Source organism: Lithobates pipiens, unplaced genomic scaffold (assembly GCF_037356315.1).
Source record: "Lithobates pipiens isolate NorthernLeopardFrog02 unplaced genomic scaffold, aLitPip1_a1.2 Scaffold_16, whole genome shotgun sequence".
In the NCBI taxonomy this organism is placed as follows: Eukaryota; Metazoa; Chordata; class Amphibia; order Anura; family Ranidae; genus Lithobates; species Lithobates pipiens.
In genome coordinates this window covers 167,413,259-167,557,437 of record NW_027507748.1, presented here as the reverse complement: position 1 = coordinate 167,557,437, position 144,179 = coordinate 167,413,259, and the positions used below count along the sequence as shown (strand labels likewise).

The window sequence follows — 144,179 nt, the reverse complement described above, 5'->3', positions numbered from 1 at the left end:
GTAATTGACAGAAACATACAGTTTATGGAGATTATGTAAGCAGTTTGATTTGGCCACAATGTAAGAGGGAGAGTTGAGGCAGTTTTTATTGGATTAAAGTTTTACCATAAAATAAAATTAGAGTGTATTATTTTACAGATGATAGCCAGAAATATTGTACAGTAGGTACACAGTATGTAACCAGCTTGATTAGGCCGCAATGTAAGCTTGAAAGGAGAGACAGTTTTATTTATCATGAAATAAAAATTAGAGTGTACTTATTTAGAGACAATAGACATAATTATAGTACATTCACTGGAGAGTTAAACCTGTTTAAGTCGCAATGTAAGAGGAAAGGACAAGGTAGTTTTTTTATCATGTGTGAGGCAGGATTTGGAAGAGTGTGGATGTGTCACCTAGGTTTCTCACCTACACATGTTCCAGGGTTGATGACTGATATAGAGGAAACAATCTTGTTGTTTTTTTCTTATTAAGTTCTGTTCTGTCTCTTAGAGCCCATGTTGTAAAACTTCACACATATCAACGGAAGTTTAGTGCTTCTCTCTTTCAAGAAGAGGCTTATCCCTTCCAAGGGGACAGTAATGCAGCAAGGGGGCAACAAGTGTGTAATGACACAAGGAGAGTATCTTTTCTGGCCTGCATTGACCAGGTCATTGCCAGTGAGAAAGTTTGGGTCTGTTTGGAGACAGACTAAAGATCGGAACAGACCAAAAAGCCAGGAGGCTGAAAGGATTTATTTTGTTCTTTGTGATGGCGAGAACCCTTTCAAAAGGAAGCCTTTTTGTAAAAGAACTTTTTGTTAAATAGATGTGAGTGGAAAGCCATTAAATGCAAGTAAGCACGTGGAATAACTCCTTGAAGCTCTACATTTGAGTCTAACATCCCACACATGAAATAAAAATATGCTGCAGCAGTGTATAAGGCTACAAGATAGGGGAAATGAAGCATGATTTAGCCTGCAGCAAACATTAGAGGTCTAGCTTAAACCATATGTTTCCACCCCCCCCCCCCCCACCCAAAAAAATTATCCTGTTCCTTTAACGCATGTTATATAGCACAGTGCTTGTGCTGTGTCATTTGGGACCTGTATCACCTGAAATACCTGGTTGATCCTGCCTGGTTCTGCCTTTTCCCCTGTAAACTGACCACAGATAATCATGGCTGCTGAGTTCTGACACCATGGTTAGTTTATATACCTCCGTGATCCGCAGTTCTCCTATCCTCCTCTCCCCCCCCCCCACCTGTGAGCTAGTGCCAGTGCCCGCCCCTTTCTTCCTGCTACTGAAATTACAATTACATTTTCATACAACTCTCATTTAATAATGTTAGTTGCCCCAGTGTGTGTGCTTTATAAAAAAAAAAATGCTGTTCTATACCTTATTTCAGAGTGCCACTCATGGGATCGGTCACCTCCCCCCTCCTCCTTCCACTGTAGCTGTCAGATTGAGAGAGGAGAGAGGCGATTGGTCACGTGAGTGCCGAGAGGGGTGCTCTAAAATAAGGTATAGAGCAGCATTTTTTGTATAAAACACAAACACTGTGGAACCTAACATTATAAAATACAGAGAATGGAAGGAGGCAATAAAGTGGCTTTACAACAACTTTAAGAAGCATTATGGATTGTACTTTTCCTGTGTCAGGGCACCGGAATAGAATAGTAGGGGCTGCATGAGCTGGTATTGACAGCAAGCCAACAGAGGTTGCAACAGTGGTTAATAGTGGCAGGCTAGCAGAGGTGCAATGGGCTGGTAATGGTGGCAGTCCAAGAGAGGTGGAAGGAGCCGGTAATATAGCAGCAGCAGGCCAGGAGAGGCGGCAGGAACTGGTAATGATTGCATGCCAGGAAAGGTGGCTTTATTTATTAAAAAAAAAAGTGTAAAATCACCGCCAATCACATCGCCCAACCGACCCGAAAAGTAGGAAAAATGAAAAATGCTCCATTGGAGGCTACCCGCCATATGCATACTCTTCACTTTCACAGCTCTTATATATGCAAGGCGGGGTCACCCGTTAATGTAACCGGGTGACCCCGCCACCTTCTGACATCATGTGACATCACTGTGTTATATACACTACACTGACTGTACTATATACTCTGCACTGTGTTATATACACTACACTGAATGCACTATATACTCTGCATTGGGTTATATGCACTACACTGACTGGACTATATACACTACACTAGCTACACGCTTAATCCACAAATTACCCTGCCTAATCTCTCTCCATTAATACACAGCACTATACATGGCTGCCAAGCAGCCTTAAGCAGCCTTATATGGTGTGGGTCATGGCCATTGCCCAATCATGGCTTTCACTGTACATCGCGCTGTGATTGGCCAAAGCATACAGGTCAGGTGCATGCCTTGGCCCACCAGCACCCTTCAATGCACTGCGATCTTGCAGTGCATTGTTGGGCGCTCCCGGTGGGCAAACGTTGCACAGCGCCTCATATGTTCGTTTGTTCTAAGCACAAACGAACACCCGATGATCGAGTTAAACTTGCGTTCGACTCGAACATCGGGCCCATCCCTAGTGGCAATCCAGCAGATGTTTCAGAAGCTGGTAATGGTGACAGGCCAGCTAAGGTGGCAGGAGCTGCTAATGATGGCAGCTCAGAAGCTGTAACAGGAAATGATAATAGTGGCAGGCCAGCAGAGGTGCAAGGGGCCGGTAATTGTGGCAGCAGCAGGCCAGGGGAAATGGCAGGAGCTGGTATTGGTTGCAGTCCAGGAAAGGTGGCATTAACTAGTAGAGGTGATAACAGAGAGTTGAAAGATGGCAGGAGATGAAAATGGTGGGAGTCCAGGAGAGATGGTATGAGCTGGTAGAGCTGGTAAAGATAACAGTGTCAGGCCAGAAGAGAAGGCAGGAGCTGGTTATGGTGACAGGCCATCGGAGGAGGCAGGGTGTCATGTACCTGGTGATGGAGCCTGATATGCAGAGGACGGCCTCTCTTACAATTCTGACTTGGAGCCCCTGATAGAGCTGACAGGAAGCACCATGATGCAGAGTCGCACGAGTACCTGGCGGGATCGCTGAACTTGGAGCTGGCTCGGAGCACTCGGCCGGGCTGTAGAGGTGTCTGTAGGAATCCCAGAGCAGTGGTAGGCAGGTAGCTGGAACAAGTAGACAACCGGTCCCCACAGGCAGGAGTGCAGATGCAGCAGAAGGAATGGTGGCACCCTCAAGGCTGAAGAGAAGGCAAGTACAGGCAGGCCGGGTCATACACAACGGGCACGTCAGGAACAGGGGCTGAAGCAGAAGTAGAATCAGATTACAGGCCAGGTTGTCAACAGGCTGGCAGCGGAGTGGCAGAAGGAGCAGGCAGGTGCGGAGTGGGGGACAAGCCGGGGTCGGATGCAGGCAGGAAACAGGAACATCAGGAAGCAAGCCGGGTCACAACAGGAACAGAAGGCAGGTAAGTAATTGCAGGTTACACAAGGAATGCTGTAGAGCAGACAGCACTGAGCCTGGAAACTGGCTGAGTTTAAATAGCCTGTTTGGGTGGCAAAAGCTGTCACATGGTACGTGCGCACCAATGGCATCCTGACAGGGGCAGAGGTAACAGGTCATCTTCTTCTGCAGCCATCTTGGGTGCTGGCATGCCCTTCCTGACATGAAGAGGTGACAGGTCATCTTCTTCGGCAGCCATCTTGGGTGCTGGCATGCCCTTCCTGACACAGGGGCTGGTAAAGGTGGCAGTGTCAGGCCAAGAGGTGACAGGAGCTGGTAATGGTGGCAAGCCAGGGAAGGTGGCAGAAGCTTGTAATGGTAGCAGTGGCATGCTAGAGAATAGTCCAGCTTAGAAAGTACTATTGATGGCACCTTATCTGCACCAGGGCACATAATAGGGCAGGAGAGACTGCAGGAGCTGGTATTTGTGGCAAGCAAGCAGAGGTTGCAAGAGCTGGTAATAGTGGCAAGCCAGCAGAGGTGGTAGGAGGTGCAATGATGGCAGCTCAGAAAATGTCACAGGAGCTGGTAATGGTGGCAGGCCAGCAGAGGTGCAATGGACTGGTAATGGTTACAGTCCAAGAGAGTTGATAGGAGCTGGTAGATCAGTGGCAGTGGCAGAAAAGGTGGCATTAGCTGGTAAGGGTGGCAGCAGTGAGACAAAGGAGATGGCATGAGCTGGTAGCAGTTGGAGTGCAGGAGAGGTGGTATGAGCTGGTAAAGATGGCAGCATCAGGCCAGGAGAGGTGGTAGGAGCTGGTTATAGGGACAGACCATTAGACGGGGCAGGAGCTGGTAAAAGTGACAGTGGCAGGCCAAGAGAGATGACAGGAGCTGGTAATTGTTGCAGAAAAAGAGAGGTGTCAATAGCTGGTAATAGTAGCAGGCCAGAAGAGGTGGCAAGAGTTTGTAATGGTAGCAGCAGCACGCTAGGCGGGGTGGCAGGCCAGCAAAGGTGGCAGGAGTTGATAATGTTTGCAGTGGTAGGCCAAGAAAGGTGACAGGAGCTGGTAATAGTAGAAGGTGGGAATGGTGACAGGCCAGCAGAGTTTCAGGAGCTGATAATGGTGGCGGGCCAGCAGAGGTGGCAGGAGCTGGCAGTGGTGGCAGCAGCAGGGGGAGGTGACAGGCAAAGGTAATAGGGGCAGAACAAGAGGAGGTTACAGGAGCTGGTAATGGAAGCAAGAGTGAAGAGGTTGCAGGAGTTGATAATAGTGGCAGGCCAGCATTTAGTGGCAGCAGCTGGTAATGATGGCAGTCCAGCAGAGCTGGCAGGAGCAGGCAATGGTAACAAGAACTGGTAATGGTGGCTGTCTAGCAGAGGTGGCAGGGGCTGGTAATGGTGATAGACCAGGAGAGCTTGCAGGAGTTTTCATGAAACTACTTGCTGCAATTAAAGCCCTATGGGACAGCGCACTGACCATAGGGCAAGCCAGAAGCTCCAGCAGATGGCACAGATGCTCCACAAGGACAAGCTCAGCTCTAACTACAACAGCAGCACAAGATGTTCCTTGGCTGGGTGAGTCACTCTCTCAAGCTGCATATGATTTACCAGTGTCCCCAATTTATCACAGTTCTCCAACAGAGAACTGAGCCATGAAGTACTTATTTCTCCTGATAACAGTACTGAGCCTACATTATCCCAAATTATGGAGGCTATTCAGCATTGTCAGACCTCCTTAATCATTCATATCAAATCAGTCAGAATGGATCTCTCTATTCCTAAAGAAGATGTATATTTAATAAAAAAAAAAAAAGATGTACATAACATTTGCGATCATGTCAGTTATTCTGAGTAGCATATAGGAGAGATTCAGTACAACCTCTAGGGAACACTATTAAAGCACATTTGCTAATATGTATAAGCTAAATGACCTAGAGCAGTGGTTTTCAACCCTATCCTCAAGTATCCCCAACAGGCCATGTTTTGGTAATTTGGTAATAAAGATAAAATAGCTGGCCAAAATATCAAGCCATTGACTCTGATTTCATGCACCTGTGCAAGATAAAGGAAAGCCTGCAAACATGGCCTGTTGAGGGCACTTCAGGACAGGCTTGAGAACCACTGACCTAGAGGATCATCTTTTCTGTTCTAATTTAAGACTTTTGGGATTTTCTAAGGGATCAGAAGTCAGGAATGCTGAATTCTTTATGGGACAATGGCTTATTACAACGTTTGTCACTCAAACTTTTTCCCCATTATTCGCTATTGAAAGGGCTTATAGAATACCCTACGTCCTTTGTCACCTCCTTCTCGGCCTATTCTGATTAGAGTACTGCACTTTCATGATAAAGAAGTTTTATTTAAAGCTGATAAAGATTAATAGTTTTAGAGTATAACAGTAATTCTGTTACCATATTTTCTGATTTTTCTACAGCCATTCAAAAGCAACGTACAGCCTTCATGTCTATTAAGAGGCAGCTCAGGGACCAGCAGATTTCATACATTATGATCTACCCTGCTAAACTTTGGGCCATTCATTAGGGGAAAACTCAACCCAAAGAGGCGTTATACTAGGTGGATACCTTTGGCTTTTCCATAAACCATCAGACCTTGGGGCATAAATCTCCCCAAACCTACCATGTTTCAGCACTATTCTCACCTGTACTTATTTGAATTAGTTTGGCCTTATTCACTGTCATGGTTCCTCAGGGTCTGCAGTGAGATCAAGTGACAAGTCTTATTTTATACCAAGGAACAAAAATGTAGCCAGTTGTAATATGTACATACAGTTTACTGTTTCATGTTTATTTTCTTTCTTTCTGAGGTCTGGATGGACGCTCCAAATAACCTTCGGGTCCTTTCACACGGGGCAGATCAGTGCTGATCCGCCCCGTGGATATCCACTTGCTCAGCGGGGATCGCCGGAGCGATCTCCGCTGAGCAGGAAGATGACAGGTCCGTCTCTGCACACGGACGGACCTGTCACAGTGCCGCTTTCCCCTATGGGAGATCGGGTGATGACAGACTGCGGTGTCCGTCATCACCCAATGCGATCCGGTGACAGATGGAAGAATAACTTTTTCCTCCGTCACACTTTTTCGGATCGGAGCAGGTCGGATGTCAGCGGACTTGTCACTGCTGACATCCGACGCTCCATAGACCTCTATGGAGCATCCGTTCAGGTCCGCCTGAAAAACTGACAGGTGGACCTGAACGGATCATCTGTGTGAAAGGGTCCTTACTATGCAACATTTAATATACCATTTAGAGGTACTGATGTCCTGCAAGGTCCATTGATAATTCCTCTAGAAATGTAAATCTGTTATTTGACTCTGGTATTTGTAGTGAGATCGACTCTGATTTAGGTCTAGACAATTAGGCATGCTACTCTTTATTTCTACTCTTTTGTGATGGTTCACGTCCACCCAGCAAAATGCTATTATTGAGATAAAGCTCTCAAAGGTTGGGGCTTGGATTTTGGGTGGGTAAGGTTGGGGTTTTCTTTGGTATAGTTTCCTATGTTCATCATAGGTTCCTTTTCTGTCCACCTAAATTTTGTTCTCATTTCTTTCTGTATCCACCAGCTGATGTGCACGTTGATGACATATAGGATTAGCTGGTACTTTAATGTATGGAACTACTTTGCTGAGTGGATATGTGTTGTTTATTATATATTTTTTTGTTTTTACAAGTTGTACAACCTTTTTGCTCATGTGAAATCAATAAAAAAAATAATTTACAGTAAAAGTGTTTGTAAACCTTTACATATACCCAGTGAAATGACTCATACATAAGTTGTACCTGTTTATCTGCAGCTCTATCTCCTCTACAGTGTTCCAAAACATATATTTTACACAACATCTGTCAGGACCTAAACCTAAACCTGAAACCTCAGCTGTGTCTGGCAGTATCTTTTCTAAATGAGCTACCTGAGTTGCTGGACAGCTTTCTGCCTGATTCCATAGACAACCTTTCCTTGTGTCTTGTTGCTTGAACCTTTTGCTCCTCCCATGAACTTCCTATTTAAGCCACGCCTTTGCCCTTCCCGTTTGCCAGATTATTGTGCTCTTGCTTTTGTCACTCCTGCTGCCATCCATATCGTTTCTACTGCTAGTTACCGACCATTGGTTTGTTCCTCATCTACACTTCTGCTTGATCCCAACCTGCATCCACTTATTATCAACCTTCAGCTTGTTTAATGACTATGCTTCTGCTAGATCCCTACCTGCTACATATGCTACTGGACTTCAAGGTTTAAGCACTATTTATCCAGCAGGATGAACTGCTTGTAAACCTATCCTCCTGGTCGGTGAGAGCCTCTCTACTGCTATAGCTACTGGTCTCTGAGCCTGACCCCTGACTGTGACAGAATCATTTGGCCCAAACATGGAGGTCACTATAGCAAATGGTGTGACTGCTTTCAGGCAGGAAAGTGTAGAGCTTCAAGATTTCAGTGTTACCTATAAAACAATTCTTAACTAGAAATTGTGGTAAAGGGGATCGGGAGGAAATCCATGCTTTGCAGAGACAATTGTTGGACTTACTTCCGGAGATGATGCTAATCCACGTATGCCCCCCACCACCCAAATTTAATGGTGACCCCCACCATTACCAATGTTGCATATATTTTCAAAAGCAAACGGCTGCATTAACTTTGGAGAAAAGGAAGGTATTGTTTGTTATCAAAACTCCTGAGTGAGGATGCCCTATCTTGGGCCTCTTGACTCTGAATAATTTTAAGACTTTGGTGATCTTGATGAATCAAGTCTTTGACAATCCCAACTGCTGCGCCACTGCCAAAGCAAAGTTGCATAGTTTGCAGCAGGATAGACATTCCATCACAGTACACAGTACACAGTTTCATCGACACTGGATTGTAGATACCACTTGGAACCCAGCAGTGCAAGAAAAGTTAGTTTCACCAAGGGCTCTCTGAACGGGTAAAATATGAGCTTCCCAGAGTAGAGACTCCTAATGATCTTGAGATCTTAATCAGAGATGTACATAAGAAGGAGAAAGGAAAGACTGGGAATGTTTGGAAGTAATGGTGGAATGTGTTTCCCTGTTAGTCAGTTCATTCAGAAGAATCCAAAGGTTTCTTCAGATTCTAACACTCCTGCACCCATGCAGGTTGATGCTTTTAAGAGATAAATTTCTACTTAGGAGAAAGAGAGAGGATGGTTGGAGAACCTATGTTTATATATCTAGGGACTCTGGTCATTACGCAGTTAATTATCCCTACAAAGGTAACAGAGCAAGTATTATAGTGCCTAACAAATAAACTCCATTGCCCAGTCTATCGCCCCATTGATTCATCAAGAAAAAAAAGGTAATTCTCTACTGTCTCATTTTGTCATCCCTTATTACAGAGAGTCGTGAAATCCCTTGCTCTGCTATGCTGCACTCTGGGGCTGGGGGAAGCTTTATGGACACAGCAATAATTTTCAAACAAGAAATAAATCTGCACCTATTGATATGGACACGGTTGATGGTTAACTTGGTCAGAACCTATTACCCATGAAATGGTCCCTCCATTTTGAGGCTGACCATCTTGAGACAATGAGCTTTCAGGTGCTTACAATACTCACATTTCCTGTCATCCTGGGCATGCCTTAATTTAATTTCTACCCATAATCCCTTGTGACAGTGTAGAAATCTGTTATGGTGTATTCTGCCCAGGATTCTCAACTAGGCAGGTTGAGGGGCTCCAGGGTGCTTGTCTAATCTGGAAGAAACTGTTTCCACTGTGCTTGGTAAAACTCTGGTTGGGAGGAAATCTCCAATCCTGGGACCAGATTTTAGGAATAGCCAGGACTCTGGTAGTTCTGAGCTTTTTCAGGACCAAGGTTCTGGACTTTACCCTCCCGCGGAGTCCATGTAGGTGCAAGGGAGCGCCACAAGTGTGCATGTCTGCATGGTGCAGTCTAACAGAGCAGACAGAGGGTCCAAGCCTGAGGGCCAGAACAGAAGGAAAGAGTAGCAGCAGAGGTACAGAGCATATACAGAAGTACAGGGACACTGTTACATGGTCAAAGGAACTGAGGCCCAAAGACTGAGCAGGGGTGCTGACCAGAGAGTCAGGAGGCTTAGTATGTTTTTGTTAACATTGTTGCTGTGTAAAGTTGAAACCTCTGTGTGGGAATCCTGGATGGACTTTATTTTTGTCTAATAAAAGGCCAACAAGCCTTTAAATGGCAGAACTAGCGTGGACTTTACTCACTGGTGAGCTCTACACTTAAGCTAAATGATCCCCAAACAATACAGTCTAACTGGGAAGCACTGAATATAAATTTTACATCCCCCATTGCGAGGAACATTGCAAAGAACTTTGTCGAACAAGTTCTCCACCGATCAAGGAATCACAAGTTGATGTGGTAGCTACCCAGTCATTTGACAACCTGCCTCTTCAATACCATGATGTTCCAGGATGTCTGTGATACAGTGGGCATAGAAAATAATCAGCCTCCTTTAAAATTATCACATTTTGTTGCTTTGTAGTCTGAAATGAAGACAGACACAGTTTGTATTTATCCAGCTGTATTTACCAGTGCAACATATAACATCCAAGTGAAAGATATAACACCAATATGTCAGAAAAAAAAATCAAAAACAGAATCACAGAATCACTAAGTTGGAAAAAGGATCACCCCCTTCTGTCAGTATTTTGTTGAACCACCTTTTACTTTAATTCCAGTCTTTAGTCTATTGCATGTCTCTACTAACTATTGGCATATCTAGACTTTGTAGTGTTTGTCCACTTTTCTGTGAAAAAAAATTAAATTTGATGGTGACCGTTTGTGGACTGCAGTCTTCAAGTCATTCCATTTCAATGTTGTTTAAGTCTGGGCTCTGACTAGGCCATGCAAGGACATTCACACTTTTCTCCTACAACCACTGTGTGGTCATTTTTGCTGTGTGCTTTGGAAGGTAAACTTTCTTCCAATTGACAACTTTTTTTTTTTTTTTTATTGAAAATTCTCTTTATTGAAAAGTTTTACTGTAGAGGTACAAAACCAAGCCATTGGAGCATATCCTGGCCAACTTGCACATAACTATGTGCATAACAAAGTACATCTTAGTTTATCTTAAAACTACACATACCTAGCTAAACAGAACACAACCATCACTCAGGTTGTGACCTCATCTCAATCTTAGCTGTCGGTATTGTAAACTATAGGAATATTTAAGATTGAGTGTGGTTATTTTAACCTCTGGGTATACACCCCTGCTTACCTATCTGGGACATGGATCTCAGCTCTTAACAGAGCCACGTAAATATAGAGGAAATCTGTGTTAATCCCCTGAGGGCTGATCATCTGTTTTGAACTCACTCTGAGTCTGTCCACAGGTGCCAAACTTTTTCATATTTCTTGGCATCCTTGAGGCAGATACGTTGCTTTATAGAGGGGTATCATTGTGTTAACTGATTGCTTCCACGATGACAGGGTAGGAGGATTAGCTGACTTCTACTTTAGTACTATGGCTTTATAGATACTTATTAGGGTGCGTGTTGCTTTAGCGAATGCCAGTTGTTTCACTAGGCCAAGCAGACAGACACTAAGCGTCAGAGGAATGGGAATGGTAGTTAACATATGAGTAAATTGAGTTACCTCCCGCCAATAGTCATGAATCTGTGGGAAGTCCCAGAATATATGTGTGAAGACTGCAGGAGTACCAGAGCATCTCCAGCAGTTAGCTGATGAGGCTGGGTATATGGGGTGGAGGTGTTGGGGCGTATAGTAGATCCTGTGTAGGATTTTGAGTTGGACCAGTTTGTCCCTAGTTGCAATCAATGGCTGAAAGGGGTATTCCCACATGTATTCCCAATTTTCGCAGTCCAGTTTCCAGCACCTCCGCTTGCTACAAACAATCAATCCAATCCACCGATACCCATTTACATAGGGGGCCGGGATCTGGGGGCCCCCTTGTTAAAGGGGGCTTCCAGATTCCGATAAGCCCCCTGCCCACAGACCCCCACAACCGCTGGGCAAGGGTTGTGGGGATGAGGCCCTTGTGCCCATCAACATGGGCACAAGGTGATTTGGGGTGGACCGCAAAGCACCCTCCCCATGTTGAGGGCATGTGGCCTGGTATGGGTCAGGAGGGGAGGGGCCGCTCTCTCTCCCCCCCTTTTCCTGTGGCCTGCCAGGTTGCATGCTCAGATAAAGGTCTGGTATGGATTTTGGGGGTGACCCCACGCCATTTTTTTTTACATTTTGCCGCGGGGTTCCCCTTAAAATCCATACTGGACCTGAAGGGCCTGGTATGAATTTGGGGGGGGGCCCCCTTGCCATTTAAAAAAAAAATGTTGCCGTGGAGTTCCCCTTAATATCCATATCAGACACGAAGGGCCTGGTAATGGACTAGGGGGGCAACCCATGCAATTTTTTTCAATGATTTTTTTATGTATATTGCCGGGATCCAGCAATACATTACAGCCACATGCAATTTTAAATGAAATTTTTTCCTTAAGAAATGGGAAAGATGGGCTACTTTACAGGCAGACTAATGGGACCCCCAGGCACGATGTATAAAGGAGTATTATTAAAATCACTGCTCCTGAAAAAATTACAATTTTAAAACCTTTTTTTGCATTGATACATGTTCCCGTGGGGCAGTACCAGGGTCCCCATATACTTATTATGGCAATAATTTGCATATAAGCCTTTAGAATTAACACTTTTGATTTTTTAAAGTTCATGTCCCTAAGGCCGCGTACACACGGGCGGACTGTTCGCCCAACTTTGTCCGCTGAACAGTGTTTGGGCGGACAGTCCGCTCGTGTGTGGGCTTTCAGCGGACAGTTTCAGCGGACAGTTGGACGGACAAGGTTTTTCGGAATTTCCGAAAAACTGTTCGTCAAACAAAGTTGCGCGCATGCTCAGAAAGGATTTTCACGCCGAAAGCTATAATGCAGTGTATAGGACGTCGTATTTTTCGTCCCGTCGTACGTGCTGTTCACGTCATCGCGCACGGTTTCAGCAAACTGTTCGTTCGTCGTGTGTGGGCATGTCCGTCCATGCTAATTTTGAGCGGACTGTTTGCTGAAACTGTTGGACGGACAAAGTTGGGCGAACAGTCCGCGCGTGTGTACGTGGCCATAGACTTTAATGGTGTTAGCACAAATATTTTGCCTGTTCGCATTTTCTACTGCAAACTAAACCGAGGAGTGTTCGGCTCATCCCTACTCTCTACACGCTGTTGGACCTGTGAGTGTTCCCAGTTGGGCTGTCTTCCCACTGGGCTTATTGTGAACTGTCTTTGCATTATTTCAATACAAGTTTTTCCATCGCACTTGTATTGTGTGTGTTATTGCAGTCGTACTATGCTGCATCTAATCTACATGTTTGCTGTCAGCGATCCCCTGCATGTAAACGAAGCTTGAAAACTGGACTACAGAAAAAGATGCTGACGCTGGTGAGGCATGGGCCTGTTGGAGGAAGGTGAGTTTTTGCTGCCTTCAGTTCCACTTTAACTACTTGCCCACCATTCATAATCATTTTACTGTGGGCGATCGCCACAGTCAGGCAGGACAACGTAATGATACGTTCCCACCTGTTTCCGGGCTTGTGGGCGCGCATGCGCATATGATTGCTGTCCAATGCTGTCATTGGCTACAGTACAAAGTTTTCAGCAGGTCCTGGCAAAAGATTTACGGCTGGGACCTGCTGATTTGCTGTCGCCAATCTCAGAACGATCCTGTGTCTTGTTTGTAAACATAGACACAGGATGTTCTGGGTTCTTGTCTTCCTAAACGCTGAAAGATCAAATGGCATCAGTGTTTACCAGCTCATGCTTGTACAGCATATTTTACCAAACATTCTGGTATTGTTTATTAAAATAGGTAATAAAATTAATGGGCCTATAAACTGGGCCATACAATTAAAATATTACTAAATGCAAAACTTTTTTTTTTAGTTGGAGACAGATTCGAACAGAGATTCACCCTCTCTGCTTGTACTGTTTACTGTTATCATTGAAAATAAAAGAAAACCTCATATTTAGGGGGGCTTTTCTTGGAAAAGTATTAGAGGGGAAACTTCTAATGGGGACTCCAGTTCTGGTGACCTGGGGGACCCCAAAGGATTCCCTTAGGTTCTAGGGATTTCCTCTTACTTCCTGTTTTGGCTATGCAACAGGAAGTGAAGGTAAATCTTCCCAATGGGACCCAACTGGCAAAAAAAAAAAAAAAAAACTGACAGGGGTTATAAGCCCCCCTTATGCTATCCAAAATGGCATTTTGCTTTAAGTTATACTTTAACCCTTACAAAAGTACAAGAACGTACAGCCATTCACAGCTATACACCCCCCTGCAGCTCCTGAGGAACAGCGTAAGCACATGAGTTGGCTGCAATGGTTAATGCAGTTAAGTGAGTTTAGATCTATGATGCAGGGAGAGTGTTTAGAGGAGATCGGCACCAACTGCAAGACAATGGCAGGGAGTGGATCTGATAAGCTCCAATGTGCTTGTTTTTATAGATTGTAAGCTCCTGGGAGCAGTGACTGATATGTGCTCTGCAGCCTTTTTCAGCAAATAGGTATGTGGTACTATTTTTCTTTTATTTACAATGACATTGTAGATTTTGTTAGGCAACTCTTTACGGTCCTATTTTTTTTTTCTTTCTGTATTTTCTTCAGCTGATCCTCCTGCCCATTCTGCCATGAGCCATTCGTCTCACAGTCAAGATCCTCTTTTATCCAATAGGTATGTAGACCATCTGTACGTGAGTATTTAAAAAAAAAGAGAGTGTCACTGACAAACAAACTTTGTTTGTTTCAGCCCGGTTCCTTCAAAGCGGCCCAGAAAATCCTCAAGGCGCCATGACAATGACGAAAGTCCTGAGCAGAGGTCACTCTTTTCTCATCATAAATCTTCCAGAAGATCAGGATCTTATAGACGTCGCCTTTGCCTCCACGGGCGTCAAGGAAAAAATTCTGGGCCTGTGGTGCGGTCCCACTCCCTGATAAGCTTGTCTGCAGAGACTGTCTCAGGGATTACGCAGCTAACCGGGAATTAGAAGGCCAACAGGTGGTTGACCTACTTAAGCAAACCACGAGAGACTCTCTTTCTGAATTGAAGGCCATGATTCCCACTCACCTGGTTTCACAAGCTGCACAAGTATTGGATGTAGACCCCGACATACTGGGTCCATGAGCTGTTAGTACTCCTTTGCCTCCATCAGGGAAAACAGCTAAACAAACTACACCGGTAGATTCATTAGAGGAGCCCTCAGATGATACTGAACCATCTGGTTTCAATTTCTCCCTGGTTCATCCCTTTGTACAAGCAGTGAGGAGCGCCATTGCCTGGGAAGACCCGGAAGAACCTCCTCAAAAATCAAAATCAAAAACCTATTTCCCATTCCTAAACAGAAAGCAGATCTTCCCATTAATGGGGGAGATCAGGGAGATCATAGTGGATGAGTGGAACAAAACTGACAAGACATTTCTCTAGCCTGTTTAACCAAACTGTATCCTCTGGCAGATTTGGATACTCAGTCCTTAAGCTCAATGCCGGTGGTGGATGCGGCTGTAGTGCGTCTGGCAAAAAATTTAACACTGCCAATGGAGGATGGGCTTGCAGACCAGCCATTGCGCTGACATCTGTTTTCAATGCCATCGGGTCCTGGACGGAAAATGTTGAGACAGCCCTGCACCAAGACATTCCAAAAGAGGACATAATCAAAGCTCTGGAGGAGCTTAAGTTAGCAGCAGATTTCATAGGAGAAGCTGCAATTGACACAATCTGTTCAGCCAATTCATGCTGCACTCTGTTATGGCAAAGCGGGCTTTATGGCTAAAACCGTGGACAGCCGATCTAGCATCAATGCAGAATTGGTGCAAGATTCCCTTTGATGGAAAATCTTAGTTTGGCGAGAAACTTGACAAAGCAATCTCCAGAGTAACAAGGGGGAAAATCTGGCTTACTTCCTCAGGACAGGAAGAACAAAGGCCTATTTATCCCGATTCCGAAATCAAATTCTAGAGATTTAGGGCAATGTCGCCCTTTTAGGGACAACAAGAAATCGTGGAGAGGCACCCTTTTTTGGGAGCCAGAAAGAACAAGTCCCTCACTGCTCCCCAGGAGGGGACAAAGTATTTTTGATGTCAAAGGTGGGGGCCCGGTTAAAAAGTTTTTTCCCTATCTGGGCCCATCTGGGCCTCCAAGTGTCAAGACCCATGGGTCCTATCAACGATCCGGTATGGTCACTTCTGGACTTTCTCTCAGCAGCCTCCTCACACGTCCTTCAAAAAAACACAGTCACCAACCTCCCCACAGAAAGCACTGACCTTAAAGCAATTTTTGGAGTCCCTGCAGCATCAAGCACCTGAGGGATAGTGTAGGGGCAGCATTTCTAGCCTTAACCTCTTTTGAATCTCAAGTCAAGGGACAGAGAGTACTTTTACGTTTGGGCAACAAGGCAGCAGTCTCGTACCTTCAGAAACAAGGGGGCACCCACAGCAAGACACTTTTGAGAGAAGTGGAACCTGTAATGCTCTGGGCAGAGAGGAACCTGGTAGACCTCAGGGCAATGTATCTCCCAGGCAAGATGAACATGTAGGCAGATGTCTTATCAAGGAGGTTTGGGGACAACAATGAGTGGTCTCTCCATCTCCATGTGTTCAACCAAAATTCCAATCTATGGCAGACCCCACAGGTGGATCTCTTTGCTACGCAGTAGAATTGCAAACTCAGGAGATTCTTCTCTCGCCTTCCACATCCACAGGCGGAGGGAGTAGATGCGCTATCTTGTCCTTGGACCTTCAAGACAGCTTACGCCTTTCCTCCTTGCCCACTCATTTAAAGGTTTCTCCTCAGGCTCCTTAACGAACCAGTCCAAGTGCTAGCAGTGCTACCCTATTGGCCAAAGAGACCTTGGTTTCCACCAGCCATGCACCTCAGTGTGGATCCTTCGATCAGAATTCCTCCCTTCTCACAGTTGTTGACCCAGGGCCGGCTGGCCCATCCAGACCCACAGAAGCTGGATCTTCATGTGTGGAAGTTCAAAGGAGGAGGTTTGAATCATTATGCTGTTCTTAAGAGGTCATATTCACCCTGTTGAAAGCCAGAAAGCCTACAACCAACACAATCTATGCAAGAATTTGGGACAAGTTCTTATCCTATGCCACATGGAAAGGATTTGATCCTATCTCTCCTTCCACTGCTGATGTTCTAAGTTTTCTACAAACTGGTCTCGATTTCGGGCTCAGCCAGAGTTCCCTCAAGGTACAAATGTCTGCAATTTCTGCAGCAACCAACACCAAGTGGGCAGAAGATCCTCTAGTGGTTACGTTCCTCAGGGGAGTATTGAAGATGTGTCCTCCATCCAGCCATTCCTTCGCAAAGTGGGATCTTCCTCTAATATTGGAAGTCCTATCCACTCATCCATTTGTGCCAGTTGAAGAAGTTAGGCTTGTGCAATTCGTTTCGTAGCGAATCGAAATTCGGCCGAATTTTGCATCTTTCGGACATTCGGATGCATCCGAATGTCCGAATAAAAAAATAACAAATTACAAAGAATTATAAAGAAATATAACGAATGAATTCGAATGAATTCGACATGATCCGAAATTATTTCAACCGCATTCGAAAATATTTTGTGACCCGAATTTAGGGCCAAGTATCTCGGGGTCACTTGGTGCTAGACACTTCAAATTTGGATATGTTGTAGTGATAGTATTTTTGTGTTTTCATACCATATTTGGGGTTTCTAGCTATAAGTGACCCCGAGATATGTGGCCCCAAAGTCGGGTCGCAAAATGTTATTAGTTATTAGAGCAGAGAATGACATTTTGCGACCCGATTTTGGGGCCACATATCTTGGGGTTACTTATAGCTAGAAACCCCAAATTTGGTATGCAAACACAATAGTACTAGCACTACAACATATCCAAATTTTAAGTTTCTAGCACCAAGTGTCCCCGAGTCACATGGCCCTAAAGTCGGGTCACAAAATATTTTTGAATGTGGTTGAAATAATGTCGAATCACGTTGAAATAATTTCAAATGCGGTTGAAATAATGTCGAATCATGTTGAAATCATTTCGAATCCGGTAGAAATATTTTCGAATTTGGTTGAAATATTTTCGAATGTGGCCGATTTTTCGAATTCGGTAGAAAACTAAACGAAATCCGAAAACGAATTTAAGGAAGTTAACGAATATAACTAAACGAAATTAATGAATTAACGAATTAAAAACAAAACGAAACTAAACAAATTTTTTCCTTTTGCACATGTCTAGAAGAAGTCTCAATTTGGAACTTAACTTTAAAAATAACTTTTCTGTTGGCCATTACATCTGGCAGGGGGATTTCGGAACTCCATTCCCCGGGCATCGGGGATGAACATGTATCCTTTTTCCCAGATAGGGTAGAACTTCGCCCTCTCAGAGGGTTTATGCCTGAGGTCACCTCAACGCCAAACCTGTCAGAATCGTGGGCATTACCAGTTTTCATGGATTCAATTTTAAACTCCTGTCACAAGTTGGACATATCCAAAGTCCTCAGGGCCTACTTGGAAGCCACAGCAAGTTTCAGGAATTCTGAAAGATTACTCATCATCCCATGGGGCAAAAATAGAGGAAAGGAAGCTTCTACCAGAACCTTGGCATTCTGAATTGTCAAGCTAATTCAGAAAGCATACAGATTGAAGAACTTGGAACCTTCGGCTCAAGTGGATGCTCATTCAACAAGAGCGGTATCAGCTTCTTGGGCAGCAAGGGCTAATGTTTCTTTGGAAACAGTATGCAGGGCCGCCACTTGGTCTTCTCGACACACATTCCTTAAACAGTATCGTGTAGATCCTGGAGCTCTTACGACCATAGAGTTCAGGAGAAGAACACTTTGTGCTGCTATGTCTGTATCTGATTAAACATTTTTCTTAAAGCATTAAACCCACCCGTGAGAGCTAGTTATCACAGGTATGCTGCCATGGAGGCACCAAGAAAATGGAAAATTGTATCATACTTACCTTAATTTTCCTTTCCTGGTGCCAATTTATGACAGCATATGCTCCCACCCTCGGTATTCTATATTATGAAGAATGTTGGGGGAAGGACAATGCCCTTTAATTTATGCTATTCACTAGTCCTGAAGGCGGAGTAGAGGCGGAGCTCTATCACAAGTATGCTGCCATGGATTGGCACCAGGAAAGGAAAATTACGGTAAGTATGATACAATTTTCCATTTTTCCTATATTGAAAAGGAGAGGCAAAGGAGAGGGTGTGGTTTAAATTTTAGGTGGAGGTGCACTGGTGTGTAGGCAGGTGTAAACATTTTACATCCAGAGAAGTCTCAAGCCTTGTACACATGGTACGATTGTTGGCCAACCGAGCGTCTGATTTTTGTCAAAAGGGCGTGTGCCAGGATCTTGTCTTGCATACTAATGGTACACAATTGTCATGCCACAAACACAAACATAGTGACATGCTACAAGGAATTTCAGCTCTTGAGCGCCACCCTTCTGACCCCTTCTGCTAATTTTGTGTTTGGTGAGCATTGATTCCGAGCATGCCTGTTTGTACTTTTGACTTTTGTGTGATGGATTTGTGTACTGACCATACGAAAATCTGACGTCAAACTGCTGTTCGCCGAAAATTTACTAGCCTGTCATCCAACATTTGTTAGCCTCAAAGTTGGACAACAATTGTCAAAAGGAACGTACTAATGGTAAGATTTTAGGACAACAGTCTATCGACAGACAATCCCCTGCCAACAAGGGGCTTAAGGATTTTATGCACACACATCAGTGGATGCAATTTGTCACTTGTTTAGTTGCATGCTGTTACTCCACCTTTTTATAAGTTGGAGGATCCCAAATTGACACAGCGGTGGATATATATATATTTTTTTTTTTGCATACACAATGTAATGGAAATTGTTTTATGCACAGCAGTATATACCTAAGTGGTGTGATGTCTTTTTTAAAAGGTGAACTCATATTAGTACCGATCCCGGGTTCAGTTCGTATGTGTAGTATACGTGCTTTGAGCCGTGCCCTGGATCAGTTAAGTGTACTGTGCCCTTGGTCACGCTGCGGTTCACTTGTCCAGTACTGTTTGTGAACCAGACTGCAAACTTAGCTGGAGCACAGGCCCCTCCATAGAGGACTGTGTACTGAACATGGATCACTGGTCTGGTTAGCAGGGAACATTTCCTTAATAGTGATGGACGAACTTCCGACGGGACGTTTCGCGAAAGCGAAATGCGAACGGACCCAAACGTTCGCGAAACCGAACGTTCGCCGCGGGCCCCATTGACTTCAATGGGAGGCGAACTTTGCAAACCTTCATGTCGAATTTGCGGCCACGTGGTAATTATTAGGGGGTAAAACGTAGTCCCACCATCTGGACAATGACATAATACATGTATGAGGTGAATTTGGGATCGATAACTACAAGCATTTTTATTTTATTTGGGAAATTGTTCTAACAATTCAGGACTATGGAGCTAATGAAGGCAATGGAGGAGAGGGAAGGTCAGGGACCAGGGTAGGCAAAGAAGAGGGTGCAGGAGATGATCACCAGCAGCGTGACATACCGGAATGACACATGCACCGTGATAGAGGCATCTGACAGCAGCACCGTAATACAGAGCACTGACAGCAGCACCGTGACATACAGCGCTGACAGCAGCACCGTGACATACAGCGCTGACAGCAGCACCGTGACATACAGCGCTGACAGCAGCACCGTGACATACAGCGCTGACAGCAGCACCGTGACATACAGCACTGACAGCAGCACCGTAAGCAGCCCCAGGAGGAAGTCAGCACAGCACAGGGATGGTGTGATCCCCTCATAATAAGAACCCCCAGGAGGAAGTCAGCACAGCACAGGGATAGTGTGATCCCTTCATAATAAGAACCCCCAGGAGGAAGTCAGCACAGCACAGGGATATCATAAGCAGCCCCAGTAGAAATATGACACCGCTCAACCTCTTCAAAGAGGAGGGTAGGGGCATATAGTACGGTGTGCTTTTTTGGGTCAAGGAAGTGAGCAGACTGTACGTCAGTCCCTATACCGCTGAAGGACTGCTGCAGTATAGGGCAGCGGTCAGCAGTGGTGCACGTCAACCCTATCTATTGTGGACCGATAGCGGTCCTTACAGAACAGCAGACTGTACCGCACTCAAGCCTATGTACCGTAGCACCCTATACCAAGTTACCAGTCCTTATAAGAACTTTTGTGGACCAAGCAGGTTGTGTATTAGTGTTTAGCAGACTGTACGTCAGTCCCTATACCGCTGAAGGACTGCTGCAGTATAGGGCAGCGGTCAGCAGTGGTGCACGTCAACCCTATCTATTGTGGACCGATAGCGGTCCTTACAGAACAGCAGACTGTACCGCACTCAAGCCTATGTACCGTAGCACCCTATACCAAGTTACCAGTCCTTATAAGAACTTTTGTGGACCAAGCAGGTTGTGTGTTAGTGTTTAGCAGACTGTACGTCAGTCCCTATACCGCTGAAGGACTGCTGCAGTATAGGGCAGCGGTCAGCAGTGGTGCACGTCAACCCTATCTATTGTGGACCGATAGCGGTCCTTACAGAACAGCAGACTGTACCGCACTCAAGCCTATGTACCGTAGCACCCTATACCAAGTTACCAGTCCTTATAAGAACTTTTGTGGAACAAGTGAGTTGTGAATGTTTAGCAGACTGCAGCAGAAGGGCAGCAGTCAAGTATAATATCCTTTCTATATTTGGAAGAAAGAATATTATACATGTACAAGCCTATTACTGTACCACTGATACCAGTCCTGAAAAGAACCTTTGTGGAACTAATAATAACAGCAAGTCTTTAAAATTACCCTCACTGCCTGACAACACTGCTTCCTTCCTGTCCCTATACAAATTGGCAAAAAAAGAGAACGATTAGTGGTTACTGGAACAGCTCTTTTGTGGACCTTGATAGTAACAGCTAATGATGATGATGATGATGATGATGATGAAAGACTAATCTGGCTGTCCCTGTAGCATACACCGTCCTTTCCCTTTCTCTAAACTAACAAAAGACACTCAGGCTGCTGCAAGAATCAGCAGCACAGCAAACCTATCAACACCTAACACCTATACCAGTCCTGAAAAGAACTTTTGTGTACCAAATAGCTAGTGGTTTATCTCTCCCTACTCCACACAGGAACCTGTCCCTATCGTAACAGAAGAAAGAATGTAAAATGGCCACCGGATCGGGTGTATTTATAGGTTAGGGGGAATGTCCAAGTGTCCATGTGCTGTCATGTCTCAATTGGCTGTCCTGTATCACATGATAAACGTGTCACCAAAGGTTAAAGTTCTTGTATACATTAAACACGTAAGTCCGCCGCGGCGAACGACGGAAAAAGGCGTTCGAACGTGCGGACCGCGAATGTCGGAAATTCGCCGCGAAACGACCGCCGGGCGAAACGTTCGTCCATCACTATTCCTTAACCACTTGACCACTGGGCACTTAAACACCCTTAATAACCAGACCAATTTTCAGCTTTCGGTGCTCTCACATTTTGAATGACAATTACTCAGTCATGCAACACTGGACCTATATGAAATTTTTGTCCTTTTTTTAACACAAATGGAGCTTTCTTTTGGTGGTATTTAATCACCGCTGGGTTTTTTATTTTTTGTGCTATAAAAGAAAAAATACAGAAAATTCTGTAAAAAAATTAATTTTTCTTTGTTTCTGTTATAAAATTTAGCAGATTAGTAATTTTTTCTTCATAAATTTTTGCCAAAATTTATACTACTACATATCTTTGGTAAAAATAAGTACAAATTGGTGGATATTATTTGGTCTTTGTGAAAGTTATAGAGTCCACAAGCTATGGCGCCAATATCTGAAAATTGATCACACCTGAAGTACTGACGGCCTATTTGAATTCTTGAGACCCTAACATGCCAGAAAAGTACAAATACCCCCCAAATGACCCCTTTTTGGAAAGAAGACATTCCAAGGTATTTAGTAAGAGGCATGATGAGTTTTTTGAAGTTGTCATTTTTTCCCACAATTCTTTGCAAAATCAAGATTTTTTTACTTTTTTTTTTTTCACAAAATTGTCATATTATCAGTTTATTTCTCACACAGCATATGCATACCACAAATTACACCCCCAAACACATTCTGCTATTACTCCCGAGTACGGCGATACCACATGTGTGAGACTTTTACACAGTGTGGCCACATACAGAGGCCCAACATGCATGGAGCACCATCAGGCGTTCTGGAGCACCCAGGACAATTCTGACATTTCTCTCCTACATGTAAAAATCATTGTTTATTTGCTAGAAAATTACATAGAATCCCAAAACATTATATATGTTTTTTTAGCAAACACCCTGGAGAATACAATGGTGGTCGTTGCAACTTTTTATCTCGCACGGTATTTGCGCAGCAATTTTTCGAATGCTTTTTTTTTTTTAAAAACTGTTTTGTGCTTAAAAAAAAAAAAAAAACACAGTAAAGTTAGCCCAATTTTTGCATAATGTGAAAGATGAAGTTACACTGAGTAAATCGATACCTAACATGTCACTCTTCAAAATTGCACAGGCTCGTGGAATGGCGCCAAACGTCGCTATTTAAAAATCCCCATAGGCGACGATTTAATTTTTTTTTACTGGTTATATGTTTTGAGTTACAGAGGAGGTCTAGGGCTAGAATTATTGCTCTCGCTCTAACGTTCGCAGCGATACCTCACATGTGTGGTTTGAGCACCGTTTTCATATGTGGGCGGGACTTACATATGCGTTCGCTTCTGCATGCGAGCTCATGGGGACAGGGGCGCTTTAAAAAAAAAAAAAAATGTTATTGTTCATTTTACTTTATTTATTTTAGTTTGACATTTTTTTCCCCAAAAATAAATTTTTTGATCACTTTTATTCCTATTACAAGGAATGTAAACATCCCTTGTAATAGGAATATGGCATGACAGGTCCTCTTTACAGTGAGATATGGGGTCAATAAGACCCCGCATCTCACCTCTAAGCTGGGAAGCCTGAAAAAAAAAAAAAAAAAAAAGATTCTGGATTTGATCGTAATGGCGAGTCGGTAGAAGCACCGGAGGGCAGCGGGAGGGGGGGGGGGGGCGGTCTATGGCTGGGTATTGCAGGGCATCACCGACTATGGCTGGGTATGGCTGGGTATCTCAGAGTATGGCGTTGCAGAGTATTGCGTTGCAGAGCATTGCAGGATATTGGAGGGTGTTGCAGAGCATTGCAGTGTTGCACGGTATTGGCGGGTGTTGCAGAGCATTGCAGAGTGTTGCAGGGTATTGGTGGGTGTTGCAGAGCATTGCAGAGTGTTGCAGAGCATTGCAGAGTGTTGCAGGGTATTGGCGGGTGTTGCAGAGCATTGCAGAGTGTTGGCGGGTGTTGCAGAGTGTTGCAGGGTATTGCAGAGTGTTGCAGGGTATTGCAGGGTATTGCAGAGTAATGCAGAGTAATGCAGAGTAATGCAGAGTATTGCAGTGTAATGCAGAGTAATGCAGTGTAATGCAGAGTAATGCAGAGTAATGCAGAGTATTGCAGAGTATTGCAGAGTAATGCAGAGTAATGCAGGGTATTGCAGAGTGTTGCAGGGTATTGCAGAGTAATGCAGAGTAATGCAGAGTATTGCAGAGTATTGCAGAGTGTTGCATGGTATAGCAGAGTAATGAAGAGTAATGGCAGGGTATTGCAGAGTAATGCAGAGTAATGGCAGGGAATTGAGGGGTTAATTTTCGGTGAGCAGCGATGTGGGCACTGCAGATGCAGCCAACATCGCTGCTGACACCGATCTCTTCCCCCTCCGCTGTTCCGATCGGTACAGAGAGGGGGAGGGAGGAACCGGCGTCATGACATGACGCCGGTTTGTTTACAAGTGATCACGCCGTCATTTGACGGAGCGATCACGTGGTAAACGGCCGCTACGAGCGGCCGTTTACCGTGATCCATGATGCGCCGGGTCCTGTGGACCCGGCGGTCACGGATGCTCTCGAGTGCGCGCCCCAGGGGGCGCGCGAGAGCGGAATTCTGGGAGGACGTCATATGACGGCCTCCCAGAGATAAGAAACCTCCCTGTAGCCGTCATTTGGCTATAGGGCGGTTGTTAAGTGGTTAAGGCCCGTACACAGGATATGGAAATTGGAAATAAAATTTTGTCCGACATTTCAGCTGCAAAAACGCTCTAATGCCCCATACACATGGTCGAATTTTCCGATGGAAAATGTGCTATCGGATCATGTTGTTGGAAAATCCGATCGTGTGTGGGCTCCATCTGACTTTTTCCATCGGATTTTCCGACACACAAAGTTTGTGAGCAGGATCTAAAATTTTCCGAGAACAAAATCCGATTGTTTAAATTCCAATCGTGTGTAGACAATTCCGACGGACAAAGTGCCATGCATGCTCAGAATAGACTAAGAGACTAAAGCTATTGGCTACTGGCCTCTTTATAGTCCAGTTGTACGCGTTATACGTCACCGCGTTCTGAACAATCGGATTTTCTGTCAACTTTGTGCGACCGTGTGTATGCAAGACAAGTTTGGGCCAACATCCGTTGGAAAAAAACAGATGAATTTTGTTGTCGGAATGTCCAATCATGTGCATGGGGCATAACGCTGATAAACGTCGATAAACACGCAAAAACATCACTCACCAGTGTTTTTAAACCTTTTTTGATCCACTTAAAAAAATAAAAAATTCTCAAAAAAAAAAAACGTGAAACGCTATTGCAAAAACATTGAAAAAAGTTGAAAAACTCACTGCAAAGCTACTGACATTTTTTATAACGTTATTTTAACGTCCATAGTGCATGAGGCCTTAATGTGAGTAACCTCTTCACAGGTCCTGTTTATATCAGTGCGGTGGAGTTTTTTCTGCATCACATTTTTATGTGTCTTTTAGGAGCACTGCCTTAAAACTGTCTTAGAATGCACATTTTCATGAATGTCCTGCATGCTGTATCTTTTATGTGTGTTCTAATAGAGTTTAACGGCTTCAGCCACGGAAGATTTTACCCCCTTCCTGACCAGAGCACTTTTTGTGATTCGGCACTGTGCGCTTTGACTGACAATTGCGCGGTCGTGCGACGCTGCACTCAAACGAAATTGATGTCCTTTTTTCCCCACAAATAGAGCTTTTTTTTTGTGGTATTTGATCACCTCTGCGTTTTTTATTTTTTGCACTATAAACAAAAAAAGAGCGACAATTTTGAAAAAAACACAATATTTTTTACTTTTCGCTATAATAAATATCCCCCAAAAATAGTTTTATTTTTTTTCTCAGTTTAGGCCGATATGTATTCTACATATTTTTGGTAAAGAAAATCGCAAAAAGCATTTATTGATTGGTTTGTGCAAAAGTTATAGCATCTACAAAATAGGGGATAGTTTTATGGCATTTTTATTATTATTATTTTTTTTATTAGTAATGGTGGCGATCTGCGATTTTTATCGGAACTGCGACATTATGGAGGACACATCGGACACTTTTGACACTATTTTGGGACCATTGTTATTTATACAGCGATCAATGATATAAAAATGCACTGATTACTGTATAAATTACACTGGCAGGGAAGGGGTTAACCAATAGGGGGCGATGAAGGGGTTAAGTGTGTCCTAGGAAGTTATTCTAACTGTGGGGGGGATGGGCTTCAACTCACATGACAGAGCAGTGATCCCTGTCATGTCACTAGGAAGAACAGGGAAATGCCTCATGCCATGTACACACAATCGGAATTCCGGCCAGAAAAAGACAGATGAGAGCTTTTCATCAACCGTGTGTATGCTCCATCGGAATTTAGCTGTCCAAATTTCCGCCAGCCAAAAATTTATAGCATGTTCTGTATTTTCCCAACGGAAAAACGTTCTATCGGAAATTCCAATCGTGTGTATGCAATTCCGACACGCCAAAAATCACGCATGTTCAGATTCAACTACGAGACAGAAGCTATTGGCTACTGGCTATTGAACTTCCTTTTTCTAGTCCCGTCGTACGTGTTGTACGTCACCGCATTATAAATGATCAGAATTTGATGTGACCGTGTGGCAAGGCAGCTTGAGCCGAATTCCATCGGGAAAACCATCAGAGCTTTCCGATGAGAATTCTGATCATGTGTAGGCGGCATAATTTATATAGGCACTTCCCCGTTCTGCAGCTCCGTGACATGTTCGCTGGGAGACCGGCGGACATTGAGTCTGCTGGTCCCACGGACATGGTCACGCTGTATGCAGCGGGCACGTGCCTGCTATCCCCGCCTCTTAAAGGGGATGTACAGGTATGCCCATTTGCTCACCGCTGCCATTGTGCCAACGTAGTGACTTGCAGCGGTTGGCAAGTGGTTAATAGCAGTGCACCTAAAAACGTGTGTAAAACATGCATAAAAACGTGTTGCATAGTAGTTCAGTGTGAGTATAGACCATCCAGGAGGGGAATCAAATTCAGACACCGTTCAGTTTAACCCTTTCACCGTCAGAGCCGTTTTTCAATTTTTTGCACACACATTAAAAAAAAAATTCCTAACGCATCATGGCAGCACACACACTGGGTTGTGACTCCACCTCCACAACCTGATAGGACTGGTTAGCTATAAGATTTGAAGAGGAGTCCACCGCTGCATTCTCCTTTTTTTCCTCACCTGATGGGACATCACGTATTCGATCGGTTAGCAATGGAGCCCCTTACCGCACCACCCCAGCTAGGTTCGGCCTCTCCTACCTGGAAGCCCCTGACTGTATGGTCTCTAAATTAACTATAACGCAGGGGGCCCCACTCTGGTGGTCTCAGGGGCAAAAAAAAAAAAAAAAAAAAAAACCTTAAAGAGGTTTTAATGTTTTGCAGCGGTCTCCCTCTACCTATTTTGGTTCCAGCCACTACTCTCCTATTTACTTCCCCAGGCATACCTCTATCTTCTGTTTCATTTTCGTTTTCCTTTTTTCTCTTTTCTTTTCCTTCTTTTTCCTCCTCCGTGCATGCTGAGCCCTGTAGTTCCACAGCGTTATGCCCTTTCCATCATGGCAGCCGCTTTTGGACGCTCGGCGATCAGGAAGTGACATTTCCCCTGCCCTCTACATTTGCCAGCATCCAAGATGGCGCAGGGCGGCGCGGCCGGCCAGTGCGCATGCACGGCGGTGACGTCACTCCTCCGGCGACGGCGGTCTATTTAAAAACTGCCTTTTTCATTTTTAAATGCTGCTTGTGTTTTCTACACCACCCTCCATCCTGGGTTCTGCACACAGCCTGCTGCCTTGCAAGACAAGTCCTCCTTGGTCTCTGGTAAGGTTTTTTCTATCATCTTCATGTTACTTTACTGTTTATTCTATGTCAGCACCTTCTGCCTATACTCTGCATTAGCTCTTACACTGAAAACCTCTGGTCACAGGTGTACTCTATTCTTCCCTATGGAGACCGCTGCCATAGTAGACCATCCAAGAACTACAAGGTAAGGGGACGTATGGATTGGTAAGTAGCGAAGAGGAGAAAAGAGAGCACTGCCATTAATACCTTTCATTTTGGTAGCTCTGGCAGGTCACCGGGGTCATCCCATTCTAAACGAAAGGAACGTTCCCCCTCAAGACACTCTCACTCTCGGCGTAGTCGGTCAAGGTCTTCCCGTCATCCTCGCAACGAGAGGAGCACCATACCCGTCCTGCGGTTAATACCTGCTGGGTCTGTGGAGCACAAGCATTACCTAATAAGCTTGTTTGCCAAATCTGTCTGGAGGAAGCAACTCGAGACAAAGAAGCTGACGCAAGAGAAGCTTCCAATATAATAAGAGACTCGGTTAAAGAAACGATTTTGCAGGTGACAGCATATGATCCAATCAGGTCATCTAACTCAGCCTCAACTTCACACACTCCTCAGGATCCAGACGACTCCCCAGAGGAAGAGGAACCCCTGACCCCTACGATTTTCGACTTTGCATTGATAAACCCATTTGCGAAATCAGTTAAGGAGGCGATCGGTTGGTAAGAAGAGAGAGACGCCCCACCTAAGTTACGAAAATATTTCCCTAACCTAAAAAAAGACCCAGAGGTCTTTCCCTTTATTGAAGAGCTCGAAGAGCTCATAAAAGATGAATGGCAAAAAACAGAAAAAAATCCGGTTTGAATAATAGATTAGCAAAGCTCTAACCCCTAAAAGAGCCAGCAGTGAACGCTCTTATCTCCGCTCCTGTGGTAGACTCCTCACTGATGCGTTTAGCGTGCCATGTAACCTTACCAATAGAAGACGCCGTAACATTTAAGGATGTGATGGATCGCAAGATCGACCTCGACCTTAAGAAAGCCTATTCAGCAGCAGGGGGGGGGGGGGGGGCTTGTAGGCCAGCAATTGCTCTAGCAGCGGTCGGTAGAGCCATCACCTCCTGGATGTCTGGCGTGGAAAAATTAATACTGGTAGCAGCAGACCAAGACAAGATTATTTCAGCACTGCAGGAACTCAGCCTAGCGGGTGATTTTGTAGCAGAGGCGGCGGCCGCCCTTCAGACGACACTTGCCCGAGAGGTACCGGGACGTAAGATCTTATAAACCCGGGAAAGAATTCAAATGGAATTGGCGAAGCACACAACCCTCTTTTGTGAGAGTCCAAAAATGAAAGACAACCATTCCGGGAGACCAACAAAAATCTTTTTGATGCCACGCATGCCCAGCCCGCAATAGTAGGTGCGAGGCTGAGGCTATTTGCCCAAGTATGGATAGACAGAATAAAAGATCCCTGGATGATATCCACCATTCAGCAAGGTCACAGGTGGAAGTTCAAGCAAAAACCACCAAAAAAACACTACAGGCCCACCAAACTACCATTTTCGCGTCTGAAACGGAAGCTTTTAGTCAAATACATCATGGAGTTGCTCCAAAAGCAAGCAATCATAGAAGTTCCACAGGAGCAGAGAGGAGAAGGTTTTTACTCTCCCCTTTTCTTGGTTTTAAAGAAAACAGGAGACCTGAGGCCTGTGTTGGATTTAAAAAAGTTGAACCAAATGATTCTAGTCGAATCGTTCAAGATGGAGAGTCTCCAATCAATATTACTAACAGTAGGAGAGAAAGATTGGATGCTCTCGGTCGATTTGTCCGACGCTTATCTACACATTCCAGTGCATCAAACCTTTCAAAAGTACCTGCGCTTTGCGATAGGCAAGCAACACTTTCAATACAAAAGCCTCCCGTTCGGGATATCGACGGCACCCAGGACCTTCACAAAGGTTTTACTTCCAGTTATAGCACTATTGAGAGAGAGGGGTCTAAGAGTCCTGCACTCGACGATATTCTTCTTCTAGCAGACAATCGAGAAACACTTCTACGACATCGGTCAATTCTGATTTCCACACTCCAGAAATTCGGGTGGATAGTGAATTGGAGGAAGAGCAGCCTGGTCCCAGTACAGAAAATGGTCTTCCTAGGAGCCAAATTAGACACCAGATCCAACACAGTAGGGCTTCCCCAGGAAAAACTTTATCCACTCATCCGCAAAGTAAAAAGGCTCTTGTCAGCAGACCACCTGTCTGCAAGAAAGTGCTTAGGCGTTCTGGGCTCAATGTCATCAACCTTTCTAATGGTTCGGTGGTCCCAATGGAACTCGAGGGTACTCCAAAATTAGTTCCTAAAACAATGGAACGGGGTATCAATGTCACAACAAATATCGATCACCAGGGCAGTCAAGCAATCTGTACGATGGTGGACTCAAACCAGCAATTTAGCACGCCGTCGTCCTATCGTTCATCCACTCCCATAAATAGTAACGTCAGACGCCAGTCATGTTGGGTGGGGAGCGTATCATCTAGACCGGGGAGCACAAGGCCGCTGGCCCTTCTGTCCACAAGGGATAATCTCAAACGTTCTGGAGCTCAGGGCCGCATGGCAAGCACTCCTAACTTTCAGTCCCCTTCTTTCAGGGAAGAGTGTCCTCCTGCGCATGGACAATACAGTGGCTGTGAATTATGTCCACAGGCAAGGGGGCACCAGAAGCAGAGCCCTAATGCAGGAAGTTCGACCTATAATCGAGTGGGCACAGGTCCACCTGACGGATTTGAAGGCAGTATACGTACCCGCGATTCACAACCAACTCGCGGACAACCTAAGTCGAATATTTATATCAAACAATGAGTGGTCTCTCAGTCACAAGGCCTTTACTCTTCTGACACGCAAATGGGGCGTTCCTGATATGGATCTGGCAGCAACTCCAGCGAACCGCAAATGTACTCGCTTCTTAGCAAGGACCGCCTATCCAGCAGCAACAGGGATCGACTGTCTCCACCATCCTTGGGAATTTCGCCTAGGTTACATATTCCCTCCGGTGCCCCTGATAGCCAGGTTTCTGGCCAGACTGAGGAGTTCGTCTTCCACAGTCATAGCAGTGCACTTCTGGCCCAGAAGACCATGGTTTCCGACCATCCTGCAATTAAACACAGAGGAGCCTCTCCCACTTCCGCTGTTCCCAGACTTGCTCTCGCAGGGGCAATTCGTACACTCGTCACCAGAGCGATTACACCTGACGGCTTGGAAATTGAAAGGGAAAGGTTGTTAGATGAGGGTTGTTCATTAAGAGTAGTATCTACCTTACAGCAAGCAAGGAAGAAATCGACAAACGACATATATAATAAGATTTGGGAGAAATTTTCCGCAATAGCCCAACAGCAGTCCTGAAACCCCCTCTCTCCATCAGTCTCTCAGGTGTTAGAATTTCTACAACTAGGTCTAGAGAAAGGGTTAAGGTCAAGCACCTTAAAAGTTCACGTCTATGCCATATCCGCAATGACAGGAATCAAATGGGCTTTAAGCCCCCTCATCATTCAGTTTCAGAAGGCATGCCTAAAAATAAGGCCTCCCAGAAAACCAACTTTTCCGACCTGGGACCTGTCAATCGTTCTGAAAGCTTTAACAAAAGAACCTTTCTCGCCGGTGGGATCAATATCCCTATGGGACTTGACACTAAAACTATAATTTCTAGTTGCAATCACGTCGGCCAAGAGGGTCTCCGAGCTGCAAGCTCTATTAATAAAAGAACCACACCTAGTTTTTTACCCAGACAGGGTCGTACTCAGACCTTCGGACCGGTTTGTGCCAAAGGTAGCATCTAGCTTCCACTTTAATCCGGAGATCAATCTTCCTTTTTTTCTCAACACAGACGGAAATCCGCATTCTCTGGACGTGAAGTCTGCAATCTCTACCTATCTGGAAGTTACCGCTCCATTCAGAAAGTCGGAAAACCTCCTGGTCATTCCGCATGGCGCCAAAAAAGGTCAGGCGGCTTCTTCAAGGACAATAGCTTCATGGTTGATTAAAATTATCAAGAAAGCATATCTAGTTCAACATCTTCCAATACCGGAAAACCTGAAAGCGCATTCAACGAGGGCAATGGCGACCTCATGGGCAGCGTACTGTAGAGTATCACCAGAGACTATATGCAAGGCAGCAACTTGGACGTCAAAAACCACATTCATGTCGCACTAAAGAATAGACCCGGCTCAATTAACTACGGTTGAGTTCGGGAGATCAATTATTCAATCAAATTCATCCATACCTTGTACTTGAGTAAATAAAAACTTCTGAAAGGCACCCTCCCATGTAGCGAGTTATTTCCCAGTGTGTGTGCTGCCATGATGCGTCAGGAAAACGGAAAATTGTATACTCACCTTTCCGTAATTTTCCTTTCCTGACGCATCCCATGGCAGCACACAGAATCCCACCCCTCTAAGGTGATAGTTACTGAGAATGCAGCGGTGGACTCCTCTTCAAATCTTATAGCTAACCAGTCCTATCAGGTTGTGGAGGCGGAGTCACAACCCAGTGTGTGTGCTGCCATGGGATGCGTCAGAAAAGGAAAATTACGGAAAGGTGAGTATACAATTTTCCGTTTCTAGGCCTGAAAATTGAAAAAAAAATAAAAAAATTACCAAAACAGTATATTTTCTGAAAGCTGACTCCCTGGAGAATGAAATAGTGGTAGTTGTACACCCCCAACCAGTTTGGTTCACAGCAGAACATGCGAAAAAGCAAAACATCTGTTCAAACACGCAAACACCGTTAAAGTCTATGGGACACGAACATAAAAAAATCAAAAGTGTTCATTTTAAAGGCTTATATGCAAGTTATTGCTATAAAAAGTGTTTGGGGACCGGGATCCTGAACCCGGGGGACATGTATCAATGCAAAAAAGTAATTTAAAAGTACTCCTGGCAATACACGTAATAGTCATTGAAAAAAAACAGCATGGGATTCCCCCACAGTCCATTACCAGATCCTTTGGGTCTAGTATGAATATTAAGGGGAACCACGAATCAAAATTTAAAAATAAAATTGCATGGGGGTCCCCCCAAATTCAATGCCAGGCACTTCCGGTCTGGTATGGATCTAAAGGGGAACCCCATGCCAAATAAAAAAAAAAAACGGTGTGGGAGTCCCCCTTAAAATCCATACCATTCCCTTCAGGTCTGATATGGATTTTAAGGGGAACTCCATGCCAAAATAAAAAATAGGGATGAGACTCGAACATCGGGCTCATTATTATTCAGTACCCTATATTTTCCATAGGTGACACTTTAAATGCCCCTACTGGTACAGGTGTTATGAAGGAGATCTGGTACTAGAATTACTGCTCAGCGATATGTAACGTGCATCTCGCAATCAACTATTTTGTTTGTGAGTAGGCACCTCGATGTGTGCATTTAAATTTGTACATATGCCTATGTACAAGAAAAGAATAAACAAATAGTACAAAGCACTTCACAGACTCTATACATTTTTTGTTAATATCACATACAAATTAGTGTGTATACCGCGGACACATAGTGGTTAATTCAAGTGTCATGCAATACTCTTGAACGACCCAGTATGGTATACTTTTGTCTTTTTGTTAGATGACGCCACCCCAGCGACCACATTCCACCACCTATATTATTTGTCTCCCCTCCATCACCACCTAAAGGCCCGTACACATGCAAACATGATTTTCGGATGCCAACTGTGTTACGACGACCAACCGCAAATCTTACTGTTAGTATGGTGCTTTCAACTGCCGATTTCACGTTTTCGTCAGACAAAGCTGGATGTGCAGACTTAAATTTTTTTGTCAGATGTGAACTCAACGTCTGATTTTTGTTTCTTTAGTACGGTTTTCAAATGAAAAAAACGGTAAAGGGCAAGACTATGCATGCTCAGAAACTAAAGAATACATACACAACTATTCAACACGTTACATCACTTCTGACGCTATATTCTGTCAAACGAAAATTTTTGTATTGTAAATGTAACCTCTTCACTTTCGACATGAGACTAGCATACCACAAAAATCAGATACTTTGTCATCTGAAAATTAAAGCGCATGTTTAAAGTGGTTGTAAAGCCTCAGGCCGCGTACACACGGGCGGACTGTTCGCCCAACTTTGTCCGCTGAACAGTGTTTGGGCGGACAGTCCGCTCGTGTGTGGGCTTTCAGCGGACAGTTTCAGCGGACAGTTGGACGGACAAGGTTTTTCGGAATTTCCGAAAAACTGTCCGCTGAAACCTTGTTTCAGCGAACAGCCCGCTCGTGTGTAGGCTTGTTCGTCAAACAAAGTTGCGCGCATGCTCAGAAAGGATTTTCACGCCGAAAGCTATAATGCAGTGTATAGGACGTCGTATTTTTCGTCCCGTCGTACGTGCCGTTCACGTCATCGCGCACGGTTTCAGCAAACTGTTCGTTCGTCGTGTGTGGGCATGTCTGTCCATGCTAATTTTGAGCGGACTGTTTGCTGAAACTGTTGGACGGACAAAGTTGGGCGAACAGTCCGCGCGTGTGTACGCGGCCTTACAGACCACTTTAACCTATAGGTAAGCCTAGATTAAGGCTTACCTGTAGGTGCAAGAAATACCGGTATCTCCTCAACCTACACGGTTAAGGAGATATTTTCCTAAAAATAGGCACCGATGTCTATGGTGCATGCGCACCGTAGACAACGATGCAGGCGCACTGAGTGTGCTGTTAGTGAAGGCGGTCATGCCGTCACTGACGGCTCCCACGTGCATGCGCTGGAGTGACGTAGTCGCTGCTCTGGCCAGTCACAGCACCGGAGCATCGATACCCGGAAGTCACTCCAGGTATCATGGTGGCGACAGAGGATGTGAACGAGGGTCGCTTTGCGAGCTTCGATCTCAGGTAAGTAATTCATAATGAGCTAGTATGCTATGCATTATGCCTTTGTCTTGCAGCGTGTGTTTTTTTTGTAGAGAGGGTTTACTTCCTCTTTAACACTTTAGTGTCGTCCAATCTAATAGGTCTTAATTTTAGAATCCTGATTGGACTTCTCAGATCTCTTTAACCACTTGCCGCCTGCCCACCGTCAAATGACGGCTGGGCAGTGTGGCTTTCATTCTGGGTGGACGTCATATGACGGCCTCCCAGAACGACCGCTGTTTTGCGCCCCTGGGGAACGCAGCGCAGCGATCGCTGCCGCGCCGCATTGCTAGTACACGTTGCGACCCTGATCTGTGTAAAGAACTGAGGCCATGGCTTTTTAACCATGTGATCGGCTGTGTCCAATCACAGGCGCTCCTCACCTCACATTGACAGAGTGTGAGGAGAGGAGAGCCGATCAGCGGCATCTCCTCACAGGGGACAGCTAGGTATGTAATCGGGGCACTGATCATCAGTGCCCTGATTACAATTAAGAGCCCACCAGTGCCAGCAATGATTGCCCACCACTACCAGCAATCAGTGCCAATAAGTGCCCACAAGTGCCAGCAATCAGTGGCCATTAGTGATGCCAGTCAGTGCTGGCTATCAGTGCTGCCCATCACTGCTCATCACTGCTGCCCACCAGTGTCGCCTATCTGTGCCCAGTGCCCACCAGTGTGTCCGGGAAATTTTGTTGGGCTTTGTACGCAAATTAACACTGTGCCAAAATGTACACTTCCAGCGTCAAGATGCACACAAAGCACCAAACTGTTTCTTCATGCTTAAAAGCACGTTTGTATCAAGCTCTTTGGTACATGGAAGTTTAAGTACTTCAGTAGCACCAGACAGAATCAGAAAAGATGCTGCTTCAAGCTGGAGTCTCCACGTGTCTGTCCCTGGAGCACAGATACTTGAGCTTTTTATTCATTGGAAACAAAAGAATGACAAACAGGAAGTGATGGCCACAATAACCAATCGTTTTCTCAATACAAAATGACATCACAGGAAATGACAAACAGTAAAGGGGAGGGCACTCACCCCATCCACTTGAGGCATGTACACTGCCTCCCCCACCCAACCATATGCATGCACCTCCACCATCTTAATCAGCATGGAGCCCACTCAATACTGCTCAAAATAAACAGTATCTAGTAAGATCATTCTGCTTGTTCTTACAGGCTTCAGACAATCTGAGAGGAATTGCTACCACTGTTGCCAATATACGGTACAAGTACATTGGCAAGGCAGATATCAATGTCCCCAGGGGTCAAGTCCTGGGGAAAAAAGCGTGGTAACTCCCACCCAAGATCCACTCCCCCACCAAAAAATTTAAAATTATACGCTCATATGCAGGAACACTTCAAAAGTGGTATTTTTCATCCAATTTTCGTATTGTGTTTATGAAGCTTAACTGTTAGTACATTAAAAAATAAATAAACAATCCTCAATAAACATAAATATGGTAATTCTCTGAAAAATCAGCATTCATTCAATTGTGCTTCCCATGCAAATGTGAACATCATGTTCTGATCTTTATTGGGGAATTTTATTTTGTATATAGAGTGTTTATGTGGTGAGTTTACACTTTTCATTGAACAGAGGTTGGATAACACAGGGTTAAACGGAAAGGTCATAAATTAACTGCACATTATCTTTACAGAATGCTTGGGGAGATAGTGATGTGTTCCTGCTTAGGAAAGGTATGTTAGCTTGGGGGGCTGCAAACTCTGCAGGGCTCCAACACACACACGCTGCTATTCCAACCCTTCACATATTTCCACATAAACTTCCCTCCTGGCATTAAACTTTGCCAGGTATTGTGCTCAGCTTACCAACCCAAACTGGTGTTCCTCCCTTAGCTCATCTCTCTCCCTACATGTCCTGTGAGCAGAATAGCTGATCTACCCGTCAGCTAGACCTAGACCTGATCTACCCTTCAGCTAGCTGTGATTGACAGGTAGATCAAAGCGGAAGCTGTCATGGGGCCCCCTACTGGCAATGCCTGAATGGTCTGCTGTGCAGCACTTGCGAGCTTTTTTAAAGTCTTGCAGGACACGGCTGCTAATGGGAACTGAGTTCCTGTTGTGGAAAAAGTACAGGAACTCCTTTCCCATGCGTTCCCGCAGGACTTGAGCCCTGAATGTCCCCTTATAAAAACAGATATGTATCCATAAGGGGATAGCGAAGTCCGCAAGAGAGATATAATAGGTATCTCTTTTTATGTGGACTTCGCTTCTCTAATGTTCATAGACATTTGAAGGCAAGAAGCCCAGCGCATTGCGCTTGATACCTACAAACCAGCAAACGCCCACACACATAGAAAACACATATCAAATCCTATAAGAAGGTTTACATACTGACTGTTTTTACCGCTGGTCTCGATTCAACCCAAGTGGGCTCTGTTAGAGCACTCCTCGATTAAATCAGACACAGGGCGACAGATAACAATCTATAAAACACACATCCTAGAATAAAATGTCCACATAAATCTTATATAATAAAATTTGCACAACAAGTGCCACCTATCAGTGCCCATAAGTGCCTCATATTCATGCCTCCTTATCAGTACCACCTAATCAGTGCCCATAAATGCCATCTCATCAGCGCCCATCAGTGAAGGATAAAAATTACTTATTTACAAAATTTGCTGACAGAAACTAAAAATTTTCATGGTTACAGTATAGCATGACCTCGCAATTGTCAAAGTTTGACAGTGCTGAAAGCTGAAAAATGGCGGTGGTTAATTGAGATGGTTAAAGCGGGGTTCCACCCTAAAGTGGAACTTCCGTTCATCGGAACCCTCCCCCCCTCCGGTGTCACAGTTGGCACCTTTCAGGGGGGAGGGGGGTGCAGATACCTGTCTAAGACGGGTATTTGCACCCACTTCCGGGCCTAGACTCCCACGGGAGTCTATGCTGTTTCCTGTTCCGGCGCGCTGTCTGCTGGGACACACACACAACGCTTCACTTCCTGATTCCCTCACCAAGAATGGCGGCAGCAGCCGAGAGCCGAGTGATTGATCGGCCTCGGCTGCTATCATAGCTGGACCCTCGGATAGGTGAGTGTCCATTTATTAAAAGTCAGCAGCTGTAGTATTTATAGCTGCTGGCTTTTAATATTTTTGTTTCCAGTGGAATCCCTCTTTAATTTTTTTTTACTTCTTTTTTTTTTCATCAGATGATGTGATGATTTATTTATTTTTTGGTGATAGGTTCTCTTTAATGAGATATGCAGGATCTAAAAAACCCTGCATGTCTCACATGTGTTTCAATGAATCTAATGCAGTGCAGATCTGGGAAAGTGAATTGGGGAACTGGAAGTAACATTTTGCACATCATTTCTGGATCATCAAGAAGGAGGGGAGGGCAGACGACCTACCTATCCACCCGGCAGCACCCTCCATGATGGTCCTGGGCTCGCAGATGGGAAAGCGCACCAAAAGTCCTGCATCTGCTTTCAGAAAATTCACCAAAAATGCCCTAATAGAAAGTCTAAGGGAAACCACTGGTTAACTGCATGAAAACGAAGGGTACACCTGCTTGCGGCCAAACAGCACAGCACTGTAAAACTGGCCTTAGTGTGGCGTGAAGAAATGTATTAAATTTAAAGGATGCATTCACTTTTACAAAAAAAAAATGTTTTTTGGTGAGGGGCCTATAAAGCATTGCACCAATGATCAGAAAACTGTGGGTGTAATGCCATGGTCCTGCAGACTGTCTGTGTAGCTGTCTGCCTGTAGCTCAATAAACTACCTAGAGCGATCAGTATCGCTCAAGGTAGGTCATTGAGAACTACAAGCCGACAGCCGCTAAGGCTGTCCAGACTTGTAGATTTCGCATTCACAGAACACTGTAAATGGATGACGCGGCTGGTCGGCCATGTTTTTTTTTTTTTTTTAGACTATATCAGTGAGTAGATTAGACGATTCCCCACTCGTTGTAAAAACAAGGACTCAGGGTTGCATTTGTAGCATGTTACCATTTACACCAGGTGAACTTATTCTTTAAGCCATATTCACACTGTTGTGACTTTCGCTCTGACTTTACCCTGTTACTTCGGCCCGACTTCAATGCAACTTTAACCACTTCAGCCCCGGAAGGATTTACCCCCTTCCTGACCAGAGCACGTTTTGCGATTCAGCACTGCGTCGCTTTAACTGACAATTGCACGGTCGTGCAACGTGGCTCCTAAACAATCTTTTTTCCCCACAAATAGAGTGTTCTTTTCGTGGTATTTGATCACCCCTGCGGTTTTTATTTTTTGCGCTACAAATAGCGAGAATTTTGAAAAAAATTCATTATTTTTTACTTTTTGCTATAATAAATATCCCCCAAAAATATATATATAAAAAAAATGTTTCCCTCAGTTTAGGCCGATACGTATTCTTTTATATAGTTTTGGTAAAAAAATTGCAATATGCATTTATTTATTGGTTTGCCCAAAAGTTATAGTGTCTACAAAATAGGGGATCGTTTTATGGCATTTTTATTAATAATTTTTTTTTACTAGTAATGGCGGCGATCAGTGATTTTTTTTTTTATCGTGACTGCGACATTATGACGGACACATCGGACAATTTTTACACATTTTTGGGACCATTGGCATTAATACAGCGATCAATGCTTTAAAATTGCATTGATTACTGTAAACATGTCACTGGTGGTGAAGGGGTTAACCAATAGGGGACGGAGAGGGGATAAGTGTGTCCTAGGGAAGTGTTTCTAACTGACTGGGGGATGGGTTTGGATGACGTGGACACTGATCGCTGCTCCTAATGACAGGGAGAAGACGATCAGTATCCTGTCAGGCAGAACGGGGAGATGCTGTTTACATCGGCATCTCCCCGTTCTTGAGCTCCGTGACACGATCGCTGGTATCTCTGCAGCAATCGTGCGGGTCCCACGGGCACAGTCACGAAGCTCGTGGCAGGCGTGCGCATGGTGGGAATTTCAAAGTACGGGTACGTTACTTTACCCATCCGTGCCCTTCTGCTGACGCATATATACCCACAGCGGTCGGCAAGTAGTTAATGAACAAAATGCAATTTTGATCTGACTTTGAGATGAGTGAGACTTTTCCTTTGACCAATCAAAATAATTCCTTTGGTTCTGGTATAGATGAAACCTCATGCCAAATTTATAAAAAAAAAAAAACTACGTGGGTCCCCCCCAATATCCATACCAGACTCATATCCAAGCAAAGCATGCAGCCTGGCAGACCAGGAAAAGGGTGAGGGGGGGCGAAGCATTCCAGGTCACATGCCCTCAACATAGGGGGGTGGGTGCTTTGGGGTGGGGGGCTCCGGTGCCCTCTGCTACTTATCGGAGCTGCCAGCAGTGGCGGAGGTGATCATGTCTGCTCCCGTCTGTGGTATGGAGCTGAGTGAGGGGAAGACGGCCCCCACCCCTCTCCATACCATTACATGGTGGAAGCGACATCAAAACGTCACGTCTGCCCATAGCTCTTAAAGAGACATTTTTATTTATTTATTTATTTTTAACAAGATTTATTTCTTTTTTATTGCATTTTAGTGTAAATATGAGATCTGAGGTCTTTTTGATACCAAATCTCATATTTAAGAGGTCCTGTTATGCTTTTTTTCTATTACAAAGGATGTTTACATTCCTTGTAATAGGAATAAAAGTGACACTTTTTTTTTTTTTTTTTTAAAGAACAGTGTAAAAATAAAAAATAAAAGGTAAAATAAGAAAAATATATATATATTTTTTAAATGTGCCCCATCCCACCGAGCTTGTGTGCAGAAGCGAACGCATACGTGAGTAGCGACTGCATATGAAAATGGTGTTCAAACCATCCATGTGAGGTATCGCCGTGGTTGTTAGAGCGAGAGCAATAATTCTAGCCCTAGACCTCCTCTGTAACTCAAAACATGCAACCTGTAGAATATTTTTAAACGTCGCCTATGGAGATTTTTAAGGGTAAAAGTTTGTCGCCATTCCACGAGCGGGCGCAACTTTGAAGGGTGATATGTTGTGTATCAGTTTACTTAACATCATCTTTCGCAATATAAAAAAAAAAATGGGCTAACTTTACTGCTGTCTTATTTTTTAATTCAAAAAAGTGTATTTTTTCAAAAAAAAGTAAGACCGCTACGGTGTGACAAAAAGTATTGCAACGACCGTCATTTTATTCTCTAGGGTGTTCGAAAAAAAAAAAAAAAAAAATATATATGTATATATATATATATATATAATGTTTGCGAGTTCTAAGTAATTTTCTAGCAAAAAAAAAGATTTTAACTTGTAAACAACAAGTCTGAAAAATTAGCCTTAAAGTGGTTAATTGTCACTTTAATAATAAATGATAAACAAGGCATGTCTGCATTCCCGGAATAAAAGCTCAAGGCCAGCAAACTGGCAGGCTTTGTGCTATTGGCAGGATGCATCATCATTCACTTTAAAGCTGGACTAGGATGACACGATCCAACCACAAGGCACCATGCAAATGAGGCCAGTGCATTCTGTGCCGTGTGCTATACTGCTGCCTGGTTGTTATAGTGATAAACCGAGGCCTTGTGCATCACGGCTTCTACTTATAAGATTTAAACAAGCGCCTTCTGTCTCTTAGGGGAAAGGGCCATGAAGCTGGGAAAAATCTCCACTGCCTAGAATCCCCGAGAGGAGTTCTCCATCGCTCCGAGAGCTACGGCGAGCCTCATCTGGCCATGCCAGTTCTCAGCCTTGATGCTGAGTCAGAAACAGGTATCCCATATTCCCATTGTGGTGATCTGCCCTTAGAAAGCATGGAAGAACTGGAGCACACTTGTCCTCAGCCTCGCCTGGTAAGTACACCCCGTATGTTCCATGTGGCTCGGGAGTGAAGGCTAGGGATTTCAGGAGCTATGGCTTGGTGTAAACAACTTAGCTGCAGACGAATCCATCTGGGCTGGGTGTCTGCTACAGGATCTGCAGTGAGGAAAGTTGCATTACAAAGCACTATGTCTGTGGCGGTGCTGAGACAGGATTCCTGAGATTGCTTCTCATCCATCCTCCCAGGCACACTGGCTGCTGATCGTCAGAGGACCAGCAAACGACTTCTTCATCAGACCCTGCACTGTCCAAATTCCTCTATCAAAGGTCATAGCAAAGGGAGTCTTTTAATGTAACCTGTGACGCTTGTTCTTGTTTACGCTGGGGGTCATCCTACACAGTACAATCTCTGTACGATCAAGGGCCTACCTAATCTATCCAATCATTCTTCAGCCAATCTGGCAGGCTCTTGCGTTACATAGTTGTTGGTAGGAGATCGTACAATCGGATTGTAACGTGCGTGGTGAGCTTAAGGCCTCTTTCACTTGGGGCGGAATCCATCCAAGTGGATCCGCCTGCTCAGTGAGGGATCTCTCTCTGCTGGTCCCCCCCCGCTAAGCAGGTGGATGACGGGTCTGCTATGCAGAGCGGACACGGACACAGCGCGCTGGATGGAAACAGACCGCCTGTCCGTTTCCATCTGATTGTCATTCGACACGAGCCGCCGGATGGATGGCGAACGTATCAACGTGAACCTTGGCTTCCCAGGTATTTTTGAAACTACAAGTCCCATGAGACATTGCAAAACCCTAACAATCACAGGCATGACTCCTAGAGGCAGAGGCATGATGGGATTTGTAGTTTCAAAACAGCTGGAGAGCTGAGGTTCCCTACCAATTTAGTGGATTGGATGCCGACAGGTTACATATCAATATTCATAGTTACATAGTTAGTAAGGTTGAATAAATACACCAGTCAATCCAGGTTAACCTGAGTGAGTGTGGGTGCATGTCTACAATTGTCCCTATCCCTGTACATTGTGTCTCATTAAGATGCTCATCTATTATATTATTATTTATTTAAGGTACCCGTATGACGCTGTCAATTTACGCAGAGCTCCACACATACATCGCACACTCATTTCGGTCCCTACCATCAAGGGCCCACAATCCAAGGCCCCCAACTCACATTCATATACTGGGGCCAATTTTGGACAGAAGCCAATTAACCTAACAGCATGTCTTTGGAGTGTGGGAGGAAACTGGAGTACCTGGAGGAAACCCATGCAGGCACAGGGAGAACATACAAACTCCAGGCAGGTAGTGTCGTGGTTGGGATGGTGACAGGGGGCACATAGGGAACAATAGGTGGTCCAATCTGATCTGCCAGAAAAACAGACAGGTGGATCCGATCGGTCTGTTGGTGTGAAAGGGCCCTAAAGGGTTAGTTCACCTTTTACCAAAAACTGCTTATGCAGAAAAGGGGGTTTGTAGCTAAAAACAAACGGTGCAGCTTTACAGCAGGGGTCTCAAATTGGTGGCCCTCCAGCTTTTGCGGAACTACAAGTCCCATCATGCCTCTGCCTGTGGGAGTTATGCTTGTAACTGTCAGCCTTGCAATGCTTCATGGGTCTTGTAGTTTTGCAACAGCTGGAGAGCTGCCAGTTTGAGACCCCTGCTGTAAACTCTTAGGACTTTGCTAAGGATATTGCTAAGAGAATCCAGTTTTCTACTGTTCCCCTTCATCATTACAGGAGTGAGCTCTGAAACCCTGAGCTCTAAACTACTGCATCAGGGGAGAGAAAGCATATGAGAGGGTAAGAATCAGGCTCACTCCTGTGATGGTGGGGGTGAACAGTAAAGCTGGCCATAGATGGTTAAAATCTAGGGTGGTTCGGCAGGAACCGACCAAGATTCAAACCATGTATGGGCAGGCTGAATGTACCCTAGGGTTGCCACCTTTTCTTCAAGTCAACCCGAACACTTTAGCGGCGCACAGCATTTTTTTTAATAGTATAAACTATTCATATATTTTGCTATTAACCACTTAAAGACCGGACCATTTTGCTGGTCAAAAACCAGACTACTTTTTGTGATTCGGCTCTGCGTCGCTTTAACTGACAATTGCGCGGTCGTGCAACGTGGCTCTCAAACAAAATTGCCATCCTTTTTTCCCACAAATAGAGCTTTCTTTTGGTGGTATTTGATCACCTCTGCGGTTTTTATTTTTTGCGCTATAAACAAAAATAGAGTGACAATTTTGAAAAAAACACATTATTTTTTACTTTTTGTTATAATAAATATACCCCAAAAATATATAAAAAAGCATTTTTTCCCCTCAGTTTAGGCCGATACGTATTCTTCTACATATTTTTGGTAAAAAAATCTCAATAAGCGCTTATTGATTGGTTTGCGCAAAAGTTATAGCGTTTACAAAATAGGGATAGTTTTATGACATTTTTATTAATAATTTTTTATTATTATTTTTTTTTTTTTAAGACGGCGATCTGCGATTTTTATTGTGACTGCGACATTATGGCGGACACATCGGACATTTTTGACACATTTTTGGTACGATTGTCATTTATACAGCAATCAGTGCTATATAAATGCAGTGATTCCTGTGTAAATGACACTGGCAGTGAAGGGGTTAACCAGTAGGTGGCAGTGTAGGGGTTAAGTGTTCCTAGGGGTGTGTTACTAACTGTGGGGGGTTGGGCTTTCATTTAGTGAACACTGATCTCTGCTCCAATCACATGGAGCAGAGATCAGCGTCACTAGTTTCTAGGCAGAATGGAGAAATGCTGTTTACAACGGCATTTCTCCATTCAGCCGTCCCATGAGACGATCGCGGGATTGCCCGTGGCGATCGATTCCGTGGGACTCGCGACTGGACTCACGGGGGTCCCGACCGGCACGCGCCGGATGGCAGGGCGGCATTGAAGATTGGACGTACCTGTACGCCAATATGCCTGCCCGTGCCATTCTGCCGACGTACATCGGCGTGCACCGGTCGGGAACCGGTTAAATAACATTTTCTAATCATTTGAAGTTAATAACAAGAGTCCCCCTTTACATCTGGATCCACAGAGTTCCCCTTTTACATCTGAACTTGCAGAGTTCTCTTTCACTGTAAGGGGGAACTCTGCAGACTCTGATGCAAGGAAGAACTCTGGGACCTCTAACATAAGGGATGCTCTGGGAACCCTGATTTAAGGGGTAACACTGAGAACTCTGATGTACGGAGAAGACTCTGATGTAAGGGGAAACACTGAGAACTCTTGTGTAAAGGGGAACTCTGATGTAAAGGGTGCTCTGAGAACCATGAAATACCTTAGTGTACTTACTCAGAGGCAGGAGAGAGATGAGGGGAGACTTGAGTCACAGACAGGGATGGATGGTGAGCTCATTCACCCCTTGGCAGTCAGCACCTCTCATCTAGATGTATCTAAAGCCGCGTACACACGGGCGGACTGTATGGCCAACTTAGTCCGTCAGACAATCCGACGGACAGTCCGTCCTACTTTCGAATGAACGGACTTGACCACACACAGATGCACAAACAGTCCGTCGAAAGCTTGCGCGATGACGTGTACAGCACGTACGACGGGACTAGAAATAGGAAGTCCAATACACAGCAATGCAACCTTTCGCCGTGTAAATCCTTTCTGAGCATGCGCCATACTTAGTCCGTCGAACTAGCCTACTCACGAGCGGATTGTCCGCTGAAACCAAAGTACGACGGACAATATTACGGAAATTCCGAAATACTTAGTCCGCCAGACTGTACGCTGAAAAAGTCCGCTGAAGCCCACACATGAGCGGACTGTCGCTGAAATGTGTTTCGACGGACTAAGTTGGCCAGACAGTCCGCCCGTGTGTACGCGGCTTAAGGCTACTGGACATCAATCCCGAGCGCTGTGCCTCAGAAAAGGAAACTTAGGGCTAGAAATTTGGAGTGTGGGCAGACACAGAGGAGTAGGGGTGGGGGGAAGAGGTGCAGATTGAGCCCTCTCTCCTCTCCCGTCCGTGTGTGTGTTTTGGAGGGGGGGGGGTTTGTTAATGCTGGCTTTAGGCGCTGTGAAAATAGTAATAGACACCCTCACCTTAGACAACTGCAGCCAGCAACCTTGCTGGGAAGCCATAGTCCAGTCTAAATAATGTGTCCGGGTTTCAGGCAGTCTGAAACCCGGACGCATGATTCCAAACCTGAACTGTCCAGGTGAATCCTGGACAGGTGGCAACCCTAATGTACCCAGGTTGTTCGAATGATCAATGTTGGTACAACCAGCCTGTCAGATGTTGCATGTGATTATTGCTAGCGATAATCACTGTGTTCTCCCAGCGGGGACTCTTTCCCCCATCTTCTCTCCCTGGGAGAACACAATGGCTCTGCGGGAGGGATTCTCCCATCAACAATGACTGTGATGATGGGGGACACAAGTAGTTTTGTTTTCTGCAACACATTGCTGCAGGGTAAAAAATTGCTCCGTCTATGGCTGGCTTAACAGCTATGTGTCTCTTAGCAACCTCCTGGCAGTTTTCCAGTCAGGCTTCATGTGGTAGCCAGGGCATTATTCAAGTTTGGTCAAAGCTGCAGTTTTTTTTTTCTACAGACGTCTCTTACGCTGGCGATAGGTGGATCAAAATGAGGCTGGTTCAGCGGATGAATTTTGATCCATCTATGAACAGATTGGTTGTACTGAAGTCAATCCGTCAATCCGTCGACTTCAGTACAACCAGCCTGTCAGGTTCTTCTGCGATCACTGCCGGCGGCTATAGCGGCCAACAGTGATCATTGTATTCTGATGGCTGGGAAACCTCCTGCTGCATTACTGTATTCTGAGGCCGCGTACACACGCGGGGACTGTTCGCTCAACTTTGTCCGTCAAACAGTTTCAGCGGACAGTCCGCTCAAAATTAGCATGGACGGACTTGCCCACACACGACGAACGAACAGTCCGCTGAAACCGTGCGCGATGACGTGAACGGCACGTACGACGGGACGAAAAATACGACGTCCTATACACTGCAATGCAAACTTCGGCGTGTAAATCCTTTCTGAGCATGCGCGGAACTTAGTTTGACGAACAAGCCTACACACGAGGGGACTGTTCGCTGAAACAGAGTTTCAGCGGACAGTTTTTCGGAATTTCCGAAAAACTTTGTTCAGCAGACTGTCCGCTGAAACTATCCGCTGAAAGCCCACACACGAGCGGACTGTCCGCGGAAACACTGTTCAGCGGACAAAGTTGAGCGAACAGTCCCCGCGTGTGTACGCGGCCTGACTGTGTTTATGTTGTCGAATCAAGCTATTTTTTTTCCCTTCAACCCATGGTTGAAGGAAAGAAAATTTTATAATTTGTGGTTTGCGTTACCTGTATAGGCATTTTTTTTTGTAAAGGTGAACTATGTGAATACCAGGTAGGATAGATGAACACATTTGGGCCAATGTACAGTAAGTACAGTACATATGTGCTATACCTGTGAGATCCCCATGAATGCTGGAAATCATTGCAGTAGGCACCGCTACTACAGTGATCTCCACTAGTTTATGGGTCCCATGCTGAGCGGCTGCCCTGCTGCATTGTGAACACACAGGAGGTCATTCACTCAACACAGACACTTTTTATTTTCTCAATGAATGTAAGTTATTCTCTGATTGGACGAGGTTGGGAGGTGGGGCAATGATGTTACAATCTCCACCTTGTGCATTCATTGAGAAAATAGAAGGTGTTCCCGGAATGGCGTCTGCACCAAGCGTGCGACCTCCTGTGTTCAGACTGTAGCAGGGCAGAAGCTTGGCACAGGACCTGAAAGCTAGTGGAGATCACTGTAGTAGTGTTGCCTATCTTCCATGGGAATCCCACAAGTATGGCACATACAGTCTTACCTTGGTCCAATGTAACTACAGTGGAACGAGTAACGTGGTTAACGAGCGTTTTGAAAGAGGAGCAACTTTTCCTTTTTTATTTTTAAAATCCTGAATCGGTTTGTGAGTGTTGTCTCACAAAACTAGCAAAATTCAAGCTAATGTGGTGTGCAGTACCACATTTGGCCAGGGGTGCAGGGGTGCCAGTGACACTCGGAATGGTTCAGAGCCGTTCAGAAATAAATACTCGGAATCACTCGGAAATACTCTGTTACCGAGTGTTTCCGAGCCTTTCCGAGAGGTGCCGGAGAGCCTTGGAAATACTCGGCTGAACTCAGAAAGGCTCGGGAACGGAGTGTTTCCGAGTGATTACGAGTATTTCCGAAGGGCTCCCTAACAATGGTACTGCACCGCCCATTAGCTTGAATTCTGTTTGTTTTACGAGACAACACTCGCAAACCATTTTAGAATTTAAAACAAAAGTTGCATGTCTTTCAAAATGCTCGTTAACCACGTTACTCATAAACCAAGGTTCTACTGTACCCAGTGAAGTGACTGGCCTCAGGAGATACACAGAGATGAAAAAAAAAATCCTCCTACAAGTTGTACCTGTTTATCTGCAGTAATTTATTCTCTACATCCTTTTAAAGTCTGGAATTTATAAAGCTTGTCTGAGACGTCTGAAATAAGGGTGCAAAAAAACTGAAATTACACTCTGCAGAGCTCAGTGAGAGTTGATTGGAGGGAAGGGGAAGGACACACCTCTCCCCACACATTACACAGGAACAAAGATGAGGCTATCGATCACAGTCTGTGTGCTGGGGCTCCTCCCCTGTCACCTTTTTTCTCAGGGCAGCAGCAGACAAAAATGACACTTAGCTCTGGATTGAGACAAGAACGCACTAGAGATATGCTTTGCTCATATTTAATGTCTGAGGTTTGCAACCACTTTAACCACTTCAGCCCCGGAAGATTTGGCTGCTCAATGACTGGGCCATTTTTTGCGATACGGCACTGCATTGCTTTAACTGACAATTGTGCGGTCGTGCATACTTTTTTCCCACAAATAAAGCTTTCTTTTGGTGGTATTTGATTACCTCTTCACTTTTTATTATTTGCGCTATAAACAAAAGAAGAGCAACAATTTTGAAAAAAACAAAATGGCGGTTATTTACGAAAGGCAAATCCACTTTGTACTACAAGTGCACTTGAAATTGCACTGAAAGTGCACTTGGAAGTGTAGTCCCTGTAAATCTGAGAGGTAGATCTGAAATGAGGGGAAGCTCTGCTGATTTTATCATCCAATCACGTGTAAGCTAAAATGCTGTTTTTTATTTTCCTTGCATATCCCCCTCGGATCTACAGCGACTGCACTTTCAGTACAATTTCAAGTGCACTTGTAGTGCAAAGTGGATTTTCGTTTAGTAAATAACCCCCAATATCTTTTACTTTTTGCTATAATAAGTATCCCAATTTAAAAAAACAAAAAACATTTTTTTTCCCTCAGTTCAGGCCGATATGTATTCTTCTACATATTTTTGGTAAAAAAAAAAAAAAAAAAATCGCAATAAGCGTATATTGATTGGTTTGCACAAAAGTTATAGTGTCTACAAAATAGGGGATAGATTTATGGCATGTTTATTTTTTATTTTTTTACTAGTAATGGCGGTGATCTGCAATTTTATTGGGACTGCGCTATTGCGGCAGACAAATCGGACACTTTTGACACATTTTTGGCACCAGTGACAATTATACAGCAATCAGTGCTATAAAAATGCACTGATTACTGTATAAATGACGCTGGCAAGGGGTTAACACTAGGAGGCGATCAAGGGGTTAACTGTGTTCCCTAGGTGTGTTCTAACTGTGGGGGGATGGGACTGACTAGGGGAGGAGAGAGATCGGTGTTTATACTAAGTATGAACATACGATCTCTCTCCTCCCCTGAAAGAACCGGGATTTGTGTGTTTACACACACACACATCCCCGTTCTTATTCTATAACGAGCCATCACAGGTGCCCGGCGGTCATCACACTCACTGGGCGCTCACTTCGGCTCCAGGGACACGCTTCGGAGGTGTCTTAAAGAGCCGGCGTACAGCTACAACGGCTCGTGCAGGGGAGCCAACCTGCCACAGTATAACTGCGGCGGCTGGTCCGGAAGTGGTTAAGGAGATAACCTAGCAAGGCCCTTTGAAAAAAAAGTGATGTATAAAGGGAACTACTCTGTATCTGAGCACCACAAACCCATGACGCTATTTAAAGCGTAAAAAAATTATTAAAAACCAGCAGCTGCTGACCATCTGCAGCTATTCTGCAGCTAGCTATGCCCGGAAGTGGGTGCAGATACCTCAAAGGTGCCAATTATGGCGGGGAGGGAGGAATCTTCTGAGCAGAAGTTCCACTTTAGGGTGGAGTTCCGCTTTAAAGTGTTACTAAATCCATAACAGTAAATCTAAGTGACATTTAGACCCCTTTCACACTGGGGCCGCGTTCGGGGTAAAGTGCCGCTCATTTTAATGGCGCCTTAGCGATGTTTAGGCAGAGCTTTTCGGACGCTAGCGGGGAACTTTTAAAGAAGGGGTTAAAAACTCCCGTGTTGCGGCGCTTGCAGGACTTTTCCTAACGTCCCACAAGCGCACGTGTGTGTGAAAAGTCACACTTGAATGAATGGGAGACGGATTTCAGGCACTTAGCAGAGGCTATTTTCAGCGCTAAAGTGCCTGAACACCTCCCCAGTGTGAAAGGGGTCTTAATGACTTTAGCCTGCTGTTGGCTGAAAAAGGGTCACAAAAAGCCCTCCTGTGATCCATAAGAGAACTACAGCCAAAAAAGCTTTGGTCCTACTTCTCTTTTAAGAGGGTATTAAGTAGATTCGAAATATCACCTCACCCCACTCAAGGCCACTTCTGAACTAAAGTAGAACTATAGGCAAAACTTCTTTTTTTGCATTTTGGATAGAGTAATGCCTCGTACACACGATCGGACTTTCAGACAACAAAATCGTGGATTTTTGTTCGAAGGTTGTTGGCTCCAACTTGTCTTGCATACACATAGTCACACAAATGTTGGCCAACAATTCTGAATGTAGTGTCGTACAAGACATACCTGATATCTCCATTACGAATGCTAGTTTTACAAGATTGAGGGCTTCCGGCTCGTACTTTATTCTGAGCATGCATGGACTTTTGTGCGATGGACTTGTGTACACACGCTCGGAAAGTCCAACTACGACGTTTTGTTGGCGGAAAATCTGAGAACCTGCTAGTCAACATTTGTTGGCAGAAAGTCCGACAACAAATGTCCGATGGAAAATCTGAACGTTTGTAAGTGGAGGTTATAATCCCAGTTCCGATTTTCTTTCACAATTTGTGTTCCGTTGCTAAGATTTCCCTTCACTTCCTGTCCCAAAGCCAAAAAGGAAGTGAGAGGAAATCCCTGAAAATGAAGGGAATTCCTTGGGGACCCCCTAGTCACCAGAAGTAGTGTCCCCAATGGAAAATTTCCCTTTTATTATTTTTCCGGGGACAACCCAAAATTTGTGATTTTCTTTTACTTTCACTTTCAATGATAATGGTAAACAGGACAAATAAAGAGGATGAATCTCCCTAACGGGGCACAGACAGCAATACAAACTGACAGGAGTTCTAATTCCTCTCCACTCTATCCAAAAAAATTAAAAATAAATAAATGTTGCCATTAGTTATACTTTAAAGTGGTTGTAAATCTCAGACATGAAATATGAACAAAGCATATCCCTCTATTGTGTGTACTTGTCTCAGTTAAGAGCAGTAAGAGCCGGTTCACACAGGGGCGACTCAGATCCGACTTCAGGTCGCCCCTAGTCGCCTCAGGTCGGACAACATTTAAAAATCAATCTAAGTGAATGAGAGCCGTCTTAATGCACACTACTGAAGTCGCTCCGACTTCAGAAAAGGTTCCTGTACTACTTCAATCTGACTTGTAGGCGACTGGTACCCATTGATTTCAATGGAGGTCGCCTCCAAGTCGGATCTCCGTCTATACGGAGGCGACTCTGACAGAATTATCAGCTCTCAAGAGGGAACTCCACGACAATTTTTTTTCATAAATTTGGCGTGGGTTCCCCATCCGAGAGCATACCAGGCCCTTAGGTCTGGTATGGATTCTAAGGGGAACCCCCTACACCGAAAAAACGGCGTGGGGTCCCCCCCAGATCCATACCAGACCCTTATCCGAGCACGCTACCCGGCCGGCCAGGAAGGGGGGTGGGGACGAGTGAGCACCCCCCCTGAGCTGTACCAGGCCGCGTGCCCTCAACCTGGGGGGGTGCCTTGGGGAAGGGGGGGCGCGCGGTCCCCCCACCCCAAAGCACCTTGTCCCCATGTTGATGAGGACAAGGGCCTCTTCCCGACAACCCTGGCCGTTGGTTGTCGGGGTCTGCGGACGGGGGGCTTATCGGAATCCGGGAGCCCCCTTTAATAAGGGGGCCCCTGGATACCGGCCCCCCACCCTATGTGAATGAGTATGGGGTACAATGTACCACTACCCATTCACCTATGAAAAAAAATGTTAAAAAAAAAAAACACAACACAGGGTTAAAATCGTTTAGTGGCCCGGTCATCCTCTGGGATTGTGACATCGTAAGGGGGCGGGGTCACCATGTGACATCAACCGGTGACCCGGCCCCTTGTCCCTATATAAGTCGCAGCGCACCGTGTCCCTGGCATTGCGGCCGGAGAGAGCATCGAGTCAACATCTCCAGAAGAAGAAGAAGAAGAAGAAGAACGGAAGGCGGCGACAGCGGCGACAGAAGACCGGGCCACCGCTAGTAAAAGAGCTGGAAGAAGAAGCGGTGGCCCGGCAAGAAGAACCGAAGAGGGGGACAAGACCCCCGAAGTCGGAAGAAGAGGGCGGCGTCGAAGAAGAAAGCCGGGCTCCTCCGCTAGTAAAAGAGCTGGCAGAAGATAGCGGAGGAGTCCGGCGAGAAGACCCCCGAAGACAGAAGACCCCCGGAGCTGTGCAATAAACTATTTTAACCCTCTGTTGTGTTTTTTTTTTAACATTTTTTTTTCACAGGTGAATGGGTAGGGGTACATTGTACCCCATACTCATTCACATAGGGTGGGGGGCGGGTATCCAGGGGCCCCCTTATTAAAGGGGGCTCCCGGATTCCGATAAGCCCCCCGCCCGCAGACCCCGACAACCAACGGCCAGGGTTGTCGGGAAGAGGCCCTTGTCATCATCAACATAGGGACAAGGTGCTTTGGGGTGGGGGTCCGCACGGCCCCCCCTTCCCCAAGGCAACCCCCCATGTTGAGGGCACGCGGCCTGGTATGGCTCAGGAGGGGGGCGCTCGCTCGTCCCCACCCCCTTTCCTGGCCGGCCGGGTAGCGTGCTTGGATAAGGGTCTCGTATGGATCTGGGGGGGGACCCAACGCGGCGTAGGGGGTTCCCCTTAGAATCCATACCAGACCTAAGGGCCTGGTATGCTCTCGGAGGGGGAACCCACGCAATTTTTTTTTCATAAATTTGGCGTGGAGTTCTCCCTTCAGAGCTCATTCTCTGATTGGCCACGGCAAAAGTCGCCTGGCCTGGGGCGACTTAAAGTCGTGTTGTAAGTCGCCCCAGGTCGTGTCTAAGTCGTGTTCAAGTCGTCTCCAAGTTGCCTCACAAAGTCGTCCTGGAAGTCGTGTTGCCCCTGTGTGAACCGGCTCTAAGCGTGATTTCAGTCTGCTGCTACAGCTGATTAACAGCCTCAGCTCTGTTCCTGTGAGCAGTGTGGAGGGGGTGGGGGGGCGGGGTGGTCACTTTTCTCCAATCAGCTCTCAGAATTGATAGCATGTTCTCAATTTTCCGGATGGAAAAACGTTATATCCGAAATTCCGATCGTGTGTATGCAATTCCGACATGCCAAAAATCACGCATGCTCAGATTCAACTACGAGGCAGAAGACTTTGTCCGATTGTGTGTAGAGAATTCCAATCAGACAAAGTGCCACGCATGCTCAGATCAAATTCCTAGACCAAAGCTATTGGCTACTAGCCTGAACGTAGTCCCGTCGTAACGAAATAACGCCATCACGTTCTGAACAATCAGATTTTCTGACAACTTTGTCCGACCGTGTGTATGCAACACCAGTTTCGGACAAAATCCATTGGACAAAATTTGACGGATTTGGTTGTCGAAATGTCCGACCGTGTGTACAAGGGCTATCAGAAACTTTTTTCTTCTTTTCATTTTTTTGTCTTTTTTTTATTATTATTCAATACCACCAAAAAAAAGCTCTATCTGTCTCCAAAAAATGATAAAAATGTAATTTGGGTACAGTATTGCATAACTGCGTTTTCGGTTTTATTTATGTATATGTATATGCAAATAACAAACATGTCATTACCTGCTCTGTGTAATGGATTTGCAAAGAGTGGCCCTGATCCTCTTCTCCTCAAGTTCCCCACTGTTGCTACTGGCTCCTCCCCCTTGACCAATGCCCCCCCCCCCATAGCAAGCTGCTTTCTATAGGGGCACTGGTGCATGCTCCTGAGCCCCACTCTATGCGCCCATATAACACCTGGTGAGCTGACTCGGCCTGCCCCTTGCTCTCTCACTGGCTGCGATTCTCAGCCAATAAGGAGAGAGAAAGAGACCAGGACAGCCGAAGCTTGCGTGCAAATCGCTGGATCGGGAGGTGGCTCAGGTGAGTATTAGGGGGGCTGTGGAGGGCGCAACACACAAAAAGTTTTTTACCTTCATGCATAGAAAATCTTCAAACTTTTACAAGCAATTTTAAGGATTGTGAGTGGTGATGCATTACATTTTTGTTTTTGGGTTTAATACTGCTTCATGGCAGAGTACAAAACTGACATATTTTTGTGACTTGCCGGGGCCAAATCCCACAGCACACCCAGATATCCCATTGATTGTTAATGGCAACATAATGACATTCTGTGCAGGAAGGTAAAAAAAAACCTTCTTTGTGCAGCAGCGCCCCCAACCCCCTGAAACTTACCTGATCATCATCCCAATCCAGTGATGTACATGAGCGCCTTGGTTACACCGGGTCTCTCCCTGAGGCAGCCATTAGCTTCCACTACTGTCAATCACAGCCGGTGTGCCAATGAGGAGAAAGCGGGAGGTGGGGCCAAGCTGTGCACAGTGTGTGAATGGACACATAGAGCAGTGGCTCAGGAGCGAGTTTTCTTGGGTGCCCCCATAAGAAGCTTGCTATTGGGGCATTCAGCAGGGGGGAGGAGCTGCTCTGTGTAAAACCATTGAACAGATCAGGTAAGTATGACATGTTTGTTATTTAAAAAAAAATTACCTTTAATATCCTTTAAGACTAAAGTTCCATTCATATAGCATTTATTTGTCAGCTGTGACAAGAATCCAGCATATTCTTGTGGCTGGATTCACAGGTAGATGCAGGTAGCCACTTATCCTATACAAAACAATGGCAGGCTGATAGTGTCCGCAGCTCTCTGTAGGTGCTTGGATCATGTTTACCATCACTGACCACTAGTAGATGGTGTATTCACTGCTTAGACTGTACTTCCTGGCCAGTCTTGGCCCTCCATAGCACTAATCCCTGCTTAGAGGAGGAATTAGTGTGGGCTTGAGGCGGTGAGCAGGAGGTCTGACTTTGATTTCAGCCCCCTGCCTATGTGGACACAAAAGGCATTAGCACTGTCTATACTGGTGCCAGGTGACATGTTTGGTCATGCTAGAAATACTAGTTAATGGCTAGAAGGAGGCCCATTTGAGGATCTCTGGCCCTTTGGTGGGACCATAGATGTGTGCAGCCCATTACATTAGGGTGTGCACCCCAAAGCTCAAACACACGTGTGTGTCTATGTGTGTATATGTATATGTGTGTGTGTGTGTGTGTGTGTGTGTGTGTGTGTGTGTGTGTGTGTGTGTGTGTGTGTGTGTGTGTGTGTGTGTGTGTGTGTGTGTGTGTGTGTATATATATATATATATATATATAAAAAATATAAAAATTTTTCTCAGCTCTCCACCCGCATAGTGAAGAAAGAGAGGGAGAGCTTTCCCATCACCCCACCAGCACACAGAGTGACAGGGCCGCTGTTAGAAATCATGGGCCTCATAAAATTTACCTGACAAAGCTCCCTCTGCCTGACAGAACCAGGGCCTAAGCCAGACGGGGTACAGTGTTCTATGAGGTGGGGGCAGGGTATATAGTGAGGGGTACAATGTTCTATGTCAGAGTCGGGCACAGCACTGATCACTGGATCCAGCTTCCCTGACCCACACTGAACTGAGCAGGGCAACAGAGTCTGGGGCGAAAAGGGGCTATTTATAAATGTTCGGGAGCAGGTGGAGTAATCTGCTACAGCCTTTTCTTGCAATTAGATTAAAGCCCTGGTAGATTGTTATTGAAGAACCCGGGACTTTAATTTGATTGTCGGGAACCGCAGTGCAGTAGATCACTCTGCCTGCACCCGAAAGTGGTTAAATAGTCCCCTTTCGGCCCCGCCAGGCAGATAAATAATGGGACCTGGGAATGCTCTTTCTTTTTAACCCTTTCCCGCCGAGCGTACGCAGATATGCGTACTCGGCTTCCGGGGGTTATACCGGGATGATGCCCGCACCTGCAGGCATCATCCCAGTACCGTTTTTTGCAGCAGGCGATTGGCTATCCAGGCATAACAACCGATGCGGCTAAAAGCCGCTCGGCTGTTATGCCGGAGGAGCGGGAGGGGACGTCCCCCCCTCCCGCCGCCTCTCGCGGCTGTTACCGGTGCTCCCGCTCGATCGGGAGCACCGATCAGAGATCCGACGCCTCCGGCTGCTGCGGAGGAACTGGAACGAAGCCGTAATCGGCTTCGTTCCAGTCTCCTCATCGTAAACACGGAAGCGACGTCATGACGTCACTTCCCGTTTACTCGGCTGCCAATGGCGCCGGTTTTAAAAAAATATCCGGTATTCAGAATCTCAGTTTTCGGCGATCTGAATACATTGAAGTGTAAAGGAGGGGTGGGGGGTCTTTTAGACCCCCGATCTCTCCATAAAGAGGACCTGTCACCACCTATTACTGTCACAAGGGATGTTTACATTCCTTGTGACAGCAATAAAAGTGATCAATTTTTATTCTATTTTTTTAAACAATTTAGTAATTTTAAAATAGATAAAAAGATAAAAAAATAAAATTTTAAAGCGCCCGCCGTCCCCGCGAGCTCGCGAAGCAAAGAAAACGCATACGGAAGTCGCGCCCGCGTATGTAAACGGTGTTCAAATTACACATGTGAGGTATCGCCGCGATCGTCAGAGCGAGAGCAATAATTCTAGCACTAGACCTCCTCTGTAACGCTAACCTGGTAACCGTAAAAATTTTTTAAAGCGTCGCCTATTGAGATTTTTAGGTACCGTACTTTGTCATCAATCTACAAGTGCGCGCAATTATAAAGTTTGACATGTTTGGTATCTATTTACTCGGCGTAACATTATCTTTCACATTACGCAAAAAAATTGGGCTAATTTTACTGTTTTGTTTTTTTTATATTCATGAATGTGTCCCTTTTCCCAAAAAGTTGCGTTTAAAACACCACTGCGCAAATACCATGTGACATAAAATATTGCAAAAATCGCCGTTTTATTCTCTAGAGTCTCTGCTAAAAAAATATATATAATGTTTGGGGGTTCCAAGTAATTTTCTAGCAAAAAATATGGATTTTAACTTGTAAACACCAAATTCCAAAAATAGGCTTAGTCATGAAAGGGTTAAATAGCTGCAGAGCAGAGGTGCCCAGGGTCTGTGAGTTGGGCTCCTCTCTGTGCTACCGTAAAACCATATGGAACTGCCAGGGCCAGGCAAAGCGATGCACATGGGAGTGATTAGAGTGTGCCCAGGCACACCCGGGACACCCCGTGCGCACGCCTATGGGTGGGGCAGCTCAACGTTGGTGATAGCACAGAAAACACTGACGATCCAACAGAGGGTTTGACTCTTACCCAATACACAAGCCTTATAAAAATTTTTTTTAACATTTGCTGTTTTAGTAGGAACATCTAGAAATGTTATTTGAACCTAAGTGGTTAACCTTTTGACCTGGTATATGAGTATGTCTAGGCACTCCTGTGTCTACACCATCATAGTTGGGAATCTGCAGTGTAAGATATTAGGTACTTGGAGTACCTAATTTGGGGTAAGATTTTTTGATGCCACTGCTGTGCTGCTCATTGTTCTCTTCCAAAATGGCTCTTTTTAGAGATATATTGCCTTGTTCTGTACTGTGATGGGGAAAAGATCAGCTGCAGGGTGACCTTGGGTTACACTGGTGTCTGGTTCTTTACCCTCTTCCTACCTTTTTTGGAGTACAGCTTCCACAGTTTCTGTGCTCTTTAACTGGTTTTAACCGCCTCACACAGATATACTGCGGCATAATGGTTCTCCTGGCTGAAATCCTGTGTATATACTGCTTTGCCTAAGAGAGCCACCAGAGGGCGCATTAACACTGCTGGAGGCACGCGCGGGCACCTGCTGCACAGAGGTAGACCCGCTACGCATGGGCGATCACATGCACAAGAGCCAGCACAGGGATTTGTGTGGGTAAACACACAAATCCCTGTGCTGTCAGAGGAGAGGAGACAGATCGTGAGTTCCTACAAAGTAGGAACAACGATCTGTCATCTCACCTAGTTAGTGCCATCCCCACACAGATAGTGAGGGAACACACAGTTAACCCCTAATCGCCCCCTGGTGTTAACCCCTTACCTGCCAGTGACATGTATGCAGTAATCAGTGCATATTTATAGCACTGATCGCACTATAAATGTCAATGGTCCCAAAAATGTGTCAAAAGTGTCCGATCTGTCCGCCGCAATGTCACAATCGCTCTTTTTTTTTGTGCAAAAAATAAAAACCAGGTGAGGTGATCAAATACCACCAAATGAAATTTCTATTTGTTGGGAAAAAAGATGCAATTTTTTTTTTGGGCACAGCATTGCATGACCGCGCAATTGTCAGTTAAAGTGACGCAGTGACAAATTGTAAAAAGTGCTCTGGTCAGGAAGGGGGTACAATCTTCCGGGGCTGTAGCGGTTAAATTTCTTAAATCAAATTTTCTTTACAATACGTTGTGGTCCACTGGTAAAGCTGTAGTAATGATGACGTCACTCCCGTGCATGCAGGTAGGAGCGCCGTTTACGGCACGGGCTCTGCGGGTCAGGCACTGTACGCCGGACCTTCACAGTGCATGTGCTGTTGACATCACCGGCGGCATGCAACTCTTCATTCATTTTAACCCCTCTCAGTTTTTATTATGAAAGAATGGATAGAATTTATAATTTGAGATTTATTAATTCTGAACAGACTGTCAATGATTGAGTGCTATTTTCTTCACCAGTGTATAAAGATATTTCTGCCAAGTTTAAATTTTATCATATCATTTTAGATTCCATTTCAACAATCTGTGCTAAATATTGGAGACTGTTGATTGTAAAGCAAGTATAAAAAGGAAAAAAAAATGTGTTTATTGAGAGGTACTAGAACAAGTCTTGCAAGATTAGAAAAGCTGGTCTATCTATCCAGAGAATGTAACTCAAAATGTATATATATACATATATATATATATATATATATATATATATATATATATATATATATATATATAGGGGTTGATTTACTGAAGGCAAGTAGATTTTTTGAACTTTGCAAAGGACGTTGCACTTTTCAAGGGAATTTGCCCCAGAGCTTAGTGAATGAGGTGAAGTCTTACTGACTTCCATCATCCAATAATTTGCAAACATAACTGCCTGTAGTTGGGTGCAGCATGCACAGTCCAGGTGCAATTTAACCTCCTAGCGCTGGGGCCTCCCGGCCCTTTTAAGAGGTTTATGATGCCCGGAGGCTGTCACATCGGTCACGTGATCCGAAAGCTTTCGGTTAGGCGATGGTAGCTGTGCCAGGATTGCGCAGCGCGCGTGCTCTCAGCACAGGTGTATTGGCAGCAATTCATGCAAATATGCGGCCTCTTGGTGCCTTGTCCGAGAACAATCACAAATTCCAACAGCATGTAGAGAAACAGGTCTCAGATGAACTGACAGCACCTGTTTGGAGGGACAGAATGTGGCCTGGCCATCTTGTGCCCAAGTGGGAAGAAGTTCAGAGAAGTTGCAAACCCTACACTTTACCTTCTTATCTGGAACCTTTCCCTGTCACTAGTATTGTCCCTGACAGACATGGTACCTGTCCCTACACTACCCAATCGCAATTGCGCATGAAAACCTGGAGAGCAAGGACTTAAAGTGGTTGTAAACCCTTACAAACCACTTTGGCCTACAGGTAAGCCTAGATTAAGGCTTACCTGTAGGTCCAAAAAATATCTCCTAAACCTACACGGTTTAGGAGATATTTGCCAAAATACAGGCACCGCTGTCTACGGCGCATGCGCCATAGACAGCGGCGTGCAGGCGCACTGAGCGCGCCGCTGTCAACGGCGATATGCCGCGAGTGGCGGCTCCCACGCGCATGCGCGGGAGTGACGTCATTGCGGCTTCGTCGAATGACAGCGGCAGAGCAGCGAGACAGCGGTGACTTCGCTGGCTCCTGTGTCAGGTAAGTGACACATAATGGACTACTATGCGATGCATAGTAGTCCATTATGCTTTACCTTTGCAGGGAATCAAAGAGGAAGTAAAACCATCAGGGTTTACTTCCTCTTTAAGACTCTGCTGACCCAAGATGGCCGCCAAGGGTCACCTGGATCCAGTGCAGCCAACCGAAACGCTGAAACCATAACCAGGAAATCCACAGAGAAACCAAGTTTTCCCTGGCTTCCTCTCCAGGCTGTGATGCCACTCTGGTCAGGTGCCACCTACAGTGAAGGAAGTAGACTGTACATGCCTACATGTCGTGATTTTTTTTATTTTTATTGTTTTTATTGCATGTGACTGTATATTCTTTACAAAGTGAAAACTTGCCACATCCACTAGGCTTGGGACAAGTTCCCTTGCAAAGTGACCAGCTTATTTGCTTTTAGTAATTCAACCCCATCATGTTTTGTATAAATTTCCTTTATTTTTTTTTCTTAAATTTAGGAAATCTATGAAAAATATTTTGCGCAAACTAATCAATATACGCTTATTGCGATTTTTTTTTTTTTTTTTTTAACCGGAAATATGTAGAAGAATATGTTTCGTCCTAAACTGATGAAGACATTTTTTTTTTTTTCTTTTTTTAATTGGGAATATTTATTATAGCAAAAAGTAAAAAATATTGTTTTCTTTCAAAATTGTCGCTCTCTTTTTGTTTATAGCACAAAAAATTAAAAACCGCAGAGATGATCAAATACCACCAGAAGAAAGCTCTATTTGTGGGAAAAAAAGGACGCAAATTTTGTTTGGGTCCAGCATTGCATGACCGCTCAATTCTCTGTTAAAGCAACGCAGTGCCAAATTGTAAAAAGTGCTCTGGTCAGGAAGGGGGTAAAATCTTCCGGGGGTTAAAGTGGTTAAGAATAGATTACAAGGCCATTAAGTAGTGGATATGTATGGATTCTTTTTGGAGAATAACTAAATTGTTTAATGTCACTTTAATTACCGTAGGTATATTTTTATATATTTACTTTGTAATTCATCTTTTTTAGGTCATGAGAAACATTTTAAAGAGTAACTCCACTTTTGTTGAGAAAAAACGTTCCACTCTGGGTGATCTACATTCATTGAAGGAATTTTAACAAACTTTGTTGCAGATACCCACCTTTTGCTATTCTGCTGAAATAGCTGTTTGTTTCTCTGTGTTGATTGAATCTGTATGGGAGTGGTTTTATAATTATCAATCAGGGCTCTAATGAGGGATGTAGCTGGGCCTGCATCCCGATGTGATTTCCCTTTGGGAGTATCTCACCAAAAATTAAATTTTTGTTGCAGGGGGTGCTCAAAATCTGATTCGGTATCTTAGTGCATACGTCTAGGAAACTCAGTGGGTCAATCAAACAAGCGAGGAATTACATTTTCAGGGGGTATTCTGTACACCATCTGTGAACAGAAAACCTCCAGGTAGCCATATTGCATTACATTTTTTCAGAAAATTACAGCGCTGCAGATTGAAAAGGAAAGATCATTTATAATAACATTAAATTACAATATGACTTGAGTCGCAATTGTATACGCTATATTATTTTATTTTTTGGCTAATATTTTTCCCACGAAATACTTTAAGTTTAAATAGCTTTTATTTATTTTTTTCTGTCTACTTAGACAATAGTTTGCTATCTTTTATGAAAAGCAAGATGGTGTTTTGTGCTTACGTGCTTCCCCTTGAATTGCTTCAGTGCTATATAAATGGTTCATGTTCTCTGGCACAAATGGCAGCTGATAAAATCCCAGTTCCTATAAATGGATCAGCAGTTAGTCCAATATATTCTAGGGAAGTCTCCTCAAGGTAAATGTTCAGTCCCACCTAGCAAATGATACTGGGATGTCTGGCTTCCTGAATTATTTCTACTTAGCCCTACAGATAAATCTTTTTTAGAATAGAAAAATAGCCCCAAATAATGCCGTGGTGATTTGCTCGGTTTGAAAACAAAGGTTAGATCCAAGGCCTATTTTCTTTCAATAATCCCCCAGGGTGCATCCTCTGCCTGGCTACAAACTGATTACTAGCTGCAGACCCCAAAACTATACTTATTATTAGTTTAAGTTTCCAGCCTTCCCCTTTATCCCAGCATGTACGGGTCTACCAGATATCTCATACAACCTGACCTTGCTTGGAGATAAAGACACGCTTTGAGGACTTTTCATAAAAAGAGCGAAAGAAAAATATAGTCATTATGTAATAAAACAATTGTAACTGCAAACTCCGGGTTCAGGTAAGAAGTATAGATATTAGACCACTGGCAGTGTGTATTTCAAATCGTGAATTCATTGTGGTGCATAAATATCACATTTTTTTTTATGTGCTTTTTACGTATCTAAAAAAAAAAAAAAAAAAAACATGATTATCCTTCTTTTTTAATAGGAACTTTACATTTTTAGCAAACTGATATTCTATAGAAATGCCCAGCTGTGCCTGCCTGTATAATTCAGCAGTTACTGACTCTGCTTAATCTAAAACAATAGGGGTTCTGTGTTACTAAAATGATTGTCAACACTCCATATAATAAAGGCTTGAGATTACAAATTCACAGTATTTTACAAACTATGAGATGTGTCACTCATATTTTTAGATTTAAACAATTCAAAGGCATATGTTTATTGGTGTGCACAGTATAATATCGAAATATAGAATTTGATTTGAAATAGTAATTTTTCTACTTGCCTGTTGATTTCGAAATAGCAATTTTGCTATTTAACTCTTGCTTCCAAAACAGCCCAGTTTTTAGGGGACAAAATGCGCTTTCAATTTTGTCAGCCTAATAAAGAGAGCTAAACTGTATAACTGAAAAGTTAGACGCAATGATGCAACAGAATAGTGATTTCATGAAATGTAATAGACAACTCCAATTTAATTGCATCTTAAAGAATAATTTTAGGTATGGATATTTTTTTACATGGTTACATTGGGCCAGATTGGACCAATGTAACTACACATGTAGGCAGGTTGTAATGTGCTTGCTTTAGTGTGCTTGGCCCAGTCTGGGGTAAAGGGTTAAAGTGGTCTGGTCTCCAGAGGCAAAAGCTCTGCAGAGGACACAGCCGACAATGGCTATGAAATGAATGGGAAGTGATGTCACCCATAGACTTACTATAGAGCTTCCGTTGTCAGCTGTGTCCTCTGCACCTGCCTCCATAGAGAAGCCACCACCGACAGAGCGTGAGGGCAGACTGGAGCGGCTTCAGAAGAGGTTGGTATACTGATTTCTTCTTTGCAGGGCTAGATATGTTAGTTTTAGTTCGTGGATGTCTATAGATGTAGTGATTTTAGTATTAGGCTGGACTTCTACTTTAAATTATGTGTGCTCAGTTCCTGGGCTTTTTTTGTCCCAGCCAGCCCATCCATGGTATAAAAAAGAGGAAGGCTGAGGTCCAGTGATTTTGACTCGGCTCGCGTTCTTGGCCCACACTGTGAAAAGGGACTACTGCGCCTTGTAATCCATTGGAGGCACCAGGTTTCCAGAGGACATCCAAGCATGAGAAACGCCAGTATGGACTACTACCTTGTAGGGGTATGTCTGGGCAGCCACACAGCTATAGTTAAGGTTAGGGATTGGACTACGCTTATATTGGACTGAAGTCTCTTCAGTAAAGTTGCATCAACTGTTCTGAGAGTTATTAACCACTTAAATACTGGGCACTTTCACCCACTTCCTGCCCAGGCCAATTTTCAGTTTTCAGCGCTGTCACACTTTGAATGACAATTGCGCATCCAACAAATATGACATTTGAATGATTTTTTTCTCACAAATAGAGCTTTTTTTTTGTGGTATTGAACCACTTACTGTCCAGCTTATAGCAGAATGACGGCTTGGCAGTGGTTCAGTTATCCTGACCGGGCCTAATATGACGTTCAGCAGGATAACATGCCGGCGTATGCCCATGGGGCTGCACAGCACGGCGATCAGTGGTGCTGTGTGTCACTCTGACACACTGCATTTCTGATCGTAGTAAAAAGGCTCCTTGCCACGTGATCATCGTTGACCAATCACAGCGTGAACCAGGAAATACTGGTAAACAGCTTTTCCTGGTCCGGGCTGACAGGCAGAGCCAATCGGCGGCTCTCCCTGTTGGGGGGGGGGGGGGGTCTGTGCTGATAATCTGCACACTGATTATCAGCACAGCCCCATAATATGTGCCACAAACAATGGCAATCAGTGCCCATCAGCTGCCAGTCAGTACCCCATCAGAAATGCATGTCAGTGCCCATCAAAGTGCCGATCAGTGCCTATCACAGTGCCAATCATTACCGATCAATAAAACCTGTCAGTACCTCATCATCAGTGCTGCCCATCAGTGCCATCTATTAGTTCCCATCAGTGATGCCTGTCAGTGTCCATCAGTGCTGCATATCAGTGTTGCCTATCGGTGCCCATCAGTGCTGTATATCAATGCCCATCAATTCTACATATCAGTGCCCATTAGTGCCGCCTCATCAGTGCCCGTCAGTAAAGGAGAATACAGAACTTTTTTTTTCTCAAAGATTCTGTCTTTTTTAGTTTGTTTAGCAAAAAATAAAAACCCCAGTGGTGATCAAATACCACCAAAAGAAAGCTCTATTTGTGGGAAGAAAATGATAAAAATTTAGGTTGGGTACAGTGTTACATGACCGCACAATTGTTATTCAAAATGCGACAGCGCTGAAAGCTGAAAATTGTCCTGGGCAGGAAGAGGGGAAAGTGCTGGTATTGAAGTGGTTAATCACTACTGGGTTTATTTTTTGAAAAATACACAAAAAAAGACTATACATGTTAAATTAATTTCAATTCACATTTCTTGAGGCCCTAACATGCCAGGACAGTACAAATACCCCTCAAATTACCCCTTTTTGGAAAGTAGACAGTTCAAGTTATTTAGAGGCATGGTGCGTTTTTTTAAGTTGTTTTTTTCCCCACAATTCTTTGGAAAATAAGGAATTTAAATAAAATATTTTTTTCTTTTTCACAAAAATGTGATATTAATTCTATTTCTCACACACAGCATAAGCATACTTGCAACTACACCCCAAAACACATTCTGCTGCTACTCCTGAGTATGGCGATACCACATGTCTGAAACTTTTTCACAGCCTAGCCACATAGAGAGGCCCAACATCCAAAGAGTACCTTCAGGCATTATCCATTTTAAGCTCAGGCCTTCTTCTGACACTTTTTGTTATTTTGTTTTCTGTATTTTTACTAGAAAATTACTTAGACCCCCAAACATTATATATTTTTTAGCAGAGGCCCTAGCAAATAAAATGGTGGGTTTTGCAAATTTTTATGTCACACTGTATTTGTGCAGTGGTTTTTCAAACACAATTTTACAAACTAATGCACACTTTAATGAATTTTAATGCAAACAAACATGATATAATAATAATTTATTTGGTAAAAGATATAAAAAAGGTGATGCACCGAGTAAATAGAAACCAAACATGTCATACTTTAAAACTTTGTACACTTGTAAAATGGCACCAAACTTCAGTATTTAAAAATCTCCATACAGGGTATTATCTGAAGGAGCTGTTCTTCATTTTTATTTATTTGTATATTTGCATTTATTTATTTGTATATACAGTATACTATATATTCTATATAAGACCCCTTTCACACCACACCGTCCATAGCGTCAGCGGTAAAACGCCGCAAATTTTAGCAGTGTTTTACCGCCAGATTTGCGGCGCATTTTGTCCGCTAGCGGGGCGCTTTTACCACCCCCTCCAACAGGGGGCAGCAGAGTTCGTTAGCAATGGGAGAGATTACAAAGAAAAGCGAAGAAAAATAGGGAACAAAAGAAGAAAAGATAGAGAGACAAGAAGGGGAAGAAAAGGGGGGGGGAAACGTTCGGGTGTGGATGCCTCGCCAAGAGGAGTCAGACCAAGCCCAGGCATGCAGCTTGGAGCGCGGGGAACTCATAGGAGATCCACGGCTCCCAGATTTTTAGAAATTTAGCATGAGAATCATGAACAATACTGGACATACGTTCCTGCAGTAACATTGCAGTCATGCGGGTTTTAACACCTTGAAAATCTACCCGTCGGGACTTCCAGGCTTGGGCAATGGTCCGCTTGGCCGCTATAAATAGATAAGTAGCCAACTTCTGTTGAGGGCCCCGCAAACCAGGTACCGGGCAATGTAGGAGGGCTATCTTAGGGTCCCTTCGGATGATTAGGTGGAAAAGTGTCTGCAGCAAACCAAAAATCCTCGACCAGAACCCCACCAGCCTTGGGCAAGCCCACCATGTATGCAAAACATCCCCTCACTGTCCACAGTTGCGGAAGCACCTGTCCGTACTCCCAGGGAAAGCCCGAGCTGTGCGGGCAGGTACCCAATACCATCGGAGCATTACTTTATATGCAGCCTCCAGGGTATTTGTGTTGAATGAGCATTTGGTGATTGTTTTCCAGGCCCTGCTCCAGTCCTCTGGGTCCACTGGGGTCTGAAGGTCCTTTTCCCATTGAGTCATATAAGAGAGGGGTGCTGATGGCGAACGGCTATTCAGGGAGGCATAAATGGCCGAAATAAGGCCTGGGGACCCTGGGGCGTGTTGGCATGAGTGTTCAAAAAAAGTTTTTTGGAAGGGGTAGGTGGACCTGCGGCGCAACGCTGCAATCCAGTGCTTTAATTGGATAAAGTGATAATGTTCGCTAGCCGGCGCCCCTTTCGTTTCCCGGATACTCTCCCAGGAGGGGAATAGGCGCGAGGAAAGGAAATTTTGGACTCGTGGGTAGCCATGTGAGGACCACCAGGAAAATGCCTGGGGCTCCTCCAGACCCGGGGGGAAAAGAGGGTTATGAGTGATGGGAAGTAGGGGTAGAAAGGGGGACATCAGATTGCTGGAAAAGCGAACTGAGTCCCACACCTGCAGGCTATGTAGAAGCATGGGGCTGAGGGTGGGAGGGCACAGATTTCTGGGGAGCCAAAGGAGTGCCTGAAGTGCACAAGGGTCACAGCCAGGCACCTCCAGGAGCACCCACAGAGGAACATCCGTGATTGCATGGAGCATGGTCAACGGAGCGATCTGGGCCGCTGTGTAGTATTGAGAGATATTAGGGACCCCCAGGCCTCCCCGGAGCCTGTGGGTGTAAAGGGTCACTCTAGGTATCCTGGGACGTTTGCGCGCCCATATAAATTGGAGGATCCTATTCTGCAGGAGTCGAAGAAAAAAGGGGGGTACCCGGACAGGCAAAGTACGAAAATAATAAAGGACTTTAGGAAGGATGGTCATCTTCGCCGCAGAGATCCTGCCTACCCATGAGAGTGTGGGGAATTGCCAGGCTTGCATAAGGGTGGACACCGTTCGTAACAGGGGATAATAGTTGGCCGAGAAAAGGGAAGAATAAGACGGTGTCAATTTGACACCTAAATAATCAATCGAGTGGGAAGCCCAACGGTATGGAAAGTGGTCCTGAAGGCGCTGCACCAGTTCCAGAGGGAGGTTAACATTCATCGCTGTGGTCTTGGAGAGGTTAATTTGAAGACCTGAGAAGGCCGAGAATCGGTCTAATACTAGTTGCAAGTTGGGCAGAGAGATAAGCGGGTTGGACAGGGTCAATAGTGCGTCGTCCGCAAAGAGGTTCACTTTGTATTGAGTGCCCGCGTAAGGGATTCCCGCATGTTAATTCTATTCAAAAGGCAAAAGAAGACTGTAGCGTCAAAACTTTCTAGTCTTATGCTACTTGGGTAAATGGGCAATTGCTTACTTTCCTAGGAAACAAAGGTTGTAAACACTACAGTTGGCCTTAAGGGTGCATTCACACTTGCAAATGCACGATGCCTGCAATTATACATGAGAACACCACAAGGGGTTCCTGCAATTAGCTGTGAGAGGCAGCCCTATTGAAAGCAATGGCAAGCTGCCACAGCTTATCGTGCCCACTCGCATGTAATCGCTCATACAGCGTTCACATGCGAGTGATTGGCCCTGAATGCAGACTGCCTCTATCTATCTATCTATCTATCTATCTATCTATCTATCTATCTATCTATCTATCTATCTATCTATCTATCTATCTATCTAACTATCTATCTATCTATCCTTTAGAAATATCCATTTTATGTCATATAATGAATTCCAAAACCAAGTAACACGTAGTGAAAATACCACATGCATTATCTTTTAGTGATTTAAATATGATGATAAAAAAAGTGAAAAACAAAACACAGTGAAGCATGGTACCATACACATGACAGGTCATGATGTAATAAGAGGGAAACCATATCACTGTGCTATAGTGCATTAAACTATTTCCCCATACACCCCAGAGCCAGCAAGTGGGGGGGGGGGGGCATATTTTAGACACATGCTGTATATAGTCACGGCCAGAAGCATTGGTAACCCCTTACTTTTCCCAAAGAACATCAAATTACCAACTAAGTTGAAACTGCCACTGACCTTAACCACTTCAATACAGGGCACTTAAAAACCTTCCTGCCCAGACCAATTTTGAGCTTTCAGCGCTGTCGCACTTTGAATGACAATTGCGCGGTCATGCTACACTGTACCCAAATGAAATTTTTATCATTTTTTTCCCACAAATAGAGCTTTCTTTTGGTGGTATTTGATCACCTCTACGGTTTTTATTTTTTGCGCTACAAATAAAAAAATACCGAAAATTTTGAAAAAAAAATGTTTTTTTTTTGTTTCAGTTTCAAAACTTTGTAAATAAGTACGTTTTCTCCTTCACTGATGGGCACTGATGGGGCTACACTGATGGGCACTGATAAGGTGGCACTGATGGGCACCAATGAAGTGGCACTGATGAGGTGGCATTGATGGACACTGATAGGCGGCACTGATAGGCGACACGGATGGGCGACACGGATGGGCGACACGGATGGGCGACACGGATGGACACTGATAGGTGGCACAAATTGGCACTGATAGCTGGCACGGATTGGCATGGATGGGCGGCAGAGATGGGCATGGATAGGCAGCACAGATGGGCATGGATAGGTGGCACAGATGGGCATGGATAGGTGGCACAGATGGGCATGGGTGGGCACTGATAGGCAGCACAGGTGGGCACTCATAGGCGGCAAAGGTGGGCACTCATAGGCGGCACAGGTGGGCACTCATTGGAGGCACAGGTGGGCACTCATAGGCGGCATTGGTGTTATACTGTACTAATGGATGCCAATCAGTGCCAAACAATAATGCTCATTGATGCCCATTGTGGGCACTGATTGGCATCCATTATGGGCACTGATTGGCATCCATTGTGCTGACTGGCATCCCTGGTGGTCTAGGGAGGATTACCTTTTCCCTGGTGGTCTGGTGGCGTCCCTGGTGGTCCAGTGTGGGCATCCTCGGGGGGGGGGGCTGTGCTGATAATCGATCAGCACAGACCCCCCCTGTCAGAGGAGCAGCCGATCGGCTCTCCTCTACTCGCGTCTGACAGACGCGAGTGAGGATAAGCCGATCACCGGCTCTTCCCATTTACACTGTGATCAGCCGTGATTGGACACGGCTAATCACGTGGTAAAGAGTCTCCGTCTGAGACTCTTTACCGAGATCGTAGTTGCCGGGTGTCAGACTGACACCCCGCAACAACGATCGCCGCGATGCGCGCCCCCGGGGGCGCGCAGCGGCTCATAATCCTGAGGACGTCATATGACGTCCGGTCAGGATTATGAAACCACTTTGCCGCCGTCAATTTGGTTAAACGGCAAGTGGTTAAACGGGTCCAGCTTTTCTTATTCCATAGTCCACAGAGCTAACTTTGCTTTATGAGAATACAGAGCACCAAAGCGCTGGATCAGTAAAAAGTACTGAAGTTTATTAAGAACAAGTACATCCAAACTTACATGTAGGTGAAGGTAAGTCAGCATTGAGGTGGAGGGGAAAAAAGCCACTGTGGAGCTTCAGCTTCCAGCAGAGCTCCATGAGCCGAATGGTGGAAAGCTGGAGACACGCTATGTGGGCATCTATGCCAACCACCCTCAGACACTCAGGACAGCACCTTACACCAGGGGTGCCCAACCAGTGGTCCGGGGGCCATATGTGGCCCTCGGAGCCCTCTGATATGGCCCGCGACCTCCTTTTGTGGGATGGCGGATTGGCAAGCCCAGATCAAGGGTTGCAGACCCGTCATCCCAGAGCATCTGTGTTGTTAATGAAGCAAGCGGCTGTGGAGCAGAGCTGTAAAAGCTGATGCTTCCTGTATAGTGCCATCTCCTGCCACAGACGGAGTGATACCAAATGCGCTCTGCCTGGGACAGCAACAGCAGGCGATACCTGAATGGAAGACTGTTATTAAAGGTGAGTTTATTACTAGAATTGCTGTGTATATATGGGCATATCTGCGCAGTGGTTACTGGGCTGCTTTCAAACTGATTCGCAGGTGCAGTGCACCTTCAGGTTACCTGCACTGAGGCATAGACTTTTGTTATTACCTGCGGGTTTGGTGCGCTTTCAAAAAGTGCACCACACCTGCAGGATATAATAGAAGTCTATGGCAAAGTGTAGCTAACCCGCAGGAAAGACACAGGTGCACTGCACTGCATTAGTGTGAAAGGCCCGTTTCACACAATCGGTCCGACCCAATCGGACCCTCCATTCACCTCTATGAAATGGCAGATGTAAACAGATTTGCGTCCTTTTACACCTGCCTACCTCCAATCTGATTCACAAAAAAAAACAAAAATCAAGATCAATCCTTTTCCATCTGTACGGATTGAAGAACCCATAGAGTAGAATGGGCTGTGTCCGTGTCCGCTCTGCACAGACCTGTCATCCGCCTGCTCATTGTGGCCCGCGTCGGTTACCAAGTCACTTAAGTGGCCCGCGCTCTTCAAAAGGTTGGGCACCCCTGCCTTTCACCATGTGAACAATGGTCGGGCAGATGCTTTCTGGGGCTCCGCCTCTTTATCAAAGTGTCTTTGATAAAGGGATGGGGCCCCAAAATGCATCTGCCCGCCCACTGCTGGTCCCTGAGGCTCCACAGTGGCCTTTTTCCCCTCCACCTCAATGCTTGCTTATCTTCACCTACATGTAAGTTTGGATTTATTTGTTCTTAATAAACTTCAGCAGTTTTTACTGATCCAGCACTTTGGTGATCTGTTTTCTCTGCATGCCTGTTGATCTCCCCTGGATCTTTGTTTTCCAAGAGCTGTGGATCTGGTCATCTGTGCTTGTGGTTGGATTTCTTCCCCTGCCATTTCTCCCTATCTGATAGACTGGTATGGTTCACCTCTGGATCTTCCACCGTCTTTTCTATTTCATCCCTTAATCTGTATATGGACTTCAAATGTTATTTGTGCTGTTGCTCATCGATTTGTGTGAGCTCTGGTTTTAGAGTCTTTTGGCTCACTAATGTTAACTTTGCTTTATGACTTTCTTCTTTTAAGCGATTAAAGTGGTTGTAAACCCTTACAAACCACTTTGACCACTTTGACTTTGACCTACAGGTAAGCCTAGATTAAGGCTTACATGTAGGTCCAAGAAATATCTCCTAAACCTACACGGTTTAGGAGATATTTACAAAAAGACAGGCACCGCTGTCTACGGCGCACTGCAGATCACGGCGATATGCCGCTCGTGTCAGCTCCCGTGTGCATGTGTGGGAGTGACATCATAGCGGCTCCGGCGAATCACAGCGCTGGAGCAGCGAGACCCGGAAGTCACTCCAGGATACATGGCAGTGGTGAAGATAAAGGAGGAGGACCGCTTTGGGGGCTTCGTTCTCAGGTAAGTTATTCATAGTGCTATGCATACTAGCTCATTATGCCTTTGCCTTGCAGGTTGCATTTAAAAAAAAAAAAAAAAAGTGCCTTTACTTCATCTTTAAGCTTCTTGTAGCTCTGAATAAAACATAGACGCTTCTTAAAAAGTATTTATAGACAAAATATATTTTTTGGGATAGAGTATAAAAAGGATTAAATCCCCTACTGCCCTGTACACACGGTCGGACATTCTGACGACAAAATCTGACAGATTTTTTCAGACGGATTTTGACCCAAACTTGTCTTGCATACACACCACGCACAAAGTTGTCGGAACATCCGATCGTTCAGAACGAGGTGACGTAAAACAAGTCTGTCAGGACTATAAAGAGGCCAGTATCCAATAGCTTTCGTCTCGTAATTTATTCTGAGCAGACGTGGCACTTTGTGCTTCGCATTTGTCTACACACGATTGAGATTTAAAGGATCGGATTTTGTTGTCGGAAAATTTTAGATCCAGCTCTCAAACTTTGTGTGTCGGAAATTCCGACGGAGAAAGTCCGCTGGAGCCCACACATGATTTGAATTTCCGACAACAAAATCTGATCGCACATTTTCTGTCGGAAAGTATGACTTTGTGTACAGGGCATAACAGTTTATTTTTTGGTGTCTCTGCATCATTGTGAAAATTCCCCTTCACTTCCTGCCCCAGGGATATAACAGGAGGATAATCTTCCAATGACAGTGCAATAGTGTCTCCAGTGGAAAATGTTCCCCTACTTCTCAAATTTACAATTTGTCCTTAACCACTTGCCGCCCGCCCTATTACAAATTGACGGCGGCAAAGTGGTTTCATAATCCTAACCGGACGTCATATGACGTGATTAGGATTATGAGCCGCTGCGCGCCCCCGGGGGCGCGCATCGCGGCGATCGTTGTTGCGGGGTGTCAGTCTGACACCCGGCAACTACGATCTCGGTAAAGAGTCTCCGACGGAGACTCTTTACCATGTGATCAGCCGTGTCCAATCACGGCTGATCACAGTGTAAATGGGAAGAGCTGGTGATCGGCTTTCCCTCACTCGTGTCTGTCAGACGCGAGTAGAGGAGAGCCGATCGGCTGCTCCTCTGACAGGGGGGATCTGTGCTGATCGATTATCAGCACAGCCCCCCCGAGGATGCCCACACTGGACCACCAGGGACACCACTAGACCACCAGGGAAAAGGTAATAAAAATCCATAATCCTCCCTAGACCACCAGGGTGCCAGTCAGCACAATGGGTGCCAATCAGTGCCCATAATGGATGCCAATCAGTGGCCACAATGGGCATCACTGATTGGCATGCATTATTGTTTGGCACTGATTGGCATCCATTACTATAACACCGATGCCGCCTATGAGTGCCCACCTGTGCCGCCTATGAGTGCCCACCTGTGCCGCCTGAGTGCCCACCTGTGCCGCCTGAGTGCCCACCTGTGCCGCCTATGAGTGCCCACCTGTGCCGCCTATCCATGCCCACCTGTGCCGCCTATCTATGCCCACCTGTGCCGCCTATCCATGCCCACCTGTGCCGCCTATCCATGCCCACCTGTGCCGCCTATCCATGCCCATCCGTGCCGCCCATCCGTGCCGCCCATCTGTGCCAGCTATCAGTGCCAATTTGTGCCACCTATCAGTGTCCGTCCGTGTCGCCCATCCGTGTCGCCCATCCGTGTCGCCCATCAGTGCCGCCTATCAGTGCCACTTCATTGGTGCCACATTGGTGCCCATCAGTGCCACCTTATCAGTGCCCATCAGTGTAGCCCCATCAGTGCCCATCAGTGAAGGAGAAAACTTACTTATTTACAAAGTTTTGAAACTGAAACAAAAAAAAACATTTTTTTTTTTCAAAATTTTCGGTATTTTTTTATTTGTAGCGCAAAAAATAAAAACCGTAGAGGTGATCAAATACCACCAAAAGAAAGCTCTATTTGTGGGAAAAAAATGATAAAAATTTCATTTGGGTACAGTGTAGCATGACCGCACAATTGTCATTCAAAGTGCGACAGCGCAGAAAGCTCAAAATTGGTCTGGGCAGGAAGGTGTTTAAGTGCCCTGTATTGAAGTGGTTAAATTCCTTCTGTGACAATGGTCACCAGTACACACAGAGTGGTCAATCCCCGCAATGAGGACACAGACAGCAATAAAACCTATAGATGCTACCTAATATAGAAGATTTAAGTATTTCTCCCAAAAATATAAAAGAAATGATAATGCTATGTATTATACAATTTCAAGAGAATCAAAGAATGAAAATCAAAAACTCGTATATTCAAGAAGCCTTTTTTTTGGCTGACAGCCCAACATAAGTTCTTAGCAGTTTATTTTTACATATTTATATTTTTACGTAATTATCTCCAATATTATACTATTTATTGATGTGATCACAATCGATGCACTATTTTTTTTTTTTTGATTTTTCCTTTGGTCATACATGGGGTTATATTGATTGGTGGATAGTTATGGGGGTTGTTTACTAAAGGAAAATCCACTTTGCACTGCTTAGGGCACTTGGAAGTAAAGTCGCTGTAGATCCGAGGGGGGCATGCAAGAAAAATAAAAAACAGCATTTTGGCTTGCACATGATTGGGCGATGAAATTAGCAGAGCTTCCACTCATTTCAGATCTACCCCTTAGATTTAGAGTGACTGCACTTCCAAGTGCACTTGCAGTGCAAAGTGGATTTGCCTTTCATAAATAACCCCCTATGTGTATTTATGGGTTGTACTATTTACACAATGGATTGATGGATTATTCTTTAATATTCACTGTTGGGAAGTGAGAGATCTAGAGGTCTTTTGATTGAAGTTGGATATATTCTATGTTTTAATGGTATTTTTTTCACTTGACTGTTTTTTCATTGGCTTTTAACTTGTTGAAGGGTGGAAAGTTTTGGTTGTCCTAAGCCTGGTGTAGCTGCGGTTCCTCCCTTTTTTTCAGTAGGTGGCACTGTTACCTTTGGCATTAGTATGAGGAGCTACAGTGAAGCTAGGTTATGAAAATGCATACTTTTCTCAGCCAATCTGTAGGAATTGCTCATGGCTGCTGAGCATGCTGGGAGAGCGTACATATTTGGAAGAAGTTAGGTGATCTGGGTCCTCCCACCCAGACCGTGGTCTGGTGTGGATGTGTGAGAAACAGCTGTGCTGGGTAGGCATGAAGCCTAGCCTTGTGCTTCTCACTCTGCCAGCCTGCTCACTACCTTGAGGCATGAAGGAAATGATGGAGACCTGAGATTAAGTACCAGAAGTTACTCTACCATGGATTGGGGAACCATGGAGAGCCTGGTCATATCTCCTGCACTAAGGCTGTGCTGTCTGCATCCACATCTCCTGTTCCATGTCCTGTAAAATCTCTTGAAGAAGAGCTTAGGAGAAGGTGTAGTATGTTAAAAGGAGTGTAAAATCAAAAGTCCAAAGTCTTAATTGTCCAGCTGGTTACAGCAAGGTGGGCAATGGAAAGCCAATGAATTGGGGATGGGGGGGGGGGGCACTCCATCCTCCATCAGGACTTGGTGAAATGGCAGAGTGCAAGGGCATGGGGGGTTGAGGTTCCCTTGCTACATATACTGTGAACATGAGCACTGACTGTTTTCTATAACATCCCCTGCCTGCAGATTAGTATTCTTAGGAGTACGTTTGAGTCCATTTAACATTCTGCTATTACTCTTTGATTTTCCAACCCAAGTGAATGTCCTCTCTTGTCTTGGGGGATCCCATCAGTGAGCTGCTGAATACAGGCTAACTGGACTCAAGTAATAGCTTTGTCCACATTTTAATAACTTGTGAAAATACATGACCTCTACACTACCACTATCACTTGGTCTTAGTAGAATGCGTCATGGCTGACTGCAAGTACTTCTCAATATGTTTAGAGTCATCTGTTCCAACAGAATGCTGTAGGTCAAGATGGTTCCCTCTCATTAACATACAATAGAAGCTCAGCTTCTAAATATTTAACCCTATGTTAAGTCAGTGTTCAAATCTAGTTAATAACTGATAAAGAGGTCTGACAGCACAGTACCGACAAGGTTAATTATGGCAAACACAATTCCTTGTCCCTTCATAAACAAAGAGAACTAAGTAGGATTTTTTCCTTGCTGGAGTTTCCACACAGGAACATCTAAAAATGGTATGCTGCAATTTTTAAATCTATTTTTAAATTATGCTATGGTAACGGGGATATTTAACAAATATAAAGTAGTTGTTATCCCAATTTGGCTGCAAAAGTGGAAATACACTTTAGGCCAGCTCATACACTTGCAAGAAAATCTGTAGTTCTCTCCTAAAATGAAAATTCATGATTAGAACTGTGTTTTTTGATACTAAGGAATTCAGTTTTCTGTCTGTAGACACTAGTTGTAGAGGAAAAGAAAAACTTCTTTGGTTATATTTGTAGTAAGTCATTTTTCTCCTTTCTCTTCCTGATTACGTGGACAATACTTCAGGAGACAATAATTCCCTGCTGCGATCTTCTTCCAGGAACTCCAGTTACTCAAGTTTTTTTTTAGAGTCGTGTTTTCAAGTGATTGATTTTTCCATGCCCTATGATTGAGCTGTAGTAGGCTTGATTCTAAGTTAAATGCCCTGAGTCACTGGGAAAAAAAACATACAGGAACAGTTCCTTAGGTCATCACAAGGAATATAACAAAACTATATATCAGTAGAACAGTAGTAAAAATGTCCAAATAGAAATTCAACTGATGAAAGCGCGTTCATCCGTAGTTGTTTTAGCAGTTTTTTTCTTGTAGACTTGTGATCTTTGAGTGCTTTTATATAAAAAAATAAATAAAACCATACGGAAATGCCGGTTAAGGTTATTTATATTTTATACACAATATGACAGGTATTACTGGACTTATTATACTTTATATAGTGTATGTAACTGTTTTTTTTTACACTTGTAATACAAGTTAGAGGTGAGAATAAACTGTAGATAAGATATAAAAACATAACTGAAATGGAAATAAACTAAAGAAAATAATCTGCTGTTGATAAAGATACAGAATACTCTGTAACTAGATGTAGAAAACCATGTACATTTTTTCAGACTTTTTTCTAACGCCCCTCTCAAAAACATGTCATTAACCTGTTTAACACATGTACATTGCATTTTGTCTACAATTAATTGTAAGCTTAAGTGGAAATTGGAATTTTAATTTCCAAACTTATCATGAAGCACATTCCTAAATGCATGTTTTCTAACTTTGAATTTTTAAATAAAAAACAAGCAGTTGGTAATTTTATTATAGAGATGATAAACTAGAAGCTTAGGTCTAGGTGGTACCGCACTCCGACTGTTTTGCACTGCATACCAGTCACAGTGACAACTCAGACACATGCTGGAGATGTCATAGCTCCACGGGCTACCTCCTACATATATGGTGGCAAAGCCTGTGGATCCAACCATTCTGGCTTGAAGTCCACCGCCTCATCACCAATTTTACTGATATCACCGCACCTTTTCATCACGCCCAATTCTTATTATACCACACTACCATGAACCTGAAATAATACTAACAATCAATAATAATCCTTTTGCTAAATGTGGCCAAATCTGTGATCCCACAACAGTAGAAATCATAATTTCCTCCAACCGCTCAAGTTTTTCCCAGACAAACTTAATTAAATTACACCATGGAATAACAGATTCACATAATAACAACTGCAGTATCTCACAAAAGTGAGTACACCCCTCACATTTTTGTAAATATTTTATTATATCTTTTCATGTGACATCACTGAAGAAATTATACTTTCCTGTGATTTAAAGTAATGAGTGTACAGCTTGTATAACAGTGTGAATTTGCTGTTCCCTCAAAATAACTCAACACACAGCCATTAATGTCTAAACCGCTGGCAACAAAAGTGAGTACACCTCTAAGTGAAAATGTCCAATTTGGGCCCTAAGAGTCAATATTTTGTGTGGCCACCATTATTTTACAGCACTGCCTTAGCCCTTTTGGGCATGGAGTTCACCAAAGCTTCACAAGTTGCCACTGGAGTCCTCTTCCACTCCTCCATGACAACATTACGGAACTGGTGAATGTTAGTGATCTTGCACTCCTCCACCTTTCATTTGAGGATGCCCCGCAGATGCTCAAGATGCTTTTTCTCCCACACACCTAAGAATTACTTTGTCCTGCTAGCCCCCTCTCTACCATGTCTCCCATATTAAAAATTACCCACCCTTTTTAGTTCAATCTTATTTCAATCAAAAATCTTGCATACAAATTGCAAATGAAAAACCCACACAAAAAAAAGAGAGATAAGGAAGGCACGTGGCCTAATGCATGAATCCTTTTAAAGAAAAAGTGGAAGGTTGTACATTTTAAGTACATTGGGGTTGATTTACTAAAACTGGCACACTGAGAATCTGATCCAGTCCAGCGGGCCATGGTGCCAAGCGTTACACATGATCTCTTCTTTAACCATGTAATAATGCACCCAGCAAAGAACATCTCGTGGATGATTGGCAAGGTCTTCCCTAGGGCCTTGGTCAACCCAGTCCAGTTCAATTGGATCATTAGCATTCCTGCCCAGCATAAGTTTAAAGTGATTGTTAAGCTTGAATTTATTTTATTAAATTACTAAACATGTCATACTTACTTGCTCTGTCCTTTCCTCCTCCACTCCTGGCTCCTCCTCTTTGGAGAGTGCCCCCATAGAATCTGAGATCTCCTTTAGCCGAATATTATTTCTGTGGTTCTGATTTTCACTATCCTCTATGTGGAGCTACTAGTGTATGATTCTGATGCCGCATACACACGGCTGGACTTTCTGGCAGAAAAGGTCTGGTCTTCCCGATGGAGTTCTGATGGACTTTTGACGAAGTTACGACGGACTTCCAACCGAACAGACTTGCCCACACATGAATGGACCAAAGTCTGTTCATTTTGAACATGATGACGTACGACGGGACTAGAAAAGGAAGTTCAATAGCCAGTAGCCAATAGCTTCCCTAGTGTCGGACCAGCATACAGACGAATGGTTTTCCCGATAAAACCTTGATTACATTGGACAGATTTGAAACATGATCTATTTCTAGCTCCATCTGAACTTTTGAAGAAAAAAGTCAGATGAAGCCCACACACGATCGTAATATCCGACGGAATAATTTGGAATGATTTTCTGCCAGAAAGTTCGGTCATGTGTACGCAGCATGAGGCTGAGAGGGGCTACTTGATCTGCCTGAGTAAGTGCAAGTGCAAAGATAGTAGATTCAGATGCTGTTACCTGTTGGTGAAGGGCATCCATTTTTTTGTAGAACAAAATTTCCATGTTTTCAGGCCCAAGTGTCAAAATTGCCTTGGAACTCTGAGATGAGGGCTGTAATTTCAGAGCGACGTGTGTCAAATCTGCTGTAGGGCTCTCCTCTGATGTTCCAGGAGCCAACATGTGCTCAGTGTTGACAGATGAGCCTAAACCTCAGCTCGGAGTACTGATGGATTACTGGATATGTTTATTTTACATAGAGGGGGAGGCTGCAGGAGCGCCACTGGCCACCTGCTGCTGGGGAGGAGTTTTAACCGGCGCCATCTTTTCCCTCTTGGGCCAGAATTCCTGCAGGGCTGCCCACAGAAGGTAATGCTGGATGGATCCCCTCTGAGGCGCAGCGATGGCATAAAGGAGAGAGCTCTGCACAGACATGTGTTGTATGGGTGGAAGCAGGCAGTAAAGCAGACAATAGCTGCCAGGGGAACACAGAGCTTAACACCAAGCGTTCTCAGCCTTCCATTGTCCACCATGCCCCCCTCACTACCCACCTTTTACTTCCGCCTTCATTCCTGTACAGTACCCTGTCTTCCCCTTGCACGACTTTTGCATTATTTTACATTGTCCATCACCCTTGGTTGACTCTTTGTAAATGACTTGGTGGGAGGGAACCACGCGGGAAGTGGACAACCTTAGCTTACTTTTAACCCTTGGTTAGAAAAATGTCAATAAACTATTTGTCATGGTTATGCAACAGAGTTTGTCTGCTTACCTGTCTCCATGTGTTCATCTCTAGAGACCAACCGACCCTCACCTGACTGCTTTTGTAATCCATCCTCTGGCATGGCTCCACCCTAGCTCCTATCAGAGAACTCTACATTAACCTGTGCACTGCAGGCCAACCCTGCTGATCAACCTTTGTGTGTTTGGCTTCCTGTTACCTGACGTGTGCTCTTCTGTTGTTCTGTTACCGACTTTGGCGTGTCCCTGACTATCCCTGTTTGCCTGTGATCTTGACCTTTTGGCGTGTCCCTGATTATCCCTGTCTGCTTGTGGCCCCCGACCTTGGCTTTATCCCTCACTATCCCTATCGTCCTGTTGCCTACTGTGGGTGTGAGCTGGGGAACCCTGGGGGTCGCGACCTGGAGCCAGTTGCAGCCCAGTCCATCCTCACCACTAGAGGCTCTGGTGAACACCTGCTGGCTCTTAGAGCCCCAGGGAAACTAACTCTCTAACCCCGGTGGGATCCGTCTTGGTGTTCCGGTGGCCCTGCCTTCCTTATCACCTTGACTCCTGTCCGCAGCAGTCAGCCGTAGGGTCCACAACCTTGCGGTGCACTCCTGATCCCTACGGTGTGCATCTGTCACCTCTAGGTGACCTGACACTAATACCTCAATACAACTGCAAAGTCTATTTCGACTCTACTTTGGCATATCGGAGACCTTGGGATTACCACCCTTACTCAGCACCTTATGTATCCATTATGTTAAATAATGTTATGCTTTATTGCAATACACTGTTTTCATAAATTCCCTGGTCTAGTTAGTTATTTTAAGCTGACAAATGGATATAAATGTAAAAAAACAAAAAGTTTAAATTGTTTTAAGAGCTTGTGTTGAAATGTGACAGCTGCATCATACTGGCTTCAGCTGTCATTCTGCCTTTCTCATTGGGAGGCACAGTGACAGCTGAAACTGGCAGGGTTGCTGGTAAACATATTTATGTGATCACCATGATTGGTAATCACATGATTGGGATCCTATTAGTATGGATCCCAAATGAGTGTGAGTAAGCACTGTCCTTAACTGTTAGTGCATGTATGTTGTGAAACAATGCTATTTCATCTGAAACAAGCTAAACTTTTAACAATAGTTTGTCATGTAATCAGTCATGCATGTGACAGTGCTGAAATCAGAAGGGCCTTTAGTCATACTGGATTCGGGTTAGGTGACCAGTTTTTTACAGCTCATACATAGGCTTGTATGCACTTTATTGACCTTACCATCCATCTCTAATGCCTCTTGGCTGAATGCAGGGGACCTGTCAAATTAAGTTCTTCTTTAACATGGCATATTTTCTGTAGGCAGAGCTGGAAGCTTAGTCTGTACTCAGCAGTGAATGTCACAAGCTGTCCCTGACACCAAAGGTGCAAAAATAAGTAAATACCAAAAGAACAATAATGAGACCTCATGAAGTGTAAATGTTGTATTTACCTTGTCAACAAACCAGTTCAAAAAAACAAATTAAACCAATAAATTTAACCATAATCCTAATTATTTTAATTTATTTGCTTGCTTATTTATTGTTTGGCAATTTGAAACACAGTTTAAGCAGGGAAGCCTGAAAGTATAATAACAGGTTGTAATTCACTGATGTTTGTATAATATTAATAGCCACGTGGACAGTGAATGGTTATTTATTCTCCTCTCTCTGTTTTAGGCAATTGCTGCACCTGCTCCATTCTCTGTAGAAACGAGCTGCCAGTGTAAAGCTCCCCATGAGAAGCTAACCATTGCTCAGGCCCACATAGGAACACCAGGTGAGCTTTTAGATTCTTGTCTTCCTGTAATGAGCAATTTCCGAAAGCAATACCTGTTGAGAAAGTCTTAGTAATCTCTGTATTTTCAGATTAAAGGTGAATTGACTAGATGGTAACAATTTCCTCCCCTATATATTATCAGCCTAAATCATGGCCGACCTTAAGTTTTAAGCTTCTCTATAGGCCTTTCCTCAGGCAACCAAGCGTGGCCAAAAATAACAAAGGACTTACAACATTTGTTGTATAGCTGAATACGTCAGGGTCAGAAACTAAAGTTTATCATTTTAGATGTCAGATTTTGCTGTCGGTCAGATCTACAAATTGGGGTTGATTTACTAAAACTAGAGAGTGCAAAATCCTGTGCAGCTCTGTATTGAAACCAATCAGCTTGCAGGATTTTTGTAAAAGCCTAATTAAACAAGCTGAAGTTAGAAGCTGATTGGCTACCATGCACAGCTGCATGAAATTTTGCATTATCCAGTTTTATTAAATAAACCTTATTGTGTAGTACATGGGCTTATCTAAGCAATTCATTCCGTTTATATCTAGTCAGTTAGACCCTCACACTACACACATGTTGGTAATATTTTCTATCTTGAAGATCAAATCTGAAACATATTTTAAAGTAGGTCATACATGGGTTGAATTCTGAAGGAATTTTCTTACGAAAATTGTAACTAAGAATTTTCTTTCTAATTTCGCCCCATTAGTGGGCTGCAGCAATGGGCAATTTTCGTGCGGCTGTCGAATTTGAGTAGTCGGGCATGTTGAAAATTTTTGCAATAACAAACTAGTTGCTAATCCATGATGGGAGAAATATGCGAGAAATATAATCAAAAAAGAAATGTGCATGAGCTGTGACCTGGAAAGAAAAGGTGGGGTAAAACATGAGGTAAAATTAAAGGTTGGGTTGGTCGAATTTCAAAATCAATGGTTGCATCATCGGATCACAAAGCACAAAATTTCAGATTTTCAAAAGAAAATTTGTTCAGGATTTGATCCATTTATGGTCGGCTTTAAGCCTTTTAAGTTTGTAACCAGCTTGAATTTTTTTTTTATATAATGGGGAAGAGATATAACTGGAGAGAAATGGAAGTCATTGGCCTAAAGGGCAAACACAACAAACTAGTAGACATGTGCAGAGTGAAATATTTTGTTTCGGAATTTCATTTTCGTCTGAAAAATGTATTTATTTAGTTACTCCCGAAATTTGTTTTTATTTATTTCGTTTTTTGTTCAAAAATTGCATTCGTACAAAAATGCACATGAATTATGGTCGAATCTTTCTTTGAAGGCTTATGGTGTCTGTCGAATGTATAAAGAAGATTAGACGGAGCTGCTAAACTCTATATAACCTATAGGTGGAGCATTTGATTCCAGAAATGTACGATTGCAGTGTCGTACAGTTTCGATGCTCCGTCGAATATTATTATAAACATGTGTGTTTTTCGTTGCTTTGTCGAATCTCCGTCGTTCATGTTGAATGAATGGTCTAAGTCTGGCAGTGTCAGGTGTCATCTTTTCTCTCTGTCGAATATTTTCTCTCTATGTCGAAAATTTTCTCTCTATGTCGAATATTTTCTCTCTGTCAAATCTTTTCTCTATATAATCTTGGACTAATAGAGGTAAGGTTAGGCACATTCGACCACAGGTTCAATAAACACAGATTGTTATTGTCAGAGTCACGTCGAATCTCCTATTCTATATCGAACTGTTGTGACAATGAAAACAAAAATAAAGCATTTATTTATGTCGGATCTTTCGTTTTTCGGATTCTGCGCTTTCGTTATCGTTTGTCAAAACGAAAACGAAAATACCTGAAATTCGGACGAAAATGCATTCGGACAAAAACTAATGCACATGTCTACAAACTAGCACTTTGATGGTAGAGACACATTTCTGTGTACCATGCTAAGTGTTACCTAAAGCCAGCCAAATATTAGTGATTAGTGTGCATGGTGAGAGCTGGGTGTTCTGAAAGGACATGGTTTATTCTGACACGCCCCTTCACAACTTCCAACGTCAGCTTATTTTGTTACTCTCTGTGTTCTGTCACATCACATGTCAGATCTGCAAAGGAAGCTGGTGCAGAAAGACCTCCCTCTGCCAGGATGTGATCATAGGCCTGAATGGAGTGCAGGTATCTATATAATGTATAACTAACAAATAAAAAAATAACAATGTCCTATAAAACGAAATATCAAAGTCCACCAAAAGTATGCAAAATCCTCATGCAGCTGCTATATACCAATAAGGAATGGTGGGGGAAAACACTGCTCTAAAGGAATGATACTAAAGTAATAAGCAGCTAACACTCAAGCAAACAAAGCCAAGCAGAAAAATGGTTAATTAGTAGTGATGGCCGAACGGTTCGCCCGGCGGTCGTTTCGCGGCGAATTTCCGACTTTCGCCGTCCGCGGGTTCGAACGCCTTTTTCCGTCGTTCGCCCCGGCGGACTTACGTGTTTAATGTATACAAGAACTTTAACCTTTCGTGACACGTTTATCATGTGTTACAGGACAACCAATTGAGACATGACAGCTCATGGACACTTGGACATTCCCCCTAACCTATAAATACACCCGATCCGGTGGCCATTTTACATTCTTTCTTCTGTCACTGTAGGGAAAGGATCCTGTGTGGAGTAGGGACAGAGAAAACGCTAGCTATTTGGTACACAAAAGTTCTTTTCAGGACTGGTATAGGTGTTAGGTCAGCAGCCTGAGTTTCTTTTGTCAGTTTAGATAAAGGGACAGAGCGCTGTATGCTGCTATTTTAGGGACAGCTCAGCCAGATTAGTCTTTCTTCATCATCATCATCATCATCATCATTAGCTGTTACTATCAGGTCCACAAAAGAGCTGTTCCAGCTAATCGTTCCAGCCTACTCTTTTTTGCCAATTTGTATAGGGACAGGCAGGAAGCAGTGTGTCAGGCAGTGAGGATAATTTTAAAGACTTGCTGTTACTATTAGTTCCACAAAGGTTCTTTTCAGGACTGGTATCAGTGGTACGGTAATAGGCTTGTACACGTATAATATTCTTTCTTCCAAATATAGAAAGAATATTATACTTGACTGCTGCCCTTCTGCTGCAGTCTGCTAATCATTCACAACTCACTTGTTCCACAAAGCTCTTTATCAGGACTGGTAACTTGGTCTGTCTAGGGTGCTACGGTACATAGGCTTGGGTGCGGTACAGTCTGCTGTTCTGTAAGGACCGCTATCGGTCCACAATACATAGGGTTGCCGTGCACTACTGCTGACCGCTGCCCTATACTGCAGCAGTCCTTCAGCGGTATAGGGACTGACGCACAGTCTGCTAAACACTAATACACAACCTGCTTGGTCCACAAAAGTTCTTATAAGGACTGGTAACTTGGTATAGGGTGCTACGGTACATAGGCCTGAGTGCGTTACAGTCTGCTGTTCTGTAAGGACCGCTATCGGTCCACAATACATAGGGTTGCCGTGCACTACTGCTGACCGCTGCCCTATACTGCAGCAGTCCTTCATTGGTATAGGGACTGACGTACAGTCTGCTAATCACTAACACACAACCTGCTTGGTCCACAAAAGTTCTTATAAGGACTGGTAACTTGGTATAGGGTGCTACGGTACATAGGCCTGAGTGCGTTACAGTCTGCTGTTCTGTAAGGACCGCTATCGGTCCACAATACATAGGGTTGCCGTGCACTACTGCTGACCGCTGCCCTATACTGCAGCAGTCCTTCATTGGTATAGGGACTGACGTACAGTCTGCTAATCACTAACACACAACCTGCTTGGTCCACAAAAGTTCTTATAAGGACTGGTAACTTGGTATAGGGTGCTACGGTACATAGGCCTGAGTGCGTTACAGTCTGCTGTTCTGTAAGGACCGCTATCGGTCCACAATACATAGGGTTGCCGTGCACTACTGCTGACCGCTGCCCTATACTGCAGCAGTCCTTCAGCGGTATAGGGACTGACACACAGTCTGCTAAACACTAACACACAACCTGCTTGGTCCACAAAAGTTTTTATAAGGACTGGTAACTTGGTATAGGGTGCTACGGTACATAGGCCTGAGTGCAGTACAGTCTGCTGTTCTGTAAGGACCGCTATCGGTCCACAATACATAGGGTTGCCGTGCACTACTGCTGACCGCTGCCCTATACTGCAGCAGTCCTTCATTGGTATAGGGACTGACGTACAGTCTGCTAATCACTAACACACAACCTGCTTGGTCCACAAAAGTTCTTATAAGGACTGGTAACTTGGTATAGGGTGCTACGGTACATAGGCCTGAGTGCGTTACAGTCTGCTGTTCTGTAAGGACCGCTATCGGTCCACAATACATAGGGTTGCCGTGCACTACTGCTGACCGCTGCCCTATACTGCAGCAGTCCTTCATTGGTATAGGGACTGACGTACAGTCTGCTAATCACTAACACACAACCTGCTTGGTCCACAAAAGTTCTTATAAGGACTGGTAACTTGGTATAGGGTGCTACGGTACATAGGCCTGAGTGCGTTACAGTCTGCTGTTCTGTAAGGACCGCTATCGGTCCACAATACATAGGGTTGCCGTGCACTACTGCTGACCGCTGCCCTATACTGCAGCAGTCCTTCAGCGGTATAGGGACTGACGCACAGTCTGCTAAACACTAACACACAACCTGCTTGGTCCACAAAAGTTTTTATAAGGACTGGTAACTTGGTATAGGGTGCTACGGTACATAGGCCTGAGTGCAGTACAGTCTGCTGTTCTGTAAGGACCGCTATCGGTCCACAATACATAGGGTTGCCGTGCACTACTGCTGACCGCTGCCCTATACTGCAGCAGTCCTTCATTGGTATAGGGACTGACGTACAGTCTGCTAATCACTAACACACAACCTGCTTGGTCCACAAAAGTTCTTATAAGGACTGGTAACTTGGTATAGGGTGCTACGGTACATAGGCCTGAGTGCGTTACAGTCTGCTGTTCTGTAAGGACCGCTATCGGTCCACAATACATAGGGTTGCCGTGCACTACTGCTGACCGCTGCCCTATACTGCAGCAGTCCTTCAGCGGTATAGGGACTGACGCACAGTCTGCTAAACACTAACACACAACCTGCTTGGTCCACAAAAGTTTTTATAAGGACTGGTAACTTGGTATAGGGTGCTACGGTACATAGGCCTGAGTGCAGTACAGTCTGCTGTTCTGTAAGGACCGCTATCGGTCCACAATACATAGGGTTGCCGTGCACTACTGCTGACCGCTGCCCTATACTGCAGCAGTCCTTCATTGGTATAGGGACTGACGTACAGTCTGCTAATCACTAACACACAACCTGCTTGGTCCACAAAAGTTCTTATAAGGACTGGTAACTTGGTATAGGGTGCTACGGTACATAGGCCTGAGTGCGTTACAGTCTGCTGTTCTGTAAGGACCGCTATCGGTCCACAATACATAGGGTTGCCGTGCACTACTGCTGACCGCTGCCCTATACTGCAGCAGTCCTTCAGCGGTATAGGGACTGACGCACAGTCTGCTAAACACTAACACACAACCTGCTTGGTCCACAAAAGTTTTTATAAGGACTGGTAACTTGGTATAGGGTGCTACGGTACATAGGCCTGAGTGCAGTACAGTCTGCTGTTCTGTAAGGACCGCTATCGGTCCACAATACATAGGGTTGCCGTGCACTACTGCTGACCGCTGCCCTATACTGCAGCAGTCCTTCATTGGTATAGGGACTGACGTACAGTCTGCTAATCACTAACACACAACCTGCTTGGTCCACAAAAGTTCTTATAAGGACTGGTAACTTGGTATAGGGTGCTACGGTACATAGGCCTGAGTGCGTTACAGTCTGCTGTTCTGTAAGGACCGCTATCGGTCCACAATACATAGGGTTGCCGTGCACTACTGCTGACCGCTGCCCTATACTGCAGCAGTCCTTCATTGGTATAGGGACTGACGTACAGTCTGCTAATCACTAACACACAACCTGCTTGGTCCACAAAAGTTCTTATAAGGACTGGTAACTTGGTATAGGGTGCTACGGTACATAGGCCTGAGTGCGTTACAGTCTGCTGTTCTGTAAGGACCGCTATCGGTCCACAATACATAGGGTTGCCGTGCACTACTGCTGACCGCTGCCCTATACTGCAGCAGTCCTTCATTGGTATAGGGACTGACGTACAGTCTGCTAATCACTAACACACAACCTGCTTGGTCCACAAAAGTTCTTATAAGGACTGGTAACTTGGTATAGGGTGCTACGGTACATAGGCCTGAGTGCGTTACAGTCTGCTGTTCTGTAAGGACCGCTATCGGTCCACAATACATAGGGTTGCCGTGCACTACTGCTGACCGCTGCCCTATACTGCAGCAGTCCTTCAGCGGTATAGGGACTGACGTACAGTCTGCTAAACACTAATACACAACCTGCTTGGTCCACAAAAGTTCTTATAAGGACTGGTAACTTGGTATAGGGTGCTACGGTACATAGGCTTGAGTGCGGTACAGTCTGCTGTTCTGTAAGGACCGCTATCGGTCCACAATAGATAGGGTTGACGTGCACCACTGCTGACCGCTGCCCTATACTGCAGCAGTCCTTCAGCGGTATAGGGACTGACGTACAGTCTGCTAAACACTAATACACAACCTGCTTGGTCCACAAAAGTTCTTATAAGGACTGGTAACTTGGTATAGGGTGCTACGGTACATAGGCTTGAGTGCGGTACAGTCTGCTGTTCTGTAAGGACCGCTATCGGTCCACAATAGATAGGGTTGACGTGCACCACTGCTGACCGCTGCCCTATACTGCAGCAGTCCTTCAGCGGTATAGGGACTGACGTACAGTCTGCTAAACACTAATACACAACCTGCTTGGTCCACAAAAGTTCTTATAAGGACTGGTAACTTGGTATAGGGTGCTACGGTACATAGGCTTGAGTGCGGTACAGTCTGCTGTTCTGTAAGGACCGCTATAGGTCCACAATAGATAGGGTTGACGTGCACCACTGCTGACCGCTCACCTATACTGCAGCAGTCCTTCAGCGGTATAGGGACTAAGAGTTTTGTCACAGGGTCATTTAAAAAATGACATGCAGAGGAAGAGGCAGGCCCTTCCGCAGGGGTGGTAGGGGTAGGGCAGGAGCAACAGGCTTGAGCCAAAGTGGGAAGTTGCAGAAGGTGCGTTCAATTACTTTAAAGGATGCACCAGACTTGGTTGAGTGGCTCGCTCAGCCTTACTCTTCTGCACCCTCCTCATCCTCTCGATCTGCACCCTCTTCTTCACTCTCTGCTATGTGCACCCCCAAAGACACTACCACCAACAACACGACCACCACCACCACCACCACATACCTTCCGCTTGAGTCACTGGAATTATTTTCCGATCCATATCAAGAGGACATTTCTGATGCGCAGCCACTCTTGGTATTGGATCAGGAAGAGGAGGTAGCAACAAGCGCTACTCAGCAGTCTGACGCCAGTACCCAGATCAGCCCAAGGAGGAGGTTGGTCCCCGGTGTTGCTGCCTACTCTACTTATAGCGGTGGGGAAGGTGACGTTGATGATGACGTGTCTAGTGATGTCACGTGGGTGCCCACAAGAGAGGAAGAGGAGGGGAGTTCAGAGGGAGATATGGACCAGCAGATAGGGAGGAGAAGCAGCAATGACTTACATTGCACAGCAGGGACAAAGCAGACTGCAAATGTATCAGGAGCGAGTCATCGACCATGTACGGTCACATCTGGCGCTCCCAGGACACCGGCACATGGCTCCGCAGTGTGGGCTTTTTTTAACGTGTCCGCTGCTGACAATAGCGTTGCCATCTGCAATCTTTGCAGTCAACGCGTTAGTCGCGGTAAGCCCAATACTCACCTAGGGACGACCGCCTTAAGAAGGCACATGAGCAGCCATCACCGAGCCCAGTGGGAGCAACGGAACACACAAAGCCACACTGCAGGCTCTCACCGTCCAGCCTCGTCTTCTACTTCTCCTTCTCCTCTCTCCTCACAATTGTCCTCCACTCCACCTTCCATCACGCCAAGCTCACATTTTTCTGCAAAAAGGCAGGCTTCCGTGGGCCTAATGTTTGAGCGTAAAAAAATGATGACGCCGGATAACCCTCTTGCCCAACGGTTGGCGGCTGGCTTGTCAGAACTCATAGCCCGCCAACTACTGCCATATAAACTGGTGGACTCGGAGGCCTTTCGCAAATTTGTGGCCATTGGAACACCACAATGGAAGGTCCCAGGAAGGAAGTATTTCTCAGAGAAGGGCATCCCAGAGCTATATGGCCATGTTCAGCGGCAAGTGAATGTATCTCTGGCACACAGTGTCGGTGCCAAGATACATCTGACCACAGACACGTGGTCTAGCAAACACGGGCAGGGAAGGTATATCAGTTTTACTGCCCACTGGGTGAACCTTCTGACGGCCGTCAAGCATGTAACCCGTGGCACCCGTGTAGATTTGGTTTTACCGCCACGGATTGCATGCAGGCCTGACTCTTCTTCTCCTCCTCCTACTCCATCCTCCTCCCTCTCCTCCTCAGCTGCCTCCTCCTTTTCCGCTGCTAGCGTCTCTTCCACTGCACCGCCCAAGCTCCCCAGAACCTATTCCACATGCCAGGTGAGACGTTGCCATGCCGTGCTGCGTCTGTTGTGCCTGGAAGCAAAGAGCCACACTGGCCCGGCACTCCTTTCAGCTTTGCGTTCACAGGCAGATGAGTGGCTAACACCGCTCAATTTGACAGTTGGTAAAGTGGTGTGTGACAACGGTGCCAATCTGCTTAGCGCATTGAAACAGGGCAAAATCACGCACGTGCCGTGCATGGCACACGTCTTAAACTTGGTCGTGCAGCGATTCCTTGTCAAATACCCTGGGGTCCAGGACATCTTGCGGCAGGCAAGGAAAATCTCGGCCCATTTCAGAAGATCTTACACGGCCATGGCTCGCCTTGCTGACATTCAGCGGCGACACCATCTGCCGGTCAGACGTCTTATTTGCGATTGCCCGACGCGATGGAACTCAACCTTCTATATGCTTGATAGGCTGCTCCAGCAGAAACGTGCAGTTAACGTCTACCTGTATGAACTCTGCGAAAGAAACGGTTCTGGGGAGCTGGGTTTTTTTTCACCGCGCCAGTGGCTGCTCATGCGCGACACATGCAGACTTCTGCGGCCATTTGAGGAGATCACCAAACTGGTCAGTCGCAGCCATGGCGCCATCAGTGACATGGTACCTTATGCCTTCTTTCTGGAGCGTGCATTGCGTCGTGTCATTGATCAGGCTGTGGAGGAGCAGGAGCGGGAAGATGAGGAAGTCGCAATGCTGGATGAATTCCCAGGGGGGGCTACTCTATCTGAGACAAGTCAACAACAGGAGTCTGATGAGGAGTCAGAGGAGGATGGTGCCGGGGCGGATGAGCAGGAGCAAGAAGAGCATGCTTTAAACCTTTCTGGGATCCCTGTTGTGCGAGGATGGGGAGAGGAGAATGAAGAGGACGACATTATCCTGGATGATGAGCAGGAGCCAGGCCACCACACCGCTTCCACTTTAGTGCAAATGGGGGCCTTCATGCTCCAGTGTTTTAATAGGGACCCCCGTATAAAAAGCATGAGGGTCAAGGACCAGTACTGGGTGGCAACGTACTTAGACCCCCGGTACAAACACAAAATGGCGGAAATGTTACCGCCGTCGCAGAGGGCTGTCAGAATGCAGCACTTCCAGGCCTTGCTTCGAGAAATGCTGCATTCTGCTTTTGCGTGCGCTGGCAGAGGAGCAATTCCCACTCCCAGAGAAGGATTTGCGGGTACCAATCCAACAGCGCCTGCAAGAAGAGGCCGGTTTGAAGATGTGTTGGTGACTTCGGATATGAGGTCATTCTTTCAGCCGACCCATCGACAGGTGTCATCCGGATCCAGCATCAGGGAACGCCTAGACCGTCAGGTGTCCGACTACATTGGGTTAACGGCCGATGTGGACGCTCTGAGGAGTGATGAACCCCTAGACTACTGGGTGGGCAGGCTTGACCTCTGGCCAGAGCTTGCCCAATTTGCAATCGAACTGTTGGCTTGCCCCTCATCCAGTGTCCTGTCCGAAAGGACGTTCAGCGCAGCAGGGGGGATTGTGACCGATAAGCGTACTCGCCTAGCTCACCACAGTGTTAACTACCTCACATTTCTAAAAATGAATGAGGCATGGATCTCGGAGGAATTCAACACATGTGATCAGTAGACCATGTATATGTCTATAAACAATTTTTGGAATCAAGCACACAGACCTTCTTAATTCATTTGGCTCACTTCCCTGACCCAAAAAAGCACACCGTACTATATGCCCCTACCCTCCTCTTTGAAGAGGTTGAGCGGTGTCATATTTCTACTGGGGCTGCTTATTATGAGGGGTTCCCACCATCCCTGTGCTGTGCTGACTTCCTCCTGGGTGTTCTTATTATGAGGGGCTCCCACCATCCCTGTGCTGTGCTGACTTCCTCCTGGGGGTTCTTATTATGAGGGGATCACACCATCCCTGTGCTGTGCTGACTTCCTCCTGGGGCTGCTTACGGTGCTGCTGTCAGCGCTGTATGTCACGGAGCTGCTGTCAGCGCTGTATGTCACGGAGCTGCTGTCAGCGCTGTATGTCACGGAGCTGCTGTCAGCGCTGTATGTCACGGAGCTGCTGTCAGCGCTGTATGTCACGGAGCTGCTGTCAGCGCTGTATGTCACGGAGCTGCTGTCAGCGCTGTATGTCACGGAGCTGCTGTCAGCGCTGTATGTCACGGAGCTGCTGTCAGCGCTGTATGTCACGGAGCTGCTGTCAGCGCTGTATGTCACGGAGCTGCTGTCAGCGCTGTATGTCACGGAGCTGCTGTCAGCGCTGTATGTCACGGTGCTGCTGTCAGCGCTGTATGTCACGGAGCTGCTGTCAGCGCTGTATGTCACGGAGCTGCTGTCAGTGCTGTATGTCACGGAGCTGCTGTCAGCGCTGTATGTCACGGAGCTGCTGTCAGCGCTGTATGTCACGGAGCTGCTGTCAGCGCTGTATGTCACGGTGCTGCTGTCAGCGCTGTATGTCACGGAGCTGCTGTCAGCGCTGTATGTCACGGAGCTGCTGTCAGCGCTGTATGTCACGGAGCTGCTGTCAGCGCTGTATGTCACGGAGCTGCTGTCAGCGCTGTATGTCACGGAGCTGCTGTCAGCGCTGTATGTCACGGTGCTGATGTCAGTGCTCTGTATTACGGTGCTGCTGTCAGTGCTCTGTATCTCCTGCACCCTCTTGTTTGCCTACCCTGGTCCCTGACCTTCCCTCTCCTCCATTGCCTTCATTAGCTCCATAGTCCTGAATTGTCAGAACAATTTCCCAAATAAAAAAAAAATGCTTGTAGTTATCGATCCCAAATTCACCTCATACATGTATTATGCTATTGTCCAGGTGGTGGGACTACGTGCTACCCCCTAATAATTACCCCGTGGCCGCAAATTCGACCTAAAGGTTTGCGAAATTCGCCTCCCATTGAAGTCAATGGAGCCCGCGGCGAACGGTCGTTTTCGCGAACGTTTGTGTCCGTTCGCGTTTCGCGTTCGCGAAACGTCCCGTCGGAAGTTCGTCCATCACTATTAATTAGTGTAGCGCTTAGTGTTGTGTAAACAAAATACGTGAAAGTGTAATTAAATGTACAGTATGAATGAAATCATACAATATAGTGCACAAAGAAGATTGGTGCAAAACCAAAAAAAGGGAAACTATGTAAACATGGTTCAAAATTGAAGAACTCAATCCAATGTGTCCTACAGCTGTTATAGTCCAAAAAATGGGCAAAAAATTAATATTCCTGTGAGGTGTTGCCAAAGCACGGATTCAATCTGAATATGGTGCTGGAAACTTGAAACCAGTTGTCTGAAGACACATCTACACCGACCAAAAGATGAAAAGATGGGTACTCTTATCGATATGATTGGACACACATGTCGTATGCCAGTGGGTCAAAAAAAGGCTTAGAGTCTCAGTCTGGTGCTGTATGTGGATGGTAGTTGGATGGATCCTGATAGGGGGTCCTCCCCTCTCTGTCTTGGGACTCCAAAGGAGCTGGCGCTTGGATCATAAGCATATCCAGAACTGGCTCTCTCTTTCTCCTACAAAACTCAAGATGGAAAAAATTGTATATGGAAAAAGAACACAAAGGGGGCTCCAAATGGTGCAGCTCAAACAAAGACCAATAGATTTATTGCTATATGTCACAAATCACAAATGACACACAAAATATTTAAAAAGTGATCGCTAAAAGTAAAAAGTATCCAAAAATAAAAAACAATGTGGGCAAGCCCCTGTTGAAGACCCTTAGTGTAGAAACGCGTTGGGAAAGCTTCTCTGTACCCCACATTGCTTTCTATTTTTGGATACATTTTACTGCTGGAATGCTGAATCTGTCATCTTTTAAATGCTGATTTAGACCTCTTGAGTTGTGGGGTCTAAGGATTTGATAATCTGCATTATAATCACCTGGTGGTTGGTGCACAGCAGCTGCATGAAGATTTTGCACACTTTTGGTGAACTTTGATATTTTGTATATAGGACTATATTATTTTTTTTTTATATATTGATGTGTGAATATCATTGAGTGCTGCAGTCAGTTTTTTTTACTTTCTTTCCTTCTTTTAATTTGATTAATTTGGCAAGCAAATTATATAGCTATGGATCACATAGCTATATAATGTCCAACATGTGATACTGACTGGGGACCCAATGCTAATTGATGCCAGAATTGTGGAGTATATCCACTCAAGGCCACCAGTCCAGCATACTGTATATTAGCATTGGCCCATAGGGCAAATGCCCCTCCCCCCAAGCCCAGCTTTTACCTGGGAAAGAACTTTTTGTCAGGTTTTTATTTGGGCTAATGCTGCAGCAAAGCACTGTTTTCTGTAAATGGAAAAGCAATAGCACCTATGTAAGGTTACTATTACTGTCCATATACCCCTGTCTAAGTTACAACCATTTCCCACATTTCTTGTCTCAGGGACAAGAAGCGAGAAGAAAACCCAGTGGGGTCACAGAAATACCCTTGATAGAAATCATTTCCTTCCCCAAGTCTGTCCAAAACAAAAAAAAGAAAAATTTTGGCTAGGCATGATCTGTAATGGTTATAACTGGCAAAAATTATAGTTATTTTATACAGGTAGCTTTGATTTCTCAAAATCATCATCATGCACAAAAACTGATAATCTGCAACCCAAATCATTTCCATTGTCACAATCATTGCTGAATGCAAGTATTATTACATTAAAATATAATATCATTAGCAGCATATTCGGAATTTGAAAATCGTATATATGAAATATTTAATGCTTAGAGGGAGATGAGCGTGAAGTCTACACATGAGACATGGCTCTGGGATGTACTCAGGCTGAGAACACAGATGGCAGAAAGAGCCAAGAATAGAAGCCGTACATGATACACAAGTTCTCATTTGGGAAGGAGTTTCTTTGTTAGGTGACAAACAAATTACAGGCATATAAAAGAAGAATAGTCCTGGCTTTGTGATAATACAAATTGTATTGTACCATGGAAATGTCTCTTTACAACAGCACAGCTGATACTGCAATTTTCTTCTCAATGATTATACTTCAATGGACCACTGCATTATAGCAAATCAAAATAGTGTACACAGACTGTCATCCTTTGTGTTCAGAGCTGAATGTAGAGGAAAATGGGGGGCCACTAAGAAATGCACCACCCAGCATACTTTGTCATAATTGTTGACTTTGTATGACTTTGTCATAAATGATTTATTAAGACTGGCAAAAATGATCAGGGAGGTAGCAGCCTATGTATTAGCCTCTGGTTCTCAAAAATAAATTAATGCTTATACAGTAATGGTCCATGGTACCAATATAAGAAGACAATCCTATCTATCTAATCTATCTATTTATCTATCTTGTGAGGGTGTATAGTAGCATTTGCAATGAGTCCATGCTAGTTGGGAAATCTGTTTTAGGTCTTGGCAGCCCACTTTTATTTAAAAACAAAAGGTAAGTCCAACAAAATAAACAGTTGCCCTTGCAGGTGTTTCCACCATCAGTTCAAACATGAAAATAAATAATGCTCAGACTCTGGATTCTCTCTTACAGCACCACTGCTCAGGTCTCAAGCTTAGACCTATGGTTGGGTCCTTCAGACCACCTCACAGCACCCCTGTACTCATGTGTAACCTCTGCACGCTCAGCTCTCATAGCTTTTGCAGTTCCCAACTGCTATGGAACTCGGACTTGGGGCCTCCATCTGTTCTGTCACAGACTTTGCTTGCACTATGCAGACATGGCACCCCCTGGCTGCTCCCTTGTAGCCTCATGGTCTCCTAAGGAAGGTGGAGCCTTGAAACATTGTCAGAAACCATGAAATCAGACAGAGACAAAAGTACAGTTAAATCACACTTGTTTAATAATAAAAGTAAATAGAACAAAATATAGTTAAAACATAGCCAGAGTACAGGAACCGTAACGGACAGTCACACAAGCCAAACATGAAGGAGCCGGAGATGAGCGTAGTAAAACAGCAATCAGGATCTGGACCCAGAAGGGATGTCAGCCAAGCAAGTCTTTTAACAGGAATGCAGGAGAGCGTCTCTTTGATGTTGACTAAAGCAAAGGCAGAGATCCTCTGGGCTGGACGACTTATGTAGGCAGGACTGACGAGCAGGATATCATCAACAGCTTAGTAACTGTGGAGAGATAGGAGCTGACAATTAGACGACAGCTGAGCTGCCAGCTCAGAGAAGGAAGGGCTGAGCCCAGCCCAGGCAAACATGCCCAAACCTATGATTATAAAGGCAATTCTGCATACCCAGCCTACTGGTCTCCAGTAAGACCTGGACACAAGATTAGAGGCTTCTTCCATCCCAAAGCTCTCTGAAGTCTCCAGACTCCAGACCCTAATCCAAGAATCAAAAAACCTAAAGAGAGCTGCAAGAGCAACATGCACACCCTGGTTGCTCCCTTGTAGTTTCACAGTCTCCTCGAGGAAGACGAAACCTCAAACCATGCCAAGCCTATGATTATAAAGGCTGTCCAAATCTGCACACACAGCCTGCTGGTCTCCAGTAAGAAAAGACCTGGACACAAGATTAGAGGCTTCTTCCCTCCCAAAGCTCTCTGAAGTCTTCAAACTCCAGACCCTAAAGCGGAAATTGCAAAACCTGGAGAAAGCTGCAAGATAAACATGTACACACTGGCTGCTTTCTTGTAGCGCTACAGTCTCCTAGGGAAGGCAGAGCCCTATACCATGCCCAAGCCTATGATTATAAAGGCTGTGCAAACCTGTACACACAGCCTGCTGGTCTCTAATAAGATCTGGACACAAGATTAGAGGGTTCTTCCCTCTCAAAGCTCTTTGAAGCCTCTGGACTCCAGACCCTAATCCAGGAATTACAAGGAAAAACAATCTGGAAAAAGGTCACAGTTCACCATCGAGGGGTCAAGCATATAACTGAATTTGATAAATATGATGAGGCAGCGAAAATGCTGATAGAGAATAATGAGAGGACGAGGGCTTGATAGCAGTCATGACTTTTAAACAAGGTCAGGAAAGAATTCCATTTCCTTATTTGCTCCATCTTAAACAACAATTCCACTGTCATATCATGTAAAAATCAATTGGTGATTTGCCAATACGGGTATAGCACCTCAACTGTACTAAATTAAGTCATTTTGGTTTACACTTAATATGAGGTTTTTTTTTTATGATTGCTTTAGCTTATGAGTGGGACTGCAAATTCTTGTCACAAATTTTGTACAGTGCAGTAATCTTTGCAGCCTGTTTTCTGAGTTGCTGTTAAAGGAAATTGTATTGATTGTATTGCAGGCCTGTGAAAACTGTAAAGCCAGCCCAGTAATCTATTGGATATGCTGTAGATCTGATCTGTGGTGTGTGTGTGTGTGTGTGTGTGTGTGTATATATATATATATATATATATATATTGTAACCTGGGGGACAGGTAGGTGGTACAAAGCTCCCTGGGATGGGCAGTCTTTCAGGCACAGATACCAAATCCAGTGAGGTAGTGACAAACAGTGTGGTGTTTATTGGCGATATATACAAGTCTATAGGTGCTGTACAGTGTTTCAGAAAAAACACAGAACAAAAATAGTCAAACGAAAACCTAGCCATGTCTTGGCACTAACTACACAATATATACAGGCCCTAAATACCAGGCTGAGCAACAACCTACAGCTTGTCAGCTTCCACAGATACAGCTGCGGAACACAGTGTTGTCTGTGTTCCCCAGGCATAGATGAAGGCTGCCTGTCACAGGTGAGTTTAAATTGGCCTGGAGGAGAGGACCAAGATTCGAATTGGATCATGGATCAGAGATCCCTGAACGTGTATGGGAGGAGCCTGAGAGATGTATAAACTCTGAACAGGACTTTTCCTGGCTTTCTCTGGGACACCCTGCTACAATATATATATATATATATATATATATATATAATAAATAATAAATAAAATATTTATTAATCAATTATTCAAGAAATTACAAAATCAAATGCTTGAAGATGATTTCCATTTTGGGCTCACAAGCTTACACCCTTCATCAGATCAAAAGCCCGAAATGGAAATTATCTTCAAACATCTGATTATGTAATTTCTGGAATAGTTGATTTGATAAATATTTTAAGTGCAGCAATCCTATATATATATATATATATATAAAATATATACAGAATCTCACAAAAGTGAGTACAACCCTCACATTTTTGTAAATATTTTATTCTATCTTTTCATGTGACAATACTGAAGAAATTACACTTTGCTACAATATAAAGTAGTGAGTGTACAGCTTGTATATCAGTGTAAATTTGCTGTCCCCTCAAAATAACTCAACACACAGCAATTAAAGTCTAAACTGCTGGTAACAAAAGTGAGTACAACTGAAAATGTCCAAATTGGGCCCAATTAGCCATTATCTCTCCCCGGTGTCATGTGACTTGTTATGCCACGTGCACGCGATCGGATTATCTGGCGGACCAGAGTCTGTTGGACAACCCGCCCCTGTGTGGGCTTACGGTGGACTTTTTGTTCCCAAAAGTCCAGTGGACTTAGGCCGCGTACACACGCGCGGACTGTTCGCCCAACTTTGTCCGTCCAACAGTTTCGGCAAACAGTCCGCTCAAAATTAGCATGGACGGACATGCCCACACACGACGAACGAACAGTTTGCTGAAACCGTGCGCGATGACGTGAACGGCACGTACGACGGGACGAAAAATACGACGTCCTATACACTGCATTATAACTTTCGGCGTGTAAATCCTTTCTGAGCATGCGCGCAACTTTGTTTGACGAACAAGCCTACACACGAGCGGACTGTTCGGTGAAACAAGGTTTCAGCGGACAGTTTTTCGGAAATTCCGAAAAACCTTGTCCGTCAAACTGTCCGCTGAAACTGTCCGCTGAAAGCCCACACACGAGCGGACTGTCCGCCCAAACACTGTTCAGCGGACAAAGTTGGGCGAACAGTCCGCCCGTGTGTACGCGGCCTTAGAAAGAAGTCTTGACTCAAAATTGTCCGCCGGACTCTGCAGTCTGGCGGACAATCCGCCCGTCTGTGTGCTAGTCCGCCGGACTTTTCAAATGAACGGACTTGCCCACACACAGAGTAAAGTCCGTACATTTTGAATGTGGCTCCAGGTAGACGGAACTAGCGAAGGAAGTCAATGTCACCGCCTCCATCTGCGAGATTGACACCTCGCGAGCCCCCTCACCTGGTTTGGATTTAAAGGGGAACCTCTACGCCGAATAAAACGCAGTGGGGGTCCCTGCAAAGTCCATGGCGGACCCTTATTCGAGCACCCAGCATAGCCGGTCAGGAAAGGGGGTGGGGACGAGCGAGCGCTCCCCCTCCTGAGCCGTACCAGGCCACGTGCCCTCAACATGGGGGTGCTTTGGGGAAGACAGTGACAGCGACAGAAGACCGGGCCAACACTAGTAAAAGAGCTGGAAGAAGAAATCGGAGTCCTGGCAAGAAGAACCGAAGAGCGGGGACAAGACCCCCGAAGTCGGAAGAAGACCCCCGGATGGCGGCGGTGACGAAGGAGAAAGCCGGGCTCCTCTGCTAGTAAAAGAGATAGTAAAAGAGCAGAACACAGTGGAGGAGTCCGGCGAGAAGACCCCTGAAGACGGAAGAAGACCCCCGGAGCTGTCTAATAAAGTAATTTAAAAACCTGTGTTGTGTTTTTTTTATGTACACTTTTTTCCCCAGGTGAATGGGTAGGGGTACATCGTACCTCATACTCATTCACATAGGGTAGGGGGCCAGAATCTGGGGGCCCCCTTATTAAAGGGGGTCCCGGATTCTGATAAGCCCCCTGCCCGCAGACCTCGACAACCAACGGCCAGGGTTGTCGGGAAGAGGCCCTTGTCCTCATCAACATGGGGACAAGGTGCTTTGGGGTGGGGGGGGTCGCAGGGCCCCCCATTCCCCAAAGCATGACCCCATGTTGAGGGCATACGGCGTGGTACGGCTCAGGAGGGGGGGCACTCGCTCGTCCCCACCCCCTTTCCTGACCGGCCAGGCTGCGTGGTCAGATAAGGACTTTGGGGGGACCCCCACGCCGTTTTTTTCCGCGTAGGTGGTCCCTTTTAAATCCATACCACGCGACGGGGCTAGCAAGGTGTCAATCTCGCCGATGGAGGTGGCGACATTGACTTCCTTCACTAGTTCGGTCTACCTGGAGCCACGTTCAAAATGAACGGACTTTACTCCGTCTGTGGGCAAGTCCGTTCATTTCAAAAGTCCGGTGGACTCCTGCCATAGTCCGGTCGTGTGTGGGCAGGTCCGGTTGTTCAGAAAGTCCGGTGGACCTCCGATGCAAAGTCCGCCAGATAGTCTGATCGTGTGTACACGCCATTAATGTTACAAGGTCTCAGGTGTGAATGGGGAGCATGTGCGATAAATTTGGTGTTATCGTTCTCGCTCTATCATACTGTAAATGGTTGTTTTATCTTCTGTAGGGAAGTAGATGTATTCTGAAATGTTAAAACATTGAAGAGAAAATCAATGTCTATTCTTTCTCTTTTCCAGTTGACCGACCTGTCAGGGTATATGCAGATGGAATATTTGATCTTTTCCACTCAGGTCATGCAAGAGCCCTTATGCAAGCGAAAAACCTGTTTCCAAATAGTTACCTGCTGGTGGGAGGTAAGCTAAACACTGACATATGTAATATATATTAAAACTGATCTCCTAGCTTTTAGTGAAGCTTAAATAGTTAATTTGGACCAAGCTGGTCCAAAAAAAATATAACCTTCACTACTAGATGTACTTGCTGTGTATGCTGTATAACCTGTATGTAGCTGTGTTCCAGCAGCTGGATGAGAACTTCCTGTCCTGCTCCTGGAACAAAATCGAGTTGGGCTGAGCACTGCTCGGCCATTCACAGGAAACTTTATATTCTATGAATGGGTACAAAGCTTTCTTTGATTAGCTGAGGTGGAGAGGTGGGTGGATGATGTCACAATCTCTGATTTCAGAAGCAGCTTTGAATTTATTCATAGAGTACAAGGCTCCATGTGAATGGCCGAGCAGCCCTCAGCTTAGCTTGATTTTGTTCTGGGAGCTCGACAGGAAGTTCTCATCCCACTGCCAGAACACAGCACTGTATACTGTATATAGCTAAGGCTATAAAGTTATACATCACACACAATATGCAGATCTAGTAGTGAAGGTAATAGTTTGTTTGGGTCAGCTTGGTCCAAAAAAAATATTTAAATTTCCCTAAAAGCTGAAGATCCGCTTTGAAGAAGTCTCACTTCCATTTTTACTAATGTTTTTTGTTCCCCACAGGGCAAGATGCATGTTGAGTTTTAGACTTACTAGTCCTTAAAACATTCTGAGAAATAACTGCAGAATTTTTTTTCTAATGGTTCCTGTCAGTTTGCAGTGATGAGCTAACCCACAAGTACAAAGGTTTCACGGTAATGACTGAGAATGAGCGATATGAGGCTTTGCGTCACTGTCGCTATGTGGATGAAGTGATCACTGATGCCCCATGGACTCTAACACCAGAGTTCCTAGAGAAGCATAAGGTAAAATTGTTTATTTTAATAGAATAATACCTCAATTAATAAAAAGTGTGAAGAAAATTTAAAAACATGTAAGTGCAAAAGGTAATAAAACAAAAGTCCCCACGAAGAGGAGAAGGTAAATTGAGCCCCCTGATGACGTCACCTATGATTAAATATGTGGAGCAGAACCAAAACACACGCCACTGCGCATGTGCGAACCAGCCACCGCCATCTTGGTTTCTGTCAAACTGATTGTAAATGTGATACAAAGTGTCTGTATACTACCTGTCCATTGTAAGTGCATATACTTTATCAAAATGGCATACTCTACTGGTTTACACTATGGAATGTGTTTCTTTTTCATTTTATGACATCATTCCTATATTAAGTTTGATTTCACATTGATCTGTGGGAAATATAGCATTGTGGCTGTTTTGCAAAGTTCATGAGAGAGGTTGGAGGTCTCATGGAGTGTAAAATAAGTACTGTTTGACAATTCTTGATGAGGGGTCATCTAATTTTGGTAAGCCCCAGCTTTTTAAACACCAAGGTGGTTTGCGGTCTTTTTGCTGGAAAGCCCAGAGGCTGTTGGGATTCACATCAATTCTCTTGTCACACACAGAGAAGATTTATCATTATACCTTCTGGCTCCTCATTGGGACATTTGATTTATTACTTTTATGCACTTATAGATTTTTACACTTTTTAATCATTGTCACTTGTATGTTTATTATCTGAATGCAGCACTAATGTGATTTTTATAGCGCTGCACTGCTGTTTTTTATAATTTGTGAATAGCATGTATTAGTATATTGTGCCAGCTGCTATCAATTGATACACATTTTGGAGTCCTAGTGCGGTTTTCACTAGGTTTAGTTCACAATATCATCTCAATACCAGGTTCTTCTAATCCCTAAAACCAAGGTAAATTTTTCTAATTATACTTTTACCACTACTTTAGGAGCACTGAAGAAAATTTGCAAAGATTCACCAAGCACCTATTCCGTGCAGTATTCAAAATCTTTAATTTCAAAACCATTGTATCTGTTTGCTTGAACATCTGTCAGTGCAAAATGTCCAATACATTTATCATTGAATTTGAAGCATACTTTTTTTTACATTTACATGTTTTCAAGGTGCAAGGTTTAGATGAGTGCATTTACTATTTAAAAAGAAAGCAAGAACTGTACACTTTTCCCAATAAGGAAATGCACCACATCTTGTTGTCTTCATAAATCTCCAGCACAGTTCCTTTTTTAGTGAGCTACCGTATTTATCAATGCAGCCCATCAATGCAGCCTTATCAGTGCCCATCTGCAGCCTCACCATTGCCCATTAATGAAGCCTGATCAGTGCCCATCTGTAGCTTTACCATTGCCTATCTGCAGCCTCACAATTGCCCATCTGGAGCCTCGTCATTGCCTATCATTGCAACCTGATCAGTGCCCATCTGCAGCCTCACCAGTGCCCATCTGCAGCCTTGCTATTGCCCATCAATGCAGCCATATCAGTACCCATCTGCAGCCTCATCAGTGCCCATCAATACAGCTTCGCCATTGCCCATCATTGTATCCCAATCAGTGCCCATCTGCAGCCTCACCACTGCCCATCATTGCAGCCTCACCATTGCCCATCAATACAGCCTTATTAGTGCTCATTTGCAGCCTCACTAGCGCAAATCTGCAGCCTCATATTGCCCATCATTGCAGCCTGCTCAGTACCCATCTGCAGCCTCACCAGTGCCCATCTGCAGCCTCGTATTGCCCATCATTGCAGCCTGCTCAGCACCCATCTGCAGCCTCACCAGTGCCCCTAAATGTAGTCTGCTCAGTGGCAGTCCTTCCCTGCTTATAGCAGCGTATAACATGCACCCATGATTTGCCCCCTATTTTCAGGGGGGAAAAGTGCGTGTTATATGCCGATAAATACGGTAATTTGTATATTGATTTTGTAAAAAGAAGATTGGGATCTTGATTTTTGGCAAACCGAGAAACTTCTTTTCACTGATAAAGTAAAATCTTGGGGGGAAATCACTAAAGGGCAACTTTTTTGGTATTTTCTTTACAGTTCATTTGGAATTTTTTACAGTTACAAATTATATTTTGAATTCACTTATGTGTACTAATCAGTTACCTTTACTGCTTGCATGTTATAGTGTTGAATTTTCAGTATTTGCATGTAAAAGGTGTGTTGTTCGGTATTAGTGTGAGGAAGCTAGTTGTTAGTTAATTTAGACAGTGTATAATTCCCAATCCCCAATAAATTAGTGGGTACGATGCCCGGTGGGTGTGGAGATTGCACTCTGTGTACATCTTGCAGCATATATATACATTCTTCAATCATCTGATCGAGGGCGAAAACTGCTGTGAAAAATGTAAGCACAGTGTTTCCCTGGAGGCCCAGGTTCTGAATCTAGGTAAGCAACTGTCAACATTGAGAAGACTCTCCATACTAAAGGAGAGTTGGTATCTTGTGTCAGCAGGGGCCAGCAAAGAGGAGGCTCGAGATAAAGAGGGGAGGGGACCAGAGCAGAGTAGATGGGTGACCGTCAGGAAGGGTAGAGGGGAAAGCACCAGGGAGGGGCCGGTTCTGGGCTGGAACATCCCAATAAGTATACCTCGTTGTGTGACATTGGTGAAACCAATCACGGACCAGCACTGCTGAAGCAGAAGGAAGACCCTAGCTGCCTCCAGTGAGAGTGAGAGTAAAGCCAAGGTAATGTATAGACAGAGTCTGGTGATATGGAACTCAATTCAAATGCTGTGTACACACGATCAGATTTTCCAACAACAAAACCTTTAACTTTTGTTCGAAGGATGTTGGCTCAAACTTGTCTTGCATACACACGGTCACACAAATGTTGGCCAAAAATTCCGAACATGAGAACTCGGTGACGTACAACACGTATGACAAGCTGAGAAAAAGGACGTTCAATATCTAGTGTGGCTCCTTCTGCTTGATTCAGGGCATGCGTGAACTTTTGTACTACGGACCTGTGTACACACAATCGGACTTTCCGACAACAGGTTCTGTTGGGGGAAAATTTGAGAACTTGCTATCAAACATTTATTGGCGGAAATTCCAACAGCAATAGTTTGATGGAGCATACACACGGTCAGACTTTCCGACAACAAGCTCATATCGAACATTTCCCATTGAAAATCTGACCGTGTGTACTTGGCATTAGAAGAATAGAGAGGGCAATCTGTCACAAAGACCTGAATCGCCAAACTATATTTTTTCTACCAGGAGCTCAGGTTCCGCACATCATGAACCTGGTGGACAGATTACTGGGAGGGGCTGGGAAAGACCTGGCTGTCATGGTGCATGTTGGCACCAATAACAAAGTCAGAGGATGATGGAGTTTCCTAAAAAACGATTTTAGGCACTTAGGAGCTAAATTGAGGAAAAGGACCTCCAATTTGGTATTCTACTGGTACCTCCAGCCACACCAGGAAGGCAGCAGTAAATTAGGGAAGTAAAGAAGTGGCTGATGAGCTGGTGTAGAAAGTAGGGGTTTGGGTTCCCGGAGAACTGGGCCAACTTCTCAGTGGGTTACCAGTTATTTAGCAGGGACAGCCTGCACCTAAATGGGGAAGGAGAGGGAGAGAAGATAGCCAACAAGTTAGAGGGGATTTTAAACTAGGCTATGGGGGGGAGGGTCCAGAGGTAGATATAGTCAGCATGGAACAAATTCCAGAGGGTAGTATTGGGGGCATTACTGGTAGGTTGACTAAAGCACCTAAACCCAAAGTAAGTACAATAACAAGTCATATTTGCAACCTCAGAACACCTAATAAAGAGACAGTATGCGTCCAGACTAGATGGGATAACTAGAGCTACTGTTGTACGAGGAGGATTTAGATTTTGTGGGAATTTCAGAGACTTGGTTCAAGAGCTCTCATGCATGGCTGGCAACCATTCAAGGGTATTCCCTATATCTCAGGGATAGGGAGGGTAAAAAAGGGAGAGAGGTATGCCTGTATATCAAAAATTATGTACAAGTGAATGTGAGGGACGACATCACTAATGGAGCAAGGGAGGAGGTGGAATCCTTATGGGTAGAGCTACAAAGGGAGGAAACTAAGGGGAAAGTAATACTGGGAGTATGCTACAGGCCTCCTAACCAGAGGGGGAGGCGGACCTCCTATTACAGTTTGGATTAGCGGCAAGGAAGGGAAGTGTCATTATAGTGGGGATTTTAATTATCCAGACATAGACTGGGTAGAAGGAACCGCACATTCATCTAAAGCTCGCCATTTCCTAAATGTCTTGCAGGACAATTTCATGTCATATCATGTCAGATGATAAATGCACCAACAAGAAACACAGAGTTATTAGACCTACTGATTACCAACAATACAGACCTGATCAGGAATGTGGAAATACGGGGCAATTTAGGTAACAGCGATCACTGGCCAATTGGCTTCAGTATAAATCACACAAATAGGAAACATAAGGAGAATACAAGGACACTGAATTTCAAAACTGTCAACTTCCCTAAACTACGAACCTTGCTAGAAGGCATAAATTGGGATAAAATCTTAGGAACAAAGAACATGGAGGAGAGATGGGTTTGCTTTAAGAGCATATTAAATATGGGCATTAGCCAATGCATCCCATTGATGGCTTAACTCCAATGTAAAAATGCATATAAAAGCAAAGGAGAAGGCCTTCAAAAAATACAAGGTTGAGGGACCATCATCAGCATTCAGACGTTATAAAGAATGCAACAAGAAATGTAAGGGTGCACTAAGGACGGCTAAGATAGAACATGAAAGACACATAGCGGAGGAGAGCAAAAAAAATCCCAAGAAATTCTTTAAGTATCTAAACAGTAAAAAAGGGAGGACAGACCATATTGGCCCCATAAAGAATAAGGTAGGACATCTGTTTACAAAGGATGGGGACGTGGTGAAGGTATTGAATGTATTCTTCTCCTCAGTCTTCACAAGGGAATCAGGGGTGCTTCAGTAACCAAAACTGCAGTGTTTATCCTCATGACACATCACAGGAAGCAGCTCCATGGTTAACAGAGGACAGAATTAAAATTAGACTTGAGAAACTTAACATTAATAAATCACCGGGACCAGATGGCTTGCACCCGAGGGTACTTAAGGAACTCAGTCAAGCAATTGCCAGACCATTGTTCCTAATTTTTACTGACAGTCTACTGACTGGAATGGTACCAGCTGATTGGAGAAAACCCAATGCAGCGCCAATATTTAAAAAGGGCCCAAAATACATCCCTGGGAATTACAGACCAGTTAGCCTAACATCAATAGTATGTAAACTCTTGGAGGGGATGATAAGGGACTTTATACAAGATTTTAGTAATGAGAACGGTATCATTAGCAGTAATCAGCATGGATTCATGAAGAATCATTCTTGCCAAACCAATTTACTAACCTTCTATGAAGAGGGGAGTTGCCAGCTAGATAAAGGAAGGCCCGTAGACGTGGTGTATCTGGATTTTGCAAAAGCATTTGACACAGTTCCCCATAAATGTTTACTGTACAAAATAAGGTCCGTTGACATGGACCATAGGGTGAGTACATGGATTAAAAAGTGGCTACAAGGGCGAGTTCAGAGGGTGGTGATAAATGGGGAGTACTTGGAATGGTCAGGGGTGGGTATTGGGGTCCCCCAGGGTTCTGTGCTGGGACCAATCCTATTTAAAGCGGACCTCCACCCTGATGTGGAAGTTCCGCTCATCTGATCCCTCCCCCCCCCCCTCCGGTGCCACAATCGGCACCTTTCAGGGGGAAGGGGGGTGCAGATACCTGGATAATCCAGGTATCTGCACCCAGTTCCAGGACAAGATCGCCACAGACCGCCGCAGATGCCCCGCCCCCCGTTGTGTTCTGGGAAACACACAGTTCCCAGGACACAGCGGGGACCAGTAGAGACACGCAGCGCGACTCGCGCATGCGCAGTAGGGAACCGGGCAGTGAAGCCGCAATGCTTCACTTCCTGATTCCCTGACAGAGGATGGCGGCGGGGGCAGCAGAGAGACGAACAATTGCTCGTCATCTGCCGCCGACATCGCTGGACCCTGGGACAGGTAAGTGTCAATTTATTAAAAGTCAGCAGCTGCAATATTTGTAGCTGCTGGCTTTTAATATTTTTTTTAAAAGGTGCAGCTCCTCTTTAATTTGTTCATAAACGACCTGGAGGATGGGGTAAAAAGTTCAATCTCTGTATTTGCGGATTATACTAAGCTAAGAAGGGCAATAACTTCTCTGCAGGATGTGGAAACCTTGCAAAAAGATCTGAACAAATTAATGGGGTGGGCAACTACATGACAAATGAAGTTCAATGTAGAAAAATAAATAAAATAATGCATTTGGGTGGCAAAAATATGAGTGCAATCTATACACTGGGGGGGGGGGGGGGGGAGAGAACCTCTAGGGAAATCTAGGATGGAAAAGGACCTGGGGGTGCTAGTAGATGATAGGCTCAGCAATGGCATGCAATGTCAAGCTGCTGCTAACAAAGAGAATATTGGCATGCATTAAAAAGGTGATCAACTCCAGAGATGAAACAATAATTCTACTGCTCTACAAGACTCTGGTCCTGCCGCATCTAGAGTATGCTGTCCAGTTCTGGGCACCAGTCCTCAGGAAGGATGTACTGGAAATGATGCGAGTACAAAGAAGTGCAACAAAGCTAATAAAGGGTCTGGAGGATATTAGTGAGGAAAGGTTGCAAGCACTGAACTTATTCTCTCTGGAGAAGAGACGCTTGAGAGGGGATATGATTTCAATATACAAATACCATACTGGTGACCCCACAATTGGGATAAAACTTTTTTGCAGAAGGGAGTTTAACAAGACTCTGGCCACTCATTAAAACTAGAAGAAAAGAGGTTTAACCTTAAACTACGTAGAGGGTTCTTTACTGTAAGAGTGGCAAGGATGTGGAATTCCCTTCCACAGGCGGTGGTCTCAGCGGGGGGCATTGATAGTTTCAAGAAACTATTAGATAAGCGCCTGAATGACCACAACATACAGGGATACACAATGTAATACTGACATATAATCACACACATAGGTTGGACTTGATTGTCTTTTTTCAACCTCACCAACTATGTAACTATGTAAGATTGCCTGTGAAGCGCTGAGATCGCAGCTTCATAAACTGGCCGTTAGTGTGTCAGTCAATGAGGATTCTCTGTGTGTGGAGATCATCAGTGGGAGAATTCAAACACTTCTCCCTCGATTATCTCTGTTTTATAAACTGTTTATGGACTGTGATCAGCGGCAAACCTGGGGATTACCGCTGCTCACTGCTTCATGAACGGACACCTCAGCGTGTAGGGGCTTGTAGTAAGCAACACAGAGTTTAAGGGTTGTTGTATTGCAGAGTTCAGAGGCCAGAAGGAAGAAACGCATAGTGCAAAGGTCAGTAGTACCTAATGCACAATGCAGGGTCATATATAACACACAGTGCAGTGTTTGTGAGTGACACTGAGTGTAGTGGAAAGTAATATTGAATGTGTAGGGGTCAGTAGAATCTAATGTGAAGTGCAGAAATACTACTCAGTTAGTATGCGCTTTGCAGTCTATGGCACCCAGCTAGCATGAGCTCAGCAGTTATGAACTCTGAAAATGATAGCCCCCAGTTCATAGGAGCTCTAGGTACTATTACATTCAGCTTACATGAATTACAAAATACAATACCTGATTCTAAATTACTAAATTGTTACCACTAGTGACACTGGCTGGGCCAGCAGTATGAATTTTGCATCGTCATCCTGGCCGTTAGGACAGCTCCATACTGTGTGGTGCCCTATTCCCAGGTACAGGACTGGAGCCCCAGCCCCCACCCAGCCATGAATAACACTGGAATAAATTCTGGTTATGTCGATGAACAGAACATGCAAGAATAGCAGTGGTGAAGCAGCATACAGTAGTGGTGTTACATCGCTCAGCAGCCAAGATTGTGATCTACAGCTCCGCTACTCCTGTAATCCTCATTGATCAGTCTGCGCTCATCATCGTGACACCCTATAAAGGGGTGGCTGAATGCCTCCCTGTTTACATGGAGATGGACACTCAGCAATAAGGAATCCCGAACCCTGATCATGCGACAGCTGTAGCGGAGCCTGAGACCATAGCAAGGGGAGAAAGTCCTGATCGAAACACACCTCGGGGGCGTTGCTGCTTCACATGGTCATGAAATCAATGCCTCATTTACATGTCCAGACTCAGACTGGGGCATGTCTGCGCCCCTCTAAATGTTGCGTCGGGTGACTGCACCCCCCCCACCCACCCCATGCTACTTCATTGCTACTCCACTGATGATATTTATAATTCTGTTAATGTTATGAATTTCATAAAAGAAAAATTAAAGCAACTCTGTTGCAAAAATAAAACAGCCAATAAGAGCAGCCTCTGAAAAAAGGATAATTAATATACACCTCTGCTGCTGCACTGGCTGCCATATTACTGTCTCTGCTGGCCAAGCTCCACTGCCCCCTCTTCCTTACGTAATCTTTTATGTAACAGACAAGGCAAGGGTTTGTGGGGAATACTATTGAGCAGGGATCAACAAACTTCTCCACACTTTGGGGGTCTATTTATATATATAAAAAAAAATTCTTTACTAATAGCACAATTGTTCACGCAGTCATCACAAACAATCTCCATAATATGTCTGATATGTTTATTTTCTATGATCATAAGCTCCATTTAATGGCCATAATGTGGTACTTTCCGTTATTGAGATATTTCTGGAAAATATCATATTATGTCCACTAGACATAGTGCTCGGATAAGGGTCTGCTATGGACTTTGGGGGGACCTCCGTGCCGTTTTTACGGTGTAGGTGTTCCCCTTTAAATCCATACCAGGTGATGGGGCTAGCAAGGTGTCAGTCTCGCTGATGGAGGCGGCAACATTGACTTCCTTCGCTAGTCCCGTCTACCTGGAATCACGTTAAAAATGACGGCATTACTTTCATTCATCCTGGACACCACTCTAACTGCTAAACTTCTGGCTATATTACACTGATCATAGTGGATCACGTGCTGTACACCTCCTGCATTCACAAAATGTTTTGCATTCATTTCACAGGAGGGAAGAGGGTGACATTCACCCACACCTCCTCCATTCACAGAACACCTTGTATTCTGTGGAAAGAACGCAAGATGTTTTGTGAATGGAGGTTTACAGCAAGCGACCCACTATGATCAGGCCTGTAAAATTCTGTTCTGGAAGTTCAGCAGTTATAGTGGCGTGTGTCCAGGTTGAATTCGTTTTTTTACTACATGTAGCGGCAACTAAATGCAGCAGCCTACTTTGATCATTTCATGTCTACATGCATTCACTCCATTGTTGAAAGCACATTGTTGCACAGGACCAGCATGCGTGGCAACAATGAACTCCGTCTGCATGTCTGCACAACCGCTTGTTTCCACCAAAAGTGCATGTGATAAGGAGACAAAACACAGCACAACTGTAACCCCATAACACAAAATGTTTGAACACAACTCTGGAAACAGAAATTACCTGTTATAACTTATATGAGATTTTAGTCATCTAGAGCTGGGGTTGATAGGCCATTGATCATGATCGACCGGTCGACTGTGAGGAGCCAACAGGTGGATTGTGACCAAGGCTCTGCCTTCCCATTCCTCAGCCGCTTTCATGTTAACTGCAGAGTGGAGAGCGGGAGGCAGCATAGTGCTGGATGGAGGGCAGGAGCTGCTTCAGTGATTGGTTGCTAGGCGGTCCTAGTAACCAATCAGCAGATTATTATGAACTCCGGCAGCTCCTGCTCCCACCTTCCACCCAGCACTCTACTGTCTCCTGACCTCTACTCTGCCATACACACTCTGGCAGGTAGGAAGTGCTACCTACACACAGCACTGTATGCATGTGGAGGGGGGGGGGATGTGAAGGGGACATCAGACACTACAGTGGGGGGGGGGGATTGTGATGAGAAATGGACAGAGAACACTGCTTTGGGGGATGGGGAGGCAGAGGACACTGCTTCAGGGGACAGAGGACACTGCTATGGGGGTTAGAGGGCACTACATTTAAGGGGGAGGATGATGTGAAGGGGAGTAGAGGACACTGTTTTTTGGGGAGGCACAGGGCACTACTGGAGGAGGGACAGAGAACATTACAGTGTGGGGGGGGGTGATGTTAAGGGGGGCAGAGGACACTGTTTTTTGGGTAGGTACAGGACACTACTAGGGTTGGTGGGGTAGACGACTTTACAGTGGGGGGTGTGATGTGAAGGGGCAGAGGAAGAGGACACATAATTTGGGGGTACAGGACACTACTGGGGGGCAGAGAACACTGCTATGGGGCAGAGGACACTACAGTGGGGGGTGTTGTGAAAGGGGCAGAGGACACAGCATTTGGGGGTACAGGACACTACTATGGGGGAGGGGGCAGAGAAAACTACAGTGGGGGGAGGGTGGTGATGTGAAGGGGCAGACAGAACACTACTGTGGAGGGCAGAGGACACTACAGTGGGAGGGTGATGTGAAGGGGACAGAGGACACGGCTATGGGGGGGGAGGGCAGAGGACACTACAGTGAGGGGGAGTAATCTGGTAATGTGAAGGGGCAGAGGACACATCATTTTGGGGTACAGGACACTACTGTGGAAGGGGGCAGAGGACACTACAGTGGGGGGGGTGGGGGGGATGTGAAGGTGGCAGAGGACACTGCATTGTGGGCATACAGAACACTACTGTGGGGGGCCGAGGACACTACAGTGAGGGGGTGATGTGAAGAGGGCAGAGGACACAGCATTTGGGGGTACAGGACACTACTGTGGGGGGAGGGGGACAGAGGACACTACAGTAGGGTGGATGATGTAAAGGGGGCAGAGGACACTGCATTGGAGAAGTACAGAACACAACTATCAGGGGAGGCGGGCAGTGGACACTGCTATGGGGGCAGAGGACACTACAGTGGGGGGGGCGATGTTAAGGGGGCAGAGGACACTAAATTGGGTAGCACAGGACATTACTGTGGATGGACTGTGGGTGGGGGCAGAGGACACTACAGGGGGCGGTTATGTAAAGGGGACAGAGGACACTGCATTTGGGGGATACAGAACACTACTGCTATGGAAGCAGACACCACAGTGGGAGGGTGATGTGAAGGGGACAGCTATAGGGGGGCAGAGGGCACTACTGTGGGGGGGGGTGATGTAAAGGGGGCAGAGGACACAGCATTTAAGGTGTAGGACTCTACTGTGGGGGGGGGGAGGACACTATAGTGAGGAGGGTGATGTAAAGGGGCAGAAGACACTGTTTTTTTGGGAGGTACAGGACCCTACTGGGGGAGGGGGCAGAGGACATTATATAGAGGGGGGGTGGTGTGAAGGGGGGCAGAGGACACTATTTCAGGTGTGTGTGACACTACTGTGGGGGGAGGGGGGCAAGGGACACTGCTATGAGGGGCAGAGAACACTGATATGGGGGCAGAGGAAACTACAGTGGGGGGGCCGCAGAGGACACTACAGTGAGGGGGTGATATAAAGGGGGCAGAGGACACTACATTGGAGGGGTACAGAACACTACTGTGGGTGGAGTCGTGGTGAACACTGCTATGGGGGGCAGAAGACACTACAGTGGGGGTGATGTAAAGGGGGGCAGAGGACACAGTATTGGGTAGTACAGTACACTTCTGTGGGGAGAGGGGGGCAGAGGACACTAGAGTGAGGTAAGGCACTGATTTGAACAAACAGAGGATGCCTCATTGGCCGGGTACAGAACACTACTGGGGGGGGGGGGCAGAAGACACTGCTATGCGGCAGAGGACACTACAGTGGGAGGCTGATGTGAACAGACAACATGGCTATGGGGGGACAGAGAGCACTTCTGTGGGGGGGGGGGGGTGGTGTGAAGGGGGGCAGAGGACACTATTGTGGGAGTGATGTGAAGGGGCAGAGGACACTCTTTTGGGGCATATAGAACACTACTGTGGGGGGAGGGGGGCAAAAGACACTGCTATGGGGGGCAGAGGACACTACAGTAGGGGGGTAGTGATGTAAAGAGGCAGAGGACACAGCATTTCTACTGTGGGGGAGGGGGGTAGAGGACACTACAATAGGGGGGGTGATATGAAGGGGCAGAGGACACTGCATTGGGGGGTACAGAACATTACTGTGGGGGGCAGAGAAGACTAATATGGGGCAGAGGATGCTACAGTGAGGGGGGGGGTGTGATGTGAAGGGGCAGAGGACACTGCATTGGCAGGGTACAGAACAATACTGTGGGGGCAGAGGACACTGCTATGGGGGGCAGAGGACACTACAGTGGGGGGGGGGGGGTGATGTGAAGGGGGGCAGAAGACACTACTGTGAGAGTGATGTGAAGGGGGGCAGAGGGCACTACTGTGGGGGTGATGTGAAGGTGGGCAGAGGACACTACTTTGGGAGTGATTTGAAGGGGGGCAGAGGATACTACTGTGGGGGATGATGTGAAGGGGCAGAGGACATTACTGTGGGGAGTGATGTGAAGGGGGCAGAGGACACTACTGTGGGGGATGATATGATGGGGGGCAGAGGACATTACTGTAGGGGGTGATGTGAAGGGGGCAGGGGACGCTACTGTGGGAGTGATTTGAAGGGGGGCAGATGACAATACTGTGGGGGGTGATGTGAAAGGGGGCAGAGGATACTACTGTGGGTGATGATGTGAAGGGGGCAGATGACATTACTGTGGGGGGTGATGTGAAGGGGGCAGAGGACACTACTGTGGGGGATGATATGAAAGGGGTAGAGGACATTACTGTAGGGGGTGATGTGAATGGGGGCAGGGGACACTACTGTGGGAGTGATTTGAAGGGGGCAGATGACGCTACTGTGGGAGTGATTTGAAGGGGGGCAGAGGACACTACTGTGGGGGGTGATGTGAAAGGGGGCAGAGGATACTACTGTGGGGGATGATGTGAAGGGGGGCAGAGGACATTACTGTGGGGGGTGATGTGAAGGGGCACAGGACACTACTGTGGGAGTGATTTGAAGGGGGCAGAGGACAATGCTGTGGGGGGTGATGTGAAAGGGGGCAGAGGACACTACTGTGGGGGGTGATGTGAAGGGGGGCAGAGGACACTACCGTGGGAGTGATTTGAAGGGAGGCAGAGGACACTACTGTGGGGGGTGATGTGAAGGGGGGCAGAGGACACTGCTGTGGGAGTGATTTGAAGGGGGGCAGAGGACATTACTGTGGGGGGTGATGTGAAGGGAGGCAGAGGACACTGTCACATACTATGTGTTCTTCATGCCTTCTTTTTATTGGGAGCATGACTTTTTTTTAAAGGGTGCCACCTACTATTCCTGACAATCTTTGCTTTCCTCCATTTTGTACAGGTAGATCTCAACCTATGAAAGATTGCCTACCCCTGATCTAGAGTTTAGATCTACATTAACCTAATGAGGATAATTATAGGTTATATCTATACTAAGAAACCTTATGCTGCACTATTATTCAGTTGTGAACATTATAACTCTTTATGTACTTGGTATATTCCAGATAACGTCCCACATTAGTATTTCTAATATTGCAGAACTCTCTTTCCTACTTAACTGATTAAGATTTTGGTGTTCAGCTGATGTATTTCTGTATTAGCGCAAATATGGAAATAAAATAAAATACCGTGAAACCCAAGAGCTATAAATCAATTGTATTTAATGAGTTCTGTATCCTGCAGTGAGAATTAATAATGTTGCATTATGCTGTTGTCTAATATTTGCATTGAACAGTAATATATTCTGCCTTTTGCATAGATTGATTTTGTGGCTCATGATGACATCCCATATTCATCAGCTGGATCTGATGATGTATACAAGCACATAAAGGAGGCAGGTAAATTTTGTTCTGTGATCTGTATTAGGACCAGATTGAAGCATATTCCACATGGTGACAAGTTACCTTAAAAATGATTGTTTGTCAATGAGTTTGTATTGCAAGAGTTCCAAACATTTAAAATAAAGAATCATTACCAGTCTGCCTCCAAAAAGCTATAATTTAGTCACATTTTTAGGAACTGAAAAAGTGACAATCCAGCCTAATTGCATAATGCTGTCCAGTGTGCTTAACCATCTTTCCAAAGCGCAGTTAAGGGCAATTTTTAGTTTTGGATAGAGTGGTAAAGAGTCAGACCCTCTGCCAGGTTGTTATTGCTATGTCTCCACTGACCACTGTCGGAGACAAAAAGAAAGGGGAAAATTCAAAGTTGTCACCGGACTTGTCACTAGAGCAAGAGTTGACGGAAAATTTCCTATGTGGAGAAATGTTCTGGTGAGAACTGTGTGAAGTGGGAATTTGCCCCACTTGGGTGAGATTTATTTCCATTACTTGTTGCATCACCGGAGGTGGAAATAAAGGGAAATCTCACCAGCAGGACACAGATAAAAAAAAAGATAAAATGATTGGTGTCTGAACCCCTCCCTACTTTATCCAAAACACAAAAAATGTTTTAGCTATACATACACTTTAAATCTCTGGGGGATCATATTTGGGGAAACATTTCACCCCAAATTTTTGGCACCACCCAGTGCTGTAGCCATAACTTTCCTACTTGACTTTATGCCTGAAGTTGTTTCTGGATTCCACATACTGATGTAAAAAAATAAAAGAAATGAAGAGGGCCAGTAACTGAATACTGGTTGGACCTCATTTTTCAATGTGTTTTTAAAATCGGTGTCTTCGTATTAGCTAATTAAATTTCCTGGAAAAAAAATAAAAATGGCTTGTGGCTGTAGTACAATGTAGACAGTTTTTATTTCAGAAATTTGGCTGTTGTTTTTTTTATAAATTTCACTTTTTCGAGACCTCTGTAACAGTAAACATTGTCAGTAAATTGGCATGGTATTAGATTTTATTCACTTGGCATTACCGTTTTTCAGATTGAGTGGGTTTACTTTTTTGCTTTTTTTTTTTGTTTATTTTTACTTTTTTGCACAGATCACTGTGTCAGGAACAGTGAATAATTAGGGGTTCTGTGTTCCTTGTGCCAGTAGCTATACTTAAAGTGTACCTTCACCCTTTTTTTTTTTATATATAAGTAAAGCTTATCATAATGGCCACCCATACATATGTAAGCCTTAATTTTTTTTTTTTCTACAAATATTTGAATTAATTTTTTATGACATTTTCGGTTGCGGCCGCCCTAAGAGAAGGATGTATTCATAAGACCAAAGACTCCTGGGATATTGGTGTCATCGATCCCAGGAGACTTCGGGCATCCTAAGCTTCTATCACCCTGGTATTACTGCACAGGCACGAGACCAGGAGGTGCATGTGATGGCCGCTGCCAGAACTACTGCAGGAGAGAATAAACTACAGATATGGCAAGTAAATATTACATGGTATATGAGAATATCTAAATTAGATGTAGAGATTATGAAGAATCATGAGGATGTTTTTATTACAATTTGGGCTTGGAGACTGTAGCTCCTCTTTAACGCTTAAGGCCGGCCATACACCGTTTACCAGGCACTGGCCGAGATTCAAATTGATTCTCCTGTCAGCACTGTCTGTGTTGATGGGGGAATCATGCAATGTTCTTTCCTGCCACCCACAGCTGCTGGAAAGAAATTTGCACCATGTATGGCCTGCCTAAGTGCATCTAATGCTGCATACACACGATCAGACTATCCAGCGGACCAGAGTCCGGCGGACAATCCGCCCGTGTGTGGGCTCCGGTGGACTTTTTCTTTTCAAAAGTCCGGCGGACTTAGAAAGAAGTTTTGACTCAAAATTGTCCGGCGGACAATCCGGCCGTCTGTGTGCTAGTCAGCTGGACTTTTGAAATGAACGGACTTGTCCAGGTAGACGGGACTAGCGAAGGAGGTCAGTGTCGCTGCCTCCATCTGCGAGATTGACACCTCACTGGCCCCGTCACCTGGTATGGACTTAAAGGGGAAGCCCTACGCCGAACAAACGGCGTGGGGGTCCCCCCAAAGTCCATATCAGACCCTTATCCGAGCACGCAGCCTGGCCAGTCAGGAAAGGAGGTGGGGACGAGCGAGCATCTCCCCTCCTGAGCCATACCAGGCCGCGTGCCCTCAACATGGGGGAGCGCTTTGGAGAAGGGGGGGCCCTGCAGCCCCCCCACCCCAAAGCACCTTGTACCCCTGTTGATGAGGACAAGGGCCTCTTCCCGACAACCCTGGCCATTGATTGTCAGGGTCTGCGGGTGGGGGGCTTATCGGAATCCAGGAGCCCCCTTTAATAAGGGGGCCCCCTGATACCGCCCCCCATGTGAATGAGTATTGGGGTACCATGTACCCCTACGAATTCACCTGGTAAAAAATAGTGTAAAGAAAAAAACACAACATGTTTTTAAAATAATTTATTGCACAGCTCCGGTGGTCTTCCGTCTTGGGGGATCTTCTCGCCGGAATCCTCCGTTATCTTCTGCTAGCTCTTTTACATCTCAAGGAAGAAGAAGAGAAAGCGAGAAGGCGGTGACAGAAGACCGGGCCACCGCTATTAAAAGAGCTGGAAGAAGAAAGCGGAGGCCCGGTAAGAAGACCCAAAGAAGGGGACAAGACCCCCGAAGAGGGGGAGAAGACCCCCCGAAGTTGGAAGAAGACCCCCGGACGGCGACAAAGAAGAAAGCCAGGCTCCTCCGCTAGTAAAAGAGCTAGCAGAAGATAGTGGAGGAGTCCGGCGAGAAGACCCCCCAAGACGGAAAACCACCGGAGCTGTGCAATAAATTATTTTAAAAACATGTGTTGTGTTTTTTTCTTTACACTTTTTTTCACCAGGTGAATGGGTAGGGGTACATGGTACCCCAATACTCATTCACATAGGGGGGCAGTATCTGGGGGCCCCCTTATTAAAGGGGGCTCCCGGATTCCGATAAGCCCCCCGCCCATAGACCCCGACAACCAACGGCCAGGGTTGTCGGGAAGAGGCCCTTGTCTTCATAAACATGGGGACAAGGTGCTTTGGGGTAGGGGGGGTGGCAGGGCCCCCCTTCCCCAAAGCACCCCCCATGTTGAGGGCACGCGGCCTGGTACGGCTCAGGAGGGGGGCGCTCGCTCATCCCCACCCCCTTTCCTGACCGTTCGTGCTCGGATAATGGTCTGATATGGACTTTGGAGGGGACCCCCATGTCATTTTTTCGGCGTAGGGCTTCCCCTCTAAGTCCATACCAGCAAGGTGTCAATCTCGCCAATGGAGGCGGCGACATTGACCTCCTTCGCTAGTCCCGTCTATCTGGAGCTGCGTTCAAAATGACTTTTCTCCATGTGTGGGCAAGTCTGATCGTGTGTGGGCAGGTTTGCTAGTTCAGAAAGTCCGGAGGATCTCCGCTGCAAAGTCCAACGGTTTATCCGCCGGATAGTCCGATCGTGTGTACGCGGCACATCCAGCCACCCTCACAATCTTATACTCACCTGTCCCCTATCCAGAACCACTGGTCAAAATTTTCCCACTCCTCGGCTACTTTCATCATACTTATGGGAAGTTAACTGGAGTACAGGCTCATAAGACGCATAGAAATAAATGCTAATTTATAAGCTCAGCCAGGAAGATTTTGAGATGTGGTTCCGTGATCTAGCTGGAGATATCTTGCTGGATTAAGGACAGGTAAGTTTAGGATTGGGCAATGGTCTGGTGGTGATATTTGTGGATTTGTTACCGCACCAAACATGCAGTTACACTTTAAGGCTTAATAATGAATTTTGTGTTTTTTCCTTCTATTCACCTTTAATATAAATCGAGCACTCATTTTATAAAATCATTGTCATGTCACTAAAGCTAATGTGTTCTTCAGGGCGGTAGTTTGTCTTGTTTTGTTAAGACATGCTATGTCATAGAAAAAGCTTTGATACTGGCTATCTTTTCTTCTTGGTGACAGGCATGTTTGTACCAACACAGAGGACAGAAGGTATTTCAACGTCGGACATAATCACTAGAATCGTCCGTGATTATGATGTTTATGCCAGACGCAACCTCCAGAGAGGATATACTGCAAAAGAGCTAAATGTTAGTTTCATAAATGTAAGTATAAAAACAGCTGGCAATGGGGGTTATATCAGTAGCGTTTTTCCCTATCCTTAAACACTATCTTTATGACAGATCCTCCATTTCATTGGCCAGAGTTATACAATAGCGACTGCAGACTATTGAATACAATATCAGATCTAAATCCTCATTGTCATTTGAAATCATAAATTGCTACAACAGTTTGATGGATTATAGGGAGATTAGTACTATAATCCCCTCTTAAGACTGAATGAGTTCCATGTTTAATACCAATATTCATTTCTTATTCCCTGTAATAATGTTTCTGTGTTAAAAATCCTTTAGTGAGTACTGAAGAACAACATTTCAGGATTGCTTTGAAAGTTTGAGTCTTGGCTTTTGTTAAAATGTCCAGGTCACATGAAAAAACTGGAACATGAATGGGAAGAAGCACAACACAGATAATATGGTCTTCCTGTATGTAGCTGGAGTGTTGGTAAAATTTTGTGAATGGCCCAGTGGCAGGTATGGAGCAGGGGGGGTCACACCATATACCTGCTCCCGCACCTGCAAGGTGTCAAATGTGGGAGCAGGGGGGTTGACAGACAAGCGGCGCTTCCTCTTTTGGGTAGAGCTCTGCTTTAATTTCTCTTCTTTTTTTAAACATAGGTAAGCCATAAATACGTCAAATTATTGTCTAGAAATAAATAGATTGGTATATAGAGTGAAAGTATGATTGTACCTGCTATTCATATGTGTTCAAAAGGTATATAAAAAGAACTGTTGTGTGGAAACAAACTGTGCCATCTATGTACCTATGAATACAATTACTGACTGCTAAGACTTCTGATAAACTCGTGTGAAGGTGGGTGTTTTTTTGTTTTGTTTTTTGTAAATTCTGTTTATTGAGATTTTATATAGAAATATACAATATTCAGGTTGTGTTAACGTGACACTAGGCTGATCCTCGGCCACGCAGGGCCCAAAAATACAACAAGTTTCATTCCTGTCTAACATAGTCCACCTATCTATCATGTGCATTCCAAACATCCCTCCCTCCCCTCCCGCACCCCCCTTTGTCACAGCTCTGCTTGGGTGAATGCGTTTGTTCTTCATTATATCCAGTGTTTGACAGGGAGCCAATGCCAAATCCCTCTACTGTTAGATGGCATAGTCTATTGCGTTAATCGCTACTCTAAGAAGTACCAGGATAGTTGTTATGTGAATATATATACTTAGTCTGTGCCCTTTCAGGGGACATTAGACTCACCCAGGTATGTCTTGGTTCTGATTAAACTCCACCCATTCACTTACAGTATTCTTAGAGTTGTACCATGCTTGCCATACTATATCAAACGTCTTCCCGCATCCCCTGGCCCTATATGTGGCTTTGTAATAAGGCATCATGAAATTTACCAGGCCCTTCCAGAAGATTATTTCTGGAGCCCTCGGCTTCTTCCAGTTTAGTAGTATGGCCTTTCCCCAAAGAACAGTAGAATGGTAAGCAGAGTTCTCAGGGCTCTAGATGGTACCACCTCATCTACCAGGCCCAATAGACAAACCCTCACAGTCAATGGTATGGGTATTACCAGGAGTTCCAAGGTACAAGAGGTGACTTCAGACCAAAATTTGGGGCACTGCCAGAAAATATGCTCAGCGGTAGTGGATGAAAAGGAAAATCTCCAGCACTCAGCCGAGACCGTGTGGAAAATCTTAGCTAGCCTAGCCAGGATATAGTAACGCTTATGGAGAAATTTAAAATGGATCAATCTATCTCTAGCTGACACTATGTGTTTAAACGGCTGGGTCCATAAGTCATCCCAATCCTCCCCCTGTATGTAAGAAACCTCTGCTTTCCATCTTCCCCAACACCTAGATACGGCCTGCAGTGTTTATTTGAAAAATTCCTTGTAGGCCACTGAAAGGGGTTTGGCCAGTTCTTTCACTGACAGCAAGGTTTCAAGATCTGAGGGCAGAGACTCAACCTTCACCTCTCGAAACTCTGCCTGAAAGGCATGCCGGAGTTGGAAGAAGTGAAATAGGTAAGAATTAGCTAGGTCGTGTCTCGCTTTCAGTTGGGAAAAGGTCAAAAGGTCCCCAAAACAGATAATGTTCTTCAATGTTTGTTTTTATCCCCTTGATTGCCCAGATCATGGGATCTGGCACATTATAAAAATGTCACAATGCGGGGTCCATCCACATAGGGGCAGACGGGGAAATTCCCCAAGAACTGGAACACGCCACCTTCACTGCAGCTTCCCATGCTCTTATCAGGTTTGGTACCCCTAAACAGAGCTAAACGCAAACTTTCAGACGACCCCAGGTGGGCCGCCTCCAACACAGTAGCCCCGTCTCCATTGTCCTCCAATAAACCATCTACAGGCAAATAACATTTGGCCAGCCAAATAGTATTTCTGCCAGTCAGGTAATGCCAATCCACCCTGATCCCCAGGTTCCTGCAACACTTTGATACCTTTTCTGGGGGGTTTGGGTGCCCAGAGGAAGGAACTGACAATACCATCAATCTTCTTAAAATATGTTTTTGGTATCCATACAGTTACATGCCGTAGGAAGTATAGAATTACTGGGAGAATCTTGATTTTGAGCAGGCTGATCCGACCTATCCAAGCCTGAACCTTTTGTTTAAGTAAAGTCAATAACAGGAGTAGATTAAGGGACATGTAGCCATGTACATTTGCTGTGATCTTTACACCTAGATATTTGAGGGATGTAACCCATTGTAGTGGCAGATTTGTGTTGGCCTTCTCCCTGGCTGGAAAAATTGATGACTTCAACTCTGGAAATTTAGCAAATTCATAAAAAATATCTAGAGCCGCCTGCAGTGAGTCATCCGGTCTTTGAGAAATAGGAGCATATCAGCATATATACATCAGCGTATAGTACCAGGGACTCGTTCATCATACCCACTTTAATAGCCTGTATCCTCCCTGATGACCTAGGTACAACAGCTAAGGGCTCCATGACAAGGGCAAACAGGAAGAGGGACAAGGGACATTCCTGCCTGGTGCCCCTACCGACCTCAGAAAATCAGATATTGAAGATCCTAGTCTTATAACATATGACATAAATGTCCAATCGACTGAGTCGAAAGCTTTCTCTGTATCTATTGAAATTACTATTCTGGTCTTGGAGTCCATAGGAGGGAGTTGCAAATGAGTAAAGAGTCTCCTTAAATTTGTGTCAGTAGATTTTCCCGGCATGAAACCTGTCTGATCTATATTAACTATGGAGGGAATAGCTTTAGCTAGTCTGATCGCCAATATTTTGGTTAGAATCTTTAAATCCATATTTAAAAGGGCTATGGGGCGGTAGGAGGCACATTCTGTCAGGTCCTTCCCTGGTTTGAATAAAAGGATCATGTATGCTTCCTGCATAGAATCCGCCAGAGTGGAGTTTTAAAGGCAGTGTTCCAGGAGCAAGTTAAATCTAGTAGCCAGTAGCTCCACATTTGATTTGTAAAAATCAGCTGGGAAGCCATCTGGGCCAGGGGCTTTATGAGGAGGGAAGGCGAAAATTGACGTTTGCACACCTCCTTGACTGTAATTTTAGCATCTAGTATGGTGCTGTTTCCTCTGGCAACCTTGGGAATAGCAGACCCTCTAGCAAGGAATCCAAGGCTGATTCATCATAGGTTGGGATGGGGGAGTAGAGGGGCAAAAATAAATCTACAAGGTCCTGCATGATAAGTAAGGGTTCGGTGACCCATGGCTTCCCCTTTATCTCTGAGAACCGCTTTATTAGCAATTTATTAGCAATTGAGTGATAGTCTGCAACCAACATTGTCAGAAGCTTCCCATTTTTATCCCCTTCCACGTATGCGCCTTCTGCTTTACCTCCAAGCAAGTCAGCCCAGTGAAGTGCAAAGATAAGAGGCACCACGCTTCTAGCAGGGACTCATAGGAGGCTCCTGTTGGAGACCCTGCACGAGCCTCCGCGCATTCCTTTTCCCTCTGCTGTAGAAGATGAATTTCCTCATTTTCATTCGCACAAGCTGTCTTGATGGCAGATATGCACTCCCCCCTAGCAACAGCCCTAAAGGCATCCCAGACCACAGGGGGATCTGCCGTGTCAGCATTAGAGAACCGATATGACTCCATTGATTCCTCCAACTGGGCAGATACCTGTTCATGCTGCAACCAGCTGAGTGAGTGAGAGTCGCCACCCCCCTCTTCTAGCCCCCGTTGAAAAAGTCAGGGTGAGAGAAAGAGGATTGTGGTCTGACAATCCCCCAGCTAAGTACTCAATATCTGTCAAGAACGGTAAAATAAGACCATTTCCAAAGGCCAGGTTTATCCTGGCCGAGGATGTGTGGGCCGTCAATATGTGAGAGAAGCATCTATCTGTTGGATGCTTCCAACACCATAGCTCCAACAGTCCTGTCACAGAGGACCAGCCAGTCAATTCAGAGGAGCCCAATCTATTTGGATTAGAAGAGAACAACGCAATGTTAAGGACGGCGTTGAAATCTCCCATCAGATCCATGGGAAGATGTGCATATTGTGCCAACTGAACCAGTAAATCATACAGTAATTGTACCTGAAAAGGAAGAGGCAGGTATATATTAACCAGCAATATTTTATGATAACAAATATACATAACTACCACCACATTTCTACCCCCCCCCCCCCAGATTTGAGATCACCTGATGGATAGTGGAAGGGATGGCTTTATTAATTAGGTTGGAAACCCCTCTAGCAAAGGTAGAGTAAGTAGAGTGGAGGGCTCTTTGGATTCACGGCTTACATAGAGCCAAAACATTGCTACCATCCAGGTGCATCTCCTGCAGGAAAATTACATGTGGCTTAGTCTGTTTCAGGTATTGGAATATTGAGGCCCTTTTAAACTTGTGGCTAAGGCTCCTAACATTCCAAGACACAATTTTAATGCCATCACTATAATTTCTGATAAGTGTCCCATCAACAACACATCCCCCTATTCCCATCAAAGGTATTACCATCAGCATTAGCATTCCCTGGGAAAAAAAAGCAAAAAAAAATACATTTCGGCGAGCTGTGAAATTTAACCCCCGCTATTCCCCCCACGCTATTATAGCAGAAACTAAACCTAAAAAACAAAAAAAAAAAATGTTCCAGTATGTAGCTTCGTCCCACAACTAAGCAAAAAAGTTGTGGTGAGATCCAGCCGCAGCAATCGAATGTTTGGCAGTTTCATTGGTGTTTTCAGCATATCCTCCATGAACTCCATACTACAAGAGCGTGAAGTAATAGAAAAGATTGGTGTAAGTAGGAACAACAACAGGAAACAAAGTAACATAGGGCTCCCTCAGGCGACACCCTGAGATACATTTCTTGTGGTCAAAAACAGCCAAAAAAAAGGAAAAAAATATATAAATGCCTTAAGCAGTGCAGCCCCAGGAGAGTGAAATCCTGGATGTCTCCCCCAGCTAGCAGTGATCATCCACCCTCATCCACCACTTAGATGGAGTATTACAAATGTTAACTGTTCTCAAATCCGGCACCATCCTGTGGTCAAAGAGGGTAGAGTCCCAAAATAAGCATTGTACATGTAGGGCCTTGATATTTCAGAAAATGGATTAAGTTATCAGGGCACAACAGGTGCGACAGAAAATCCTAAGCGTCCCAGCACGGATATCAGGGTAAGGAAAATGAGCAAGCAGCAAAACTGTTAATGCTCTTTATCCAGCCATTCGCATGCCTCTACCGGATTCTCAAAGAACTTCACAGCCCCTCTGTATTGAACCCGAAGCTTGCTTGGGTAGAGCATACTATATTGGATCTCTTTTTCTCTCAAGTGCTTGCGAACATCATTAAAGGAGCAATGCTTTTGCTGGGTTGCCTCCGAGAAGAAAGGGAACAGCATCACCTGGACATTCTCATGGCGTAATTCCTGATGTTTGCTGGATTGGGCTAAAATCATTTTCCGATCCCTGTAGTTCAGGAATCTGACCAGGAAGGGCCTAGGGAAGGCACCCGGGGGTCTAACGCCAGTGGGAACTCTGTGAGCTCTTTCCACTACATAGGTGGGGGGGAAGATCTTGCAGCAAAAGTAGCTGTTTGAATAGTAGCTCTGCAAACAGGACTGGCTTGTCCCTCTCCACTCCCTTTGTTCCCTTTGACATTGTTCCTAAGCTGTCTGTCTTCAGTGGCGTCTGTCCTGTGCTGTAGAGACCTCACCAGGTTTGGAAGCTCCGATAGGTGGGCACCCTGAGTGTGAGAGGTATCCTCCACATCAGAGACCCTAGCCTCCAATGTAGTGAACCGGCCCCGGATTTTGTCCAGGTCATGTCTGAAGACAAGATGATGGGACGGAGTCTCTCGCAGCGTCCTTGGTGGAGCGGGTTAGCCGCTGGTCCTTCTGCGCCTTTTGGGCTTTTTTGGAGGTTGAGGAGTGCATCATCAGAACCAGGACCACTTCCTCCTTCCGTTAGTAAGTACAGAAATTGGGTAGTTTTGCTCCAAATTGATGGATAGTATCCGGTTGAACAGGGCTCCAGAGGAATGCATGCTGCCTTGATCACATCCAGCCACGCCCCGTGGGTGTACTCAAATAAAATTACAGAACACATTTAACAAGAAGTGTATGATACCACATATTTTTAGACTTTACTCTATTGAATAGGTTATTTGTATGCAAAACTAGATCCCAGGTAGCATGTTATAATTAAAGTGGAACACCAGGTAAAAAACATTTTTTTGGGGTAGATTTGGGGAAATCCTTTGTCAAATATCTTACTGCTGTCTCGCAGGGCAGCCAACAGAGATTTCAGGGCCCCTTACACAGCTTTAGGCCTGGGCCCCTCTGGGCATGACTACCAACATTTCCCAGGGCCCGCCTACTGATCATCCCACCGAATCCGCCCATTTGCAGTTTGGGGATGGTAAAACCCATAGTTGAGCCCTGTTTTTACCAGCCCCCCAACCACAGTGGCCAGGGGTGTACACAGCCGCCGCAGGAATTATACACCCTGTCACACTTAACAGGTCTAGCACCTGCCAAGCATGACCCAATCAAGTGAATGGGGCCACTCTGCAATGTAGCTTACAGTTCAATCCCTCTCCTTCCTGGCTCCTCCTCCTCCTGTCTGTGTAATCGAGAACATTGGAGCTGAGGAGGCTAATCAGTGTACTCTGTGTGGTATGCGGCTATCAGTCTAGAGAGATGCTGGTGTTTACTGCCACAGAAGGGCGATCGCTGCGTGTGGAACCCCGGGCGGCAGGTGTTCCAAGTGCCTACGCTGTTTGGGACCCAGCCCCCTCGGGGCACCCAGATCCTCTAAATCTGTATGGGCTGCCCCCCCCCCAATGTCAGCCCTGACTGTGTGTGTTTTCATGTGGAAAATTTTGCAGAGAAAATGCCTTTTACCACTAGGAGATTTCTCAGCTACTTTTGCTTTATCTTGTTACAGTTCCTTTCAAAACCGCCACTTCATTTTTTTTTTTTTTTTTTATAGGCTTTAGCTGCCTGTGATCTTTGTGAGGCAGAGGTACTTTTTGATTGCTCAATACAAAGAGCCAATCAGAACCTTTATGTCACACCGATCCTGTCCTATTTCTGCAGATCCTGGCACCCATATTGCTAGTATAAGGTAGTGAGCAGCTAGGGGAAATACTATAGCTGGAGGTTAAATTAGTTTTTAGTCAAATACATACAATGGGGCAAAAACTTATTTAGTCAGCCACCAATTGTGCTCACAATTTCTCCCAATTTAAAAAGATGAGAGAGGCCTGTAATTGTCATCATTGGTATACCTCAACCATGAGAGACAAAATGTGGAAACAAATCCAGACAATCACATGGTATGGTGGAAAATAAATATTTGGTCACCTACAAACAAGCAAGAGTTATGGCTCTCACAGACCTGTTTCTTCTTTAAGAGGCTCCTCTGTCCTCCACTCATTACCTGTATTAATGGCACCTGTTTGAACTTGTTATCAGTATAAAAGACACCTGTCCACAACCTCAAACAGTCACACTCCAAACTCCACTATGGTGAAGACCAAGGATCTGTCGAAGGACACCAGAAACAAAATTGTAGACCTGCACCGGGCTGGGAAAACTGAATCTGTAATAGGCAAGCAACTCGGTGTGAAGAAATCAACTGTGGGAGCAATAATTAGAAAATGGAAGACATACAAGACCACTGATAATCTCCCTTGATCTGGGGATCCACGCAAGATCTCACCCCGTGGGGTCAAAATGATCACAAGAACGGTGAGCAAAAATCACAGAACCACACGGAGGGACCTAGTGAAAGACCTGCAGAGAGCTGGGACCAACGTAACAAAGGCTACCATCAGTAACACACTATGACGCCAGGGACTCAGATCTTGTAGTGCCAGACGTGTCCCCCTGCTTAAGCCAGTACATGTCCAGGCCCATCTGAGGTTTGCTAGAGAGCATTTGGATGATCCAGAAGAGGATTGGGAGAATGTCATATGGTCAGATGAAACCAAAGTAGAACTGTCTGGTAGAAACACAACTCGTCGTGTTTGGAGGAGAGAGAATGCTGAGTTGCAACCAAAGAACACCATACCTACTGTGAAGCATGGGGATGGCAACATCATGCTTTGGGGCTGTTTCTCTGCAAAGGGAACAGGACGACTGATCCGTGTACATGAAAGAATGAATGGGGCCATGTATCGTGAGATTTTGAGTGCAAACCTCCTCCCATCAGCAAGGGCATTGAAGATGAAATATGGCTGGGTCTTTCAGCATGACAATGATCCCAAACACAGCGCCCGGGCAATGAAGGAGTGGCTTCGTAAGAAGCATTTTAAGGTCCTGGAGTGGCCTAGCCAGTCTCCAGATCTCAACCCCATAGAAAAAATTTGGAGGGAGTTGAAAGTCTGTGTTGCCCAGCGACAGCTCCAAAACATCACTGCTCTAGAGGAGATCTGCATGAAGGAGTGGGCCAACATACCAGCAACAGTGTGTGACAACCTTGTGAAGACTTACAGAAAACATTTGACCTCTGTCATTGCCAACAAAGGATATATAACAAAGTATTGAGATTAAATTTTGATATTGACCAAATACTTTACTATATACTATTACTATTTTCAACCATAATTTGCAAATCAATTCTTTCAAAAATCAGACAATGTGATTGTCTGGATTTGTTTCCACATTTTGTCTCATAGTTGAGGTACACCTATGATTACAATTACAGGCCTCTCTCATCTTTTTAAGTGGGAGAACTTGCACAATTGATGACTGACTAAATATTTGCCCCACTGTATACTGCTGCTGTCAGGGAATTCAGCTACCTCACAAAATTCTTGCTGACACCCAGCCTTGCATGGCAGAGGGCACGCAACCCACAGCAGCAAAATAAAGGACAATTTGTCTCCAAAGGTGCATGCCAGGGAAGGGAGGTTTGTTCTAAATCAACAAAGAATCCCTCATGTGATACCTGCTGATGCTTGTCGCTTGATGTACAGTAAACCACCTGTTTCTGGCATGCACATTCATTAATGATTTTCCTTTATCTCACTGGGTGATATTTTAGGTGCACTCTTGAGATGCTGTAAGAATTATTCAAGAAGCACCTAAACAGAATATATGAATATACTACTGTGTAGGAATATAATACCAATACAGGGCCCAGCAGCCTTATTACTTTATCAAATTACTGAACCATTGCATATCCAGGCAATGCTTTATAGCTGACAAATTCTTTTAAAATGCATGTCAATAAGCACCACTGTTGTTTCCATAACATATTGCAAGGAGATCTAGGAAACAGTGGGGTTGATTCACTAAAGGCAAATAGACTTCACATAGCTCCCAACTGTCCCTGATTTCGCAGGGCTGCCCCTGATTTGTCCCTCTGTCTGTCTTTATTCCTCATCTGTTCCTCATTTTGGTCTGATCTATATAGTTGTATATAAAATGCACTATTCGTCTTTCAAAAAGTGTTTTCCAGTGCTTAAACTTTAATCCAATTTCTAAATTGCTGCATTTGTAATGTTCAAAAGCCAGTATAAAGGAATAGTAGCAGTAAAAAAAAGCACTTGCGGGTTTAACCACTTGCCGCCCGCCCTATAGCAAATGGACGGCGGCAAAGTGGTTTCATAATCCTGACCGGACGTCATATGACGTGATCAGGATTATGAGCCGCTGCGCGCCCCCGGGGGCGCGCATCGCGGCGATCGTTGTTGCGGGGTGTCAGTCTGACACCCGGCAACTACGATCTCGGTAAAGAGTCTCCGACGGAGACTCTTTACCACGTGATCAGCCGTGTCCAATCACGGCTGATCACAGTGTAAATAGGAAAAGCCGGTGATCGGCTTTTCCTCACTCGCGTCTGTCAGACGCGAATAGAGGAGAGCCGATCGGCTGCTCCTCTGACAGGGGGGGTCTGTGCTGATCAATTATCAGCACAGCCCCCCCGAGGATGCCCACCAGGGACGCCACCAGACCACCAGGGATGCCAAAGACAAGGTATGCCACCCTAGACCACCAGGGATTCTAGTCAGTGCCACAATGGATGCCAATCAGTGCCCATAATGGATGCCAATCAGTGCCCACAATGGGCATCACTGATTGGCATGCATTATTGATTGGCACTGATTGGCATCCATTAGTGCAATATATTATAATACAATGCCGCCTATCAGTTCCCATCTGCGCCGCCTATCAGTGCCTACCCATGCCCACCTGTGCCGCCTACCCATGCCCACCTGTGCCACCTACCCATGCCCACCTGTGCCGCCTACCCATGCCCACCTGTGCCGCCTACCCATGCCCACCTGTGCCACCTAACCCATGCCCACCTGTGCCACTTATCCATGCCCATCCATGCCAATCCGTGCCAATTTGTGCCACCTATCAGTGCCCATCCGTGTCGCCCATCAGTGCCACCCATCAGTGCCGCCTATCAGTGCCACATATTGGTGTCCATCAATGCCACCTCATCAGTGCCACTTCATTGGTGCCACCTCATCGGTGCCCATCAGTGCCGCCTTATCATTGCCCATCAGTGTAGCCCCATCAGTGCCCATCAGTGAAGAAGAAAACTTACTTATTTGCAAAGTTTTGAAACTGAAACAAAAAATAATAATTGTTTTTTAAAAAAATTTCGGTATTATTTTATTTGTTTAGCAAAAAATAAAAACCGTACAGGTGATCAAATACCACCAAAAGAAAGCTCTATTTGTGGGAAAAAAATTATACAAATTTCATTTGGGTACAGTGTAGCAATTGTCATTCAAAGTGCGACAGCGCTGAAAGCTCAAAATTGGTCTGGGCAGGAAGGTGTTTAAGTGCCCGGTATTGAAGTGGTTAACAAATTTTTTTTATATATATAATTCTCCTTTAAGGGGGTGTGTCCTATGCGTACATACTTTTGCTAATAGGTGTCCCTCATTCCTCATCTAAAAAAGTTGGGAGGTATGGACTTCGAGCTAAGTGAATGTGGTGAAGTTCTGCTGATTTTCATCATCTAATCACGTGCAAGCAAAATTGCTGAGGTTTTCTTTACAAAGTTAATGCAGAGCTCCACCCAAAAAGGGAAACTCCGCTTATCTGCTTCATCCCCCCCTCTGGTGCCACATTTGGCACCTTTTGTTGGGAGGGGGAACAGGTACCTGTTTTTGACAAATACCCTTCCCCACTTCTGGGAGACCTGGCTGCGGCGAGGTCCCATAAAAGTTCAGCCCCCCTTCTCCTTCCTCTGCCTCCAGGCCTTTCAGAAAGCACATCGCAATTTACGCATGCGCAATAGGGAACCGGCTGTGAAGACGCATGGCTTCACTGACAGTTCTCTTTCAGGCAATGGTGGTGGCAGCACCCCAGGGCCAATGGAAACATCGGCTGAGGTGCCAACATCAATGGATTGCAAGACAGGTAAGTGCCCTTATATTAAAAGTCAGCAGCTACAGTATTTGTAGCTGCTGACTTTTAATTTATTCGTTGGGGGGCCTCCTCTTTAAGGTTCAACTCATTCACTAAACTCAATCCCACTGTATATAATAATCTCATGATTTTATGTATCCTTACACACTTAGTTACACACTGAGATCATCTTAAATCAAGCATATGTATGTATCCATGTTAAACGCAAGCCATTAAAGCTGACCATACACAGTTTGAATTTCTGCTGGTTACCAACAAACTGGCCAAAATTCACTTAGTGTGTAGCTCTGTTGGCCCCTTTTCGCCTCACATCCTTGAAGTGGAACTTTACTCTGACAGTCAACATTGACTATTTTTAATCCTTATGCTTCTAGCATTAGTAAATATACAGGAAAGTATAATTGATTTATTTGTTTTAAAACTTTTTTCTTTTTTTTACATTTCTTCAGTTACTTCCTGGTTTCCACGCCTAGACGAATAATGTCATACATCCCAGGAGAAAGGAATTAAAGGTTTTCTCAGCTAGGCACACCTTCCTGCCTGCATGCCCAAGCTAAGGGCAGATGGATTCCAGGAAGTAAATGCTGCATGAATTATCTGCCCTTACTTAAGATGGCCACTGCTGGAAATGCTAGGAAGGTGGTTTTCAAAGTTATTTCTCAGCAAAATAAAGCATGGAGACGGGGAAGGATGAGTGAGTTTGCTTTGAATATTAAAAACGTTTTTTAATTAAATAGCGTTTTTAAATTGTGGTGCTCAGATGCAGTGTAGTTCCACTTTAAGTTGAAAAATCTTAGCAACCAGGTAGAAAATATTCGAATGAACAGTGGCTTCATCCAAACAAGATTGGACTAAATTCTTCCATTTGCAAGCTAAACAAAAAAAATGTAATACATTCTGCTTTGAACTGTGTTGCCATTCTAGATGTAAATAATTTCTGTATGTAGGAGGGTATGTCCTCATCATTTTGTATTCTATACATCCCCTGACAATGCCTGTTTACTATTCTCATCAGAAGGCCAGCATGATCTTTGTTTATGCATCGTCCATGATGAACATATTCTTCCTGCACTAAGATGCTTAGCAGGCACATTATATAAACACTAGTGCCTGCAGAGTAGTCTTTATACACTTGGTCACTCACACAGATCAGATGCCCTGATACAGCCTCTCCATGTGCTAAAATTTACAGTCTGGGTGAGTAAATACTGAAGTAGAAAGACTATAAAAATCTTATTAGTTGCAGCACTCCCAGATTGTGCCTCCCAAGCCTAGGCACAAGGCTCAAAACAAATTACTGTATTTTATGGTGAAATATACAATTAAAAATTGCAGAATGTATGATAGGTTCTTTTTCACATTTGTGTTATTGTAGGAAAAAAAATACAGGTTCCAAAACCAAGTGGATAAAATGAAAGAAAAGGTGAAAACTGTGGAAGAAAGATCAAAAGAATTTGTCTACAAGGTGGAAGAAAAGAGCCATGATCTAATCCAAAAGTGGGAAGAAAAATCTAGAGAGTTTATCGGGAATTTTTTGGAGTTATTTGGTCCTGATGGTGCCTGGGTACGTTTATTCCTTGTGTTTACAGTATTGCTCTGATTTGTATTTTCATTATTGCCATTAGTACTTTCAAAATCAGGGGTCCGCATGTATGCCACAGTTGGCACGCAAAGCCATTGTTGATGGCACCTTGAAGCTCAGTGGTCACATGTCTACAAAATGATTTGATGTTTTTCATTAAAATATAACTAGTAAGGTTTCTTAAATATTATTTCGTTAACAGTCTGTAGTATAGTGACCAGAAAAATGCCTATATTTTAAAAAGTTAGCCTTTTCAATAATCTCTGCATTTGGATCCACATATACTGTATGTGCAAACAGATTTTTTTTTTTACACCTGAAGACAGTGATAAACGGGTTGTAAATGTTTGTTTTAAAAACAAAAAATTCTAAACGAACAACAGATTGCAAAAGAAAGTAGGACAAACCCCCAACGATTCTTCAAATATATTAATAGTAAAAAAGTTAGGTCTGAGCATGTAGGTCCTTTTAGAGTCTAGAGTGACTGGGGACAAATAGAAGGCAGATGTATTACATTTATTAAATACCTTCCTTAGCTCTGTGTATACATAGGAGCATGGGGGAGCATGTCCACAATGGGGGTGGTATTGACATAGCCCCAAATGATCCACAATGGCTCAAAACTGATATTGTTCAGAAATATTCAGAGAGAATAAAGGTGAATAAAGCATATGGACCAGATTGCATACATCTACATGTCCTAAAAGAATTGAGCTCTGTATTTTCAAAGCCATTGTTTCTAATTTTTAGGGACTCTTTCATGATAGGCATAGTACCGTTGGATTGGTGTAAAGCCAATGTGGTGCCCATATTTAAAATCAAAGTCTTTACCAAGTAACTATAGAACTGTTAGTTTAACTTCTATAAATAGTTAGATACTGGAGAGTTTACTAAAAGACCACATAGATACATTTTTGCTAGAAAAAAAAAATATTTTAAGCAATAGACAACATGGATTCATGAAAGATAGAAGTCAAACAAATCAGATTTCTTTGGTGGCTGTGGACGTGGTATACTTGGATTTTGCATCTGACACCATTCCCCACACACGGCTAATGAGTAAGGTTAAGTCTACAGGCTGGGAAAGATTGATTTGTAAATGGATAGAAAACTGGCTATCAGACCGTATCCAGAGAGTGGTGGTTAATGATTCATACTCTGAATAGTGTAATGTTATTAGTAGTGTACCCCAAGGTTCGGTGTTGGGTTCCTTACTTTTTAATATATTTATAAATAATATAGGATATGGGATTAAAGGAACTATTTCAGTCTTTGCAGACACCACCAAGCTTTGCAGTACAATACCATCCTTACAGGATGTCTCCAACTTACAAGCTGACCTCAATGCACTTTTAATTGGGCATCTATGTGAAAAATTAGGTTTAATGTTAAAAAATGTAAAGCTATGCAATTGGGGGCTAAGAATATGCATGCATCATGCATACTAGGAGTACAACTAGAGGAATCGATAGCAGAGAAGGATCTGGGTGTTTTGGTAGATTATAAGCTTAATAGCATGCAATGCCAAGCTGCAGTTTCCAAAGCGAGCAAAGTCCTTTCTTGAATTTAAAGAGGTATGGACGGCAGAGAGAGAAAGAGATATACGTATGCCTCTGTACAAATCATTAGTAAGACCTCATCTGGAATATACATTTCAATTGTGGGCACCAATTCTCAAAAAGGATATCAGGGAACTGGAGAAAGTGCAGAGAAGGGCAAGCAAACTGATAAGAGGCATGGAGGAGCTCTGCTATGAGGAAAGATTAGCTGAATTACATTTTTTCTTTTTTGAGCTATTCCATTTAACGTCATCACAGAGAACAAGGAGGCACTCTTTACATCTGAAAAAGAGATTTAACCTCCAAATATAAAAAGACTTCTTCACAGTAAGAGCTGTGGAAATGTGGAATGGACACCCTCCATAACTGATTTTGTCCAACTCAGTCGATTCTTTTTGGCCTGGATTCTTTCCTAAATGCACAAACCATAACTGGATAGGATACTAATATTTATAGGTAAAGTTGATCCAGACAATATCCAGTTACCTCTTGGGGGATCAGGAAGAAATTATTTTTCCCTGCTGAAGCAAAATGGATGCTTCATGTTGTTTTTTTTGCCTACCTCTGCATCAACTGTGGGTATAGTATAGTGTATATGGAGGATTTGTGTGTTTTTTGGGTTGAACTGGATGGACCTGTGTCTTTTTGTTTTTTTTTCCAACTAGATTAACTATGTAACTACTGAGACAACAAGCCCTGGAACATGTAACCAACATACCCCTAAAACAAGGGTAGACCTGTAGCTAGGCACATGTGAGAAAATTATGGTGGTGAGCCCGACTGTTTAAAATTCTGGGTGTAACAGAACATCAACCTTTGCCAAAGAAAGGGGGATTTAGACAAGCTTATACTAAAAAAGAAAACTAGATGGATCTTTAGACTGGGCTCAAGGGCTCCACATGGTCTAAATAAAGGCTTTACATTCTTGCCATTCATACACAAGCAAAAAAGATCAATTATTTTATACATTTTCTAGGAAATACTATCTGCAATAAGTACATAATTGCAAAAGTACACTTTATGAGAAATTGTAATAACGTTGATTGGTAATAAACGCTTCATAATGTTGATGGGATTGAAGATTATATAAAGCTTAGTATTCAGGGCTGTTAGAGAATATGTCAGGAAAGACATTTGCGGAGTACAGCTGCCATCTCCAGATGCATACCTGTGAGCAGGCTCCAACCAAGAATATCCAGAACAGCCACAGGCGCTTCTGCAAATGTCCATGTGCAACCACGCACCTGTCATCAGAACTGGCACCAGTTGGCTTATTTAAACGGAGCTTCAACGCTGACTGGTTGCTGCTTGGTCTACAGCATTTACCTGAATCCTGATACCTGTGTATGTTGACTTCTGCTACCAATCCGGCTTGCTCCCGACTACCTCTGTCTGCTTCCTGCCCTGACCTCTGGCTTCCTATGGACTAATCTCTGCCTCCAGTTCCTGTTACCTAGCACCTGTTGCCAAAACCTGCCTGTGACCCGACTACGCTTCTGCCTGCTGTTTATGCCTGATCTGCCAGTCTGTTGCCAAACCTACCTGTGACCCAAATACGCCTCTGCCTGCTGCCTATGCCTGATCTGCTTGTCTGTTGTCAACCCGGCTTATCTGACCCTGCTTCTAGCCGTCTAGCCTGCTACAGCTCCTGCTTCCTGTGGTTCACCTACGCTTGCCTCTTGCCAAGTCTGCTAGCCTATCTACCATCTCACTTGCCTGCTACCTGCTGGTTTCTGGTTTCCTGTTTGTGGGTTCCTGGCTTCTACTTGCACAGACTTATGGACTGATTATAGGCACTCTTACCCCGCCGTGCTCCTGAGTCTGCTGTCCCACTATCAGTGGCTCACGAGCCGGAGCTGTACGAGAGGCCTTCCTCTACATGTCAGGCTCACCACCAGGTACGTAACAGAATAGCAGTATTATTGCAAATGTCTATTAATAAGCTTAATCTTAGGAGAGAGCTGTTGATATTGGTAGATAGAGTTTTCCCTTTAGCTTGAAACATTTTTTTTGGAGTATATTTGTCAGAGCACAATGAGGTTATTTTACTAAAGGCAGATAGAATATGCAGTTTGCAAGTGAAGTTTCACTCTGCAAGGGCATTTTTGCTCCAGAGCTTAGTAAACGAGAGGAAGCTCTGCTGACTTCCATCACTCAAGTGTGCAGGCAAAAATTTTTTCATTTTCATTGCATGTGTTTGGGTATTCTTTGCAAAGTCAAGCTTCGCTTCATTTACTAAGTTCTGGACAATTTGCCCTTGCAGAGTGCAATTGCATTTGCAAAGTGCAGTCTATTTGCCTTTAGTAGATTAACCCTAATGTGTCATTGCATGGATGATTTGCAAATAGCGCTGTGTAGCACACACATAGCGTGATGATCTCATTATGCCGAGGCGATGATGCATGTGCAACAACGGTGACGTTGAGCACTGTTATAAATATAAGGCAAAAAAGGGGGTTAAGTGTGTCCTAGGGATTGATTCTAACTGTGGGGGGATAGGCTTCAACTCACATGACAGCGATCACTGCTCCCGATGACAGGGAACAGTGATCTCTGTCATGACAAGGCGAACGGGGCAATGCCTTGTTTACACTTCCTAGTTCTGCGGCTCCATGACACGATCCCTGGGAAACAGGCAGACATTGATTTTGCCAGTCCTGCGGGTGCCTGCTAGCTCCACCTTCTAAAGGGGACGTACAGGTATGCCCATTTGCCCACCACTGCAATTGCGCCAATGTATGTTGGCGTTCAGCAGTCGGCAAGTGGTTAAAGTGCAACAATAAAATGTTCCTTTAAACATAGTGCATGGGGGGGGGGTCCCCTTGGTCTGCCTGTAAAATGGCGCATCTGTACCCTCTGTAGCACCTACTGGAGCAAAACTGGCATTTCTAAAGGAAAAAAAAACAGTCAAATCACATTTAAGTTGCCAGCAATACAATACCATTGTTGGTAATATAAGAAAAAAAAATGGCATGGGGTCCCTCCCCAATCCATGCCAGGCTCTTCGGAACTTGTATGGAATTTTAAGGGGAATCCCACATCAGTTTTTTTTTTAAATGGGGCCCCCCCCAAATCCATACCAAACCCTTATCCGAGCACACAGCCTGGCAGGTCAGAAAAGGGGGGGGGGGGGAGTTGAGAAGTTGCTCTTTTTCATGGCTACAACCTCTTATAATGGTGAATAACCTTTGTGAGTTTTAACTATTGTTTCTCTTTAGTTAATCGATGGACACAGTGCTCCATTAATCCTGACTATAGGGTTATATCACCTTTTGCAGGAGTAGGGCTAGGCAGAACAAAAAACTTGGTTATGCCCATGGGCCGTCCTTAGCTGGTATATAACCCCCTCTCTGCTATAGGCATTCCATTTGTTTCTGTCTAGTCAGGAGTAAAGACCTAGGCTCCCTGCTGGGATCTTTTAGCCCTAGCAATTTTTGCTTTTTTTATCCTTCCATGCATCTTTTTTCTTTTTTTCTTTACCTGGAAGATCCACGTTCAACTTTCGGGCTGGGCGATGGGCTGGATAATCTAGATCCAGTGGCCCCCCCATTCCGGCCAGCGAGCTTGTGCAGACCACAGCTATGTGCTAAGTTGGCCTCAATGGACAGAGGCTGGCCCACGAGTTGAATGTCTCGCAGAGTTGCATACGACCGGGCTTTGGTCCAAGTTACAGTATTCCCCTGTCTGAAGCCCCCCCCACTTCGGTGGTGAGAGCTTCTGTCTAGAGCGATACTTGCATACATGGAGAGGTAAGTATATTTCCCCTCTCCTCCTTTGTGTGGGGTGGGGTGGATGCGGGTACCCTCCGGGGCTGGTCGGATCTGCAGGTTTCCTCCTCCCATCCTAATTCCTAAGTTTTGCTGTTTTTTTTCCCCATCTCCCCTCCATCCCCCCTCTGTGAATGTGCCAGGTGTCTGCTTTAGCAATCTTCTCTCAGTGACCCCTAGCCACGCACACTCTTTAGTTCATACCTTCATTCAGGGAGTTCGACACATAGCTCCGCTTGTATGGTCTCTTTTGCCGCCGTGGGATTTAAACTTAGTGTTCTTGGTTCTCCAGAAACCTCCATTTGAGAAAATTCGGGAGATTTCCTTGCCTACGTTGTCCCAGAAGGTGGTATTCCTGCTGGCTATTACATCAGCCCGTAGGGTGTCGGCGTTGGTGGCATTATCCTATCGTACTCCCTATTTGGTAGTCCACAAAGATAAGGTGGTTCTTCTTCCCTGTCCATCGTTCCTACCTAAAGTTGTCTAGCACTTCCATTTGAATGGGGGCATTGTGTTGCCTTCCTTGTGTCCCAAATTGGCTCATTCCATGGAATTTGCTTTGCATGCCTTGGATGTGGTTTGAGTGATTCGGGTGTATCTGGCAGTATCTGAAATACTTTTGGAGGTCAGACTTGTTTTTGTGGTTACACAAGGACCAAGAAAGGGGCTGGCCGCTTCTTTGGCTAGCATCTTCAGATGGATCAGACAGATGGTGAATTAGGCCTATTCTATTAAAGGTCGGGTTCCTCCTTTCCCTGTCACGGTTCATTCTACTCGGGCGCTTAGTACTTCTTGGGCCTTTCGTCATCAAGCGTCAATATCTCAGGTTTGCAAGGTGGATACTTTCCCCAAATTCTAGATATTGTGGCTTCTGTGAATTCTTCTTTTGGCCGCATGGTTTTGCAGGCTGCTGTTTTTAAGAGGGTCTGTTCCTCTTGATGGGCTTCTGTGTCCTGGTTGAGCTCTTGTGACTCAGTTAGGGCTCCTGTGTTTAGCTTTGGGTTATTTTGCCCACCACTCATTTTCCTTTTGGAACTGCTTTTGGGCGTCCCTATAATCAGGATTAATGGAGTGCTGTGTCTGTTGATGAACGAAAGAGAAAATAGGATTTTTGTACTCCCCGTAAAATCCATTTCTCTGAGTGCATCGACGGACGCAGCACCCACCCCTCTAAGTAATTTTTGATACTTCTAATACTGCTTGCTACTAAACTGAATGCCTATAGCAGAGAGGGGGTTATATACCAGCTGGGGACGGCCCACGGTGTAGCCAAGTTGTTTGTTCTGCCTAGTTCTACTCCTGCAGATGGCAATGAACTCAGAGAAATGGATTTTATGATGCAAAACAACTTACAGTATATGAATTATTAATTAAACTGTGTTTATCAACACATTATGAATACTACATAACATGTATTATAAAACAGGAATTCTTAGCTATTCTTTGCAATGCTGATGGTGGTAATTGATGGAGTTCAGAGTTGCTTAGATCGCATAATATAACACAGCTCTCAAGAATTCCACTCGCCTGCTCGCACTTTGCAAGTGGAATTTAGTTCAGAGCGAGTGTGGTGCATGGACGGACCAGGCTGACAGTTTCCTGGCTGATCAATTACGGCAGAAGCGGTGTGGCCATCAGAGCGACCCAGAGGGGGGATTCCCTGCCCCCCCTGGGCCTCTGTTAAGTTATGTAAAAAAAGCCTGCACCGCTTCTGCCAGTAGCGATCAGCCAGGAAACTGCCGGCCGGAGGACACAGAGTGGCAGGGCTGGACTGCCCTGGGGCCGCTTTGAGCTGAGCTGAGGCTGCAGCGCTCCACTCACTCCCTCTCCTCCTCCTCTTGTGTATCACACACACAGTGGGGAATCTCCCGTTGTGTGTCAGAGCTGGGTTTGTGTTTGGCTGTGATGTAAGAAGGTTCCGCCCCCTAGACCAGCTTGTGTTATAGTAGATGGAACACTGATTGAATCAGACCCAGCTACGTGACACACAGCGGGAGATGCCTGCTGTGTGTGTGTGTGTGTGATCCATCATCCAGGCAATGGTGAGTCTGTATTGATGATGGACAGTGAGGCTGCATTCATGGGCAGTGAGGCTGCATTCATGGGCACAGTGAGGCTGCATTCATGGGCACAGTGAGACTGCATTCATTGGCACAGTGAGGCTGCATTCACGGGCACAGTGAGGTTGCATTCATGGGCATAATTTGGCTGCATTCATGGGCACAGTAAAGCTGCATTTGATGGGCACAGTGTGAATACCTTGATGGGCACAGTGAGGTTGCAATGATGGGCACAGTGAGGCTGCATTCATGGACACAGTGAGAGTGCATTCATAGGCACAATGAGGCTGCATTCTTGGGCAACATAAAGCTGAATTTGATGGGCACAGTGAGGCTGAAATGATGGGCATAGTGAGGCTGCATTGATGGGCACAGTGAGGCTGCATTGATGGGCACAGTGAGGCCGCATTCACAGTGAGAGTGCATTGATGGGCACAGTGAGGCTGCATTCATGGGCACCGTAAAGCTGCATTGGATGGGCACAGTGAGGCTGCCCTGATGAGCACTGAAGAGGCTGCACTGATGGGTACTGATATGCTTTATGTTAATATTGTTAAAGTTGTTGATAATATTTATTTTTGGAACTTAATTCTGCATAAAACATTTAACAGTGTAATTTTGTGAGAGAATGTATGAGGGCATGTTTACGGACAGGGCAGGGGAGGGGTTGGGTGGGGCAACTGGTGGCAAGTAACTCTTAAGCCCCATACACACTATCAGTTTTCATGCTGAATTTTTCATTCAGGTTTATCAAAACCATGTAGTAGATGGGCCTGCCTTATTGCATAAAATTGAAACTCCAAAGGTTTGACGGCATATTATATGGTTTTGGTAAATCTGAAGGAAATACTCAGCAGAAAAACTGATAGTGTGTATGGGGCTTTAAAGTGGTTGTATACCCATTTTTTACATTTTTACCTACAGATAAGCTTATAATAAGGCTTACCTGTAGGTAAAATATCTTCTAAACCTGTACAGTTTAGGAGATATTTACTTTGCATGCAGCCGCTGACGTCAGGTTGCGAATGGCAGGCTAAAGGTCCGGCAGGCGCTGCTGGACCTTGCCCGTAAGAAGAAGACTTCCACGTAATCGCAGCTCTGGCCACTCACAGCGCCGGAGCCGCGAACTCGGAAGACACGCCGTGGCAAAATGTCAACTCCCTCGGTGTGGACTGGCCTGCAATACAGGAACCTCGTTCTTAGGTAAGTATTTCATAATGAGCTAGTATGCAGTGCATACTAACTCATTATGCCTTTGCCTTACAGGGTTTTTTTTTTTACATTTTTTTTTCTGAGGGTATACAACCGCTTTAAGGCCTGGCTAGTGGCTCAGGATTTGAAATTTTGTGCCTGATATAACATATTCATTTTTCACACTTTCTTCATCTGGAAGGGCTTCTGATATGCAAATAAACATATTTCTTAACCAAAGCAACTAAAATAGTGTATTTGGTGCCTGCTGTACGACTGTAGGTTTTCCAAAATTACATAGGGGTTATGATATGGGCCCAGATCCATGTACTGTAAATAGGTCTTAGCAGGGGTCATGGACTAGATTCAAAGCCATTAGACCTCAAAATAGGAAGAAGGGTAAGATGTTTAATTACAAATAAAGTGTGATATTGTTCTGCTGATAAAAAAAATGCATAGGATTTGTTATTCATAAGACTTTCCCATTCCATTTAGTCAGCTTTTCTATGTTAATTACTATGTATGCCAGGGCATTTGGATTGTCAAACATAAGGGAACTTCTTCTTTTAAGACTTTTCACAGCCTGAATACAAGTTCAATTTCAAAATGTATTATAAAACATCAAATATCCCTATGGTGCAAATAAGTATTATAAAATAAGTTGGGCTATAAATAAACTTTCACGCTTAGAGTGACACAAAATTAGAATGGCAACTATTGCAATGATGATAGTTCAAACAAATGTCCATATGCGCAATGATCAAACGGTGATAAGTGCACAAAATGAATTAATAAATGAAGAAATGAATATAGATAAATGGCAAAGTCCTCTCAGTTTTTACTTCCAAAGTCCTTCAGGGTTTACTTCCTCTTTAAGAGCAGAGTCAAATGCACAGGCAGATTGAGCCCTCTGCGAGGACAGGAATATCTTCGGATACCTCCGAACCTTCAGTGTCTTCAATGATGAACAATGATCGTTTCAGCGAGATGCGAGAAAAGCTTGGCAGATGGACACTCCAATCTGTAAAGAGACGCTCTTGGGCCCGAAGCCACGAGTGCATAAAAAGGAAGAGACTCCAATCATGTAGTAACATTAGAAAAGTAAGCCTTTAATACTAAAAGAATGAACAATGACATCCAAAAAATAACATATACAGAAATATAAAAAGCCAGCTAGTTAAAAAACGAACAAACACTCGTGTGTCACATGTGGTGTGGTGGCGTCAGCACAGAGCACTGCCCGTAAATTACACCATAAATTACATTAAACATTTTTTTTTTAAAGGTGGTGTTGTGAAAACCTTTTATACTTCAATAAGCTTGGTAACCTGGTATGAAAAAAGCATCTGAGATGTTTGTGTGTAAGGGTAATGGAGACAATATTCATAATCCAAACTGTGAAATGCACAGCAGAAGCTTTTGGACAACAAACACGAACTGTTTATTGACCAACCAACTGTTCAGAAAAGATTAAGACCACTATAAGAGGACACAGTCTGAGCTGTTCTTCAATAAAAATATGCATTTTATTAACAGTGTTTATTTTCTTCCAGAAGCAGATGTTTCAGGAGCGCAGTGGGAGGATGCTGCAAGCACTCTCTCCGACTCAAAGTCCTTCCAGTAGCCCCACTCGAGGACGTTCACCCTCTCGTTCCCCATCACCACCTTTACCATGGATGCTGAATAAACCCTCTCCTCCTTTATCCCCCAAAGGTGCTGCATCCGCCTCTATCTCTATCAGCAGCATGAGTGAGGGAGATGAAGATGAAAAGTAACTTGTACCAGAAGTTTTAATTCTGAAAAAATAAATAACTTTTTGACAAAGAGAAGAGTTCTGATTTGTATAGCTGGCCTCTCACAAAGAAAATATTTAGATATGAAGAGTTGGACTTTGGAAGCATTTGGGATATGAAACATCAAACAATTCTCAGGCACCTAGGTAAAGAAAGATTGAAGGAAAGGTTAGCAAAGGTCTTGGACCTGGGTATGTATGATGAGAAATCAATTTTACAAGCATGAGACAGTATATTAGCAAATGCTAAAAATTACAAAGCCAAAGTTGTTTCCAAATTAACCTGCTGAATAGAAGAACAAACTGCTAACTCTGAAAGTGAAATATATAGAAGGCATATATTATAAAGTGTATTATGGGCATGCAGTTCCTGGTATACTTGAACTTTGTGTATTGGCGGAAACCATGCACAGCAAACCTAGAATAGAATTAGAAAAAAATTGCATTTATGTATACAAGCACTACTGGGTACTGCTCTTATAATGCAGAAATAGCTTCTTCCTTTTGTGTTTAGGACCCAGATGTTCATAGATTGTTATTCATTTTAATAACTTATAAAATTGCACTGATTGTATAAATCCCTTTTACATGGGTGCTAGGGGCTAGGGGACAGATCTAACTTTGTGTCTGTTGATGTAGATGTCACGCCACTTACTTTTTGCAATACATGACTTAACCCAAATTACCTTAGATTTTTCTTATTACCTAGCTGTCATGATTTGATGGTGTAATTGTGTGTACGTCTATGAACCTATGCTCATTAGGAGAGTATTGAATCAAATTCATGGACCATGTGACAAATGGCAAATAAAGTGGTTATCCAGGAATATCGTATCTATTTCTATGTCTACATCCCATTGTTCTATCACAGAATTCTAAAAGGTCAGTGCCTTGTGGAAAAAAGAGAATGTTGTTAATCTAATTTGTGTTATTTCTTTGTGGGCATGGCTTATTCTTATAGATGTGACTAAATATTGTCAGGTAAAGTCATAAGGTGTGTAAAGTCACTATCCGGCCGGGTTCACATGTGTGACTGTGGTTCTCAGCATTGGGTCCAGTGTGTTCCTGTTCACTGGTTAAGGTGCGAATCAGGTTCCGAATTTTTGCCTGAATTCACACCTGAACCAGACTCAAGCACCCACCGGATCCTTTTGGAATGTGGACAACAGCTGCCCTTGACC

General features: G+C 44.8%; 1 protein-coding gene across 2 annotated transcripts; it reads left to right on the top strand.

Moving 5' to 3' along the window:
• The first annotated feature begins 40,987 nt into the window (after positions 1 to 40,987).
• On the top strand, positions 40,988 to 143,825 carry PCYT1B (phosphate cytidylyltransferase 1B, choline). 2 transcript variants are annotated; one of them, XM_077480770.1, is made up of 8 exons: positions 40,988 to 41,328; positions 81,096 to 81,195; positions 100,260 to 100,376; positions 101,112 to 101,263; positions 114,997 to 115,075; positions 119,082 to 119,224; positions 132,423 to 132,611; positions 142,763 to 143,825. In XM_077480770.1, exons 1-8 carry the CDS (start codon positions 41,212 to 41,214, stop codon positions 142,979 to 142,981), a joined length of 1,116 nt encoding a protein of 371 aa, XP_077336896.1. In that variant the 5' UTR covers positions 40,988 to 41,211; the 3' UTR covers positions 142,982 to 143,825. The 2 variants fall into 2 exon arrangements, with proteins under 2 accessions (XP_077336896.1, XP_077336895.1); XM_077480769.1 differs by having other exon boundaries at positions 142,760 to 143,825.
• The last annotated feature ends 354 nt before the right edge of the window (positions 143,826 to 144,179 follow it).

Bases quoted from the DNA above. Each gene is read 5' to 3' on its own strand.
- PCYT1B (XM_077480769.1), top strand. From the start codon at position 41,212: ATGCCAGTTCTCAGCCTTGATGCTGAGTCAGAAACAGGTATCCCATAT. The intron at 81,196-100,259 runs GTGAGCTTTTAG...TCTCTTTTCCAG, and splicing joins GGCCCACATAGGAACACCAG to TTGACCGACCTGTCAGGGTA. The intron at 119,225-132,422 runs GTAAGTATAAAA...GTGTTATTGTAG, and splicing joins TAAATGTTAGTTTCATAAAT to GAAAAAAAATACAGGTTCCA.